Source organism: Lutra lutra, chromosome 13 (genome assembly GCF_902655055.1).
Source record: "Lutra lutra chromosome 13, mLutLut1.2, whole genome shotgun sequence".
Taxonomy (NCBI): domain Eukaryota; kingdom Metazoa; phylum Chordata; class Mammalia; order Carnivora; family Mustelidae; genus Lutra; species Lutra lutra.
This window is the reverse complement of record NC_062290.1, coordinates 13,855,078-13,999,256: the sequence shown is the minus strand read 5'-3', so window position 1 is coordinate 13,999,256 and position 144,179 is coordinate 13,855,078. Positions and strand designations below refer to the sequence as shown.

Sequence of the window (144,179 nt, the reverse complement as noted above, 5' to 3'; positions counted from 1 at the left end):
CACTTTCTAGTGCTTAATGTTGCTGCCCAAGTGGTAATGGTAGGCCCACGTGAACTTCACTTACTTGCAGTCCTCTGAAGTTACTAGTTAGCCCCAGATAAAATATTTAGCACTTGAGAGTAATGATACTCACCACCCTGCCCCACCCTGGGGCTTCGTCTGTTCAGTTAACATTTATTATATCCTAACTGCACTAGATGTTCTGTGGGTATAGACTATAAAGTAGGCATAGTCTACACCCTCAGAAATTTCATGAAGACCAAAAAAATTTATATATATATATATATTTTTTTTTTCAAGATATTCTCCACGGGCTTGTTCCACTTAAAAGAGAGCAGTAGTATTTAAAAGCTAAGGCAAAGAGGAAGTGGGAGATTATAGGTTGGGTTCCCCAGGAAACAGACCCTGAGATGAAAATACTTCATTAGGAAGTGCCCTTGGGATGAAAACCCATGGACGGGAAGGGAAGGAGAGAGAAGAAAGCAGGGTGGTACGGGGGGGGGGGGGGGAAGTAGTGGCATAAATCAAGACCTGAGGTGGCCCGATGAGGAGCACTGAAGCTGGGATGGCCTTTTTGGGTTGCTCTTAGTTGGCAGGGGGAAGCCCAGACCAATTATTGGAAGCTGGCTGCCCCAGGAAGGGCTGTGACATTGGCTAGAACAGTTCTGAGGATAGTCAGTGGACATCCTTCCCAGAAACAGCTGGAGGAATAAATTCTCCAGTCCTGATAGAGGGACCTGAGTGTCAATGGCACCTGCCATCAACACCCCCAGAAATTATTTAAGGTTTTGGAATTAAATATAATCTAGTGATGCTCTAGACATATTAGCTCTCCGAGTCTTTTGGGAGTTCAGAGTGACTTTTCTAGACAGATTGGCTGTGAGCAGGTACTCTCTCCTTACATAGCCACCTTATTAGCCTAGTTGGTGAGAAAATTTTCCCAGACTGGGAAAGATGTTAGTCACCTTACTTGGGATAATAATGAAATTATTCATATCAGAGCAAAGTGGTTCCAAATTGGTTCTGGAGTCAGACAGAATGCCAGTCCTTTCACTGAAGTGGTCTGAGTGCTTTGCAAATAAATTCACTTAGACCTTTGTCTGTATGGGGGGCACCAGATGGTTGACAATGTCTGTCATGGGAAGGCAGCTGGGACGCAGCTCAGTTCTTACTATTTGCAACTTAAACCTCTGCTGTCCATAAAGAGAGCAAATAATCAGGTTTGTGGAGATGCCTCAAGTTTAGAGCTATTATCTACCAGCTCTGACTTCACACATTATTTTCAAACACATTATTAGTGCCTGGGAAGTGACACAGGACAATCAAATGAGGTCTTTCTGAGCTCTCAACCAAAAAGAAATAATAAAATTATCCTCTAAGAAACTGAGAATCCTGTCCTGTCAACAATGTTCCACAAGAATCCTAAAGGTAAATTTCTGCTGGGCTAAGTATTGTCCAGTAACATGGGAGAAAAAGAAATGCAAATTCTTTCCTTCATTATTCAGACAGGACTATGTGCAGACACTTAAGAAACATGGGAATAACGCTGCATCTACTTATTTCACAGATGTGGCTGGAACATGCCCCATTTCAGGATAATGGGAACAAGCTCAATGCATTATTGTTCAATTAATTCATTCATATAATGGTCCCAACCACATTATAAAGACCAACACCTTGCAAATGATTGGCTTGGTGTAGCAGAAGCAAGTGAAAATAATAAAAGAGACAGTTTGGCCAGGCCCTGTGCTAATTTGATTCATCATCACCTAAAAAAAATAAGACATATCAGATGCTCTTAATTGGAAATTTTCTCTTCATTAGAGAAATATGCCTTGACATGTTTTTATCTAAGAAGCACCATGGCGTTTGTACAGAGTTTGGGGACAGCTCTGTGCAAAGTTAATCATAGCCTGCTCAGTTGATTATAGCATGCATTCTGGTTGCTTGTCACACGAGTAGAGGGAGCTTCAACGGCATGACATAAAAGGACTGGACGTGCCAGAGAATTATGTATTGTGTTATTTGTTAAACTTTAGAAATGAGACCAATGTTTAATGCTGAAGACCTCTAATCATCATTGGATTGTTCAGACTCGAAGCTGTGTTTATAATAATAGCAGATAGTAGGTTAGAGGTAGCTTCCATTTGCAAGGAAACATGGTAATTGAAAGCCCATTAAAATTTCTACAGATAGAGTTAGAAATTAATAAGGATGAATTTAATGGGAAAAAAATGGGAAAATATTTGTGAAAATTCTTCAGCTGTTAGAACTTTGCCTGTCCCCAAGGAAATACTGGGAGACTGACACAGAGTAACTCACCCGAATTTATTAGTCTTGAGACTAACTGAAAAGTAGCACCTAAGAAAATGAAGATACCATAGTTACTACACTAATAATTGTAATAAGCCAAGGTAAAGTGAAAAAATACTCCCTTTTCCCCACAGTGCTTTATCAAAATCTGAATAGTGTGCTGAGGAGTTTTTACATTTTATTATAGTAAAGTGTACTACAGTAGAGCATTGGTTTTAGAATAGTCCTTGAAAACTATCCGGACATCTCGTTCCATTTTGCCTTGTTCATAACCTGATGAGCCATTCTTCTTAATGAGGAAGGGGCTTTATTACATTATTTTCTTCAGTAGATAATTTTTTTTGTAGACTTCATTTTTTAAAGCATTTTTAGGTTCATGGCAAAATTGAGCCGAAAGTACAGAGCTTTCCCAGAGAGCCTCAGTCCCCACATACCCACAGCCCCCGCAACCCCAGTACCACCATCTCCCACCACACTGGCGCATTTGTAACAGTTGATGAACCTCCATTGACAGATTATTATCACCTAAAGTTCATCATGTCCGTTAAGGTTCACCCTTGGTGCTGTACATGCTGCGGGTTTGGACAAATGCACAATGACACGTACCCACTGTTCTAGCATCATACAGAACAGTGTCACTGCCTTAGAAATCCTCTGTGCTCTGCCTTTAGATAATTATTTTGAGCATAATTAAAATAACAAATGAGCTCTGAAGACAGTTCTTAAAAATCAGCAGCCTGAAAAAAAAAAAAGTCTACCTAGCTCACAAGATTTCTGCCTATATTTACCACTGTTGTATATTGTCTTCTGAGCTGTCAGCATGTCTGCTGTGGGCTCACCATCTAGAGGTCAAGAATATCCTAGCCACCTGAAACAAATACATTCCCAGCTCACCTGAGGCAGTGGACGGAGCGGATTTCCATGAGGACTGTAAAGGGGAACAGGGAGACACGTTTTCATTAATCCTATTCAAATATTCGGGCAAGAACCCCTTTCTGCTCTGCTCTGGTCTGTGGCTTCATTCTTCAGTTCATTCTCTACTTCCCCTTTAGTTCCACCTCATTTGTTTAAATGAAACAGAAAGCAAATTAGGAAAAGCCCAAAATACTTTGACGAATTTAGGTCATTGAAAAGGCCCAAGGATTTTTTTTTCTTCTCATTAGAGGATGGAATCCATGGTTTGCTCAGTTGGCCATTCGAGAACTATACATGGCAAGCCCATGGATCCCAACCCCTGAAGCCCCCAGCTGGGGGTGGGGGGGTGGCAGGGAGCACACAGCAATGATGAGGACATAGCCTTTGACTTTGCGAAGTGGAGAGAAGTCCCTGTCTCCTCTCCTCCCTGTCCCCTCTTCCTTCCTTCCCCTACTTTTCCAATATACATTTACTCAGGCATAGACCTGAGCCTCCCTATGCATCATCTTACTAAGATCATTTTATGGCCTTGAGTAGTAAGGGTTTAGAAATATTTTTTAAATGATTATAAGAAATCGGATTTTCTGGGGCGCCTGGGTGGCTCAGTTGGTTAAATGGCTGCCTTCAGCTCAGGTCATGATCTCAGGGTTCTGGGATTGAGTCCCTCATCAGGCTCCCTGCTCAATGGGGAGCCTGCTTCTCCCTCTCCCTCTGCCCCTGCCCCCCAACTTGTGTGCTCCCACACGTGCTCTCGCTCTCGCTCTCAAATGTGAATGAAATCTTTAAATAAAAAGAGAGAGAAATCGAATTTTCCTTTGTCAGCCCATGTTTGTGGATTTGATGCTACCTCACAGTCAATTGTACTCCACTCATAAATGAAGAACCACATTCTTGGATCATCAGGGCAGTAAGGAGATGTGCTGGTTTCATTAATCACTGAGTGACTGATTAGTATGTGGATAAAATACATCACAGGCGATGGTGTGGGAGAAGGTACACGGTGTCACATGGAATATGAACTGGGGAGTCACAAAGACCTGTATTTGAATCCTCTGTTATTTAGTTGCCGTGTGATCTTGGGCAAGCTATTTTCCTTTCCTGACCTTGCTTTCCTAGTCTGTAAAATGAATCCTTCCTGCCTTAAAACACAGAAAGTAAGAGATAAATGTGAGTTGCCCCCAAGTTGCCCCAGGCCTCACCAGCCTAGAGGCATGAAGTGGATCTTCTTTAAGTACAGTGTACTAGTTTGCTAGGGCTGCCATAAAAAATACCACAGATGAGGTGGCTTAAACAGTAAAAATTGATTTTCTTAGAGCTCCAGGAGCTGGAAGTCCAAGATCAGAGTGCTGGGAGAAGCCTCTGGCCTTGCTACGCAGATGGCTGTCTTCTTGCCTCCATATGTGCTGCCCCGCCCCCTGTGCACCTGCGCCTGGCATCTTTTCCTCTCCTTGTAAGGCCACCAGTTGTGTTGGATTGGCTTCCATCCTAACAGCCCCACTTTCACTTAATCACCTCTTTAAAGGCGTCATCTCCGAATTCCGACGAACTGGGAGTCAGACCTCAACATATGAATTTGGAGGGATACAATTCGGTCTGTAAGAAGGAAACACCTGGCCTTCACTGTCTTGCATTCATTTGCATGATGCCCAACCACAGCTCAGTATGAGTCCCAGAAGGTGTCCTCCAGGTGCTTCCAGGGCTTTTCAAGGGCTTCTACTCTTGCTCTGCCCAGGAAGCCACTTTGGGGCCCCCCCTGCCTCACTGCTCCTGCTGGAGTCCTCAGTGAGAACACAAACATCTGCACCCAAGGAGCCCTGCCTACCATGGAGGGTGCCCAGGCATGGCGGCGCACCTGCCTTGCACCACAGTCACGCCTGCCCAGCTGACGCTGCTCGCCGTGCTCCACGTCACGGTCCATCACTGGGCCTCCAGCCAGGCTGCCTCTCCCTCTGTGTCTCAGCATCCCTCATGAAAACAACTGGTTCATCATCTGTCTGCTGCCTCTGGCCCTAGAGGACTCCGAGAGTATAGAACCAAATGCCATACTCTGTTCCTTACCCTCCTTTCTCCACATAGGGCACCAGGACACACCCTGTGCCCCCCCTTCATTGACTTCCCTCAAACTTGCTACCAGTCGTGCACATGCTCAGACAAATCAGAACCCCCATTTCAGTTTAGGGAAGGTCTTCTTTACCTAGAAACCTTTGCACCTTCCCTGCATGGTTCTTTAACAGGGGCCTGGACAGGTACAGCGCCATTAGATTCTGATACCCTCTTTGCCACTTGGAATCTTGTAGTGGTTAAAAAGGGGGGCTCTGCATTCTCATGCTCATGGATCAGAAGAATAAACATTGTTAAAATGTCTATACGGCCTAGAGCAATCTATACTTTCAATGCCATCCCGATCAAAATTCCACCGGCATTTTTCAAAGAGCTGGAACAAACAATCCTAAAATTTGTATGGAATCAGAAGAGACCCCAAATTGCTAAGGAAATGTTGAAAAAGAAAAACAAAACTGGGGGCATCACATTGCCTCATTTCAAGCTTTACTACAAAGCTGTGATCACCAAGACAGCATGGTACTGGCACAAAAACAGACACATAGGCCAGTGGAACAGAGTAGAGAGCCCAGATATGGATCCTCAACTCTATGGTCAAATAATCTTCCACAAAGCAGGAAAAAATATACAATGGAAAAAAGTCTCTTCAATAAATGGTGCTGGGAAAATTGGACAGCTATTTGTAGAGAAATGAAACTCGACGATTCTCTTACACCATACACAAAGATAAACTCGAAATGGATAAAGGACCTCAACATGAGGCAGGAATCTATCAAAATCCTAGAGGAGAACATAGGCAGTAACCTCTTCGACATTGGCCACAGCAGCTTCTTTCAAGACATGTCTCCAAAGGCAAAGGAAACAAAAGCGAAAATGAACTTCTGGGACTCCATCAAGATCAAAAGCTTCTGTACAGCAAAGGAAACAGTCAACAAAAAAAAAGAGGCAACCCACAGAATGAGAGAAGATATTTGTAAATGACACTACAGACAAAGGGCTGATATTCAAGATCTATAAAGAACTCCTCAAACTCGACACACACAAAATAGATAATCACGTCAAAAAATGGGCAGAAGACATGAACAGACACTTCTCAACGAAGACATATAAATGGCTAACAGACACATGAAAAAATGTTCATCATCATTAGCCATCAGGGAGATTCAAATCAAAACCACATGGAGATACCATCTTACACTGGTTAGAATGGCCAAAATCAACAAGACAGTAAACAACATGTGTTGGAGAGGATGTGGAAAAAGGGGAACCCTCTTACACCATTGATGGGAATGCAAGTTGGTACAGCCGCTTTGAAAAACAGTGTGGAGATTCCTCAAAAAATTAAAAATAGAGCTACCCTATAACCCTGCAATTGCACTACTGAGTATTTACTCCAAAGATACAGATGTAGTGAAAAGAAGGGCCATCTGTACCCCGATGTTCATAGCAGCAATGGCCACAGTCACCAAACTGTGGAAAGAACCAAGATGCCCTTCGATGGACGAATGGATAAAGAAGATGTGGTCCACATATACAATGGAGTATTATGTCTCCATCAGAAAGGATGAATACCCAACTTTTCTATCAACATGAACAGGACTGGAAGAGTTATGCTGAGTGAAATAAGTCAAGCAGAGAAAGTCAATTATCATATGATTTCACTTACTTGTGGAGCATAAGGAATAACACGGAGGACATGGGGAGATGGAGAGGAGAAGTGAGTTGGGGGAAATCGGAGGGGGAGATGAACCATGAGAGACTGTGGACTCTGAGAAACAACCTCAGGGCTTTGGAAGGGACGGGGTGGGGGTTGGGTGACCTGGTGGTGGGTATTAAGGAGGGCATGTATTTGCATGGAGCACTGGGTGTGGTGCATAAACAATGAATTTTGGAACACTGCAAAGAAATAAAATAAAATGGAAAAAAAGGGGGGGGGGTGCTCTGCAGCCGGCTTGCCAGGGCTCCAATCCTGTTCTGTGATCATGAGCCAGAGACCTTCCTTCCTTAAACTTCGGCTTACTTGTCTATAAAATATGTCTAAGGAGAGTTCCTACTTTGTAGAACTATAGTAAGAGTTAATGGTAATACACGGAAAAGAACGCCTCCTTTGCCTGGGACGTCATGCTTATTATCATTCCCACCTAACACTCTCTGAATGGTGACTCTTTCACTTAGTTCTTTCAGTGATCCGCTCACTGAATTCTCAAAGAATCCCAGGAGGGAGCTGCCATCCTGATCTCAATTTTACAAGTGAGGAACTGGTGACATCAGTGGCCTGGATGGCAGGTTGACCAGCCGCACTGTCAGGATTCAGTCCAGTTTGGTGTGACTCTGGACTGACTGCTCTCAGCACTGTACTCAGGAAATGGTATTTATTGTGACTACAGTCACGATCAATTAGTCAATAGATTTTATATAGATGTTAGTTGCACTTCAGTAGGTGGAGTGAGAAACACAAGGGTTTACAAGAAGCAGCGTTTTCTTTCAAAGATTTATAACTTCATTGGGATCTATAATCTCATTGAGCTATGGTTTCTAGTGAAATCAGAACTGAAATGACATGGCACTGTGTGCAGACAAAACCTACAAAAGGGTGGCTCAGTCGGTCAAGTGACCCACACTTGATTTCAGCTCAAGTTGTGATCTCAGGGTGGTGAGATGGAGCCCCACGTCATGCTCCACGCTGAGTCTGCCTGAGTTTCTCTCTCCCTCTCCCTCACTCTCTGCCCCTCCCCCAGCTTGCATGCACTCTCCCTAAAATAAATACATAAATCTTTAATAAAATTAAATAAATCAATCTTTAAAAAAAAAAGTGGGAATGAAACACACTCTGAGCCCATGGCCAGCCACCATGGTCAAGGGAAGGCTTCATGGAGAAGGTGGGCATGATGTCTGGAACAAAGGAGCTTTGCACCTGTTTGATGGTTTACTAAAATTAAGCAGGCATTGAAAGAATAAGTAGAACCTGGAGAAATTAGGAGGAGGAAGGAAAGGCATTTCGGAAAATTGAGGTGAGCAAATAAACTGCGAAATTGGAGGAAATACCAATATTGTTTAGGTTCATAACTCAGAATGACCCTAAATGCGTGGATCCCCAAGACATTGGAAGCGAAACTACTTCTGCCGAGCTCCCTAAACTCTTTAGCTTCAGGGCATATTGGGGTAAAGAAATGAAGCTTCCAGAAAGTATCATCTAGGAGCCACGGAGCTGAGCCAACCCAGGCCTCGCCAGCTGCCCGAGGACTGAAAGAAATAAGTATCTTGGTTCCAAGCACTGTTCTAAACAGCTTTAAAAAATACTTGGGGAGAATAGAAATGTACCAATGTTTCTCAGTGTGTTTTTATGTAATTATAACCCAAAAGTGTCTAAAAACGATAAGCTACATGTTACCAAAGCAAACAGAGAAATTGTGCAATTAATTTGACATAAACCCAGTGATGAAGCCAGACTGAGGGCTTAAAACTGAGACAAAAGAAAGCCGGCTATGATGAACGAAAACAAATGAAGACTTCGTGGTGCTTGATTTTCAACATTTGACCACAAAAGTCAAAGAGTAGGGCACCTGGGTGGCTCAGTGGGTTAAGCCTCTGCCTTCGGCTCAGGTCATGATCTCAGGGTCCTGGGATCGAGCCCCACTTAGGGCTCTCTGCTCAGCAGGGAGCCTGCTTCCCCTCCCCCTCTGCCTTCCTCTCTGCCTACTTGTGATCTCTCTCTCTCTCTCTCTGTTAAATAAATAAATAAAATATTTGGAAAAAAAAAAGTCAAAGAGTAATAATGACAATAAAAAGCAATTTTATTCAGTGATGTCTGGCCACACAGAATGCTGGGAACTGGGTTTTATGTATGAAATGCTTTCCTAGCACAGTCCACCCGAGACAGCAGGATAGGACATGCATGGGTGACAGCACATCAGCTCCTGCCTCCAAGGCTATTTGAAAGAGAACATGCCAGGCACTCTGCATGATTAGAAAATTGGAGTGGACATCAGGACACAGTGGTCTTACTTTTAGATCCAGGCAGGAGGGGTCCTGTCCTGGGACATATGGTTTTGAGGGTTCTGTTCCAGCCTTCTACAAACAACATCCCTCCTTATGGGCAAGGAAGTCATGGGGCCAAAAGGATGTGGAATCCAGCAGAGTCCCTTCCTCTACCTCTACCAAATGTCTTCCTTTTTGAGGTTTTCTGCAGACCTTGTCTGTAAAGTCAAGGACAGTAGACTTCCTTCACCAGTGGGATGATAATCTCCAGCCATAAAGTGACCAAAGATCTGCTGCTCAAGGGGCAGTCTAGGGTATTTATACCCCTTGCATTAAAGCTCCTCATGACTGAAAACAGGGTTGGGGTAAGAGGGGTGAGCAGGAGTCGGGTCTCAGGTCTCCCTATCCACCATGTTCCAACATGGTACTTGGGACAGTCTGAAAATTCTAAATTCAAACCTAGCCCTCTAGGTCATTATAATGGTACATATGTCAAAGTGTACCACTTCTCAGATTGTCTACTTCTTTTATAAGTTTTAAATAATTAAATATAAGGTATGTGGATCACCTTGGTATCCTTGCCCTAGGCCCCACAAATGTTGGTGATGGGCCCAGGACATACAAGAGAGTCTGATAGAAAGCAGAAAAAGGAAAAGGACATAGAAATTCTGGGTCCCTGAACCCTGGGCTAGGAAGTCCGTGGCATGAATGGGGGTCTATGAGAACTGTGTCTATCACCAATCCCATTCTCTTTCTCTTTCTTCTATCTATTCTGAATAAATAGTATTGACAACAGGCAAAACCGAATTCTTAATGAAATGCCCCTCAAGAGTCAGATGGAATTTTAAAAGTCAATATTTTTATTTAAGGACCCAGAGATTTGCTCATTATTTCTCAGTAAATATGTTAGCATAGAAAAGGCACACTTCCCTGCAGCATTTCTATATCCTATTAAATGAACAAACAAAAAACCCTAGTAATTACTGCCTCACACAAAAATGAAAGGTCCAATGGGACAGAGATTTTTGTGTACTTTATTCATTGAAATATCCCTTGTGTATATACCCAGTGTCCGGCGCAGAGCAAATGTTCAACAACTATTTGTTGAACAAAATGAATTAATATGCATATCTAGATTACTGCTGTAATTTGGGGGGCTAGTTTCCACAGAAAACTTGTATTTAGGAGAATCACGAACAAGGCCCGGGCTTTGTATTCCAAGGAGAAGTCTTTTGTTAGTCTAAGACTCTGTGCCTTAATGACAAAGGTGTCTTACATTTAAGGTTTGAGTGAATCTGGCCTCCCTCCAAGAAAAAGGTAATGCTCTACGATTCACCAAAGACTTTACCCTTTGAGTACAGGGTCTCCAACCAGCGGGAGAAGAGCTGCAGGACCAGGTGTCTCCCGTTTAAAAAATAACTTAGGTGTCTGCAGCTTAATTATTTTCAAAGCCTCTTTTACATGGGATATGTCACTTGATTAGCTCAACCACACAGGAAGGCAGGCAAATGATATTTTCTCTATTTTGTTGGAAGTTGGGTCCTTGAATCCTGGTCTCCTGACCTACTGCCCTCCCCAAGATGTATGCACGTAGTCAAAACGAATAGGTTGCTCATTTATTGTTTATCAATGGAAAGATGTGTAAACGCAAAAAAAAAAAAAAAAATCCAATTTAAACAACTGTTTGGACTAAGTCAAATCACTTTCAATTGAACATAAATATCCCAAAGATGTTTTCAAGATGCGTTACTTTCCTCTCGGCTTTCTGGGTAGCTCCTCCTTTTTATTTCACCTTGAAAGCTTGAACGTGGGCTTTGTCGCGCTTCCTTAAAGCAAAGCGCTCATTACCACCTAGTTTTTTTCTGTTGAGAACAATGTTTTTTGACTTCTTGTTTGTGATCTGAAATGAACCTCGTTTTAAATATTTCCTATTTCCTGCACCCTAAACAAGTTACAGAAGAGACAAATGCACAAAAACGAAAGTTCACGAACCAAAAGAAAAAAGGATGTGAAATCTTACTCGTGAAGGAACATAATTTTAAAAGCACGCTCCCTGCTGGAGAAGTGGGGACATGACATCTGGAAAGGAATAAAATTAGAACCAAAGAACCGTTCAGTCATATTGACTGCAATCTGACACTCCACTATCACTTAAAGACCCCTAAAATTAGAGTCTTGCTGCCCTGTTCCGATTAACCTCAGTCACAATCTCGGTCCAGAAAATTCAGAGTTCAAGAGTAAGATAACACACTGTTGAGTCCTCTGTAAATAGAAAAGTCCATATTAGACCAAGGGATTTTTCTTTCACATACTATTTATGAGAACACTTTAGAAGCAAATAAAAAATTTACCTCTTGAAAAGTTTTAAATAACATTTAGAAACAGAAAGCCTACTAGCTGAAATATTGAAAAATATCATCTTCCTCCTCCTTCCTTCTGTAGCTTGAGAACTCCTATGCGTCTCTCAAGACCCAGCTCACGTGTCGTCTTCTTTGTAAGCTTAATCGTACCCTCTTAAAGAGGATTAGCCATCTTCTTTTCTGTGCTCCTATAAATAAATTTTGCATCTATCATACTAGAGTGAGATCGTTTATGTATCTTTCTCCCCAAAGCAACTCCAGAGACATTAAACAAGAACTACAAAAATTATATAAAGAGTTCTCCTTAACACTGAATTTCACACAGTATTTTAGAAAATTATGGATTATTAGAATGAGAAAGTATCTGAGAGTTTGCTCATTAAAATATACATCTTCCCCAAGCTTTCCCTCCCGTTTTCGTTATCTAGACGAAGAAACAGAGTCTATCAAATATCATTCTATCAAAATAAGATAATTACACCCATTCTCTCACCCAAGAATTAGCAAATTAAAGCTATTATCCCTGTCTTTTGATTCCAATTAGTGTTCTTTCTGCTTCAACACAACCACCTCCTCTCTACATGATCCCACAATCATACATCCTGCCAAACTCTTCAGGGGTACTTAATTTCATGTCCTTGAATTTCCTAAAATTATGTGCAAAATCTGTGTGTATATATTTTAAGGTCTGCCCTGTAGAAGAGAGGCCTTCCGTCTGTAGACATTCATGCATGCATAATTCATGCATTCAGTCAACAAATATTTGTCAAAGACACTATGTGCGATTCTCAACAAAATACAAGCAAACTGAAACCAGCAACAAATAAAAAGGATTATATATCATGACTAAATGTGATTTTTTTCTAGGAATGCATGATTGATTCAACATCTGAAAATCAATCTCATAATATACCATATTGCTCTAATGAAAGTCAGAAAATAATATGATCCTCTTTTTGTAGACACTGGCAAACTGATCAAAATTCATGTGGATATTCAAGGGACCCACAACAGTCAAAATGATCTTACAACAGAAGGACAAAGCTGGAGAACTCAGACTTTGTTGTTTCAAAACCCACTACCAAACTACAGTATGGACCTAGCATAAGGGTTGACAAAACGGATCAATGGAACAGGATTGAAAATCCAGAAATAAACCATCCCACTTATGGTAAATTGCTTTTTGACCAGGGTGCCAAGACCATTCACTGGAGAAAAGATAATCTCTTCAACAAATGGTCCTGGAACCATTAGATAACCGCACACAAAACAATGAATTTGGAGCCTCTACTTTACACCATATACAAAACTTAACTCAAAATGGATCCAGGACCAAAATGAAAATGCTAAAACTGTAAAACTTTAGGAAGAAAATATAGAAGTAAATCGTTGTTGGATTACGCAATGGTTTCTTAGTTACAACGCCTAAATCACGAGTAATAAAAGAAAAATAAACAAAGTGGGCTTTGTATAAATTTAAATTTCTTGCGTTTCAAAGGACACCATCAAAAAAGTGAAAAGACAATCCACAGAATGGGAGAAAATATTTACAAGTCATAAGGGACTTAGATCTAGAATATATCATAAAGGATTTGTATTTAGAATATATACTTACAATTAAACAATAAGAACATAAATAACCAGTTTTAAAATGGACAAGGGATTTAAATAGGACTTTCTCCAAAAAAGGTATACAAATGGCCAATAAGAACATAAAACAATACTCAACATCATTCGTTAATAAGGAAATACATATCAAAACCACAATGAGGGGGGCGCCTAAGTGGCTCTGTGGGTTTAGCCTCTGCCTTCAGCTCAGTTAATGACCTCAGGGTCCTGGGATCGAGCCCTGCATTGGGCTCTCTGCTCAGCAGGGAGCCTGCTTCCCCCTCTTTCTCCGCCTGCCTCTCTGCCTACTTATGATCTCTCTCTCTGTGTCAAATAAATAAATAAAATCTTAAAAAAAAAAAAAAACCACGATGAGGGGCACCTGGTTGACTCAGTCTGTAGAGCATGTGACTCTTGATCTCAGGGTTTTGAGTTTGAACCCCCCCATTGGATGTAGAGATTAGTTAAAAAAAAGAGAGAGAGAGAAAAACACACAAGATACCATCTCACACCTATAGGGTAGCTAGAAGAAGAAGACAACAGCAAGCATTGAAGACGATGTGGAGAAATAGAGACTCTTGTACATTGCTGGTGGGAATGTAAAATGGTGCAGCTACTTGGAAAAATAATCTGGAGGTCAGGCATAGTTGAAAGAATTTTGTTCATGGCTCCTCCACTAAGTAGTTTAAACTCACACCTGGCCTGAGGGCTGCACTTTGAAGTGGGGTCTATGCTTTGGTAGCCCCCAGTGTCAGACACAGTGCCTGGCATTTAGTGAGACTCATTCAGTATTGGGGGGGTGGGGGTTGAATGCTGAGACACCCATTAGAATGTGACTTAGCTAGAGCAAAGCTGAGTCTCAGAAAGGGCAGCTTTACCCCATTCCCACATTCCCAGCTCTCCAAAGATGTTATGTGTACCTTGGGTTGATCAAACCTTCTCTAAGTCTGGGGAAGTTTGGGGAACCCCTTAAAATACAGTCCTTGTTCATGTAAGACCTTTCCTGTTCATTACTCTTCTACTTCTCCTTGCCCATCCAACCCTCGAAGAGGCTACTCAAATATCCCTGTTTGGCTGAGGTCCAACAGTCCCAGGGGAAGAACATGAACTTTCCCACAACTGAAGTTCACGCACACTTGTGTAGCAGGAGGTTAAAATTCAAATTGCAAAAGACGTTAAGATGTAATAGCTTTGCATGTCTAGTGTGAGGCACTAAATCACCATGCACAGAATCTTAAAGGCAATGAATAAGAACTTGCTACGTGATCATCACAATCTCATGCCACTCTAAGGATGCGAAGGGTATGTGAAAGGCCCCAGGATAGTGGGGAAGGGACTAGGTGAAGATGCTCTCTTTGGAGAGAGCTGGACTAGGAGCCCCATTTCCTCACGAATCTAGAGTGGGAATGGATTCTTCAGTGGAAAATCTCAGAAGGTCTGAGATGCTTCTCTGGGGAGTTGAGGGTCTGACTCTTGCCTGGGTCAGTGGGTGAGAGAAAAATTGTTTAACTGCTTTGATGACCATGCTGGGAGAAGTCTGAAGCACTGGTTGGGAACGCCAAACAGTTTCAGTTTCTTGGGTCAGTGGATAAATGGGTGCCTTCTGCGGGCCAGAGGTGGGCCATGTAGCACCTGGAGCTGGAAAAAGGTCATCTTGGGCCTCTCTGATTGGAGTGCCAGAAGAAGGAGAAGGTCTGCAGCATCAGGAGGCTAGGGCAAATGCTGGGGCCTGAAAAAGTCACAAGTCATATATGGGATAAGCTGCATCTGCCCAGGCTCAGGGCACTCGGGAAGGGGGCAACAGCATGAGGGGGAACATCTTGAAAGCAGATCCTCCAGCCCCCGTCAAGACAATGACAGCCCTGGCAGACATTCTGAAGTTACCCGAACTAAAATCACTCAGCTAAGCTGCTCTTGGATTCCTGATCCACAGAATGTATGTGAGATAACAAATGTTTATTAGTGTTTTAGGCCACTAAATTTCGAGTTAATTTGTCAGGCCATAGTAGCTAGCAAATACAGAGTCAAAAAAACGGGCAGTAGCTCTGGGTACAGGAGAGATACCAGCCAGCAGAGGGAGCATGTTCTCTCCCTGCCACATGGTGGCTACTGACCCAGTCCACAGCCAGACAAACTGAGGAAGTGCCCTCATCTGGGGCAGCCTTGCAACAGCCAGCTGTAAGCAGTAATGTTGACTGGAGACCCTGATGAGCTCAGGACAAAATAGAGAAGTAGATCAGGTTTTTTTCCCAAAACTATCTTTAGAATCTTCCTACTGATTTATAACTCCGCCTCCAGGACCCCCATCCTGACATCTCCCCTCAGCACGGCTCCCACCCTTCTTTCACTATCTCGTTTTATAAACCATCTCAAATCAGCACATACTGAGAGTCGGCTCTAAGCAAAGCCCTCAGAAATGAATAAACCACTGTCCCTCTCCTTATGGAGACTTCTGTGTATAGACTACTTAGTGTTAGAAACATGTTTTTTTGCTTCTAATGTCAGTGGTGGGTGTTAAATTGCAGAGGCTGATGCAGTAGGTCTGAGATGAGGCTCAAGAGTCTGGATTTCCAGGAAGCTCCCAGGTAAGGTCACTACTGCGGGTCCTGGGACCCTGCTCCGAAGCCCAAGGCTCTGATGCACTCGGCATGCGGAGAGATGGAAGACAGCACAGAGCACCCAGCACACGCATGAACTCTCAGAAGCCCTCGCAGCCTGCAAATCAAAGCACATGTACAGCTCTTGTTCCTTATGAAGAGGTACAGGTTGGTCTGGTCTTGTGTGTTTCTTGTGTAGGAGGTCTTCACTAAGAAATAGGCAGGGCACTACAAGAACAAAAGCATTTTATTTGTTCGGTTCCTAAGTCAAGACCTCTAGGTTGGCAAGGAACTTCACAGTCCTCTTCAATCACCCAACCTGTGGCCGAACCCACTCCATGTCATCCCTACCAAATTACTGTCTGAGCTATATTTGGATACTTCTAGTGATGGCAAGCTCGCCACTCCCAAGACAGTCTACTTCCCCTCAGGGCAGCTCTGATTTTAGAAAATTCTACAGAATGAACCAAAATATTTTGTCTCCGAGTTTCCAACCACTGTCTGAATTTTACTTGTAAAGTCATTTAAAACAAGTCTTCATACAGGCAGAGAGAGCTCCCTGATCTGTGTCAAATGTCCCCTTCTCCGCGTTAGAGTATCTTCAGTGTTTTCACTTGGTGCTTTTGGGCCCTGCTGCTTGATTTTAGTTGATTCTTGGATGATTCCACTGAACATTCTTCAGCATGTTTCCATTTGGAAACAATGACAGAGTCCATGTAAAATAACAAAAGAAGAAATTCTGGAAGAGGGAAGAAAAGTGAGAGCTGAAGGCAATTTTTAAAAACGATTTTATTTATTCATTTGAGAGAGAGAGAGAGCATGAGCAGGGGGAGAGGCAGAGGCAGAGAAGCAGACTCCCCACTGAGCTGGGAGCTGGAATACTCGGGCCCAGACTGCTGCTTCTCCCAGGTCACGGTTTCTCAAGGCAGTGTCCTCAGAACACCTGGATTAGAATGACCTCAGGGGCCTGTTTCAATATGCTGATTCATATGCCTCATCTGCGTCCTACAAAATCAACGTTTTTGGGGTAGGGGCCCAGGAAGCTGCGTTTTAAACCAATTGTCCAGCTGATTCTGAGGAGCATGGTTTGGAAACCATTGCTCCAGGCCCGACCCTGATGGCTCTTTGTTGCACAACTGACGGAAAATAACAAAGGGCAGGCCTCCAAAGAAAAAGGTCAAACACTGCAAGCCTTCTGAGAGAGAGAGAGACTGGGAGAGACTGTGACAGAAGTCAAAACTCGAACTCCTTTTCGTATAGCCCAAGATCTGCCTGCCCTTAAACTCGACCCAGGGTCAGCACGCCTGTCTGGGTTGCCATCAAGGGCCTCCGGCTCCCTCTAGAGGCCAATTGGCTTAAGGGCAGGGAGAAGAGAGGTAACTGAAAGTGCTTGGAACAGAGGGCGAAACCCTGGAGAGGTTAATAACTAACCATAACTAATCCATCTGGCACTCACATCCTCTACAGCCTTCTAGCACAACAGTGCTCCAAGTGCTGTCCAGGGACCCCCAGGGGGTCTACCAAGTCAAAACTTTCATAATAGTACAAAAATTTGCCTTTTTTATTCTCATTCTTGCATGGCTATGAAGAGATTTTCAGAAGCCACAAGACATGCTGGAATCACAAGAGACTGCCTGTGGATGCAGCTTTAAGAATCCAACTGTCTTTCATTAAGCCAGACATTAAAGAGATTGGAAAATGTATGTAAAACAATACCATTTCTAAATTTTTTATTTTGAAAAATACAGCTGTTTTTCATAAAATTATTTATACTAATATATCATGGGTTTATTACCACTGTTTTTAAGTGAATTAATCACTCTTTTTCTATTTTGACAGCTCATCTACTAAGTATCTAAGTATCTATAGAGATGATGCACGTAAACAGAAACTCTTCAGGGTCCCCGATAATTCTGAAGAATGAGAAGCTTCTGAGGTTGAAAAACACTTGAGAATCCCTGCGCTCAACCTCGGCTGTCTGCTGCGATCAGCCTAGGAAGCTGGAAACGGATACTGATGCCTGGGTTCTATGCCCAGAAGTCCTTATGCAACGAGTCTGGTGTGTGGCCAAGGTATTGGGAATTTAAAAAGATCGCAGGCAATCCTAATGAACAGCCGAGGTTGAGGACTGCTGCTCTAAGCTTCAGGCTTTTACTGATGTCGAAACAAGCCTGGCCATGACCCAGTAACAGAAAAGCAAATACAATCCGCAAAGGCAATCTGGGGAAGAAAAGCAGGAAACAGCAGAGCAATTGAGTTTCTCCCCCCAAAGGAACAACAGGAAAGGGAGATATTGTGTGCCTCTCTTTACCCATCGGAGTTTTTCTCTGGCCAAAGATGTTGGGTTTATTCGTAGATCACTGTGTCACTGGATGGGACAAAAGAGGATACGTTAAAATGTGACCCAGGTGAGGATTAGAGCAGCTTTTGGGGACATAAGGTAGTAAAATCTATCCACAGAGCTGTCTCCAAAGAATAGGAATCAAGACAAATCGAAACGAAACACGACGGATCATCAGGATGCTATTCTGATTGGGAAAAAGCCAGGAAGCAGCTGGGGGTGTGGGGAGGGAGATTTAGGCCCCATAAGGAAATACATTCCCCAGCATGATGGAGACAGGTGAGTTTTCACAAGCTCCAGCAGCTCTCAGGTGACCCGCTACTTAACATGACCAGGGTGATTCGAGGAGAGGCGGAAGGTGTAGCTAAGCCCTCGGGAGCAGGGGTGGTGTGAACTGGATGGCTGGCTATGAACAGAGTGATAATCATACTTTATGGCTCTTAAGCTGGGAGGACTCTCGGGGTTTCAGGCAACCTGCTGCTCTTACTTACCTTTTGCATTGGTTATTCAATTCAGGTAGAGAGCCGCCTCAAACTCTTTCCATAATACGGCCCCTAATAAATATAAATTGTAAGTATACAGCTGCTACGGGGGGGACCTGGGTGGCTCAGTCAGTTAAGCATCTGCCTTCAGCTCAGGTCATGATCCCGGGTCCTGGGATTGAGTCGCACACTGGGGTCCCTGCTTCTCCCTCTCCCTCTGTCAAATAAATAAATAAAATCTTTTTCTTTTTCTTTTTTTTTTTAAGTACACAGCTGCTCTGAAGATGGTCTGCTATTGAGTAGAAGGAAGAAAAAGAAAGAAGGAAGTTCATAATAATAGCAGTTACTAGTATTTGTTGAGCATTTACTATTCCGGGCAAAATATTAAGAACTTCATATGCATTATCTAGTTTACCATTCTCAACAACCCTATGAGATAGTCCTATAATGATTCCTGTTGATAAAGAAACTGAGGCTAAGTGGAAGTCAGTTTCCAGATGACCCCCAATAATCCTCCCCCCTGGAATTCCCATCATGTAGACTTTCCCACATTGAATCAGGACTGGTCTGTGCGCCAACAGCACACAGAGGAAGAAACTGTGTTGACTTTCAAGGCGACCTAATGAAATGCAACGCACATTCCATCTTGGCCTTTTGGATCACTTGATTTGGGGAAGCCAGCTGCCATGCTGTGAGGGCTGTATGAAGGGAGCTGAGGCTAACTTGCCACTTGAGAGTGAGTCAGTCCTCTTAGAGAAGAATCCTCCAGCCCTAGACAAGCCTTTGGATGACTACGCTTCAAGGTAAGGTCTACTGGCAACCTTATGAAAGACCCACAATCCAGAACTGCCAAGCCAAGCTCTTCCCAAATTCCTGATCCACAGAAACTGTATACTTTTCAGTGTTCCCAGCAGGAATGAGCTCATGGCCATAACCTTGATAGTACACCTTTATACTGGCTTTTCTTCCCTCTGTCTCTCTCACTCACACTCTTGGGTCCCTCACTCCTGCCTGTGGGGACCACCTTTCAAAAAACTACCTACATTCAAGTTCTTCTCTCAGGCTATGTTTTTAGGGAGGTCCCAAGTGAACACAAACATCATGCTAAGTGGGCTTTTTCAAAGGTCCAAATGATGTTCTATTAAAAATGTATTGGGAAAGGAGTTTAAAGAACAAGTTCATGCCACCCCCACAAAAGGTTGGTTTTTTGTTGTTGTTGTTTTGTTTTTCTGGTTCCCAAGAAAATAGATTCAGGAATTCCTGAAAGTAGAGAGCTTCGCCCAAACTGACTTGCAGGACTCAAAAGACTTTGAGTTTTGTTTCATTAATGTCCGTAATTTTCAACCCTGAGCCTAACCCATGTGCAGAGCTAACCTTGAACTGTTGTTGGTGACAACATTTCCCACAAGATTCCAAGGGCAGCTGCCCTGCCGGCCAGGCTCCTGGTCAGCATGGTTTCACCGGCCTGTTTGGAGTGAATTTTGACCATGACCCAGAAATTATCAAATGTTTAACAAGAAATCTCTAAAGAAAAACTCTAGCCATGGCTTGGCTCTTTTCGTGGGCCACTATAAAATATTTCTTTGACTCAGCCAAGACACATCGTCTCTTAATACCTTCGGTATCCTAGGTTTAGTCTATATAAAATGTTTCTGAATATTAAGAGTCTGGTGAAGCCATCAGAAAATCATATTAACATCCCTACATCTGCGGACTTACAAGCCAGATCCCACTGAGCAGGTGGGTCAAATACTTTCCAACAGGATGTCTCCAGAGATTGTAATCCCTGAGTTGACTTGAAATCAATTGTTTGAAGAATGTATTTCCCCACAGAAACAGTTATACCTAAGGTAATCAACTCACCATGGTTACTGAGGACTTTTCCAGTTTCAGCACTGATCATTCAACATCCCAGAAACACCCTCAGCGCAGAAAACCAACAGTCCTGGCAAACCAAGACAGAAGGTCACCCTATTTATTTCAGATGGTTATGTTTCGGGTTCATTGACAGAAGCCTGTTTAACCCTTGGTCTGGCTGAAATTTAGTCCTGATCGTAAGTTCTGAATAATGGACAAGATAAGGCAAGGCACATCAAATAAACAAACAAACAAAAAAACCCCGAAATCTTGACATGGGCAACAATGTGGATGGAACTATAGGGTATTATGCTGAGCAAAATAAGTCAATCAGACAAAGACATTTATCATATGATCTCACTGATATGAGGAGTTTGAGAAACAAGACAGAGGAACACAGGGGAAGGGATGGAAAAATAAGACAAAACCAGAGAGGGAGACAAACCATAAGAGACTTTTTTAAAATTTTATTTTATTTTTTCAGTGTTGCAAGACTGTTTATGTACCACACCCAGTGCTCCATACAATATGTGCCCTCCTTAATACCCTTCATCTCAGAAAACAAATTGAGGGTTGCTGGGGAGTCGGGGTGGGAGGGATGGGGTGACTGGGTGATGGGCCGTTCAGGAGGGTACGTGCTATGGTGAGCGCTGTGAATTGTGTAATACTGATGAATCACAAACCTGTAGCCCTGAAACAAATAATACATTATGTTAATAAAAAAAAAAAAAGAAAGAAAATAAAGAGATAAGGCAAGGTGCCATGGTGCATTGGAGAATTTCAGGGCTGATACAGGAAAAAACAGGACCAGGAGATGGCAGTATGGCACAGCATGGTTCTCAGGCAGTGTAGGATGGGCTTGCTTGAGAAAGGACGTCCCTCTCTGCAGGAGATCTTCCAGATACTGCGGGGAGGGGCCACCCCCGCAAGGGTACTAAGGCCAGGGAACTCTCAGGAGAAGGGGCTGTGTGTCTAGGCAATGCCATTCAGCTGTAAGGTGGGAGGCTCTGATTCAGAGTCCTGGAGGGCAGCGGCAATTTGGGGTCTTGTAGAGCCTATGGGGTTTATCTTGCGCATGGTTTGCTGTTGCTGGGTGCAGTTCCCTGAGGTATGCACACCTGGCAGGCTCTAGATCCTAAAAATATACTTGTTTGGGCTATATTTAAAGCAATTGGCTGTGTAAGGATTCGGGGTTCTTGTCGGCAGGCTCTGGGCTAACAGTCCAATATACAGAGCTCATCTCTGCATCCAGACTTCTAACCGTGGGTATCAAAACATATAGCACTCCTGCTGCAGCCTTGACCGTGAGAACAAAGTCTCCTCTGCAGATGGCCTTCTGCCTCCTCCTCCTCCCATCCTGGGCTTCCTTCTGCAAACACCAGCCATGCCTGGCTCTCAAACTTGGAGGGAAAGCTCCAATGGGAAGGGGGAGGGGATGGCAGTGGGGAGCATCCCCCACTGATGGATCAGGAGCACTGGGACGAAATAATGGGACGAGTGCAGACAGGATGTAAGGAACACAAGTGTTGATCTGGGACGTGAGAGGAACTATCATGGGACCTACAATTCAGAATCTGCCTGCACCTCAGGGATAAACATTGTAAACAGTTGTTATCTTTATCCTGACTGTCCTCTGACCCACCACTTTTTTAATTTTCAGGAATACCCCGCTCTGTGAGGTGTCCATGGAATGTGGTACCCCACTCCATCCCTGAGGAATGTCTGGATGGGGTCTTCCTGTTTCAGGGAATCCAGGGGCCCAGGATGCCCGCTGGATCATCAGATGGCCAGGAACCAAAGTGGAATGGCAATTAGAATCATTCCCCAAGGCGGTGTTCTCTGATGGCCCTGGTGGTCACACTGGCAGTGTCCCCTGAAAGTGGTGTCCACAGAGCCCTGAGCACACCATTCCTGTAGCCTGATCTTCGCTGTGGTTCCAGCCAGTCAGCTTCACATTGGATCATGCCTAATTTCTGTGATGAATTTGTCAGCTATCCTTCAATTAGTTGGGGTCATTCTGTTGTTTACAATCAAGAAACCTGATCAATACAAATGCCAAGGCCTCTTTCCCACCCAGAAGTTGTAGATTTCTATGTCTGCAGGCTAGTCCAGATCTGTCCTCTAAGTCTTAAAACAAAGATCACATTTTTTCCCCCTGAAAGACAAATTCTTTCCAAGATGATCAGTCTGCAAAATGTAATGAACAATTTCCATTATAGTAAGTAGATAGGATATGTATCAAACTCTTCTTTTGATGGATAGGAAAAAGATCAATTAATTAGCAAATGTGAAAACATTTTTATTGACCTGAAGATACAGCAATTTGAGAAAAGCAAAATAGTTGACATTGTTTTCAATTATTGTCACAGCAAGATGCCTATAAAATTCATGTAATTGGATTGAGTGGCACTGTTAATGACTCTTTGGATATGTACACATCCAGTCATATACTTTAGAATTTGCAGAGGCAAATCAATTTAATATGCCTTATTCACTTTCTGGGTTGGGCACTGGGTTATATCTCATTTGAATAAAACATCAGATGGGCTCTAGTTTGCATTTTTGACCACTAACATACTTTCCAATTATGCCTTTTTCCCATCGTTATTTAGCACTGTGATTGTGTCAGTGATTTCTTTTTTTTTTTTTTAATTTCATTTATTTATTTGACAGAGCACAAGTAGGCAGAGCAGCAGGCAGAGGGAGAGGGAAAAGCAGGTTCTCCACTGAGCAGCAAGCCTGATGTGGGGTCCATCTCAGGACCCCAGGATCATGACCTGAGCCAAAAGCAGAGGCTTAATTGACTGAGCCACCCAGGCACCCATGTCAGTCATTTCTGAGACAGGACATTAATCACATTCATTACCAGCTAAATTATTTTATTCAAAGGACAGTAACAAATCACCCTCAACCTAGACAACTGAGTATCAAATCCTTTTTTTTTAAAGATTCTTTTTTTTTATTTGACAGACAGAGATCACAGAGAGAGAGAAAGAGAGAGGAGGAAGCAGGCTCCCTGCTGAGCAGAGAGCCCGATGTGGGGCTCGATCCCAGGACCCTGGGATCACAGCCCGAGCCGAAGGCAGAGGCTTAACCCACTGAGCCACCCAGACGCCCAAGTATCAAACCCTTTTAACTGTGGTCTACCTAGGTTGGCTGAAAGAATGTTGGTCCAGCTACCCTAGCTGCTCCTCCTTTCCAAGGAACAGCGTCTCAGCAGCATTGTCAAGTTTGACTCCACACTCTCTCTACTGTTTTGCTAGTAGCTACGGAGGGTTATGCATGTGTGAGAGGATGTGGATTATTTGTTCACCTGGTGAACAGCTTATATATGATCATCAAAACAAAAATCTACAGGAATGTGTGTCAGTGTCAAAGGCAAATTGTGGGTCAGTTTGAAGGCCAAATCATAGGGAATTCACTGTTGCCAACCAGGAGTTCAACAGCAGAGAAGTACAATTCCATGACCAACCTCTCTTCCCTTCAATCATCCCCCCTTGAAGAAAATATTAAATATGTATATTTAATATATATCTTATAATTTCTACATATGTATTTAATATATATGGTGCCCAAGTGTGAAGAAAGCTTTGTCCCACAGGCCTCTAGCACTGGAAAGGAGTTGCTCTCCCCAACCTAGTGCAGAGCGCCCTGGAACCCTTCCTCTTGGACTGTCTTTCCAGTGCCCTCTAAGGATGAAGCTTAACACGGTGCCAGAAAAAGGAAGAACATTTAAAGGGACCAGGTCACTTTTTCCATAGATAAGGTAACAAACCATGAATTTGAAATTAAGAGGTGATAAACTGAAAACTGCTGGGGCGCCTGGGTGGCTCAGTCATTTAAGCATCCGACTCTTGCTTTCAGCTCAGGTCATGATCTCAGGGTCATGGGATGGGGATGGGGCCCCGGGTCAGGCTCTGCATTCTGTGTGCAGTCTGCTTGTCCCTCTCCCTCTGATCCTTCCCCAGCTCATGCTCTTACTCTTGCTATAATAAATAAGTTAAAATCTTTTTAAAAAATTAGTAACTGCCATAACACTGTACATATTGCTCCAACCATTTAAGTCTAACTATTGGACTAGAAAAAAAAATCCCTAGTTGAGTGCTTTAAAATAACCACTGTATGATTTTCTCTCATGGGTCCGCAGATTCCTGGGGCCAGCTGGGCCATTCTCGTACTCTACATTATGACCTCTGGGACTGTGGTCTTCTGGAGGCTCAGCTGGGCTAGAAGAGCCAAGGTAGTTTGCTTCCATATGTTACATCACCCAGAGATGACTGGAAGGCCGGACTCAGTTGAGATGCTGGAAAAGCTGAGTCTCTAGTCTCCATACAACCTCAGACCTTTTTTATCTCCATGTGCCTTCTCCATACGGTCACTCCACATGGTCTCTTTAATAGGTCTTTTTAGCCAGACTTCTTAAATTGTGGTCTGAGAATGGAAAGAGCTTTGGGACATAGCCTTGAGCTCCCTATCACTCCCTAGGCTTAAAGGAGGTTGAATATTCATTGCTGGAGATTTTAAAGAAGGGATTCAAGCGTCAGCCAGCTGGCCAGAATGAATGCCCTTCCAAAGCTGAGATTCAAAATTTCTAAGACTTGACATTCTTCATCGGACTATGACAACACCAACGTCCCAATTTCCCTGCTTATGATTTCACTGGACTGTCTAATTCTAGCAGAGGACACAGTGCCTGCTAGTTGGTAATTGGTTTGCATAAGCTAGATTAAGCCGTATTTGAATCATGCATGTATCTGCAGAAATTGAAAATAATTGACCAAACCACAAGCGGTGTTGTTGAATTTCATATTTGGTGAATATGTAAGACAGTTTGCATTGCATTCTCACTTCTTAAGCCACATTTAACATACCCATGGAAATTTGTCATTGTGAAGTATTTCCACATGCATGATTCCTTTCTGATGGACACATCTTTGCCTTTTATCTTCTAGGAACTGAGATGACTGAATTGAGCAAGCCTCATTTGAGATTTTATAATTTTGTTTCATGTTCTCCCTTGTGAAACTATCTTCACTAAGGATGGTGAGTAAATGACATCTGTTTGCATTGAGAATACGGTTTTCTTTATGTCTGGTCTATTATCAAGTCTAAGAGATTATTCGACCTAAGAGATTATTCAGTGTTTGCAAAGGAAAAGAATATGTCCAGCTTGCTGCTAGAAAAATACTCTCCCAGATTTTACTGTATTATTTCAGTCTTTTATGAAAATTGTGCAATTGTGTCCTGCTGGGTGTCAATGTAAAACTAATTTGGTCTTTTTCTCCCTCTGCATCTTGACTTTTTGGTTGTTGCCCAGAGCAGTTTGTTCAAGTTTTGGCCACTAGGTGGTGCACTCAGTAAACATTATCTCCACCTCCGGGGACTGCTTGCAATCTCACCTCTTGTTCTCAAGATGCCCATTTTCTATCTTGGGCCAGAGGGCCAGTTTCATTTCACTATGAAATAATTATATTTATCTCAGCATTTAAGCCACAGCGAACTATAATTTCTTTCAACCCGATACATCCCCTATGAATTCATCTATGTGGTCATAGAATGAAATTGAGCTGCTTAAAATGAGCTCCTCATCAGTGGAGGTATGCAAGCAAAGGCAGGAGAGCCATCTGGTGGAGCCAAGTTAGAAACACGATGACACTTTATCTCTGAATACTTTTAAGTGTATTTTCAGGTCATGATCCTGGAGCCGGATCGTTTCCACCACACTGTAGGGCCTATTGTGTTACAGAACCTGGACTGGATCCTGACGGAAGAACTGAGAGGCACTGGGAGACTTTGGAGGTTTATTTAATAAGGGGGAGGGTGACGGGCGCCTGGGTGGCTCAGTGGTTAAGCCTCTGCCTTCAGCTCAGGTCATGATCTCAGGGTCCTGGGATCGAGTCCCGCATCGGGCTCTCTGCTCAGTGGGGAGCCTGCTCCCCCCCCCCCCTGCCTACTTGTGATCTCTGTCAAATAAATAAATAAAATCTTCTTTAAAAAAAAAAAAATTACAGGGGGTGAGGTGAGGGTGGTGGGTGGTAGGGGGTTGAGAGGAGACTGTTCTCCAAAGTTCTGAGCCCCGAGCACAAGCAGGGAGAGTAATTTATACCCTTCTACTTCCACATACTTGGTGCTTTTGGTGCGTGTGGGAAATGGGGTAGGAAAGAAGACCCCGGAAGGGCTCTGAGACAGGGACTGGAATTCCCATGCTGGTTTGGCTGGCCATCTTCGAGTACAGTTTTTTCCTTATCATTCCTCTTCGATGCCCCTTTAAACACCTAGTTTAGAGGGCCATCATTATCATCTACTATGGGCTGATAGCCCTGTAAGGCTAGTATCTGGGCAGCTGCTTGTCTGGTATCAGTGCTTTCTGTGAACTTAGCAATCCACCTTAAGGTTCCCAAGATTGCCCAATAAGCAATACCAAGTTTCTGGGAGAAAGTCCAGTCAGAGGGGCAGTGGCGTAAAGTCCAACTCCTGAGGTGAGGGATATCGCACCAACGATAGCCAGGGACCATAGCAAACAGATGTCCATCTGTCGGTGGGTCTCACCGAAGGTCAGCTGGGGCGGGTCCATGGGTTTGGTTGGGCTTTCCACTGGTGTGATTCGTCCGACTGGTGACCCTTCTTTACTCTAGAGTGGGGTACCCACTGGTTGACACCTCAGACCTTGAGGGTAGTAGGCATGGTCAGAACAACAGTGTGGGGCCCTGTCCACTGTGGTTTTGGGTTTTGAGGGTGTCCTTTCTAAAACTTCTCAGGAGATGCACCTTAGAGTTTTTCCCAGGGTTTGGAGTTGTTGGGACACTTCTAAGCTTCCAATCTGTTCGAGGTCTCCTCTAAGCCTGCTAATTACAGGCAGTGGCCTACATGGAGCCTCTGAGGTGAATTATAGCTGCGGCAATCTTTTAAATCCTGTTGACTAGAATAAACAGTATCAATGACCTCCAACAGTCATGCTGTACAGAAGTATGACGTTCAGGTCCAGCCATAAGGGTAGCTGGGTTTCAAGTCTGACAGGTTTTAGGTATTATTTCAGGTGTATCTGCAAGCGTAGCCTGGTATTTAATAAGCCAGCCTCTATCATCCATGATGGCCTTTGGTTTCTAAGACAAACCTGGACCTCATGTGAAGTCATTACACTTAGGGACTGTCCCACAGTGAGCTTTGAGCATTCTTTTACCAGATGGGCTGTTGTATAGCTTAGCTAAAGCCTTTGTTTGCAATTGTACCTCAACAGAGGTGGCTTCTAGGATAAATATGAATAAAAAATTTAATACCATTAAGAAGACCTCTTTGAGGTAAAGCGTTAATCTAATTACAGAGAATCACTGGCGAGTGGGAGAAAACCTATCTCAGGAGATAAAGGCATCCCCAAGTGCATCATCCAATCCAACCACAGAGAAAGTGGGGCCATCCATTATCTCTACAAGTCTGTAGTTAACCCTATGGAGTGAGGCATGTTCTGGCTTTTAGGGAATGATTTCATCATTCCAAACACACAGAATTGGTCAAAGTGCTAGCTGAGTTATACAATTGTTAGGAAATTAATCCCATTTTCCAGCTGCTTAAATAATTATGTGCTCATGGGATTCTGTTATTATCCCCACAGAATAACAAGCAAGAAGATTGTCTAAATGAGCTATTGCGCAACTTCCCTGAAGTTCACCTCAAGTTCTCTAGCTCAGGTAAACAACAAACATTTGAAGAATCAAATCTAGGGGCACCTGGGTGTTTCAGTGGGTTAAGCCTCTGCCTTTGGCTCAGGTAGTGATCTCAGGGTCCTGGGATCAAGCCCCACACTGGGCTTTCTATTCAGTGGGGAGCCTGCTTCTCCCCCACCCCTGCTCTCTCTGCCTGCCTCTCTGCCTACTTGTAATTTCTCTGTCAAATAAATAAATACAATCTTTTAAAAATAAATAAATAATCAAATCTAGAATTTAACATCCACAAAGGTGGGTTATTTAAATGTAATTTTTCTAAGATAACCCTCATTTCCAGAGATAGCCAAATTAGGACTTATTTATTTGAAAGACAAGTCCAGGGGCACCTGGGTGGCTTAGTGGATTAAGCCTTTGCCTTTGGCTCAGGTCATATCTCGGGATCCTGGGATCGAGTCCCGCATCAGGCTTTCTGCTTGGCAGGGAGCCTGCTTCCTCCTCTCTCTCTCTCTCTCTGCCTGCCTTTCTAATACTTGTGATCTGTCAAGTAAATAAATAAAATCTTTTTTTAAAAAATGAAAAACACATCCAGTTTTAACAAACTTGACCTAATTATTTACATAAGCTCAGCAAGAATAGTGAGTGATCATATAGATCTTTTAGAATCTGCTTTGCTAGAACTTTTATAAGGAATCTCTAGGTTGAACTTTTAGGAGCCTCTCCAAGGCAGAAACCAGGCCAAGTACTTGTCATCAAACATGCCTGCAGTACCTGTAAGATTTGGGCAGATTTCTCTTCACAAGGTCCCCAAAGTATCCTGAGTTTCCTGTACCCGCCAGGAAGTGACATTCTTTACTCACCTGGTGAGGCTGCTGGGAGCTCTGTAAGCAAGGTACCAGGCCAACATTTCCAAGGGGCTTTACGGCTCCAGGTTTCAGAAAGCTGTTTCATAAAGCTGTTCATATAGCTGTCCATTCCTTAAAGCTGTTTGGTCCTATCTGAGTCTACGTGTGTCTCTCTCAAATATAACATTCCAGTCAAAGCCTTGGTAAAATAACCAATGTTTCCAATGGTGTCCTGTTACATGGAGAATGGATTCTTAATGAACTTATGCAAATGACTAGGACTGCCACGGAAGAAGGACTACTTACCGAGACTTTTGAGTTTCAGAGAGTTCAGATAGAAAAGTTGAATGCTTTAATTTGCTTACGAATGATTATTTTATCATGTTTCTGTAAGTCATAGAAATCCTAACTTTCCTTAATCAGGAAGAGCAAACATTAAGGAACCAGCAATGTTTTTCGAACAAGGATCACAAAACTACAATCGCATTTTTTTTTTTAAAGATTTTATTTATTTGTCAGAGAGAGAGGAGAGCGAGCGAGCACAGGCAGACAGAATGGCAGGCAGAGGCAGAGGGAGAAGCAGGCTCCCCGCCAAGCAAGGAGCCCGATGTGGGACTCGATCCCAGGACGCTGGGATCCTGACCTGAGCCGAAGGCAGCTGCTTAACCAACTGAGCCACCCAGGCGTCCCTACAATCACATTTTTAATTCATTCCATCCCCATCACTGATTCTTGTTCAGTCTGAATGCAGCTTTTACTTAGTTCTGGAAGTTCTTTATTCATTTCAGTTCTGGTCTTAAAGATACTGGGTAAGTGCATTGTCCTAAAAGTCATTTATATTAACCTCCTTGAAAGATGAAACTCATTTTGCAAGACATTAAGAACAATTATAGGGGCGCCTGGGTGGCTCAGTGGGTTAAGCCGCTGCCTTTGGCTCAGGTCATGATCTCAGGGTCCTGGGATCGAGTCCCGCATCGGGCTCTCTGCTCGGCAGGGAGCCTGCTTCCCTCTCTCTCTCTCTGCCTGCCTCTCTGTCTACTTGTGATCTCTCTCTGTCAAATAAATAAATAAAATCTTTAAAAAAAAAAAGAACAATTATAAATGACAAAAAACTCAGAAGTGAACATTGTTAATGATCTGACAGGAGATTCCACTATGATACAACTGACAAGGAAACTCAGTTATTCTGTGATATGTAACACTTCAACAGCCAGAACCAGATGGTTATAAGCCAACCAAGCAAGCCTAATTAGTCGACAAGACTTTTTTCAGGATTTAAATCTTGGGGAAGTTTGTTAAAACCTTAGAAAGTTTTAAAGCACCTAAATAAGATTAGGGATGTGAAAGACCTAATAAACTTTAAAGACAGAGAAACTGGTTTTTCTAGGCAGGCAGAAAGAAAACAACTACTTGCATTTTCTTACCAAGAGCAGACCAACAATTGGAGAATACTTTCTTTTTGAACTGGGAGAAAGCAAACTTTCAATCTTATACCAATGCACTTTAAAATCCATTCATTTCAAGCTTGGTCCATCCTGACTACATCTAAAATTCCATTCCAAAATTTTCCCTCCATAAACCCTCTACAACTTTCCTTTGCATTCAGATTTTGTCCCAAGCCATTTGTTTCCAAACAAACATCTCATTTAGGACAAAATTACCTTATTTTACCTTCATCAAAAATGCATTCCTATTCCTCATTTTTCTTACGTATCTCCTACTTTTCCATGTACAGAGTTGGTTCCCTTCTTTCCTATCAGTCTTAGCAGAATTTTACACTCCTTAGAGACCTTTATCTCCAGAGAAGACTAAGGAGTAACCAACTGTAAATTGTTACACCAGAATTCTTTAGATGGCAAATCTGTGAATTGGTTAGGCACAAAACATGTTTACCAACAGATTTAAATATCCTTAGTTTCTTTCTTTTTTTTTTTTTTTTTTAATTTCATTTGACAGAGAGAGACAGCCAGAGAAGGAACAGGGGAACAGGAGAGAGAGAAGCAGGCCTCTCGCTGAGCAGAGAGCCTGATACAGGGCTCGATCCCAGGACCCCAGGATCATGACCTGAGCTGAAGGCAGATGCTTAACAACTGAGCCACCCAGGCATCCCAATATCCTTAGTTTCTTTGCAGTAGGAATTCAAATCACAAATCTATGTCCAGTAATTAATGATTTAGCACTTTATCCTATTTGGGAAAGACCTAAATGTCCAATGAATTCAATTCCCATTTATCATCCAAGCAAAACTTTAAAGTTTCAGTTTACCAAAGACTTTGAAAGCTATTTCAATTACGCAAGAAAACTTCAAGACCATTCACCACCAGGGTAGTCATCCTTTTGCTAACAAATTCCAACAGAGATAACACGAAGTTATTTGACCTTCAGTAACCTTTGACAGGATAAAAGTTTCACATTTACTGCTGATAACTGCAAAGACACGTCTATCTTAATTAAACCAACAAACTTGAACACTGAATTATGTTCCACCTGGATCCTCCCCACGATCAGTTTCCACCTGAGACACGTGGGGAAATCTGGAGTGGGTGGTGTCAGGTCCAGGGGGCACTTTTCTCACTCCTAGACGGTGAAGGGAGGAACCGTGGCGCCTGAGGCATGGAGGATGGTTCCTCCCTTCACCGTCTAGGAGCTGATGAGCTCCTGAATGAGGAACCCTTTCTCTGCCCTCTGGCAACACCTTGTCTCTTCTGCCTCCCCATGCCCTGTCTCCCAGTTCTGCACCACCTTGGGTGCGGCCTGCACTACTTTGGTCCTTCCTACTAGCACAGAATTGGACCCATGCGGGCAGAGTTTGGGCTACCTGAAGCCAGGAATCAATATATGGGAATTGGGCAGGGTGTCCGGGAGTCCCAACCATAATTCTGTAAATGACCTGGACAGTGGGTGGGTCTCCAGGCACCCTCAGAGGGCCAGTCGACCCCAAAGGTGGCCCATTCCAGTTCACATAATGTGCCTAATTTTCTAGGACATGTTTTGATCCCATAGTCTCCTGAGAAACCCTTCTTAAAATTTTCGAGCATACAGTCTAAGACTGTAGGTTTTAAAGAGCTTCCACCCATGATGAGCTGGGGCTCTCTCGTCCACCCTGTGTGTGCCCTCCCTGTGTCATTGGCGCAGAGACAAAGGGTGGGTGCCTCTCCAAAGGACAGACCAGTCAGATGCCCGCCCGTCCGCCCTCCCAGAGGACACCTGGGTGCCTCCTGGCGTTAGCGAGTCCGTATAAACTCTGGATTGGAGCCCCAGAGGCTCGCCTTAGACCTTATGAGGTCACCACGGAAACAGGTTAGGGCCCACTGGGACTCCTTAGGCTTCTGGGGACCCTAAAGGTGTCCGCCCGTGGAGCCACAGAGTCAGTCCGCCTGACAAGCCAGGTCAAACTGCACATTCGTTCCCGCATTCACTCCAGAAGTTATTACAGTTCCTCCCGCCCTGGGAGGCCCTGACCTGTGGCATTCCTTGTGGAAATTCCTTCCTGTCCCCACCTTTGGGGAGGGTGGGTTCCTGACCCGAGGGACCTCCCCCCTCCCTGGGAGGCCCTACCTGTGACACCTCTAAGAGGTCTCTGGGAAGTAATGTTTCCCCTTCCACCCTGACTGGCGGGGAGCGGGGGTGGGGGGGGTGGGGAGCGCTGACTGGTCCTGGGGTCCCAGGCCTTACCAGAATCTAACGTGGGGACCAGGTCCTCAGAGGCTAAGTCTCCTTTGAGTCTGGGTGGGAACAGCAGGGCGGGGCCGGTCGCCGGGCGACCAGGCGGGAGGCTGCCGGAAATCAGCCCGGCGCGCCCTCTCCTTTACGACCCTCGTTCCATCACCACAGGCCGTGGCCCCAAAGCAGCGGCAACCATGGGCCAGCGCAGTCAGGGAGCCGAATGTTATGGAACCTGGACTGGATCCTGGAGGAAGAACCAAATGGCCCTCAGAGACCTTGGAGGATCGGAGGTTTACTTAACACCGGTGGGCTCAGAGAAGGCTGTTCTCCAAAGGTCTGAGCCCCCAGCACAAGCAGGGAGGGGGATTTCTACTCTTATACTTCCGCATACTTAGTGCTTTGGGCACACATAGGGGAAACGGGGTAGGAAAGAAGAACCTGGAAGGGCTCTGAGACCTGGAATTCCCGTGCTGGTTTGGTTGGCCATCTTAGAGAACAGCTTTTCCATTGATCAGTTGTAGCTACCGATGCTTTTAAATAATTGAGAACTACCTAACAAGTGAAATTTACATGAAGTTCTAATTTTAGTGCTGCAGAGACAGAGTTGAGGGGCTCAATTTCTGAGACTTCTGAGGGGCTCTCATTGCTGGCCCACAGAGCCCCAAATGCCTACTCTCTGGCCCTTCCCAAAGACAGTTTGCAGACTCCTGATCTAATCTGCAAACATTATTCACGTCTTGCCAATTATCCCACCAGCATCCTTTACCAGGCCTTGAATTGTTGGGTCTGTGGTCAAAGGAGTGAGACTGATAAAAAGCGAAGGTCAAGCAAAGCTTTATTTTGCACCAAGCATCAAGAATCAAACCCACCGTCAAACAGACCAGTTGAGGCTGCCCCTTACAGTGAGGGCGACCCCTCCCTGCCTCACAGACTAACTTTTATAGAGCAAAGGCCATGTGGTTGGGCCTGGCCACACACAGGTGGCGAATAAGATTGTAACACACAGAGAAAGTTGCATAGTCATGCTAGGTCACCCATGGGTGGCCAATTGAATTATAATTTACCCTATAGTAGCTATTTGAACTAGCCTACCACCTTGGTAGAATTGGCGCCCAAAAGGCGGGGCCCACTCTCCTTGGTAGCTAGGGAGACAGTATGAGCCCCCCACTGATTGGATGTCTCCACCTGACCCAACTCATCCCTGCATTCGGGCTGTTATCTCCACCTGACCTGACCCACCCTTGTATTTGGGCTTTGTTACCTGGGACTGGTTTCCCAGACTTGCTTTTAAGTAAGTTCCCCAGGAGGGCGGGGTGGACAGGGTCAGTTTAAGTTTTACTGCATAAACAACAAAATGGCTGTTCAACCGAGGTGGGGCCCCCTCTGGCTAAATAGGCCCTTACAGAATCCAACCCTGTTATTTAATTTTGGGGGGCCTCAATCTCTGTTGTGAAAGTAAGACGATGATGGTCCCTTCCCGTTAGGTTCTTGTGAAGATCGAGTGGCTTCAGTATGAATCAGTTGGAACAGTGTGTGGCATAAAATAAGTTTGCCTCTCATTACATCAATCTTAGTTTACTTCTCATCTTTTAAAGAAAAGTAAGAGAAGACGTCAGGAAATTCTGTTCCTTTTCACAGAATGGGGGGTGCCCCTGGTTGGGGTATCCTCCCTCTCGGGTATTTGTGTCACCCCTCCAAGGACTGCAAAGTCCTGCATGACTCACATGTCCCCTCCTCTTAGAAGCTAAGAGACATTCTCTCCTGTCCAGAGTGTAGCTGAGAAGCCCGCAGGACAGAGCAGCTATTTAAATGCAAAGGATTACTTTCACAGGTGGGAAGTGCAAACGTAAAGAATTTCATCCGCTAGCCAAACCAACTATGGTCTGTGTTTCACCTCACCAAAGAAGAATCCTAATCTAACTTGTGTGACTGTCAGAAAGGCAGAAGATAGACCCCCACTCCTGCCTCAAGGCGATGGAGTGTTATTAAGCGAGGATACAGAGAAAGCTCTCAGGAGTGAGAAGGGGTCACAACTGGTTGCTGTTGAGGACTCTTCATGGGCGCTCTTACTGAGAACTGGCCCAGAAACATGTGGCCCTTAAATTCCCATGGCATGAGTTGTTTTGTTTTGAATAAGGATTCATGAATGGTTAACTTCTCCTTTGAGGCCTGGTCATTTTTTGTTTTCTATGGTCACAAGTGTAATTATTAGGAAAACACTTGAACCCTAGCAGTTGGGACAGGGTGGTCTGGTTTTTCCTCCTCATCTTTGTTTTTGTTCTGTCTTGGTGTCTGCATACTTGAAATACCTTCTAAACCTACTGAGGGACCTCTTACCTCTCCGTCTACACCTGGACCCTTTTCCGGCTCAGGTTCAGCTGCATTTGCCAGAGCGATAAGAAAGGATGACAATGTTGCATTTAATGGCATATAGGTCTTTATGGTCTTTATGTAAGAGTTGTAGGATTGCCCCCCCCCCAAAAAAAAAAAAAAAAAGAAAGAAAGGAGAAAGGGTGTAGAGGATTTAATACAATAAATCTTTTGGGACCTGCAACAAGGAAGCACATAGAGATCTTTTGGGAGGTTTTTTTTTTTTTTTTTTTTTTGGATTTTATTTATTTATTTGTGAGAGAGTGCGCGCGTTTATGCACACATAAGCAGGGGGACCAGAGGCAGAGGGAGAAGCAGACTCCCCACTGAGCAAGCAGCCCAACACAGGGCTCAGTCCCAGGACCCCAGGATCATGACCTGAGCTGAAGGCAGATGCTCAACAGACTGAGCCACCCAGGTGCTCCCTTGGGGGTCTTAATTGGGGCAAAAAAAAAAAAAAAAATTACCAGAGATCCAACACAGCTTCTCTTCTCTGCTTCTCAGCACAGTCCTGCCCTGGGGTCCTATTTTTCTCTGCTAGCTGAATCTACTTACACATCTGGCACACCCACGGTTTGTAAGAGCCAAACCCAGAGGGAAACACACCCTCGGCCTCTGAATACAACTGTCATTAAGGATCCTGCCATATAACCCAGTGGTAAGTTTATTTGGGCCCTGAATCCTAATTCCAGGAAAACAGCATTGGGTTGGCCTAGGTTGGATCAAGTACAAGGACTAATCATCTGTGATGGTGGGGGATGGAGTGTCCTAGGAAGGCATCCTGAGTGGAGAAATGACCCTAACCCTTTTAGGATAGACGGTTCAGCATTGGCTACCTGCTCTCAAGAGAGCACATGCCTTTTTTTTCCCCCACAAATGAACCTTTTTTGATTGCATAAAATTTGAGATGTTTAAACAGCAAAGAATATCCTTAACAGGATAATTAGGGCTAAAAAAGCATTACAAAAGGAACAAGTACTTGTAAAATATCAACTCCTCCAAAATAACATAAATTTAGGATAAAACTAATAAAAATATTCCTATGTTTAGCTGGTAGTGTGGTTATTTGAGGGTTTTTGGCATTGTATTTAAAACTTATTGATATAAATATTTAGTAACTTCTTAGGTTTCTGATAAAAACTCACAGCATATACACATTATCTTTATTGTTTTAAACATCTTTATCCAGTCATGTCAAACCTCTCTCAATTTTGGGTTCGTGTAGTGGACTTTTTATTGCAATCAAAATAAAGTACTTATACTATCTTAGAGGAGACAGAATTGAAGTGGAAATAATGTAGTCATAAGAATTATAATAAAACCATCTATATTGGGGGTGTTGTTACTTTAAGAGAGAGAGGGAGCTTTGGCGGGGAGGGGCAGATGGAGAGAAAGAATCCCAAGCGGACTCCATGCCCCAGTGTGGAACCTGGTGCAGGGCCGATCCATGACCCCGAGATCATGATCCGAGCCAAAATAAAGAGTCAGACACCCAACCTACTGAGCCACCCTGGCGTCCCTAAAACCATCTATATTTGAAAAACACTGCCTTTGTAAGTAAGAACAAATGTAACACTAATTAAATAACCTCAGTCAAACTCGAAAAGAGAGGAATCAGAGTTATTCCTAAAGAGAGAAATCAGGTGATTGCAGATGTTCCGGTGACCTGTTGCACACCTGACCAAACCCACAGGTGGCCCAGATCCTGGCCTCAATGCTGCCTTGGGGACCTGATGATCCAGGAGATTCTCTGACACGGGGCCTCTGCCCTTGGCTGCCTGCGGAGTCGCAGGGAGTCATAAGGGAAAGAGCTGGGGAGGTCAAAGCAGTGCCATGTCATTACCCATTCTCCACCCAGGAGAAGGGCAGGGCATAATGACAGGGCACACAGCCGTAGAGGCTCCTGGCCCCACACCCAGGGGTGAGGCTCACTCTCCTGAGTTCAAGTTTCCTTTGGCAACAGGGTTGCCTGACCCTGCCTAGCAAGGTCACAGGGGTCTCCCTCCCCCGGAAGCTTCCCACCTGGTTTTTTGGTCAGTCCAGCTGGGTAGGGACAGAGCCCTGAAAGGCCTCAACAAAGGTATTAACTCACAGCCCTGGATTTCAGTGTCAGAACAGCTGTGTGACAACAGCTGGTGAATTTTCAGTGGGGCCAGTGTTCTCCTTTACATCCATGGATTTCTGGATCAGGGGTGCTCCACTGAGAACTTGAGCCAGGCCACTTCCATCCTGTGACTGTACCGTCTTTAGCTCTGACTCCCAAGGTTGTCCCGCAATTTTCCTCCACTCTGTGAAGTCCCTTTTGGAGACGGAACAGGTTCTTGTTTTGGCTACACTTGCTACCACTTAAACTTCTTTAAGCAGCATCTGACTCTCCTGGTATCCCACCGGGACTCTGCCAGGAGAGATTTGTCTCTAGTTCCTTTATTGGAGCGAAGCTAGAGAACCATGAGTGGAGCTGGTCTGGGGTCCCGGAGGGCACCAGTTTCAGGCTCCGGGGGCCCCTATGGATGTGGAGGAGAGAGAGCCTTTGAGCAGGCTTGGGCTGTGGACATGGCCAGATTCCTTGTGAAGTGATCATTTCTTTGTTTATCCTTCATTCCTTTCTTTAAGAAGAAAGTTTATAACCTGTTCCTGAAGAATTCAGCCATATGAGGGGCAAAGAGATTAGAGGGATGTTAGTCTCGGCTCTTTGATTTGCAAGTGGCAGAAACAAAGCTGGCAGGAGCATGAGCCCCTGGAGGACAACGAGGTAGCCCACAAAATGGCAGAGCATTGGGAGCCCCAGTAGCCCTGGGGTCTCTGGTTGGGTCAGGCAGCACAGGAGCTCCTCGGTCTCCAGTCCCAGAGTCAGGAACAGGCATCTGGATGATTATGGGCAGCGTTCACCCTATCAGGTTTCTCCTTGTGGCAGGAACATGGCCGCCGGCATCTCTCTCCCCACCCGCTGGGGTGCAGGTCTGTCTGTACTGTGAGCTCATCATGTATTTGCCTAGTGAACAGGTAAAGGACCCTTGTTGCACACAAGGCTCCTAGTTCTGGACTCAGCGGCTGACACGTTTTCTCTCTTCACTTTTCATGCCTCTGATCCCATCTGGTCCTTGTCTTCACCAGGATGGCCCTTGTCACTACAGCGGCTTCCTGTCCTCACCAAGGTACTTTTTCGTAATAGAGTTTGGAGGCTGTAGTCCAGACCCACTGAATCAGAGTTTCTAGGATGAAGGACCTGGAAAACTTTGCTTTGAATCAACACCCCTGGTGACCTTTATGGTCAATGGATTGATTAGTCCACCTCAACCTTATCTTACTTTTTTTAGATGTCAAGCTCGTGGTGACTGCTGTTGCTAATGCCAAATGCTCCTTTGGGACACTGTTTGGAGAATCTTCACATAGAAAAGTTCCTGTTCTTCACAGCTCAGACACTGTTTCCTCTATGACACCTTCACCACTAGACTTAGCCCTCTGTTTTCCCTGCCCACCATATACCCAACACGCCCTAGCTTGCCCCTCTGAGCACTCCATACCTCTGTCATTGACTTCTCTACATCTCTCACCTACCATCCCAGGTTGAGTTCCTCAAAGAGGTGGATGTTGTTTTTAACCCTCAGCACTGGGCCATGTGCCTGGTATGTGGTGTGTATTTACTAAAACTTCGCTTGAATGAACATGGTCTAAAAGGTACCAACTTCATGATCAGCAAATTAAACATTACTTGATAGGCTGTTATTTATGCTTCCTGCAGATACGGATTTCTGTCTTTTTTAAAAGAAGCAACTCATTAATCTTCAGTATTCAGTTTTACCAATATATGAAAGGCCTAGGAGAACAGCTGTGTACATTTCAGGGCAATTTGACTTATTATCTGCAATTTCTGTTAGAAGCCATCATGCCGTGAGACATGGCCTATAGTACCACAAATGAAGTCTTGCACATATATGTTGATTTCCCTCTCATTATATCTGTGCAGTAATTTTACAAGGAACATGAGGATTTTGTACAAGTTATACATAATGGGTTCTTTTCCCCCTATAGGTTATAATAAAGAACCCACTTGCGAGAGAGGGCACAGTTGTCCTGGGCATTAAAAAAAAGGAAAAAGGTGTCCCCGAGCTGAACAGAACAACAAACACAACCCCCCAAAGCCCCACAGCTTCTCTTTCACACCCATACGCCTGAGTCATCACTGCGTGGTTTTACTTGGATGCAGACATCCCAGACATGTTCACGATGCCGGAGGGTTGGTGGTGCTTACATAAATTAATCCAGAATATGTAATTGGCCAAGCCTGATTCATCTGTCACAGCTCTGCCTGGAGAAAAATGTACATGAATTTTGAAAGAAGTGTGCGCACTGCTTTTTCTGAGCCTCTGAAATTCTCCTTTGAAATAGCAAAATTCTCTCATTTCCTTATCTATGGGTTTGGTTTCCGTGACTCAGTAGAGATTTCAAAGTGCTTTCCAAGCACAAAGCCGTCCCTTGATTTGTTCTCAAGTTCAGGTGGCAAAGCAATCAACTTTTGCAGGAAAACAAAAAACAAAAACCACCACCAAAGCTGCTTAAAGCCTCTCAAACATTCCAGGAAGCAAATTGAGCCATTACAACACAAGAGTCAAACTCTTCCTTGGATTACTCACGTACGCACTGTTGCTTTGTTGGACAGAAGTAAAACACAAGTCTGATTTGGAGACCGTCCAAAATTAGAACAGAAATTAGTTTCACAGTGAAGCTACAAGTTTCAGTCTTCAAGCAGATATGAGAAACTTTTTTGTTTTTCAAAGATTTTATTTACTTATTTGACAGACAGAGATCACAAGTAGGCAGAGAGGCAGGCAGAGAGAGGAAGGGTAAGCAGGCTCCCTGCCGAGCAGAGAGCCGGATGCGGGGCCTATCCCAGGACCCTGAGATCATGACTTGAGCCGAAGGCAGAGGCTTAAACCACTGAGCCACCCAGCGCCCTTGTGAGAACCTTTTATCATCAAACTGAATGATAAATCTTTCCAGGGACTTTATTTCTTGTATGTTGGATTTTTCTGCTATGACTTTGAGCTCTCTTTCTACAAGAGAAGAGCGAATGTTTGCTTACTTCCCTATAAGGATGGGCAGAGTCCAGGCAATCGAGGAGGGCCGAAGGGGCCTACAAAACTCCATGTCAGCTGTTCATATTTTCTTGATCACTTTTTATGTTTAGGTAAAAATGCTTTTTTTCTGAGTTTCCGTGGAAAGATTGCCCACTAAAGGTTTTCCCATATTTTTTTTTTAGCAACCTCTCTTCCCACCCCGAAATACAGACTCAACGAATGTAGAAGCATGGAAAAACCCAAGAAGTATGACAGATCTAAGGTAATTTTACAGTGATGGTGGAGGTAGGCTTGATCATAAGAGGGGATGAGTCTGAATTCATGAAAAAGTTGAATTATACTCTAACAGAATGTTCTATCACTTTAAAGAACAGAATACTTTCCTTAACTCATTTAAGTTTTTTCTCTTATCCCATTTTAAAGCAGGATTAATAAAAAACCCCCAAACCCAAAACCTGCTCTTACTGGTGACAATACTTAAGGGTCCTTTTCCTCTAAATGAATGGTCTCTGCGTGTGGTCCTGAAAACACCCTAGTACAGGTCCTATTTTGCTACTGACAAGTATTTTTATATCTAAACCTTACTTTATTTAAATGACTAATTTAGTACCATGCAATAATTTGCGCACGCCTGTTGATTAACTATTTACAGAACTCTGTGCCCAGTTACAAATTAGGTGTACTTTTTTTTTAGATTACTCACCTGAGAATTCTGAGTATTTTTTTTTAAGATTTTATTTATTCATTTGACACAGAGAGAGAGATAGAGGGAGAGCACAAGCATGGGGAGTGGTAGGCAGGCAGGCAGGCAGAGGGAGAGGGAGAAACAGAATCCTGCTGAGCAAGGAGCCTGATGCGGGGCTCGATCTCAGGACCCTGGGATCATGATGTGAGCCTAAAGCGGACGCTTAACCGACTGAGCCACCCAGATGCTCCTGTGTGAACTAATTCTTGATGTTAATGTGCATTTCTTACTCTGTTGTGACTTTAGAAAATATGAAATTTAACTATGCTGAAATCAAAAGCAACAGCAATCTAAACGGCTGACTTTCTATAGCTTAATTTTTAAAAGTTATGTATGTTGTCTATCGTAAAATGGAAGATACACGTTGGCCCACAGCTACATATTCTATTCTACTTTTAAAAACTCATGTTAAGGGACGCCTGGGTGGCTCAGTTGGTTAAGCAGCTGCCTTCGGCTCAGGTCATGATCCCAGCATCCTGGGATCGAGTCCCACATCGGGCTCCTTGTTCTGTGGGGAGCCTGCTTCTCCCTCTGCCTCTGCCTGCCACTCTGTCTGCCTGTGCTCGCTCTCTCTCTCTCTCTGACAAATAAATAAATAAAATCTTAAAAAAAAAAAAACCTCATGTTAAAAGGAGAAACACATTGCAAGATTAATCTCCCTCTCTCAGAGCTATAGAACTCACAACAACAGAAAAATGTAAACACAAAATCTCATTTATTTTTGTCTGAAGCACAAAAGAGCTCACTCAGCACATGAACGGGGAAGCAAATCGCACAAATACTGAGTAAAAATGTCCTCATGAATACACGCATACATGTCCTTAAGAGCAGCAGTCCGGAGTTTGACATATAATGTAAGGTGGTTTTTGATAGAGATGCTTTCTGACAGGCCTGAACAGGAAATAAATAGGCAACTCAGTGCCCCATGACTTCTGTTCCCCATGGACGCTGAAAGCTGTCTTAGAATTTACACGAGTTCCGACAACAAACAATAAATGAAACTTGTAATTGAAAAAAAAAAATTTACACAAGTTCCATCACTGGTCTCTCAAGTTTTGCATTTCAGTAAATTTAGACTAGATTTACAGACTAACCCCTCAGCTCTCACTCTCTCACCTTTGGGACTGTGGGCGGGAAAGGGAGAGGCTGGGTATGAAAATACGCATGGGGTCCAATGCTCGGGCTTTCCAGTAGTGTCCATCTGTGTACTTCTTTACACACTTTCCTTTACAGACACTGAAAAGGGTCAGGGCCCAAAATCATACTGAAAGGGGCTGGGTAGATCTAAGGTTGCAAATATCTCTTCTAAGACTCACCAAAAAACTTAAAAATTCATAATAATCCATTTAATTTGAGAATTATTTCAAGACATCGCCATGACACATTTCTTAGTCTACCTTTTAAAAATTCAGAACGCTCCTTTTAGACATGTGAATGTGTCCAGCAGCATCAACAACCTTAAAAAATGGACAACAATGAAAAGATGTCCACTAGGGTACAAAAGCGTCCAGGTCTGGATATCTTCCGTGTACGCTCAAGGTAGAACTGATACAATATGCCTTCCAGCTTGCCTTGAAAGCTTTCCATATGTCTGGTTCTGCGGTGAAAAGATTAAAAATAGGAAGAGTCTGGAAGGGAATGAAGATTCAGAATACACTGCTGGATCTCACATCTACTGTGTTACCTCTGTGACATCCCAGCTGTAGTTGCCAACAGGGACACTCCAGGATCAGCTCAAGATCACCTAAGCATAACAGGAAAGTTTCCAACCACTTTCCTCCCTTTGCTATGCAGAATTCTCAGGGAAGTGAAAAAGAGATTCTGTGGGGTTCAGTGCTCACAATAGTAACTTAGAAAGACTTCCTCCTGGCATGAAGGGAGCTAGGTCCAAGATATTCTCTTGGATTCTAGAACCTTCGACAATGAAATCAGAGAAAGAACCAAAGAAGGGAGCAGATTCTTAGTCCCAGGTTACGATTACCAGGACAACCTCTCAGTCCTAATCCCATGTTTCATTCCCTTTTGGAAATTCAATTCACCTTACCCGATCAGCCCCCTTTTGTGTTCTGTTGTAGAAAATATCTTTCAAATGCAGGACTGTCAGCACTATTAACTCAGTTTTTACCTGTTAAAGTGTATTCCATTAACAAATGCCATGAAACCCGAGGCAACCAGTACAGGGTGAGGGGAGGGGGCTGATAAGAAGCCTTCATTCTTTCTTTCCTGTCAGAGAGCAAAATATTCAAACATAAAGTGACAAATAGGGTTGGCTTGAAAAACCGCCTCTCCACAATTCAGAAAGTCAAGCCACATGAGTCCAAGCTAACATTTCAAGGTGTAGAGCCTCTGACCACATGTACGGCCGATGTCTGCCATATTGCACAAAGCCTACGCCACATTCAGGACCACTGTGCTGGGAGCCACGAAAACACAGAAGTTCTAAGAGATGCAGGGAGAGCGAACTACATGTAAACATTTCAACACATCCTATTTTTACCAGAAAAGATAGTCAGGTCTTAACATACTCCTGGGGCTAAATGGAATGTTTGACAGATTGGTTGTAGATGGCCACTCTTCTTGCTGCTGAGGTCACACCTGTTTATATACAGAATCCTTCATCTAAGTGAAAACTGATGCTGGACATCAACACGTACCTCCTTAAGGAAGTTACACGTGTAGGATCTTGCAAAGGCTGGGAATGTAGGAGGATCTTACACATCTGATCCAAATTCTTAAGTCCACTCCTGTGGGTTAGACACCAGGGAACCATGTTCCTTTGGCCACTGGAAGCTGAATTTACGGAGTCACTTAATATCCCACAACACAAACTGCTTGTGTGTTTTAAATAAGATCAAATTGTGTGTCAGCTATATTCAAATAAGAGAAATTCTTTAAAAAATGAAAATAAGGCCAAAATTGTGTTCCGTCATTAGATGTTGTATGTACACAATCAAATCTAAAAGTGTTTCCACCAGAAAAAACAGAAAACACAACGTGGGCAAATGACTGCTGATTTAGTACAACTAATTGAGGATCTAATTTATAGTACAAGAGGGGTAATTTTGTTCTTAGGTCTGTAAGAACCTAATATAATATAGCTATATTATATTATATTCTCTACTCTAAGGTAAATTATAAGGTGTCACACTTAAGTCCTAGGTGTGAGTGTGAAGATACAGTAAGAAAATCTATTCCTTTTCCATGTTGATTCATAGTTTTTGAAATTAAATGAGAAAACTGTAGTATTTAAATGACGTTCACATCAATACTTCTTCAGAGTATATAAAAAAATTTGCTTTTAATTATAGGTTATGGAAAAGTACTCTGTACTAGGAAGCATAAAAATACTTTTTGTTTTGTGTAATGTTCCTAGATGTCTAGTGCAGGTTAGTCCTATTACTATAAACCTTAAGTTTATAGAGGATAACTTTAATTATCCTAAATAAAGGATAACTTTAATTATCCTAAAATTCGAATATCCCCCAAATTATTAGGAATTAAAAAGGCAACAGGATAAAATGGAAAAATCCAGTGCTTTCAGTAAGCAGGGTTTAAAGATTTTTAATAATGTATTTAACTGCATTTGTCTTTCATTTTAAAGTTCTACCAGACTGAGATCTGAAGATGAAATATTCGGCAACCATGGCATACCTCTTGGGGAGACCCCATCATTGCCGCAAAACCCTTCCTTTTAGTATTGGTAGCTCCTTACTGCCCAGCACGTGACCCAGTTTATGAAGACTCCAGTCTACACAACAGTGGAGTATGGAATTTGTTTCTTTTCTAATAACACTGAAGCAATAATAGCATCACACATTTATACATTAAGGTGATTTTAAAGTACACAAAAATACCACTAATTGTACCCTGTAGCTATATGAATAATATTCCTAAGAGACTTTAAATCTTTAACACCCAACCTCTGTCAAACACTCTGCAGCACAGAACTATATGAAGAAAGCGTGTGGCATTCAATTTCTGACATTTCATCCCCAAAGAAGGCAAAGCACAACAATAACATGTCTCTGAAATGCAAATTCCACTAAGTGCAAATTTCCAGAACACAAGGTCAATCTAGAAACACATTTTAAAATTCAACAAGTTCTCCTCTGAAATTAATATGCTCAGTACATAATTTTCAATCATAATCTGAAGTGATTTTCCAATGCATGTTCATAGTCTAACTTTTTCTCCCTCATAAAAATATATTTACTAGTTCATTTTCCATTTTCTGATTTTTCACATTTATTAGCTCAACATATCTAGCCTTACAGGAATACATTTTCTCTCCACATTTCCAAATATGAAATCGATTTGACTTAAATCTCACAATAAGAACTCCACTAGGAATAACATTCCCTTATATTTGAGCTTAAAGTAAATCCAAACAGCTCAAAAGGGAGAGATTTTGAATCCTCCCAGCCGGAGGGCTGGGAATTAGCACGACCCCCTTCAAACGATTTGTCAAGTGAGTACTGTAACTAGACACAGAAAGAGAGAGTCATCCCAAGAACAAGATACTATTTTTGGACTTTCTAACTCGGCCTGGGCACCAGGGAGATGCAGAACCACGTGATCCCAGGAGAATTTGTAGAGGCCGAGGGTCTTACACTGAGCTTGAAAAGGGGACCACCTGTTTTCCGCCCACATAAACTTCCTCAATATTTCGGTCATCTCCTGAAAGAAAAATGAAGGAATCATTTATAAAGTGTTTTTATGTCAACAGGTATTTTAAAAAAAGATTTATTGATTTGAGACAGAGAGAGAGTGTGTGAGTGTGGGGGGAGGGGAAGGGCAGAGAATGGCGAGAAGCAGATGCCCCACTGAGTGTGGAGCCCCACCTGGGGCTCAATGCCATGACCAACCAGAGATCATGACCTGAGCTGGAACCAGGAGTCCCAGGAGCCCAATGGACTGAGCCGCCCAGGCACTCCTATGTCAGTAAGTATTTTAATTGCCACAGGGAGGGATTTAAAAACAAATACCACTTCTAAGAGGGAAAATACAGAAAGCTACATTTTTTTCCTCTCGGACTGCTCATAATCTGGACAAGGGGACATGACCAAGACGAGGGGCTCCATTGAACTGGAGGATTAGGGTCTGAATTCTGCACCGAAGGCAGAAATCCCGGAAAGTTGAGTTCACTTTCTGCAGCAGCCCTGTCGGCTGGAGCGGTTTGCATATCCAGCCCTGACGGTAAAGGAAATGCTTATCTTTACAGGCCAGAATCATCCTCAGCATGGGGAGATGCGGAGGGCCTCCAGGAACGGAGCTCTGGAAACGGTACCTGCATTTCTCTTCTCAAGTTCACCCAGTACTCAGAGCTCCCCAGACCAAGCGGGGGCCAAAGTAGAATCTCCCGTACTACATATTTCTCTTAGTTAACGGAATCAAATGTGAGTACACGTTAAAACAAAACAAAACACACACACACCAAACATAGGTGGTGAGACTCCACCACAAACTTATCACAAATAGAACATGATAGGAAGGACTGGGCAGGTGTTCAGAGTGAACAGGGAGGAAGGGACCCGACTGCCTCTTCCCTGAACCTGCCGTTCCTCAGCTTTGGATTTATCTTCCAGAGGAACACGGGCATTTCAGATAATGCCCTGAAATGGGCTTGATGCTGAGGAATGTTAAAATAATAAATGAAATGGTCACGCATAGAGTTTAACCTATGGGGCCACACATGCCGGGAGCCATACCCAAGAAAGACCAGGAAAGATTTTATTTAGCACAGAGACATATATCCACCTACCTAGGTAGAGGAACTTCTGGATTACAGCCTAAAATGCAAAATGAAGTAATAATAAGAAAAAATATTCTGTGCATTTAGAAGAGTAAATTCATAATCAACAGGGGTTGGTAAAGCACAGATATACAAATTTATTTCTCAGAGGCAAAAATCTACTTCCGTTAATGAAAAAGAAATGGACTTATTGTAGTCAAATAGATTCAAACATACAAATATAATCAAAATACAAGTTTTTGTCAGTACCATTATTCTTAATATTACGCTGACAAATTGAAAAGGATCTACTTTCCCTTTTAAGATTCCCCTGTATTCCCTTAAAATGTTTCCATTTCTATTTTTTTTTCCTCCAGAGAAGATATGAAAAAGATGCCTTTTGACGATATTTGTTTTACTTACTTCAGATGTATCACCAGCCAGATCCCCAGAAAATAAGTCAATGGGAGAGTCAGATGCTTTGGGGTTGATCAGGAGGGCATCAAATTCCTTGCCCACTTCAAAGTTTCCAATCTCTTTATCTAGCCCCAGGGCTATAGAGTGGAATAAATTAGTAAACAGTCAGTATTTGGAGCCATCAGATGGTGAAAATGTCCCCATTTGCAAGGACAGAATCTGTCCTTGCAGACTATCACTAGAAAAAAACTATCTTAATGGGAAGCAGAGAAGATCTCATTCTAAGAAATCCTAAAACATTGACACACAGGAAGCAGAAGAAGCATGTGGAAAGCAAAATCTGAGAATAAAAACAGGTCCCCTCATCACCACAATCTCTAATTCAGATGGTGTCTGTCTGTTTCAGCTCTATTAGCGCCCTTCACAGTCCAGCTGGCCTATGATTTCCATTCATCCCTCTAAGAAACATGACGATTGACATAATGTCTTCTTCTCCCCTCCTATTCTCCCCCCACACTCCAACTCTTGCCCTTTTTGTTCTGTGAAACAGCTGACAGGATCTATTTTCATGGCAGTGAAATGAACCTCAAATAAATAAGTATCCTTTTGCACCTTTGTCAACGCAGGCCTGTCCATCCTAAGTTCCTTAGTTTAAATCCACTGAATGGAGAAAATTGACTTCTGAAAGTATGTCCTCCTAACTCAAGAGTGCCAATGCTTTAGAAAGCAGACCAATTTCTCGGTAACCTCAAGGACTTTCTGGTTGCCAGGGAAGAATGGTTTTCTAAAATAGGTCAGTCCTATCTATTGACTTGATCCATCTCGTAACAAAAATTCACGTTCCATGAATATCGGATGTCAAGGAGGAACGTCTGTCATTTTTATGATTTAGTTTCAGAAGATGGGAGTAGTTGGCTTTCCGAGTCAATAAAGATATTAAATCTAAAGCTCCTTAAAGCCTGTAATCTGAGTGCACGCTGAGCTATGAAGGGGAAACGTGCACAGACAAAGGCCAGCTGGAGGGCACCATTGTTTATTTGAATTTTTGCATGTGTTGACTGAATTCTGTCCCATCAAGATAGAGTCCGATGTGAAAATATTAGATCAGGTACCTCCATTAGACACAATCTGGTACATTCTCTTTCTCTGTATGGATATCCAGCAGACTTTTTGGCAGTTCCCTAAGCACTGATTAAGAAACCCTACTTGTTCTTAAAAGATTGTTTAAAGGGTAACTCTTTTATTCTCAGAAAAGAACAAGATTTTATAGCTAAAGAACTCTTATAGGCAGACAGGGGTGCAAAAGTAATTAGAAAATGTTAAAGGCAGTTAGGTGACTCCTACTAACTGTGTGGGAAGGACCGAATGTAGTAGAACATCATTGGATATTCTCTCCTCCTTTGCCAATTACAATCTTTTTGCCTTTGATAAAGAAGTTTAACAAAATAGAAGTTTTTAATGACTGTATTCAACATAAAATTGTTGTGTGTTTAATAGGTCAGATGACCAGCTTCATTTGCCAGAGTTTTGATGGTACGTATACGTATAAACTGAGTGGATTGTTCAAACCTGGAAGGTCAGGCATGTGCTAACCCAAAAAAGGCACAACTGCTTTTACAAATTTGTAAATTGGTCTAAATTCAGATTATTACAGAGAGGCCCAGGAGGGCTGGTGAGCAGTTCAGACGCATTTCAGGAAATACAGTCTCGCTGCCTTGGAGCACATGTGCCTGTGAAGGGGATTTATGCACATCTTGGTCTTGAGAATGAAGGGAAAGGCTGTGACAAGCTGGGGAGATGCCACAATTTAAACAGTGATCCAGTCATCTCATTTCACTCAGAGTCTCACAGAGATAAGCACTTAGGAGAAGAAATTCCATCACAGTAAGCTCAGGGCCCAGAAAATAGATCTAAAAGCTACACAGCAAGATAGACATGATTTGGTAAGCACCCCGTGCCAGCTTGATCTCGTACAGGACCCCGATGAAGCATCTCGCAGAGAGCCTAGAATACAGAAGGCACTTAAGTAACAGTCCACTGGCACCATGAAAATCAGATGGTGGGCCAACAATACCAACAGGGATGGGGAATTTTAAAAAATGGATGATTTAAAACTTGGAACTTTAGAAAACAAAATCATAAGACTTAAGAAAATGCAAAGAGCATGACCTCTGCTCGTTTCCCCTGAAATGTTCTTTATGGCATTCATCATAGCCCAGAACATCCAAAGAGCCAGAAGGTTTCTCTTCCCAGGACACTCTCAGCTTCTATCATCCTCTATTTTCTAAGACCCAGGGTATCTTTCATAAATCTCTCTCTATATCTACACTATCTCTGTTTTGATGTTTTCATTTCCTAATAGCTACCTGAGTTTCATGCTGTGTTCACCATCATCCATCTAGATCACACTAAAATACGGAAGTGACTAAAAGCAATACAATTACCAATTTCTATTTTTTCCCTAAAAATATGGTTACAGGTGAGAACTGGAAAAAGCTGGTAAGCAGTCTTTACATATCAATCAATTGCACTTTTACATCTTTTTCCTTTTAAAGAGCTTTGGGTAATTAGTGTCCTTAAATATACCAATACAATGCAGAGTTGAAGCTGAGATTTCCAGAGGAAAAGTAGGAACCTGCACTCTGGCACCAGATTTTCTGGATTCAAATCAGGGCACTCTGTAGCTTGACAACCGTGTACACCTCGCTCAGATGCCTCACCAGTTGGGGGGAATTAGCAGCGATTGTGAGGTTGAAGTTACAACAGAAAGCATGACGCACACTGCCTCTTACCTGGTAAGAGTTAAGTCTGGGCTATTATTTTTACTATTATTATGAATATGATTACTCTCATCCCTCAGGCCAAAAGAGAATGTGTTACTTGACTCAGTGGGAAAAAGCTGATGATTTTCAAGAACTCACCCACATGCGACCATTGCAAATATCCATCAAAGCATTAATATAATTGTGTGTTGAACATGTCCCCTGCCAAAGACAGGGGACTTGCTGAAGCAAGGATACCTCCACCACATGTCTGAACATTACCCACTAAATCTGGGGTATGGTACATGAGACGCAACATCGGGGTATGAATAAGGGGTGCCTGCTGACGCCACTCTCGTAAGCCTTCATACTGTTTCCAAGGACACAGACTGGCGTGGTTGTACGCTGCTCAAGAAAGAGACAAAATGGTCATTACCTTGGCTGCCTCCAAGAGTAGCTAGTCTGAAGACCTCTTTGAGGGTGAGGCTTTTCTCGTTGATCTTATTAATTAAAAGGATATTGGAAACCATCACTGCTCTTCTGATCGCATCCAGCATGGAGGCTGAATAACCACCAGCCACATCTACGGGAGATGAAATAAAGCCACAAGAGTAACCTCATTCGATAAATGGGATATTAGGTATATGACATTGGTTTTTGGGTTTTAGTGACTGATACTCTGTCTGGAATATACTTCCAAGAAAAGATCTTATCTAGACACAGAACAGACACAGACTAACAGTTGAAAGAATTCAAAACCTGCAACTGGTATCAAATGCATATCAAATGTATTCATTTACTAAGGTCCTTACAAAAAATCACTGCAGATGTGGCAGCTTAAAATAGTAGAAATCTATTCTTTCACAGTTTTGGAGGACAGAAGTGTTAAATCCGAGCGCTGGCAAGGCCGTGATCCCTACAGAGCTTCCAGGGAGGAATCCTTCCTTGCTGCTTTCAGTTTCTGGAGGCTCCTGCAACGGTTCCTTGGCTTACCGCAGTATGATACTGGTACAACATCTGCTCCTGCCTTCCAATGGCCTTCTTCTCTGTCTTTACGTGTCATTCATTTTCTCTTGTAAGACATTCATCATTGCATCCAGGGCCTACCCTAATTCAGAATGACTTCATCTTGAAATCTCTACCTTAATTGTAACTGCAAAGACCTTTATTGCAAATAAGGTCCTGTTTTGTTCAGTAGACATCTTTGAGGATGGGGGGGGTAAGGAGTGCACAGTTCGACCCAGTGCAATGCCCAAATGGCTAATAAAGCTAAGAGAAGAAACTCTTATCTGGATATTCCCTGCACTCTCACAGAAATATGCCTGTATAGTTACGAAGATAATTTGGATAACATGAAACTTAAAACAAGCTCACAGTCCTATACCCTTAAAAACTCATCCTAGCTCTATTCTAATACAGATGAGAACTTTGGGAATTAAAAGCTACTTCCTTATGATAATTTTTCAGGGAGAGCTTTTAGAGGGAATTGTGTTTATATTTGTTGTTGTTTACTGACTTTATTTTTTGAGAGCAGTTTAAGGCTCACAGCTGGCTAACTTTTTTAAAGTATTACTTTAATACTGTACATATGCTCTCTTAAGATACATTTTTGATTTTTGCTTTCATTTTTTAATCTCTTTTACAACTTTTTATATCTTATTTCTATTTTAACTAACCTCCCTGATATGCTGTTGTCCCTTCATTTCCCTCGACCTTGGCCCATTGTTTTGTCTCATAACTCACTGAATGCTGTAGATTTTCAAGTAATTTTTTCCAAGAGTTCATGGGGAGCATATTTTCCAAGACTTTGTATATTGGAGAATTTTGTTGCCTTTGCAAATAAAGGAGGATCTCGTCCAATATAATATTCTTGGGTAACAATGATTTGGCTCCAAACTCTTTCTTGACCTTGCTATTTTTCATGCAAAACACCCAAAACCAAACTGGTTTTTAATTGTTTTATTGATAACTGACTTTTTTCCCTGCCTTACCGTTTTCAGATTTTTTTTCCTTTTTCTTTGTAATTCCAATATCTTAGCAATCAGTTACGATTTAGCGTAGAACAGGGTAAGTTCTTTGAATATGATACATGGTTCTTTCTTAAGCTCGGAAAAGATTTATCCTTCACAACTTCTGTTCGATTTGCTCTGGGTCCTGGGTCAGGAAAACCCCCACTGTGTTGTTGTTATTCTTTCTATGCTCCATGTGGATCATTCTCAAACACCCCCTTCGATCTTTGATCGATGTTGTCTTCCACATCATTGATTTAATTTTCTGCAATAGTTCTACTCATAGCTTCCTACACTGTTTGTTATTTTTAAATTGTGTTATAATTAAGACAACACAAAATGCATAGAACTCAGGTGTCTAGTTTGACGAATGCTAACAATTATACTAGCCATTTAACTACCTTTCAGAAAGACAAGATGTTAAACATTTCCATCGCTCCAGCAAGCTCTCTCTCAGTCCTTTCCGGTCATTTGTGCTCCTTGCCCCCATCCCTAATCCTTGGCAACCACTGTCTGATTTCTATCAACATAATGTTAGCTCCACTGGTTCCTAGGTTTCATGCATATGGAAACATACAGCATGTGCTCTTTTGTGCCTGGCTTTTTTCACTTAACAAAATATTTGTGGATTTACCTTTGTTTCACATAGATCAGTGGTTTCTACTTTCCTGAATGCCGAGCAGCATTCCACTCTAAGAATACACCACAGTTTGCTTATCCATTCCCCAGTCCACGGGATTTTGGATTGTTTCCTGCTTGGGGCTATTACAAATACAGCTGGTATAAACATTCGTGTACAACTCTTCCTGCAAACATATGTGCTCATTTCTCTAGGGTAAATACCCCAAAACGGAATTACTGGGTCATATGTCGATGTATATTTAACTTTATAGGAAATAGCCAAACAGTTTTCCAAAGTGGTTGTAAAATTTACCCTCCCTTCAGTCATGTAGGATTGTCTACATACTCCTCACTCTTTTTTTCCCCCCTAGTTTTCTTCTTTCATTTAAAAAATTTCTTTTTCCATCCCAACTTGTGGTCTTTTCATAGTACCATGTCTTCTTGTACTCCAAGGATGATGGCAATCCTGAGATTTTTCTTCTAAATCCTGATGTAGGTCAGTTTCAGAGATAAGATCATCTTCTCATTGGTTTTTTCGGTTTTATTTTTGAGAGAGAGAGCATGTGCATGTGCACATGAGTGGAGAGGAGGGCAGCAGAAGAGGGAGACAGAGAATCTTAAGCAGCTTCCATACCCAGTGTGGAGCTTAATGTGGGCCTCGATGCCAGGACCCTGAGATCATGACCTGAACTGAAATCAAGAGTCCGATCCACCCAGGCACACCTCATTCTTTTTGATATGACTTTCTCTGATTTTGCAATACTTTTGTTAAGCTTCATGTGAGTTTCTCCTATCTAATAATTGAGAAAGTCCAGATCTGCCTCTACTTATTGTAGACAGAGTGAACAAACCACTTTTGGACCTACTCCCGGCCCACAGTATAGGGTTAAATGATCTTCTGAAGCCTACCAGAGACAGCCAGGTTGATATTTAAAGGTCATGTTTCAAAAGGAGTGGAATGCAGTGGGGCTATTGCAACAGAAACCATGTAAGATGCCGCAGCATTCTCCCAGTTCATAAGTGAATATGTCCTATTTAATCAAACCTTTGGTCAATACACCAGCATTGCTCCTTCCCTTTAAACCAATCTTGATTGACTAGTGCAATGTGTCAAGTACGTGCTAATAACCATTCTGTATGCACGTTCTCATTAAGCCTCAAAATAAGCTTATAAGATAGACATAGTTGTAACTATTGTTATTGCTACAGAAATCAGAGAAATGAAGTCTTAGAAAATTAAGGAAATTTGCTCAAAGTCTTACAGCTAATAAGTGACAAAACTTTACCTAAACATTGCATCCACCACTGTACAACCCAAAGTCAAGAACTGGAAGTCATGTGATGAACTTAAGTCAGGGGGACAAAATCCTAGAAAACTGGAAAGAAATCCCTACCTGGTTTTTGGCTATCTACAAAAGTTTTCATTACTAGACTAGTGTGTAACAAAAATTCTTGGCCATGTTTTTTCTTATTCATTAAAGCTTTTCTCTGGCCATAAAATAACTACCTTAACACCTGTGACTATATCCAAGTATTACCATGATCTCAATGATTGGCGTCTTACATGAGAATTTTTTTAAAATCATAATTCTTTTGACTCACATAAAATTGGAGTGAACATCTAATCTAGCACACCTCCTTAAAAATATTAATAAGTCACTTCATTTTATTGTATATCTTCCCGACATTGCTGGTATAAAACTAAATGACGTGTGCGTTATTGCAAGAAATGATGACAACCATCTTCACCATTATGCAAACATCCCAATGCTCTTAAGTATCAGGAAGGTAAATGCATCAAGAATGAAAATAAATCCTTGTGCCCCATACCCATTTAAAAAATTTTTTTTTTAGTTATTCATACACAGAAATAAAAGGTTCACAAGGGATATACCTACGCATTTGGGCCTGTCTCGTACTTTCAAAGTGAGCAGCACTGCACACACTCAGGAAAAACAATTAAAATGTATTGTGGGGGGGGAAGAAAAGGCACCACTAATTCATCAGCTACCTAGGATGTCCTTCATCCCAGCAAGCAACAGACGGCCTGTGGGAGTTGGAATCTCATTTTGTTAAACACAGATCAAAAGCAAAGCAAGTTCTTAATATATCTCCAAATTCTCAATGCTGGCATAGACCAAATCTCTGCTCCCTATGGCAAGGTCAAATAATTTTCTTTTGAGATGGTATCTGTAATGACAGAGTTACGGAAAACTAAGACTATACGAATCCAAACCATCAAAACCTAGCCAGAGGGACCAAATGAAGGGGGGGGGGGGGGAATCAAGGACTTAACAACAACAACAACAAAACCGAAAACAATAAAACTCTACAACACCTTAGAAGGACTTACCCTTTGTCAAGCAATCCCTGATGGCCCTCAGGAGGTTAGCATCATCAAAACCTCTCCCTTTCCATATAGTTTCTTTACTGCTGCCATCCCACCATTTTATTAGCTCGAGATAGGACTACCAGATAAGAAAACTAATTCTTTAAACTGTTACCTGGAAATTAGTCACATCATAAAGTTATGCTCAACCACTTTGCCCATGTCCAAATGGCAAACTACTGACCTGTACCCAGCCCTATTTTCACTTCATGTTTCAAGACTTCGAGCACATTGAGAAAGCCGCTGCTGAGCCTGTAGAGAGAGGAAATAGGACAAGGAGACGCATGTGTTTCCAACAAAAAAAGGACACCAACAATAATGATGGTGATTTCACTAAAATTGTGTTTCCCGTCATAACAGCTCTCATGTTGACACAAACACATTAGTCAAATCAGATCATCTGAGTCCCGAAGTAAAAAAAACAATCATAAAGGAGCTCTGCTTATTTGGTTGAGCTCAATCTCAGGAGGGTCTAAAGCAGCAAGAAACAGAAGGAAAATGGGATCATTTGTAAGGAAAAATAAATGAAGGAATTCAATCTTGCCATTCATGCAAAAATCTACCGGTCTTCAGTGTTTTTTGTTTTTGTTTTTAATAAACTCATCCTTCTATGTTCAAAAGTAGAAATTGCAAAACATTGTCTTTCCTCTGTGTCTGGGATACTTTGTTACCCTGAATGAGTAGTGACTTGCAAAATCAAAGGAGGGTACTACTGGGAAAGGGGGTGCAGGCTGATGAGTCTGGACCTGACAGGTCACAGGCTGCAGCTGAGGACCGCAGCAGCTAGGAGAGAATGTTCCAGACTGAATTCTGGACGTTATGACCCTGAGCTTACTAGATGTGCTGCCTTTCTATAGAAACAAAGGAAAACCAAAGCGTTTCTTAGAAGTCTGAGAAGAGGCAAAGGTCACAGTGGTCTCCTTGAAGATGCACATAAAAACCACTGTCAAATCCCCAGTGCACGTGGCAATAAATCAAAGTTGTTGGAGAAAGAATAGCAGTGACCATCTAAACAGAAACGTACCCATAAGGAAATTGAACCTCCAACCTCAATTTGCAAAACTGGATTATATTTTAATTTAGATATCATGTAACTAACCCCTGGAAATGTTAAATCCTTTCCCTATCTGGTCCCCAGACTGTAATTATGGTCACTAGCCATACATAGGCCAGATTCCCTGTCATGTGTGACCATGTAATGTCTGAAAACCAGAAGGCTCTGGAACCTCTCAAAAACGCACCAGAAATATAGCTCTGTGGCTCTCATGTCTCTCCTATGCTTCTATCTGACATACATCTCTTTTTGCTGGCCAACTCCCTACACTTCCAACTGCCAGCACCTCTGACTCTACCTCGGGGCTCTTTCCCCATCACAGAGCCTGCTCTGCCCTTGTTCCCGGCAGGTCAGGAGTTCCAGGGAATTCGTTCCTCTTCACCTCACCCAGCAGCCCTCCACAAATAACTGATAGGTATGTGGGAATAACTATCCCCGCTTCCTCACCCCAAGGGCAGAATGACTTTGAGGTATGTTTTGTACATTGGTTCCCTGAGGTTTCTGGAAGAATTAAACTCCAGGAGCCCACCATGGTAAGCTGCTTGATGACACGCTCTTACTGACTCCCTTGCCTTCTCCGTCTTACCCACAGACATCCTGAGATCACCTCCACAAAAACTACTTGTACATGAATGGTCTCATGGTCTGCTTCTGCAAGAACTCAAAAGCACAGAGGATACAAAGTAACCCTCAAAAAACCTAAAACCTAGCAGAAGCGAAATAAATTTGCTGAATGAATACATGAATGATCTATCTCAACCTGCTTCCAAGTGGAAGGAACTCTATTCTGAATCAACTAGCACCAGAAGTGAGATCCTTTCTGTATCGAATCCTGGAGCATGGGTTCTTAACCTGGCACCCATGGATCAGTATCATGGGATCTATGAATTCCCTGAAGGGAGATGTAATGTTTCTATATCTGTGAGCTTTTTTCTGAAAATACAGGCCATCATTTCTATCTGGCTCACAGATCTATGACCTTTTAAAGGGTTGAAAACTAGTTATAAATAAAGCTTCGTATTCCAGGGAATTACAACAGGACACAGTCCCTCCTATGTGAACTGGTGTACTGTTGGATCAGGCAGCACGGTATACACTGTCAGACGCTGGCTTGTGGCACCTTCTCCTGACCGCAGAGCATGCGAAGTAATGGGAAGTCAGTACCCTCTCCCTGGAACGCCTGGCTGGCATATGCGTTCTTGTGGTCCTTAGTTGCAAACCCTGAAATGCTGGAGGTTTTGAACACTTTCTGTTGTATTTCCTATTGTCCCATTTTGGGCAAACGCAGAAATTTTAAGAGATGCTGTGTTCTTCAAATGCATACTCTGCAAAAAATGTCCTCTACTGAGTGCTCTTTCTCCCCACTGAGGCGGAGGTTGGCCGCAGTGCATCTACCTGGTTCCTGTCCCAAATAAACAGAACTCTTGAAGAGGGGACCCTGGCGGCAGGGCTGAGAAAACCGAAGGTATCCGGGCTGCTAATTCGCAACCCAAACACTCACCATTGACCGACTGATGATTGTCTACTTACGATAAGTTAGAATTGGGGCAATGGGCGATGGCTGCTCCCCGCTCCTTGAACACCTGCAGCTCTTCTGCTGAAAGGTAGCAGCCATGCGCCATCACTGTCTGGAGAGAAGAGTGTCCTGTGTGGAGTTTGCCACTTAAAAAATGTTTCCCTTAGTCTCGACTCCCAGCAAGATGTCACAGGTGCTGACTGAAGCTGTGACTCATCTGTGAGCCTCTTCCCAAGAGCACTTATGATTACTTGTATGTTGAAAATCCCTGTGTACAAGTTACCCCTCCAAAAAGGCCTATAAAATCACAAGGGTCCAGGGGATCTACAGGCTGGGAGAGCCATCCAGCTCAAAGATACATTGTTGCCTCCAGGCACGCTACTTTATTTCCTAATTCTACATGGCGAGCAGCTGGTGGGGCTGTGTTTGCTCCTATCTTAATCAGAACTTTCTAGAAGTAAGCTTTTCTTTGTCAGCACATGGAAGCTGTGGGCGTAATCCTGGAAAGAGCTGTTCTCATTTCTGCTCCTAGTGAAATACAGGCACCGATGCTCTTGATACACAAAAGCAAATAATCTTTTTTTTTAAAGATTTTATTTATTTATTTGACAGACAGAGATCACAATTAGGCAGAGAGGCAGGCAGAGAGAGAGGAGGAAGCAGACTCCCTGCTGAGCAGAGAGCCCGATGCGGGGCTTGATCCCAGGACCCCGGGATCATGACCCAAGCTGAAGGCAGAGGCTTTAACCCACTGAGCCACCCAGGCGCCCCAAAAAGCAAATAATCTTTATTTATCTATTTTTAGGTCTTTTTTTAATTGGAATATAGTTGACACAACCAAATAAACTGTTTTACCACCCATATTTATATTTCCACAAAAATTAGGAAATATAATATTTTATATGCATTAATTTGGAAGATGAAATTGATCCAAGAAGGCAGGCACTGCCCACTTATAAAACTTCTCTGTTTAGTCCTGATGATATTTGTGGGTTTTCCTGAATAGGATTTAAGTCTTTCTTGTGGTATAAATACAGTGTAATATTACTCAGCAATAACAAAACATGAGATCATGCCATTTGCAACAACATGGATGGACCTTGTGGGCATTATGCTAAGTTATTAGGCTAAGTGAAATAAGTCAGAGAAAGACAAATACCACATGATTTCTCTTATATGTGGAATCTAAAACAAAGAAAAATTAACAAGCAAACAGAATCAGATCTGTAAACACAGAAAACAAACAGATGCAGAAGGGAAGGTGTGGGGGGATGTGAAAAATGGGTGAAGGGGAGTGGGAGACATGGGCTTCTGGTGATGGAATGAATACGTTATGGGACTAAAAGGAACAGCCTAGGAAATAGAGTCGATGGTGATAGGTTATACGGTGACAGATAGTAGCGAACTTGTCACGAGCATAGCATAACATAGAAAAGTTAAGTCACTATGTTGTACACTGGAAACTCATGTACCATTGTGTGTCAACTCTACTCAAATGAAAATAATTAAAATTTTTTTAAAAAAGGCTTTACTCTTTCAAAATTCTTCTTCTTTCAGCACAAAACCTGTTTCTAATAGCTTTCTCCTTTGGGAGGCACAGTTCAGTGACCAAAGAATTATTAATAAAATAAAATTTTCCTGGAGCACCTGGGTGGCTCAGTGGGTTAAAGCCTCTACCTCCTTCGGCTCAGGTCATGATCCCAGGGTCCTGGGATGGAGCCCCGCATCAGGCTCTCTGCTCAGCAGGGAGCTGCTTCCCCCCCACAACCCGGCCTGCCTCTCTACCTACTTGTGATCTCTGTCAAATAAATAAATAAAATCTTAAAAACTAAATAACTAAATAAATAAAATTTTCCCAAGCTCTGTGCAAATAAAATTAATATGCAAATGGCAGGTTGATTTATTAATCACATGGAAATATACGTAGAGAAGGCTGAAAATTACAGTGTAGCATTTACAAGATCTATGTAGAGTATTAACCTTTCAAATTAGTCATATTCAGCCCTCCCTTCACAGTCCCGAAGAATCTATTTGCTGCAGTAGATTCAACTCTCCATGCACTTTGTAGGAGTCATTGAAGGCCAAGACCCAAGGCCAAGGGGTATATTGTTATAACGAAGGGTCTCCCCACTATATTAATTTTAATTAATGTGAAATTATTTAATTATGAAAGTATTATACACTCATTTTTTTTTTTTTAAGCATTACCACAGTGTCTAAAAATAAAGACTAACTAGTCCCGTTTTCTCCCTTAGGTGGATCACATTTAACAGTCAATGTTTGTATTCCAGATAATTATTTTTTTTAAGAGACGAGAGAGAGGGAAAGAGTGTGTAAGTTGGGAGGAGCAGAGGGAAAAGGAGAGGGAGAATCCCAAGCAGGCTTCATACTCAGCACAGAGCCGGAGGCGGGGCTTGATCCCTGGACCCAGAGACCAGGACCTGAGCCCGAATCAATAGTCAGATGCTTGACCAACGGGCCCACCCAGCACCCCAGATACTGCTTTCTAAGTGAACATGTACCCACACATCCATACACACACAGCAAACAATACCCTGTAAACATTCTTCCTTGTAAGCCCGTATACATCGCTCTTGTGAATGCCGGATAAAATTTTAATCACGAATGCTCTGTAAACTAAACAATCCCCCACTGATAGACACTTCCTAATTTCCCCATGAGTTAACATTCCTATTCATATTCCTTACAGAACGCATCCTTAGAAATGCATCTGCTAAGTCAAGAGAATGTGCATTTACATCCTAATGGATACTGACAAAACGTCCTTGGACCAAGAGACAAGCTCACCCTCAAAGAAGCCTTGGGAGTTATTTACTGGGATGAAACGGCAGGCCAATTTTTAACTGTACACCCTCGGGTGCGCATCCCCTGGGCTTTACTATAGTTTGGGAAATGCGCACATATTGGAAAAATCTGAGGATTACCATTGAGATTTTATTTATTATTTCATTTTGTTTCCCGCTGCCCCCCGAATACTGAGATTTACTGAGATTTTAAAACGTAGATAAGTTCCCCCTCCATGATACAGATTATGTCATGATACGCAACGTACCTTGTCTGTCAGAAGATTGTTCCTATCGTACACATCTGTGTAGTTTTTATAATCTTGAAATAAGTTCTTCATAGCTTCAACCTCATAGACAGTTTCACTTATATGGCTCTACAAGAAAAGAAGTAATATTTTCAATTTTCTAATGTGAAATACCATTAGAAATTATACTTCCTACCCCAAAAATGGTATGGATGGTGTCTGCTTGCAAGGTAACACAACAAAGATGCTACATGGGTTTTACTGAAAACAATTGTATGTATTATATACATACCACATCTATATGAAAAAGAAACTATGAATGTGAACATGATAATTACATGAATATGTAATGTTCTAGCCCTAACCTTAACCCATGTTACATTCTTTCTATAGCTAGTGGGAATAAAAATAAAAAGTACTCGAAGAGAGTACTTGAACCTAGCTATTTGTGGGAATTTGCCTCTTCCCATTTGGCCATTTAAGAAAAGAGTTTCGTGGCCATAAAAGGACAGATAGCATGGTTCACTCATAAGAAACCTAGAATTTGAGGGACGCCTGGGTGGCTCAGTGGGTTAAGCGGCTGCCTTCGGCTCAGGTCATGATCCCGGCGTCCTGGGATCGGGTCCCACATCGGGCTCCTTGCTTGGTGGGGAGCCTGCTTCTCCCTCTGCCTCTGCCTGCCATTCTGTCTGCCTGTGCTCGCTCTCTCTCCCTCTCTCTCTGACAAATAAATAAAAAATCTTAAAAAAAAAAAAAAAAGAAACCTAGAATTTGAACAAGGAGAGCTGAATGTTAGCCCAAGTTCTGAGCCTGGTTACGGGTCTTAGGGTGAGTCCGTTCTCTCCTTTGGGTCTTTATATTCTCACATTTCTTTTTTTTTTCTTTTTTTTTTTTTAAGATTTTATTTATGTATTTGACAGAGAGAAATCACAAGTAAGCAGAGAGGCAGGCAGAGAGAGAGGAGGAAGCAGTCTCCCTGCTGAGCAGAGAGCCCAATGTGGGGCTCGATCCCAGGACCTGGGATCATGACCTGAGCCGAAGGCAGCGGCTTAACCCACCGAGCCACCCAGGCGCCCCCCTCACATTTCAAATATAAGGGTTGGTTTAATGGAGTAATTTTCTAAACTCTTTTAGCTTTGAGTATGTTATCCATATAAAAATTTACAGAAATACAATATGTAAAAGGCATAAACAGGTTTCCTCTCAGGAAGAAGCAAAGACTGGGACTCTAGAGCCCTGTCCTCATTCTGTCCCCTTCATCTGCCTCCAGAATGAGTTCTTCTACAGAAAATGGTTTAGAAAATAACAGCTAGACAATCCTGCCATCACCAAAAAAAGAACCCATAAAAATCCACGCCCAGTCAAAACAAATGAGTCCTGGCTCCCACACCAACCTTTCCTGAGGGCATCATAAAGCCTCAGAGGGCAGAAAGTACTTTGGAGACACAACACTTAAGTGTAGCCACCCCACACCCTTGCCTAAAACAAAAATCCTTCCAGACCAACCAGTAATGAGTACATATAACGGGAAAAAACTCATGAGCAAGTTGCCACTTCCAAGAACGGCAATGCCATTTCCTCTTTTCCATGACGTAAAGTGTGCGCCAAAGAAATCAGAGAAAAAACAGTAATGTTCTGAACATAGAGTGTTCCACCTAGAAGGTGAGTTCTGTGCTCGCCTGGGGGAAATCTAGACCACTGAAGAAATGCATGGGCAGGGGTGCCTGGGTGGCTCAGCGGGTTAAGCTGCTGCCTTCGGCTCAGGTCATGATCTCAGGAACCTGGGATTGAGCCCCGCATCGGGCTCTCTGCTCAGCAGGGAGCCTGCTTCCTCCTCTCTCTCTGCCTGCCTCTCTGCCTGCTTGTGATCCCTCTCTGTCAAATAAATAAATAAAATCTTTAAAAAAAAAAAAAAGAAAGAAATGCATGGGCATCTGAAGAGACAAAAGGACAGCCAGATGATTCTTTTCACTTTGATAGATTTGAGCCAATGTAGGCACACATGCTTATACCCGCAGCACTCGATTTTGTTTTGTGTTCACGGAGTTCTAGACGCACAGCCTCCAAACATGGCACCAGGGCACAATGCATATTTTCAGCTGAAGGAAAATAGCTGAAGGTCATTCCGACCTTCCCCCACCCCTCCTCCCTGAAACAGATCATAAAGCTGTTACGTGAGGGGGGACCACCCTATCCTTGAAGGAAAGGAGCATCCTTATCTCCTAAGACAAAGGGATGCCCCAAAGAATCCAAACAATTATATTCCTCCATGACTGGGCACTTGTCACCAAACCTAACCTACAAATGCTCCTATCTCTTTCTTTGGGTCTTCATTTCCTTATGAAGGCTCCTTATCATGTAAAACTTTTATTAAATACATTTGTATGCTTTTCTCCTATGGTCTTTGTCAAGTTAGTGTTCGGACCCAGCCAGCGACTCTAAGTAAGTCAGGAAAACTTTTTCCTCCCCTATGACTGTGTGGGATTGAATAAAAAATACAAATGTTGGGATGTCTGGGTGGCTCAGCCGGTTAGGCGTCTGCCTTCTGCTCAGGTCATGGTCCTAGGGTGCTGGGATCGAGTCCCACATCAGGTTCCCTGCTTGGCCAGAGCCTGCTTCTCCCTCTCCCTCTGACTGCTGTTTCCCCTGCTTGTGCTCTCTCTCTGAGAAATAAACAAATAAAGTCTTACAAAAAAACACAACAAATGTCACAGGACCCCCAATAGGGGGGAGGGGATGACGAGAATAGTTAATGAGCCCCAACAAAATAAATCTTATCAAGAAAACAAAACAAAATACCCTCCATCGTGATAAAGAATCAATGTGTTGCCTTTCCCCTAACTTGCCCTTTGTTGTAAGATAGTCAACTCTTAAGAGGGAAAATTTTAGTGCAGTCCGTCATGAAGCTTGGGTGGGGAAAGGGGAGCCTGCGACTTCCAATTTTAAACCAGCTGGAAGCTTTAAAAAGTGTTTCAGTTCCAAATCGCAACCGTTTAATGACAAAGTAAGATATACTTTCTTGTTCCTGATTTTTAAATTAAGGAACTCAGAACAAAAGGGTTTTTAAATGCATTTCTGTAAGGTAGAAATTAGGTTCTTTTTGCTTTTCAAATAATAGGTGGTTCCTCCAAAAATGAAAGACTAGAACACTGAGGAAAGGATCAAATAAAAGAGAGAAGTAGGAAAGAAACGAATTAAATTTATCCCACAGAGAACAGGTAACCAGTGCGTTACCGATCTGGCTTTGTTACAGATGACGTCCTTGTCTTGTCTCTCTAAGTCTGATCAGAGAGGTGCGGGGGTGGGGGTGGGGGGTGGGGGGGGAGGCGGCGGTGTTAAAGGAACTTTAAATTTCTTTTTTTTTTTTTAAAGATTTTATTTATTTATTTGTCAGAGAGAGCGAGGGAGAGAGAACGAGCACAGGCAGACAGAATGGCAGGCAGAGGCAGAGGGAGAAGCAGGTTCCCCGACGAGCAAGGAGCCCGATGCGGGACTCGATCCCAGGACGCTGGGATCATGACCTGAGCTGAAGGCAGCTGCTTAACCAACTGAGCCACTCAGGCGTCCCGGGAACTTTAAATTTCTTATCTGAGAAATTAAAGAAGTGGATTTAGGTGATGTCTGTAAGAACCCTTCCTATCTTATGATGTTATTTCTCTAGGAAATCTCAGAAGAAGAACTAGAGAGGACTGCCAGAATTTAGGGTACTAAAAAGTCTTGCAGGCCTGGACAAGGGCACAAACAGGAGAAAAACACCCACCTGAATATGCAAATTATGAGTCTTCGCCATGTTTCCCAGTTTACCCAACAAAGTGTCGGAGCAGGAAAGGGAAAAACGTGGTGTCACTATGGGCTTCACTCTAGAATACTGGAAATAATTTAAAGAAAAAACTGATAAGAAAACTATAGTTATCGTGAATGTGTGACATACCCCAACATGCAAATCATACAACATGATAATTTCATATCTTCATTTAGGGGGATAGTCCCCCATTCTAAAGCAGTGGGTTTCATGGAAACAACTCCTGGCTGAGGACAAGAGAGAGAATATTCTACAGCACCAAGTTCAATGGAAGAAGATCCTGTCTCAAATGACAGATAGTCCCAGTCCTACATCCATGTAAGGTTCAGATGAGGCCTTGACTTGGTGGCCTTCCTGGAGAGAAATGGGAAGCAGAAGAACTTCTAAAGGGGGCTGATATGGGGAGACTCAGAGAGAAGTGGTGTCCTTCCTATTCCCCATCTCCATCTTGGGGAGGAGTGCTGGCCATGGCCTCCTTCAGGATGTTTGGTGGTAGCACTGGCTCTAGTGTCACCCAAGATGAAGGCTGAGCAGGACAGAAGGGCTCAAAAGAGGAGTGGTGAGCATGAGGACTCACAAAGCTTCACCTAGTTCTCCTGAGATTAGACTGAAAGTAATAGGGTTCTCACAATTTCCAATGAGACTTCAAAAAAGGTGGTAAGGGAAGGGTCTGGCTTGCAAATCTAAGAGATTGCACAATGGAGCTACAAACTGGCCTGCTGGGAATGGGGGGAGGAATCGGTAATGCCTCCGTAGGCTCACCAACACCAGGGCAATGCAGAGAGGAGTGGCTGGCTGTGTGTCTGCGGGCCATGTGACATACCACACGTTAGGGACCAAGGCGGCCAACGCCTGGGGCATCACGGTGGACACCACCTGTGCTCTAGACCAGATCAGGATGTACAAGAGGCCAGAGCCAATGCTGAAGTAGCCAACTTCCCATTGCTCCCAATCTGTCCACATCCATGAAGGCCTCTCTCACCTCCCCAGGGACTAGTCCTGTGGGATTAGAAGGTTCCAGAGAGAAGGAAGGGAAAAACCACTGAAGCCTGATCGCACAGAGTTGAGTTGATGGGTCCACTGTAAAAATAGTCGAAGGCTCCGGGGAAATATTTCTGCACGCATGGAGTAAGCCAAACATACACAGACTAATCTTTACCAAACAACTTAATGGCCAATCTTACAAATGACACAAAAGCAATCCAAAACCAAGCCGGGAACAAGCTTACTTACATTCTTTTTTTTTTTTTAATTTTATTTTTTATAAACATATAATATATTTTTATCCCCAGGGGTACAGGTCTGTGAATCGCCAGGTTTACACACTTCACAGCACTCACCATCGCACATACCTTCCCCAATGTCCATAACCCCACCCCCCTCTCCCAACCCCCTTCCCCGCTTACTTACATTCTTTTGGAGCATCCGTGACACAAATCTGAAATAAAGCAACAAATGGCTAAGATAGAAAATTTTGGCATTTTTAAATAGATTTTTTAAAAGGGTGAAAACATGATCCTTACATGTCTTAATTTCCATGCAAACATTTCTAATGCCATACATGTTTCCCCAGCACTAATTAAAGATTAACAAGTAGTAATTACTCTGCTTTCTCATTTGCAGCCAGAGAGATAGAGTGCAAAATCACAGGGAAATGCAATTTTACCCCCTAACATCAGCTGGGCTGTTCATGAGTATCCCCATATCACTCAAGCCATTCCACTGGCTTAAGTTCTATTTGGGGAAATATTGCAGGATGTTATGCTCTGTGGATATTGGATCACTGGCATCCTATGCACCTGGAGGCATTTCGAAGCATAGGGCTCTATGAGCACAGATGATGGAGTAAGGCTGTTGGAAGAGGCCAGAGATGGCTGTGAAATGGAGAGGGCAGGTCGGGGGAAGGGGGTGGGTGTTGAGGAATGAGACCAGATGGGATGGGGGTGGCAATCAGGGATGGTGGTATCCGCAGAGCATATGAAACGGCGGTTTGTGCCCCAACCGAAAACATTTACTAGCTAGCTTTCTGCGTTGTGGTGGTCCTTTGTTTCAGAATAAAATGTGGATTAAGGCTTGCTATGACCACAAGATGCTATGACCACACATCCATAGACAAGTTCAGCATGTGGCCAACGGTAAGAGGAAGGTGATGCTTCGGTCCTTCTGTGAGCACATGGTGGTTCCTAAGCCATCCTTTCCAGAGGACACAGTTAAGGTGAAGGAGGTTTGGAATTGTAGAAAGTTGGGCTTCCAAAAGTTGCATCAGGATAGGGTAGGTCTTGGAGAAGATTTACAACTAAAGAATGTTCTTCTATAACTCTTGGATGTTGAATGTCAGACAATGCAATTCCTTGTCAAATCAAATGCTCGGGGGACTATGGAAAAGCCATTAAATAAAGGAAATTAAAGCCATTAAAGAAAAACCATTAAAGAAAAAGAAATGTAGATAAGGTACTTTTGGAATCCACAGACTATCCCAATGTAACCTAAAAAAATATAACAGAAGCTCAAGATCTCAGGCAAGAGGATGATCCCGCCACCAAAAGGAATCTGAAGCACAGATCATACACTTAAAGCAAGTTCAGTTTGGGTGCCTGCGTGGCTCAGTGGGTTAAAGCCTCTGCCTTCGGCTCAGGTCATGATCCCAGGGTCCTGGGATCGAGTCCCGAATCGGGCTCTCTGCTTAGCAGGGAGCCTGCTTCCTCCTCTCTCTCTCTCTGCCTGCCTCTTTGCTTACTTGTGATCTCCGTCTGTCAAATAAATAAATAAAATCTTAAAAAAAAAAAAAAAGCAAGTTCAATTTGCAGGAGAAGCCTCCATCTGTAATAAAGGAGAGGGAAGTGGTAAATCATTAACTTTTAAAAAGAATCCTTCATTTCACGAAGGGATTCACCATAGGACTCCTGTAGCAAGTTCCCAGAGGCTTTGAAATGGTATTGACATGCACCATTTTCTTTAGGACCAGACCACCTGCATAAAGAAGGGCAAACCCACACAGTGCCTATGTGCCTATGGGCCCGGTTCACAGAGTTGCCTCTCTCCGTCTCACTCCATCAGTGCCTCAGAGGGACCGCCCACAAGACCACTCCAGATGCATGTACCTCTCCGTTTCCTTGATTGACTCCTCGGTGGTTTCCCTGTACTCTGGAACAGTAGCATTCATATCCATGCAGACCTTGCCCACAAGCGCCCGCTGCCCAAATTTATCTGTGAGAGGCCACACAAACAGAATGTGAAGTTATGTTTTTTCCCCCAACAGTATATCCCTCCCGAGCCTTTAGAAAACACACTTAAATTGAAATCATCACGAAAACACAAGTGCGAATGTGAAAGGTCATCACACCATGAAAGAACAGAAACAACAACAACAAACCACACCAAAATCTGTAAGTAGGTCAAGGTTTTCCACGGACTATTCCTTGGATTACTACCAGGATGATGATAATATTTGATTAAGGTCTAAACCCGTATGTGCCCAGTGTCCTCTGTTATGTGTAAGGTTATGAGGAATACACCCAATAATGTCTATAAAGTGTCTGGCACATAGGGCTTAGAAAAGATAGCGCTACTTTTCTTAACGGTAGCAAGGCCAGTATTATCATCGGTGGGGAATTTGACTTAGTTCCCTAGCAGCTCTCGGCACTAAGGAACCGGCCCTCACTAGAGGTCCTAGAAAAATTTTTATTTCTGCTAGAACATTGAAAATACTGTTTGTCCGATGTCATAAGACTCTTGCAAAGAAAGGTCTTTTTCCTCTCTCTTTCCCCTGTAATTCACTGTGATACCTGGCCATTAGATGACTCTTCCCTGAGCCACCACCTTCACCATATACCTCATCTTGCTCAAAATCTTTGAGTATCTGATGCATATTCGAACCTCTCCATGGTCTGAACCATCCCATCTGCCCAACCTCCTCTCCCATCCCACCATGCGGTGAATCCTGTCCTCCAGTTCAGCTTTTCTGTTCCTTGCTTCCTCTATCCACTATGGACTTCCCTGTCCCCATACCTTTGTCCATGTCATTTCCCCTGCTGGGAAGACATTTTCCTCCCCCAATTTGATGTTCCTGTATAGTCCCATTCAAAGGCCCTTCTCTGAATTCTTTCCAGATGATCTGATTCTGAGTCTTCTCTGTCTCCTCCAAAAATAGAAATACATATTTTCAGCCTCTGGCAGAAACTACCTTGGCCAGCAAGCAGAAGTATCAGCGCATCAGCCAGTGGTATTTACTGAGCATCTACGACGTTCTGGGCGCTGTGCGAAGTACGAGTTATGGAATTACTCATCTAAAGCCAGTCTCGGATCTGCTTACTAGCCGTGTGACTTGGGCATTATGGCCTCTGAGCATCAGTTTATCCATCTGTAACACAAGGGCATGAATGCCTACTTCCAACGGCTGTTTGCAACTGAGCTGAGATAATCCACGGTGAGTGCTCTGTGCGAAGCCAGGCATCTAGCAAGAGCACAGCTGCTGTTAACACAGTTATTAATCAAGGTGTGTGGTTATTAATCGTTAATCCCATCTGGCTCCTCAAGGGCAGAACTATCTTCTATTTCATTGTGTTCCCAGCATCTAGCACAGTGCCCTGAGCCCAGCCAACAGCCAAGACATGTCTGCAGATTATAATATAATAAACTGTTACCACAGTGAGAATTAGTAAACCTGCTCTCAAGCGCCCTAAACTAATACACAAAATTCAAACCCGTATGCGTCATTCTGGAACCAAAACCATAAATAAATAATCAAATTATGTACACAATAAAAAGCATTCAAGGGCCATACACATACACCTAATTACTCACAAGAAATGCAGCGCTCAAATTCTAGCAATTAAAAGGCAGGACAGCCCACACGTGTAAGTCACTGCCGGGCACAGTCTGACTGTCTTGGCTTGATGTGCCCATAAATCACGCTTTCATTTCCTCACCTGTAATTTCTGCAAGGAGCAGAGATGAGTCAGTGTGAATTGTTCCAAAGTAACAAGCTGTGGTTGTTCCATTCTTCAGTGTTCTCCTCTAAAAATAAATCACAAAAAACCATGAATCGCGTGTGCCCAGAAAAGTCACATGGCAAATAAAGATGAAATAGAATTCTAGTTTTTAATTTAAAAATGTTTTTATTTAAAGGTATGCCATCTTGATATGAAATACGGTTAAGGTAAATGGTAAAAGTATTTATATTCCGGAAGTGTAAGCTGGAGAAGAAGCTGGTACTTCTGATTTCCTAGAATTCACACTGTTCCGTGCTACAGAATTCACAAAATGTAATACTAATTAATTCCTTGGTTTTTAGGATTATTTAAGGATATCCAAACTTTATTGTATCAAGGGATGAGTTAATGAGATTTTTTTTCCATTTTCTACAAGAGGGCAAAATTATTCAGCCAGATTTCTAGTTTAACCTAGCAGGTTAGTAGCACATTTCCACTAACCTAACAGTATAGGAGTATAAAATGTATTAACCAAGAAGAAAGAGACATGAGCAAGGGAAGCAATTCTTCATCCTCTTAGAAGACAAAAAAAAAAAAAAGATGAAAACCTGGAGGTGACTCTGGAAGGAGAGAAAGAAGTATAGAGCTGTTAATAGAGAACTGGCTAGCCGTCTGTATACAGATGATTAAACCTGGCAAGACCCTTCTCCTCCTTGCTGAAATCAGCCAACCACCCCAACCAGATACTTGCAGGAGAGAGTTGCTCTTGCAGAAACTTGCAGTCGTATTTGAAGACGGGACACCCACTATGGCCAGGTACGGCAGAGACTGGAAGGAGTTTTAAGTGGATAATCTGGTTGACCCTCTGGATCCTTGGTCACTTTTCCCCCAAAATGTCACATATGCAAGTCCCACCACTCCTGGCAGTACTCAGGAACTCTTTCCTAGAGAAGATGAATGGTTCTAGAAGGAAGATATCCTCACAACGGCATTTGGGGCCCAGAGTTGAGAGGGCTGTTCACTGCCATCACTGTTTATCCTATAATGAAGTTCCCTCGTCAACAAGTGCCACCCCAACCAGACTTCCAATCAGTATTTTAGAGCATCACACTTAAATATGAAATGTATGCTCAAGGTTCAACAAACATTGGAGGAAAGGTAGTATAAGAGAGAGGAGGAGGAAAAAAGAATCTGGAGAAAAAAAATCTCAGAGGAAAGAGGCAATCTGGCTAGAAGGAAGGTAAGAAGGAAGGCTAGAAGGAAGCTTGATTAAAAAAAAAAATCTATGGGGGCGCCTGGGTGGCTCAGTTAAGTGTTCAACTCTTGATTTCAGCTCAGGTCATGATCTCAGGGTCATGAGATGGAGTCCCAAGTCAGGCTGCATGCCCTAACCAGACTAAAGCGAACTCAAAATTAAAACAGAAGTATAATCTAACGTTTTCTATACTCTCAAAACTTGACACACATTGTGGCTTGAAGATGAACTCAAAATAGAAAGCGTTGGCTCTTCCGCAGGAAGGACAATGGAAGCGCCACACAGACAAGGACATTAAGTCTAAGGCAGGGGAGGACGGTTGTTTTTACTAGATGAGAATTGCCCTTTCACGTTGGACTGGGATAAAATAGAAAGTTCAAGAATCTGCCCAAGTCATAGTTAAAGAACAGGACAGAGAGAAACCACAGAGAAAAAAGGGCAAACAAAGGAGGGAGAGGAGAAAGGAAAGAATCTCCAAGTACTCTTACTGGTCCCACTGAGTCCAGCCCATTTAACAAAGCGGCTCTGTGTGAGCGACTTACGTAATTGCAAGAGAGGAGTTGGGCTTTAAACCCTAACTGAGGAGGCCACCTAACATACAGCAGCTTCCCTTCTTCCTTTGTTCTATATTTGGGCATCCTGGACCCAATGCCACCCTAGTTTCTCATAAGCTTCCAAGAGGGCTCTTCCGTTAGTGACGAGTTTGTATCTTTCCCATTTATAAGAATCTACCAAGAACATCAGGCTGTGGGTAGTGTTTCTCAATCCTTCCCCAGCCTTCAGTTCTTGACAAGAAAGGTTTTGAGACCAAGCTTTTTGAGCTCAAAATAGATGCCAAACATGGGATGACTACAAACTTCGAGACGAGTGGCGCTGGCTTCTTAACAGAGTAGATGATCTGCATTTCCACTGGGCTGAAAGAGGGAGCAAAGAGTGGCCCATTTTCTTTCGATGCATCTTATACCTCCATGGTTTGACAGCTCTCTGGAATTAGCTGGATGCATCAGTTGAATCTTTGACAACCCCACAGAGTAAGCACATTCCTTCTGTCACCCAGAATATTCACAATCAGTTTATCTTGGCACCTTTTCCAGGGATCTCACTCTCCAATTCCTTGACTGCAAACGATAGGATGTATAGATTCCTGAGCCTTTAGTGTTTCTAGTTTATTCCAGTGTAATTGGAAACTGTAATTTCCCATCCATTTGCAATGTTTATTTTTTTTAAAGATTTTATTTATTTGACACAAAAAGAGAGAGCACAATTAGGCAGAGAGGCAGGCAGAGAGAGAGGAGGAAGGAGGCTCCCCGTTGAGCAGAGAGCCTAATGCGGGGCCCGATCCCAGGACCCTGAGATCATGACCTGAGCTGAAGGCAGAGGCTTTAACCCACTGAGCCACCCAGGCGCCCGGCAGTTTGCAATGCTTAAAGGAGGATAATCCAGGCTTGCTTTACTGGGATTTTTTTCCTAAGTAATCTCAGGAGATGTTTGCTAATATATACTTTAAATTGCTTGCATAGTAAATGATCAACATCATCTATGGCGCAAAACTCTAGGGTCTTGATTTACCCATTTGCTGAAGTATAGATCTAGAACTGTTTTATGAGGGAGAAAATAAAACAAACAAACAAAAATGGCTTGGATCTCTTCATACATATGGTTTTAGCATCCCTGAGCAGTCTTCAGTCTAAGGACGGGTTCTAGTTAACAAATCTCAACTTCTACAGATTTCAACAATATCATCAGCTCATCTGACTATTAAAGTATGCAGGCCTGCCTGCTCATCACCAGAAACATAGGAGTAGGCAATGCAAGTATCTGTCAAGAATAAAATCTATTTTGTACTCACTGACATTAAATACTTAACTCTCTGCTACAAGAAGTAGTATTTATGGAGTACTGCCTGAAGGATATATGGTACTAGATACTCTAAATGCCTAAACATAAAACAGTAATATATTTGGTTTTTAAAAAAAAATACTATAGCACCTTAATAACATATTTTGACAACATAGCATGCATCTATATGAAATATTATTGAAACTAATTTTTAAGAAAATCAGTATAAGGAATAGAAATGCTTTACCTTAACAAATATCTTCTTTTTTATCATATACACAGTGCAAATTACATCACTGATTTTCCTCCCTGGGTCAGCGGCTAGAAACTTAAAGCTGAACTTGTGGCAAATTCTAACAACTGCATGGACCCCCATGGTAAAACCCCTCTCAGTTTTATTTTCCTTTCCCCCTTTTTCCCTCTGCCATGCTTTCGTGACTCATTTGCTTCCACTGTGTACTATGCTATTTTAAGGTATCTCCAACCCTTTTAAGAACAATGAGAGGGATAAACAAATTTTGAGAAAAGATCTGGTGTGGTTAACACAATTCATTGCCCAGCAATTTCATGCACTGTGTTAGTCCTTCTCAGTTTTTCTGGTGTCATGTGGATGCAGGCTAAATAGGTAAGAACCACCATTACACTGAATTTATGATTAAGGAAGTCAAGTATACACAGGATAGCCCTCGCTTATACTCCTCAAAGGGAGACTAAGTGCACTGCATGACAAAGGGTAGGGGTCAGATAAGAAGGTATTTGCAAAAGGTATTCTCCATTGCAGAAGCTATTTCTGGTTGCTGAGTGGATTTGGAACACGGTTTGGGGTAGAAAGAAGGATTTCCCTGAGAGAGTGGAAGTAAGGACATCTTCTGAGCCCTCACTATGAGTTGGGGAACTCAGCAGTCACTGGTCAATGACTTGAACCAGCTCCATCGCTCCCTCTAGTGGTGTTAATGCTCATCACATTCCCAAGAACCCCGCTATAGGAAACCATCCTATTTTCCCTCCTTTGGGAAGCTACTAAAATAACGTGAAACCCTGTTAACTGTAATTTACAGTTAACTGTAATTTTAACTTTTAATTTTAAATTTCCTTACATTTTTTAAGGCAAACATATACAATGCTTACCATGTGTCAGGCACTATTCTGAGAACTTCACAAATATTAACTTATCATAACAATCCTATGAAGTAGTTACTATCATGATCTCTACTTTATATTACAGATGGGGAAAATGAGTCACGGAACTTTCCAAAGGTTACACAGCTATTCCATATGGTCCCCAGAACAGCACTGTGGATTGGCAGGAGTAAGGGAACACACACGTGCATGGAACTCAAATTTAGTAACTTGAAACACAAGAAATAACAGATTGAGAGTCAAGAGAGCCCACCAGATAGGGGATTTGAGGACTTGGATTCAAGTTTTCTCTCAGCTAGGGGTTAGCTTGTGTAGAAGAGGTAGATGGTCCACACACCCCTGGGGCTGTAAAGAAAACTGAAAATGTCTCCACAGTCCACTCTAGCCTCAACTGCCTGTGCTTTGTAACTAAAATGTGCCCCAAGAAATGGACGTGTCTACAGGTGATTTGGTCGTAACACACTGCTACTCACAAGCAATATACTTACGACAACTCTGGTATATACTTCTTCCGCGAAGTCAATGTTCTGGAATTTGAGTTCTGTAGGAAATGTGTACGTGGTCAGCCAGTCCAAAAGCGGCAGGTCCACATTACTCCCAGCAAAAGAATACTGAGGGGCATGGATGTGTGTATCAACCAGCCCGGGCATGAAGAACTCACTGAAAATAAATACAAGGGGAAAAGAATTTAATAACATCTTCAATCATTTTCCATATCTTTAAATCCCATTTTCTCTCCACAGTGATTTAATTGTTCACCCCACGTAGGTTAGAGCTAACGCAATCAGATGACTGTAAATTCTCCTCTTATCTAGGGATCAAGAAACAGAAGTGAAGCTCGCTGGGAGACGTACGGCTCGTACACTGGAACGGCGGAACGGCTGGTTGTGAGGTTAAACCAAAGATGATCGAGGCAGGCAGAAGCACCATATGGAGAAGAAGCAAAGCAGTCATGGAACAAGACATCCGATGACTTTGTTCTCATAACTGGAGGTTGCAGGACGGAGAGCAAAGATGAGAAAAAAGGTCTTTAAAGGTTTTAGAGCCATGCTGAGGAATTACTCCTAAGTCATTAAGGATGATGGGCAATGACAAACAGTGGCCACAGTGCTAGGCTCATGGGTCCTCTAGACCTTGGCTGACTCCTTTCCCCTGTGAGGTAGGGGCTGGATTCTGAAATGAAGCAGCAGGAGCAAACTGAGGCTGGTTGGCCACAGGCCATCTTGGGAGATGAGACTGCCCCTGGGTGTGGGTGTCGGATGGGTAAGTGAAGACACAGCCCCCGGGGCTCAGACAGCCTTCTCCAGGTGCTGATGATCCCTCCTGCTTGTCCCTTGGACCACCAACTAATTTTCATATCTCCATGGATTCTTGTAACAGAAAGTCCTGGAAAGATGTTTTGAAGGGTTTTCAGGGGCACTACCCATAGATTCGAGGCAGCCCCAAACTAATAGACACTTAGAACGAATTCAGTTCACTGGTGTCTGTTAAGTGTCTACACACATCCAAACAGATATCTGTCAGAAGACTGTATGTACCACCACCAGCACCCCCTGAGAAAATATTAATTATATTTTAACATGAAGAACTTGAGCTCAAAAGTTGACATAACAAAGAATCCCTTATGCTACCAATTCAAAGGTATACCGCCTCAGTGAAAGGCAAACAAAGCCCGGGGTATCTATAAAATGCATTATGTTTAAAGAAATGGGAACCGGAATGGTGGCCATAATGTTGTTGGTGGCCACAGCGGATAATGTTTACTGAAGAGGTGCGTGTACTGGGCACGCCATCCGTGTGTGTTGTCATACTTGTGGGAGGCAGTCTGTTACAGGGGTTAAGTATATGCATTCTTGGGTCGCCTGGGTGGCTCAGATGGTTAGGCACCTGCTTTCAGCTCAGGTATGATCCCAGGGTCCTGGGATGGAGCCCCACATCCGGCTCCCTGCTCAGCAGGGAGTCTGCTTCTCCCTCTCTCCACTGTCCACGCTGCTTGTGCTCTCTCACTCTCTCTGTGAAATAAATAAATAAAATCTTTAAAAAAAAAGAGAGAGAGAGAGGGGCGCCTGGGTGGTTCAGTGGGTTAAAGCCTCTGCCTTCAGCTCAGGTCATGGTCTCAGGGTCCTGGGATTGGGACCCACATAGGGCTCTCTGCTCAGGGGGGAGCCTGCTTCCCCTTCTCTCTCTGCCTGCCTCTCTGCCTACTTGTGATCTCTCTCTGTCAAAATAAATAAATAAAAGTTAAAAAAAAAAAAAAGAGAGAGAGAGAGAGAGAAAGACTTAAAAAAAAAGTATATATATTCTTGACTCAGACTACTTGATTTTGAATTCAGACCCCACCATCAACAAACAGTGGGATCATCGACATGCTATTTAACTTCCCTGTGACTCAGTGTCCCCTTAAGTACAACAGAGATAGGAGTTATACCACAGGGCTGTTGTGAGGATTGTTAGCAAGTGTAAAAACAGTGCCTGGATAATAAAAAGCACTCAAAAAAATAGTAGTTATGATGATGTAATGCTCACAATAAACTCAGGAAGTAATTTATCCTCATTGACAGAAGAGAAAACTGAAGCTCAGGAAATGTAAGTAATTTAAAAAAAAAAATCACTCAACTAGTCAGCTTTGGAGCCTAGATTCCAATCCAGGAGGTTTGTCTGCAAGCTCAGTACTCTCGGTCACTACCCTTCAGAGGACAGAGTTCGTCCTTTGGCTGGGAAGAGCCGTGACAAGCTCGTATGGCAAGAAGGTGGCGTTAAGTGAACCTACAACATGGGGGGCGCGCAGCACGGGGGGGGTGAACTATGGATTCCTCTCAGGCGGGAGTTGCTGACCTCTCAGGACACCTCAATCCTGGGGCTTTTCCTGTCTCCCAACACCACGAAATGAAAGGGCCGAGTGATTTGTTCATGTTGTTGTATTGTTCAAACAAATAAAATTTCCAAAATATCTGGTAAGTTTTTAAAACTTTCCTAAACCTTGTGGGAGGTCCCAAGGGAAATAAGACGTCTTCAAAGAGATTATAATCTAGTTGAGCAGATTAGGGGTGGGTGAGGCTATGTTTAGGAGGGGTGGGGAGACAGCAGAGAGGGAGATAGAGAGAAAAGCAGATCTGGTCAAAATATAAAGGATCTTAGTGGGCAATTTCACTCCTAGTGGTTTACCCAACTGAAATAAACAGACACTTATGAAAAAGCACCGTACAAAAATATTTAGAGCAGGTTTATGTATTCTATCCTCGAACTGGAAACAGTTCAAATATCACAGGAAAACAGATAAACGAACTGTGATATTTCAACACAATGGGATACTATTTGGCAAGAAAAAAGAAAGAACTACTGGTATAAACAACAAAATGGATGACTCTCGGAAACATTATGAAGAATGAAGAATCCAGACACAGGAATTATTGATTTATTCCAGTCATATGACACTTAAAAACAGGCAGAAGTAATCTATGTGATAGAAAGAAATTGAACAGGGGATGAGGGGCTGGAAGGGGCACAAAGGAAATTTCTAGGCTGAGAGGAATGTATCATATCTTGACTGGTATATGTTGGGTCACATAGTTACATGTGTCTGTCAAAATTTATCAATGTATACATCTAAGATCTCTGCACTTTACTACATTAAAAAAAAGTTTCAAAACAACAGCGCCCCCCCCAAAAAAAACCATCTTAGAAAGGGTCTTGAATAATCAGCTCAGTGAGTTAACTGGTATTGGTTATTCTCTAGCCAGGAGGGAGGCGATGGTGAGGATACTTGGTACTTTGTTTTTTCTTCTCTTTTGCAGAGCTGTGAAACACTGAACCTCGGCTGTAGGATATGAATTTGGCCGTGGCAGGGATGTGCTGGGAGATTCCTTCCATGCATGTCCCAAGCATGACATTTCTGAATAAAGATTATGGTGATAAGAACAGAAAGGAAAAGATGAATACAAAAGAAAAAGCTTGATATTTTATTAGCTCTGGGCAGCAAAGGAGAGGAATGAGTCCAAAAGAGAGCTTTTGAGCATGTGAAGCTGATTATAAGACATGATGTGCAGGGAATGTAGGAAGAAATCCCACGTTGAGGGCGGGGTGATGTTATTAAGTCTAGAGTCAGTGTGATCTCCAACGGTCCAAAGAGCTTCAGAAACATGGGATAAGAGGTGACAGATTCAGGTCTGAGAGTCCGCTCTGCGGAGGTAAGCCTTGTGTTTGGTGGTGCCAGCAATTTCTGTGGATAAAGAACAAAACTGAATCTTGAGCAGTACCGTCCACTTACGTGAGTAAGAATGAGGAACACAAGGCCATGCTCATTCTGGGCAGAGCTGTCAGGAGGACTGAGGGAGATCCAGGAAAGAGGGGTATCAAGGACAGCAGTGAAGGGAAAGGAATACAGGACAGAGATTGTCAAGGGCAAGGGTGAAGGGCAAGTGGTCTCAGGCAACGAGAGCCCTCATTTCTATGCGGTGACTGGGGAGACACCTGATTTCATGTGGATTCAGTCCTATACCGTAGAATACTTACCAGATCTCTAGAATGGTTTAGTTACTGTCCTACATGTGGAAAAGAAACCCATGAACACGAAAGATCAGTGTTTAGAGAAAGTACTGGGCAGAGGGAGAAATCCCTTTAAAAATATTCGGTAGTGGAAGAATGGGAAGGTAGGGGGAAAGGGAAAGTCATGTTTTGTTGAGGATTTTGTTAAGGAAGCAGAGATAAAGGAACTCTTCTCAATTTTGCTCACTCACTAGCTTCATTGCCTTAGAAAAGCTCAACTTCCCCATGGATCAATATCATTAATTTCATATTCTAGACCTGCAGTGTTGGCCAGTCTGTATCTGAATCTGAGGACAAAGAAGACGGCTGCCCCAAATACACTTATCAAAACTCATATTTTAACAAGTGGACAATGTTCATGAAAGCTCTACCATCAAAACATATGACAATCTAGAAGGTTCTGAGGTGCCCAAGCTGTTTGCTCAACATCGTCAACCCTCATTCACCTGCCAGCCAAGAGGTGTGATGTCCCTGTGGGCTTGGGAACCCCAGGCTCTTTGAAAATGACCATTTCCTTGTCCAACAGTGCAGGGGTGTAAAACAATCAATAACATCCTATCTTTACTTAAAATTTGGGTATTTTGTCCATTATGGATTTTTTGCATTAATTTTGATTTTTTTAAAAAATGGTGCATCCAACTATTACTTATCTTGATTCATGAGCTTTTCCCCTTCCCGACTACCCTCAAATTCCTTGCCCAATGTGAATGCCTTCCTTGTTTCAGCCTAATCCTGGCCCTGCCGCCCTCTCTATGGTCCATGGTCACAATCTGATCTACTTCCATTAAAGCTCTGCTCAGAATGCTCCAGTCGTAATTTTCATTTAAGAAAATCCACATCCTGGGCTGCCCGGGTGGCTCAGTCAGCTGAGTCTGCCTTCAGTTCAGGTCGTGATCCCAGGGTCCCGGGATCAAGCCCCACATCGGGCTCCTGGTTCAGCGGGCAGTCTGCTTCTCCCTCTGGCCCTCCCCTTGCTTGTGCTTACACATGCACTCTCTCCAATAAATAAAATCTTAAAAAAAAGAAAAGAAAAAGAAAATCCACATCATGCTGAAATAGACCTGCAGGTACAATTAAACGCACTACCAGAGACACCATCTTCTGTGGTATCTTCATTGTGACTTACAGAAACTCAAGTGTGCATATCTGTGTGTTTGGTATGAGGTTTTCTACAAAGACCTCAGTCTTCCACCAAGGTATATGGTTTTTCTTACCTTACCACTTCTCTGTGTGTGGTGCCTACAGAGGCCCCAGGATCTCTATTTGTCTGATGGACTTTCCTCCAAAAGCAGCCTCATGAAGAGGGGCCGAAGGATGTGAAGACCCACAGCAGTGTTCGCCCCTCCCCCCACCCTCAACCACTCCACCTCCTACCCTCAGCTCATCTACTCCCACAGCTTCTGCCCCCTTATCCTGAAGGCCTGCTGGCAGGAGACCAAACATCAATCATTCCTTAACATACATCCTCGTACCAATCTAGCAAGAGGAAGCAGACAATAACACAGAAGTGGCTAGAATTATCTCCCTGCCCACTGGATTCACTTCCGGGCCCGCTGCCCAAGACCTCCCAAGCCCAGAGAGGCAGCAGGTAGGAAACCTCAACACAAACACAGGTGCACCAAACTTCATTATGAACAGTCACCCCATCTGTCAGGACTGGGGCCAGCCCCTCTGCCTCCAAGCCTTATGGGTAACCCAGTTCAGAGAGCTGCTGCAGGGTCCTTAGGAGGCATCCACCATTGCTGAGGACAATTATTTTGCTAACAGCCTGGGAGACGGGCTCAGAGAAGGGAAGTGCCTTGCTTTCAAGCTGTAGTGAGAGGATTCAAGCCAGGTGTTCCGGTTCCTAGTTCACTGGAACTTCACTCTCTGAAGTCACTTCCCAAGTTATAACAATGCCTGTAGGGGCGCCTGGGTGGCTCAATGGGTTACGCCTCTGCCTTCGTCTCAGGTCACGATCTCCAGGTCCTGGAATGGAGCCCTGCTCAGCGGGGAGTCTGCTGCTTTCTCTCTCTCCCTCTGCCCCTTCCCCCTGCCCATTCTCTCTCCCTCCTAGGTCTCTCTCTTACTCAAATAAATGAATAAAATATTTTTTAAAACCCACAATATAAAACCACAGCTCAAATGCACTTGGGGGATGGGTGTTCCCTAACTGCGCTGTCACTTGCTGCTCCCCAAGCCTCCATCTCCCCTCACCCCTGGCAGTTTCTCTCCCTCCCTCCCTCTTCTGTGCTAGGGAAGGTAGCACAACCTATCACTGGCGTGCTTCCCTATCTGCGTACCTGCTTGCTCTCTGAGATCCCCGTGGGTTGTAAGCCCTGCAAGGGCGAACACCTTACACATCATTTTCTCCAGATCCTGGTTGCCGCACACAGGAAACTCCACATAGATCTGCTGGAGAATTAAACGGATGATGGCAGCCTCCTGTTCTCAAAGCATTCATCCTTCAGCTTCCTGTTCTCAAATTCCCTTCTCGTTCTCACCTCGCCCCACAAGGAAAAAAATAAAACCTCTCCGTCTCCGAGGCAGGTCTGTAATCACCTGAGACTGGTGAAGGGCATTATTATTTAACAGCAAAAGGGAAGACGTTGTCTGTACTTACTGGTTGCTTAGTTCTCTTACTTCACACGGCTTAAAGCACCATTCTTTGGTCAGCTTTTCTTGTTGGGATGCCTCTTCTAAAAACACTATCTTTAAAAGAAAGAAAGAAGAATCACAAATCAATAAGCCATAGGCATTGGTTGTAGTTAAATATCTAAATCTTTTTAAAAGGTGTTCGATAACCAAATGGGATAGAGTTCAGAGACAAAAGGACAGGGGTTTGCCTTTGCTTGACCAAGGAAGCAAACCGCATGAAATTTCTTTTTTGCCTTTCTACAGATACACATAAGACTTCAAAAATTCTAATTTGAAAACACAGGGTGTTAAAAATGGCTAATTGATATCTATTTCTCCCCACATCCCAAAATGATTAAAGGAAACAGTTATTTATAGAAAGTGTACCTCACTGCAGATGAATAAAAGACTTTTGTTAAGCTGTTAAAGGAGACTCCTGTCCAGAGTATGGTAGTAGTATATCATGGGGAAAGTTATTAACACTGAATATAATTGCACATAATAATTGCCTGACAATCAAATCTTAGCATGAATTATGTTGATGCTCTGGTTCTGGCCATCTGCCATAAAGAAGTCTGCTATATTTTTCTAGTACTGTGGATGAGAGGCTAACAGAGCAATCTCTTACGCTAACAGAGTCCTAACAACATGCGCAACAGCTGGGGAACTTTGGAGGGAACTCTTAATTCTCTCTTGGTCTGGGTTCCCCATCTGCACCCTGGGGATAACATCAGTACATACTTCACAGGGTTACTGTCAAGACTCAATATGGTAACTGTGGTAAAGATGTTACCACATCCCCAGAATATATTAAATGCTAGATACATTGTATCTATTGCTAATTCTTTTTTGAATACAGTATTACTGTCTTCTCTATAAAAGTGGACTGCAAAGCCAGAAAAAACAAGGGACAATGGAATATATATGCAGGAAATATCCTGTATTTCGTTTATCAATGTAATATTGGGAGAATAAATGTTTTATGGTACATAAAATATTGGAAAAAGACTGCTAAATAAAATGTATCTAATTAATTAGAAGCAAGGCACTATATTGTGCAAAAAACAGTGGAACTGAAAATAAAGTAAAATATGTTGATTTCTTTGTTCATTGACGATACACTTTTTTTTAAATGGGATTTGTTTTTAAAGATTTTATTTATTTATCTGACAGACCGAGATCACAAGTAGGCAGAGAGGCAGGCAGAGAGAGAGGGGGAAGCGGGCTCCCTGCTGAGCAGAGAGCCCGATGTGGGGCTCAATCCCAGGACCCTGGGATCATGATCTAAGCTGAAGGCAGCGGCTTTAACCCACTGAGCCACCCAGGTGCCCCTAAATGGGATTTTTTTAATCTCAGAAAAGAAAATGAAAATGTAATTCCTACAAATGAGAAAATATAATTTGATGATCCTGAAAACAGACTGGAATCAATAAGTATCAAAGCATATCCATAATTAATTTAAAAAACACAAAAACAATTTATCTCTATAACTCAGAGGCGATTTACCGTTAAACACATAAATACATACACGCATACCTACATAAAAACAGTTTGTAAAGCACCTGTATTCACACATTTGAACATATATTTGAAATAAGTAGTTTTTGAGGAAAATATAAATGATCAAAAAATTATTCTGGAGAGACAGGGAAACTGAAGGAACTAGTAACTCTGGAAGAAACTGAGGAAGTTTATTTGTTGTTTCTTTGGGGGGGGTTGTTTTGTTTGTTTTTTTAAGAGAGAGAGTGCGAGCAGGTGTGGAGGGGCAGAGGCAGAGGGAGAGAATCTCAAGTACACTCCTGCCGAGCGCAGAGCCTGATGTGGGACTCGATCTCATGACCATGCGATCATGACCTGAGCCAAAATCAAGAGTTATTCGCTTAACCAACCAAGCCACTCAGGCACTCCATGAAGAAGTTTTACTAACACATTAAGTAAGCTTGTGGTTCAGACACACGCTGTCTAATAGAACTAAAATCCCTGTCACAAATACAAATTCCTCCCTTCTAATAATTGAGGCTCTCCTCTGAGGACATGGTTTTCCCTGTGCTTCTCAGATGGCAGGTGTTCACACATCAGAGTCAGGGAATGAATTGGTTCCTTCCATATCCACCACAATCCTTTCCAAACCATTTCTCCTGAAGCTCCTTGTAAACTAAATTCTTTTTTTTTTTTTTAAAGATTTTATTTATTTATTTGAGAGAGAGACAGTGAGAGAGAGCATGAGCGAGAAGGTCAGAGGGAGAAGCAGACTCCCCATGGAGCTGGGAGACCGATGTGGGACTCGATCCCGGGACCCCGGGATCATGACCTGAGCCGAAGGCAGTCGTCCAACCAACTGAGCCACCCAGGCGTCCCTAAACTAAATTCTTTTAAGACCTGCTCCTTCCAGGAGAGAGGAGTCAAGATGGCGGAGAAGTAGCAGGCTGAGACTACTTCGGGTAGCGGGAGATCAGCTAAATAGCTTATCTAAAGATTGCAAACACCTACAAATCCAACGGGAGATTGAAGAGAAGAAGAACAGCAATTCCAGAAACAGAAAATCAACCACTTTCTGCAAGGTAGGACTGGCGGAGAAGTGAATCCAAAGCGACGGGAAGATAGACCGCGGGGGGAGGGGCCGGCTCCCGGCGAGCGGCGAGCGGCGGAGCAACGGAGCAAAATCAGGACTTTTAAAAGTCTGTTCCGCTGAGGGACATCGCTCCAGAGGCTTAACTGGGGTGAAGCCCAGGCGGGGTCAGCGCGGCCTCAGGTCCCGCAGGATCGCAGAAGGATCGGGGGTGTCTCAGTGTCGCAGAGCTTACCGGTATTAGAACGGGGAAGCCGGCTGCAGAGACAGAGCCGAGGAGTGACTCTCAGCTCAGGGTTGCCTTGAACCGGTCGCAGGCTCGGTCAGCTCGGAGCGCGGCCGGAGGCCAGGGTGACGAGAGTCATTTGGCACTGTTCTCTGAGGGCCCGCTGAGGAGTGGGGCCCCGGGCTCTCGGCTCCTCCGGGCCGGAGACCGGGAGGCCGCCATCTTTATTCCCGTCCTCCGGACTCTACGGAAAGCGCTCAGGGAACAAAAGCTCCCGAAAGCGAACCCGAGCGGATGACTCAGCGCGGCCCCGGGTAAGGGCGGTGCAACTCCGCCTGGGGCAAAGACGCTTGAGAATCACTACAACGGGCCCCTCCCCCAGAAGATCTACGGGAAACCCAGCCAGGACCAAGTTCACCTACCAAGGAGAACGGCGGAATTCCAGAGGAGAAGAAAGCAAAGCACGGAACTCATGGCTTTCTCCCCATGATTTTTTAGCCTTGCAGTTAATTTAATTTTTTTTTCTTTTTCAATTTTTTTTTCTTTTTCTCTTCTTCTGCTAAATTTTTTTAACTTTTACCATTTTCTTTTTTTTAACGTTTTTTAAATAGTTTATCTAATATATATATATTTTTTCCTCTTTTTATATTTTTTTCTTTATCGGCTTTCTTTTTTTAATAGTTTTTTTTTTCTTTCATTCTGAACCCCTTTTTATCCCCTTTCTCCCCCCTCACAATTCAGGATCTCTTCTGATTTGGCTAAAGCATATTTTCCTGGGGTTGTTGCCACCCTTTTAGTATTTTACTTGCTCCTTCATAAACTCTTATCTGGACAAAATGACAAGGCGGAAAAATTCACAACAAAAAAAAGAACAAGAGGCAATACCAAAGGCTAGGGACCTAATCAATACAGACATTGGTAATATGTCAGATATAGAGTTCAGAATGATGATTCTCAAGGTTCTAGCCGGGCTTGAAAAAGGCATGGAAGATATTAAAGCAACCCTCTCGGGAGATATAAAAGCCCTTTCTGGAGAAATAAAAGAACTAAAATCTAACCAAGTTGAAATCAAAAAAGCTATTAATGAGGTGCAATCAAAAATGGAGGCTCTCACTGCTAGGATAAATGAGGCAGAAGAAAGAATTAGCGATATAGAAGACCAAATGACAGAGAATAAAGAAGCTGAGCAAAAGAGGGACAAACAGCTACTGGACCACGAGGGGAGAATTCGAGAGATAAGTGACACCATAAGACGAAACAACATTAGAATAATTGGGATTCCAGAAGAAGAGGAAACAGAGAGGGGAGCAGAAGGTATATTGGAGAGAATTATTGGAGAGAATTTCCCCAATATGGCAAAGGGAACAAGCATCAAAATCCAGGAGGTTCAGAGAAGCCCCCTCAAAATCAATAAGAATAGGTCTACACCCCGTCACCTAATAGTAAAATTGACAAGTCTTAGTGACAAAGAAAAGATCCTGAAAGCAGCCCGGGAAAAGAAGTCTGTAACGTACAATGGTAAAAATATTAGATTGGCAGCAGACTTATCCACAGAGACCTGGCAGGCCAGAAAGAGCTGGCATGATATATTCAGAGTACTAAATGAGAAAAACATGCAGCCAAGAATACTATATCCAGCTAGGCTATCATTGAAAATAGACAGAGAGATTAAAAGCTTCCAGGACAAACAAAAACTGAAAGAATTTGCAAATACCAAACCAGCTCTACAGGAAATATTGAAAGGGGTCCTCTAAGCAAAGAGAGACCCTCAAAGTAGTAGATCAGAAAGAAACAGAGACAATATACAATAACAGTCACCTTACAGGCAATACAATGGCACTAAATTCATATCTCTCAATACTTACCCTGAATGTTAATGGGCTAAATGCCCCAATCAAAAGACACAGGGTATCAGAATGGATAAAAAAACAAAAACCATCTATATGTTGCCTACAAGAAACTCATCTTACACCCGAAGACACCTCCAGGTTTAAAGTGAGGGGGTGGAAAAGAATTTACCATGCTAATGGACATCAGAAGAAAGCAGGAGTGGCAATCCTTATATCAGATCAATTAGATTTTAAGCCAAAGATTATAATAAGAGATGAGGAAGGACACTATATCATACTCAAAGGAACTGTCCAACAAGAAGATCTAACAATTTTAAATATCTATGCCCCTAACGTGGGAGCAGCCAACTATATAAACCAATTAATAACAAAATCAAAGAAACACATCGACAAGAATACAATCATAGTAGGGGATTTTAACACTCCCCTCACTGAAATGGACAGATCATCCAAGCAAAAGATCAACAAGGAAATCAAGGCCTTAAATGACACACTGGACCAGATGGACATCACAGATATATTCAGAACATTTCATCCCAAAGCAACAGAATACACATTCTTCTCTAGTGCACATGGAACGTTCTCCAGAATAGATCACATTCTTGGTCCTAAATCAAGTCTCAACCGGTATCAAAAGATTGGGATCATTCCCTGCATATTTTCAGACCACAATGCTCTAAAGCTAGAACTCAATCACAAGAGGAAATTTGGAAAGAACCCAAATACATGGAGACTAAACAGCATCCTTCTAAAGAATGAATGGGTCAACCAGGAAATCAAAGAAGAATTGAAAAAAATTATGGAAACAAATGATAATGAAAACACAACAGTTCAGAATCTGTGGGACACAACAAAGGCAGTCCTGAGAGGAAAATATATAGCGGTACAAGCCTTTCTCAAGAAACAAGAAAGGTCTCAGGTACACAACCTAACCCTACACCTAAAGGAGCTGGAGAAAGAACAAGAAAGAAACCCTAAACCCAGCAGGAGAAGAGAAATCATAAAGATCAGAGCAGAAATCAATGAAATAGAAACCAAAAAAACAATAGAACAAATCAACGAAACTAGGAGCTGGTTCTTTGAAAGAATTAATAAGATTGATAAACCCCTGGCCAGACTTATCAAAAAGAAAAGAGAGAGGACCCAAATAAATAAAATCATGAATGAAAGAGGAGAGATCACAACGAACACCAAAGAAATACAGACAATTATAAGAACATACTATGAGCAACTCTACGCCAACAAATTTGACAATCTGGAAGAAATGGATGCATTCCTAGAGACATATAAACTACCACAACTGAACCAGGAAGAAATAGAAAGCCTGAACAGACCCATAACCAGTAAGGAGATTGAAACAGTCATCAAAAATCTCCAAACAAACAAAAGCCCAGGGCCAGACGGCTTCCCGGGGGAATTCTACCAAACATTTAAAGAAGAACTAATTCCTATTCTCCTGAAACTGTTCCAAAAAATAGCAATAGAAGGAAAACTTCCAAACTCATTTTATGAGGCCAGCATCACCTTGATCCCAAAACCAGACAAGGATCCCAACAAAAAGAGAACTACAGACCAATATCCTTGATGAACACAGATGCAAAAATTCTCGCCAAAATACTAGCCAATAGGATTCAACAGTACGTTAAAAGGATTATTCACCACGACCAAGTGGGATTTATTCCAGGGCTGCAAGGCTGGTTCAACATCCGCAAATCAATCAATGTGATACAACACATTAATAAAAGAAAGAACAAGAACCATATGATACTCTCCATAGATGCTGAAAAAGCATTTGACAAAGTACAGCATCCCTTCCTGATCAAAACTCTTCAAAGTGTAGGGATAGACGGCACATACCTCAATATTATCAAAGCCATCTATGAAAAACCCACCGCAAATATCATTCTCAATGGAGAAAAACTGAAAGCTTTTCCGCTAAGGTCAGGAACACGGCAGGGATGTCCGTTATCACCACTGCTATTCAACATAGTACTAGAAGTCCTAGCCTCAGCAATCAGACAACAAAAGGAAATTAAAGGCATCCAAATCGGCAAAGAAGAAGTCAAACTATCACTCTTCGCAGATGATATGATACTCTATGTGGAAAACCCAAAAGACTCCACTCCAAAACTGCTAGAACTTGTACAGGAATTCAGTAAAGTGTCAGGATATAAAATCAATGCACAGAAATCAGTTGCATTTCTCTACACCAACAACAAGACAGAAGAAAGAGAAATTAAGGAGTCCATCCCATTTACAATTGCACCCAAAACAATAAGATACCTAGGAATAAACCTAACCAAAGAGACTAAGAATCTATACTCAGAAAACTATAAAGTACTCATGAAAGAAATTGAGGAAGACACAAAGAAATGGAAAAATGTTCCATGCTCCTGGATTGGAAGAATAAATATTGTGAAAATGTCTATGCTACCTAAAGCAATCTACACATTTAATGCAATTCCTATCAAAGTACCATCCATTTTTTTCAAAGAAATGGAACAAATAATCCTCAAATTTATATGGAACCAGAAAAGACCTCGAATAGCCAAAGGAATATTGAAAAAGAAAGCCAAAGTTGGTGGCATCACAATTCCGGACTTCAAGCTCTATTACAAAGCTGTCATCATCAAGACAGCATGGTACTGGCACAAAAACAGACACATAGATCAATGGAACAGAATAGAGAGCCCAGAAATGGACCCTCAACTCTATGGTCAACTCATCTTCGACAAAGCAGGAAAGAATGTCCAATGGAACAAAGACAGCCTCTTCAATAAATGGTGTTGGGAAAATTGGACAGCCACATGCAGAAAAATGAAATTGGATCATTTCCTTACACCACACACGAAAATAGACTCAAAATGGATGAAGGATCTCAATGTGAGAAAGGAATCCATCAAAATCCTCGAGGAGAACACAGGCAGCAACCTCTTCGACGTCAGCCGCAGCAACATCTTCCTAGGAACATCACCAAAGGCAAGGGAAGCAAGGGCAAAAATGAACTTTTGGGATTTTATCAAGATCAAAAGCTTTTGCACAGCAAAGGAAACAGTGAACAAAACCAAAAGACAACTGACAGAATGGGAGAAGATATTTGCAAATGACATATCAGATAAAGGGCTAGTGTCCAAAATCTATAAAGAACTTAGCAAACTCAACACCCAAAGAACAAATAATCCAATCAAGAAATGGGCAGAGGACATGAACAGACATTTCTGCAAAGAAGACATCCAGATGGCCAACAGACACATGAAAAAGTGCTCCATATCACTCGGCATCAGGGAAATACAAATCAAAACCACCATGAGATATCACCTCACACCAGTCAGAATGGCTAAAATTAACAAGTCAGAAAATGACAGATGCTGGCGAGGATGCGGAGAAAGGGGAACCCTCCTACACTGTTGGTGGGAATGCAAGCTGGTGCAACCACTCTGGAAAACAACATGGAGGTTCCTCAAAATGTTGAAAATAGAACTACCCTATGACCCTGCAATTGCACTGCTGGGTATTTACCCTAAAGATACAAACATAGTGATCCGAAGGGGCACATGCACCCGAATGTTTATAGCAGCAATGTCTACAATAGCCAAACTATGGAAAGAACCTAGATGTCCATCTACAGACGAATGGATAAAGAAGATGTGGTATATATACACAATGGAATACTATGCAGCCATCAAAAGAAATGAAATCTTGCCGTTTGCGACGACGTGGATGGAACTAGAGGGTATCATGCTTAGCGAAATAAGTCAATCGGAGAAAGACAACTATCATATGATCTCCCTGATATGAGGGAGAGGAGATGCAACATGGGGGGTCGAGGGGGTAGGAGAAGAGTAAATGAAACAAGATGGGATTGGGAGGGAGACAAACCATAAGTGACTCTTAATCTCACAAAACAAACTGAGGGTTGATGGGGGGAGGGGGTTGGGAGAGGGGGTGGGGTTATGGATATCGGGGAGGGTATGTGCTATGGTGAGTGTTGTGAAGTGTGTAAACCTGGCGATTCGCAGACCTGTAACCCTGGGGATAAAAATATATGTTTATAAAGCTGTAAAAAAAAAAAAAAAAAAGAAAGAAAGAAAGAAAGGATGAATCCCCAAGTTTTGTAGCAACATGGACGGGACTGGAGGAGATTATGCTGAGTGAAATAAGTCAAGCAGAGAGAGTCAATTATCATATGGTTTCACTTATTTGTGGAGCATAACAAATAGCATGGAGGACAAGGGGAGATGGAGAGGAGAAGGGAGTTGAGGGAAATTGGAAGGGGAGGTGAACCATGAGAGACTATGGACTCTGAAAAACGATCTGAGAATTTTGAAGGGGTGGGGGGTGGGAGGTTGGGGGCACCAGGTGGTGGGTATTGTAGAGGGCACGGATTGCATGGAGCACTGGGTGTGGTGCAAAAATAATGAATACTGTTATGCTGAAAAAAAATAAAAAAAATTAAAAAAAAAAAAAAAAAAAAAAAGACCTGCTCCTTCCAGCTTCCAAGAGCCCCTTTCTCTCATTTTCTAGATTTGTTGATGCCTGGCTCGCATTCTTTCTCTCCGCTCCAAGCCCTGCCTTCATTCCTTTGAAAATCACTGTGGACTTTTGACACCATGACCACCCACTTCCATGAATTCATTTTCAGTGATTTTTGCATAAACAAATGAAAAAATGAAGTTCAAGAACTTCATATCACAGTCATAGCTCGGACAAGTTCATGACCGACAACTGCTCCACCTCCAAAACTCCTGCATCACATGTCAGACAACAATGACCTCTCTTTCCAGTTTGCTATTTCAAGTACTCCAACCAATCTCCCACCTGGAAAAGCCCTCCTTTTACCCTCTCCTCTCCACTCTTCCCCAGTCCATCAGTGGTCTTCTTCCATGGTGTCCTTGTCTGGCTCAGATTCTACCACCCTATTATTTTATATTTCTTATGTCTTAGTCAACACACATCTGGTAGAAATTCAGCCTTAACTGAATCCAACTCTCCTCCTCTCTGGGCTATACCTGTGGACCCAGACAGTGCTGGAGCAAAGCACATGACATGATAGAGGGAATATCCATAATCATCAAGGTCAAGTGTGCTCCTACCAATGCCTGTGACTGGCACCCTAAGACATCTCTCTAGCACTGCAGTCTTTACTCTCAGTAAAACTTACAGAAAACATAATTGTATAGACACCAAGAGATCATTAAAAATGTTTTTTCAGTAATAGATTAATGTTATCAAATAACTCAGAAGGGATTCAAAGAATTGAGAGATATTGCTATAAAAAAAGATCCTCTCAGTCACATCTACTTGATTTATGTGAAAATGTTTCTCAGCACTTACATCTACAAAAATGGAAAATAAGAAAAAAATTGATGGTGCTCCTATTTCATTCTACCAACAAGTAACACTTGTCCATACATATATTATCTAGTTGGAGGAAAAAACAGCTTTTTGTATTTTACATTTCACAAATTACCATATGGTCCCAGGAAATTTTAAATACATTTATCCACATAAATTTGATGGCAATGCTTGATTAATAAAAGACTTTCCAATATAAAACTATGTGACATTAGCATAGACTCTGTAAGGAAAGTAGAATAGGGTTAGTAGTTCAAGAAGAAAAAGGGACTATATAGTATTTTAGATCATTAAAGAGAAGCTAGTTCATGATTTTTTAAAAAATAGATTAAGGTAGATATCAAGTTACTATATTTTTCTTCTATCAGATAGATTTTTAAAAGTAATGTCACAGTTCAATTTTAACAGGTACATATTTACAATCTGCCAAAAATTATGAGCTTTAAATGTATTTAAATTTAATAAAAACTATGCATATCAACTTTTAAAAGTGTAAAAGCAAATAGATTTTTTTAAATTCCTTTAAGAGGCACATTAGTTTAAAAAGAAAAATGTAAACAGCCTTTCTCTAGTCAACTCATTCCAGCCCTCCATCATGAAGATTTGAAAGCTATCCTCTCTTCGAGTTTCTCACTGCACTTACCCCCAAAAGCATACATCACACATGCGCAAGAGTGAAAAACTGAAAACAATTTCAAAGTCAGTCAATAAGAGGTTGGTTAAATACAATGCAACAAAAACTAAGAGTGAAGGGGTGCCTGGGAGGCTTACTTGGTTGAGTGTCTGCCTCTTGGTTTGGCTCAGCTCATGATCTCATTGGTCGCGGGAGTAAGCCCAGCATTAGGCTCCGAGCTCAGCGGGGAATCTGCTTGAAAGATTCTCTCCTTCTCTCTCTCTCTCATCAATAAATAGATCTTTAAAAAAAAGTTACAATGAAGGCTTAATATCTACCTAATGGAATATTATCCCTGATATGATCTTATGGTGTTTTTAAAAATGCAGGTTACTAGATAACATGTATGGTATAATCACATTTTTAAAAATATTTTGCTTTTCTTTACTAGTCTCTCCCTCCTACCTCCCTGCTCTTTAATCACATTTTTTGGTAAGAATATGGTGTGTGTGTTGGCATGTCTGAATGTTTATAGTAGTGATCATTTCCTTAAAATACATTCTTTGGGATTCAAAATTGTTAATAAATGGTTTCTTGTAACAAAATCATCAAAGTTAATTCCATTTTAATTGTACATGAAAATGTAAAGTGAAAAAAAAAATAGAATACATAAATGTAATCTCCACTCATGGAGCCTATGGTTGGGGAATTAAGATTCACAAAGACAGATGATACCGTGAGACAAGGAAGGGATAAAGAGAGAGCGCAGTGCCCTGGGGTTCAGATGGACAGACAGGGGGTGTGTTCAGTGAAGGTTTCAAAGTCAGAACTCTGGCCAGAGTATCTGGGGTTGGAAAGAAAAGGATGGAAAGGGTAAATAATGACAGGAACAGAAGCACAGAGGCAAAAAACTGCAAGACGTAGCGTAGACAGGAGTCTTCTTTAAATACCATTGCAACACTGGGTTGGAGAGAACTTGAATCCACAAATCAAGTACTTACTAGATGGTTTTCTTGCTCTAGCTCATGTATTCACTCAACAATTACTGCCTGCATGTCAAACCCTACTCCAGGGAGTAGGAACAATTAAATCGATAGGTGAATATGAGATATATTGCTTGTATTAGTGAGCGCCGTGATGAAAGATAAAGCAAGGTAAATGGATGAGATAAAATGTGGTATGTGATGGATCTCTCTGAGCAATGACGCTTGAGCACAGACTTGCATAAAGGAAGGGAGTAAAATGCTCGCATATTCTGAGAGGAACAGTCCAGGCAGAGGGAACAAATCAGGACAAAGGCTCTGACACGTCTACTTAAATTTAAATTAATGCTTGGCAAGTTTTGAGACACCAGGGATGCCAGTTATGGGTATGGTACAAGGACTAGAAGAACCGAGATGGTTGCCAGGGGCTTTGTAGATCATGGTACAGCCTTGAGATTTATTTTTAAGGAATCTCTAAAATTATTTTAGAAAATGAATACAGCAAAATTTTAATATATCACTGATATTCTCTTTATGGGGCAATGGCTCTTTGATCCTGAGTTTCTCTGGGCTTATGGGGCCATTCATTCCCATCTTTCCATCTTTCACCATTTCATGGTACCTGTTATAACTCACGACCTTCCTCCACAAGCCACAGTTTAGGTGGGCTGTCTGGCACATACAGAAATCATTAAAAACCAGGTTTCACAAAATCATAAATTCAGACATGGTGCCAGCTGACCAGAACCTTCTCATCTGAGTTCCTTGTTTTCCAGATGAGGAAACTGAATCCCTTCTGTTAAAGAAACCACTCCAAGTGCTCTCTCACTTGAAACTGTGCTGTTTAGGATGAGCAGTACTGAGAATGTCAGCAATACTAAAGCCAAAATCAGATGAGTAATGACTGTTAGCTAATGAAAAAACTCTCTGCAAGATAGAGGCTTCAAACACCAGATGGCAAATTTGGGCAAGATGTTTGTTGTTATGAAGAGTAAACTGCTCTTTGGGTCACTGCAAAATAGCTGGGTCATCCAACAAAATAAGTTTGCCAAACTCTGCTACAGACTCCTAAAAAGACTCATATAAGTTAAAACTTTATAATTTGAAAAGCACCCCAGTGGCTTACACAAACATGTCCAAAAAGCTTTATCCTATTTATGACTGGTTTTTTGATTGGCAATAGCTTTTAATAATTATTCCTTTTAACTTTAGAGTTTAACAAAATACTCTTGGAGGGGTGCCTGGGTGGCTCAGTGTGTTAAAGCCTCTGCCTTCGACTCAGGTCATGATCCCAGGATCCTGGGATTGAGCCCCACGTAAGGCTCTCTGCTCAGCAGGGAGCCGGCTTCCTCCTCTCTCTCTCTCTGCTTGCCTCTCTGCCTACTTGAGATCTCTGTCAAATAAATAAATAAAATCTTTTAAAAAAAATACTCTTGGAAAAGTGTAGTATTTTTAGCTGTCTTTTTTTTTTTTCCTGGCTGTCTTATAAAACCTTATTTTGCTATAGAAAAAATGTGTTTTTTGATAGATAAAAAAGTAATTTTAGTAATTCTTCTGATCTAATGACATCACTGGTGATTCATGGGCATTTAGTAACTTTTTATTAGAAAAATAAAACATGTTCTAAAATGATGGGACATCTGATAATAATAATAATAAATATTATTAAATGTACTTATTATATGCAGATACTGTCCTACACATTTTACATGTGTTAACTCATTTAATCTCACAAGAATCCTTCTGAGGTAGGTAGTATCACTAACCTCATTTTACAGATGAGAAAACTGCAGAACAGATATATTAAGCATTTTTCCTAAGATTACGCAGCTGTTAGGTATCTAAAATTCGAACTATAGTCATTGTCCAGGCTGAGGGCTATTAAACACTATACATTTTTAGAAATTGTCTTTCATGCAAAACTTTTAAAGAGAGTTCCCCCTGTAATTTCTTTTTTCTTTATAAAATATTTCTTGGTCCCTTCCCTTTCCTTTCCCTTCCCTTAATACATCTCAGGCTGGTGGGCGAGGCCAGGAACATAAAAGCAGTTGGGGTTAAAGGGATCGTCAAGGCTGAGAAGGCTAACAGGGCCACAGGGACTAGGGGTGAAGAAGTACAGAGTCAAGGAGGCAGGTTAAGTGGGCAGGGATGGTGAGGAGGCAGCCACTAGGGTCAAGAGATTGATTCCACACACACACAAGGTATCCAGGAAGTATGTAAATATACGTGGTTAGTGATAGTCTTCTCAGAGGTGAGCTACAAATATGGAAAGGAAGGACTACCATATGGTGGTACTGGATTTGACTTGGAGGTACTGGGGTCAACTCATAGTTTTAATTTAGACAGATCAATAAAGAATGAATGAATATATATGTATACACATACATACTTACATACATATCCACATGCATACCTAAATCCTAACTCTATCTGCTAAGAGGCATAGAAACAAGGATACCATACAATTAGCACCCATAATGCTCAGATCGTGATTTCTATATACTATTCTCCACTACAAAGAAGCCGATTGACTCCAGGGCTGGAGCAAAGCACAAGATAAATTGGGAATGTAACTCTGTACAAAAAGGAGGCACACAAAAAAAATAGCCAAAGACTGGTAAAAAGCACAAAGGGACCACCTTGAAGAAGTTCCAGCTAGCAAAATATGGATCAATTTGAACATCAAATAATAATAATTTTATTATTATCTACAATTATTTATTTATAATTTGTTATTATGATTGTGAATTAAGTCCCAATGAATAAAAGAGGTATTCCTGAATCCACATGAATGAATGAATGAATGAATGAATGAGACAGAGTTTTTCCTTACAGTAGAACACCAACTAACACATGTGGAAGGAATGATAGAAAGTTAGCATTTGGCAACCATCATTGTAATAAATGACTCATGCAAAAATTATCAATGAATATGGTGCATAAACAATGAATTCTGGAACACCAAAAAGAAATAAAATAAAATAAAATGGAAAAAAAAAAACTAGTGAGTGAAAATTTTTGTAGGAGAACAGGATATTTATATAAATTCAAAATATCTCCCCACAAAATTTATTTTACATAGAAAATAATAACTTCTCAGTGGAAAAATCTGGCAATCACTACCTGAACCAAGTGAACATAGTTAACATTAAGAATAATGGGATTTTAAAAAAAGAATAATGGGATAAACCAGTATCATGCGTCTGGGCTATGATGCACCAAGAGCACAGCTCCAGTTTCTGTGGTATTCCTGCCAAAAAATGCAGAATCTGAGTCTAATCATGAGGAAACATCGGTGAACCCAAACTGGAAGACATCCTAAAACAAAACAAACAAACAAACTGTCCTGTCTTCTTGGAACTTACTCAGGACAGTTAAATCTTGAAGACCTAAAAAACAAAACAAAGCGAAAAAAAAACCCCAAACAAACAAAAAAACCAAACAAGGGTACCTGGGTGGCTCAGTGGGTTAAAGCCTCTGCCTTTGGCTCAGGTCATGATCTCAGGGTCCTGGGATCGAGTCCTACATTGGGTTCTCTGCTCAGCAGGGAGCCTGCTTCCTCCTCTCTCTCTGCCTGCCTCTCTGCCTACTTGTGATCTCTGTCTGTCAAATAAACAAATAAAATCTTTAAAACAAACAAACTTGAAGACCTGTCCCAGGTGAAAGGCAACTAAAAATTCATGGTAAGTATATACAACTTGTAAAGTTAGTGGGCATCCTGACCCAGATGGAGGAAAAAGCTATCAGGGACATTACTGGGTCAGTAGGCAGGGTTTGAAGGGATCTGTGGACAATATGGCAGATTTAGATCTACATTAATTTCCTGATCTAGATGATTGTACGTAATTATGTAAGACAGCATCCTCATTGTTTTTGTTTTGTTTTGTTTGGAAATACATACTGAAGTATTTAGACTAGAACAGGATGTTTGTAACTTACCCTCAGTTAGTTCAGAATAAAAATACGCATATATACATACAAAATATATATACACATATAAAACATGTATATATACATATTGGGGCGGGGAAGAGCCATGAGACAAATGTGGTAAAATGTTCACGGTAGGGAACCTGGGGGAAGGCTATATGAGAGTTAGAGTATTCTTGTAGCTTTTTAAAAGAATTATGCAATGATTTAAAAATAAAGAAATCTTAAAAAAAAAAATTTTGTCGATTTATTTGTCAGAGAGAGAGAGCACAAGCAGTGAGAGAGGCAGGCAGAGGGAGAAGCAAGGAGCCAGATGTGGAGCTCAATTCCAGGACCCTGGGATCATGACCTGAGCCGAAGGCAGAGGCTTAGCCAACTAAGCCACCCGGGCACCCCTAAAATCTTAACTACAAAGCAAACAGTGTACTGTTTAGAAATACAAATATTCAAATGAAAGTATAATCACAAGTAAGGACATGATAAACAAAAAATTTAAGATAATGGCTCCCTGAGAGGGGGAAGGGAAGGGAATGGGATGGAAAGGGCATCTGGGAGGCTTCAAAGAAAGCTGATGGTTCATCGTGTCTTCATTCATACCCCACACACAGGCATTACAACTTTTCTTTTTTATGTGAGCAAATATATGAACAAAAACAAATTCTCTGCTCGTAATAAATGTTATTTTTTAACATCGAAATCTTATCATACAAACTGTTCATGCTTAGCATCTGTGGAACACTCAAATCACCAACAGGAAACACTGCGAGCAGGGTAGAGGCAGTGGGAAAACAGAATGACACAGTTCTGATATTTACAGCACCTAAACTAGCCATCTAAAGTGAAGTCATATTGGGGCACTTGTTTTGGGAGTCTAGTTTTGGCTGAGGTCATGACCTCAGGGTCCAGGGATCAAGCCCCATGTCAAACTCTACACTCAGCAGGGAATCTGCTTGAGGACTCAATCTCTCTCTCTCTCTGTCTCTATCCCTCTCCCACTTACACTTTCTCTCTCTTTCTAAAATAAAATAAATAAATAAATAAATCTTTTTAAAAATTAAAAAAAGAATTAAGTGAGATCATATATATCTCTTTAAGCAGTCAGTAACATGGTAGATGATCTCTACATGCCCCTGATAGTTTATGAATGGCTTTTGGATACAAATTGTTACACCCTAAATTCAAAATCCCTTGAGGCCTTAATCAGTTTCTGGAATAGGGGTACAATTGTCATCAAACATTGAGTCGAATTCACCCCGAATCTCAAAACCAAGGTTAAACAACATATTTGGATCATTAACCCATTAAACAACCCAATAATTCCATGTCTCACAAAAGACATCTTCAGAAACAAATTCAGCAAGTAGACACCTGAGCATGAATTTAGGAAAAGCATTCATTTTCTCTCTTGAAAACTGAAAGGTGAAAGCAATATTCTACAAAGTTTATTTCAACAGACTGTAACAGGCACATAAATACTGATAAGAAAATGCTGGCATGCACGAAAGTACTGGCCACACAAATTTACTCCTTTGTTTTTTTTAAACATGAAATCTGCTTAAGGACCTGTTATAGGTTGGAGTCAGTCTCCCTAAAATTCATAAGTTGAAGTCCTAAACCTCCAGTACCTCAGAATGTGACTGTATTTGGAAATAAGGTCTTTACAGAGGTAATCAAGTTAAAATTAAGGTCATGAGGATGGGCCTGAATTCAATAGGAACTGTGTCCTTATACAAAGGGAAAAAAAACACAGGGAGGGCGCCTGTGTGGCTCAGTTGTTAAGGATCTGCCTTTGGCTCAGGTCACGATCCCTGGGTACTGGGACTGGGCACCATATAGGGCTCTCTGGTCGGCGGGAAGCCTACTTCTCCCTCTCCCACTCCCCCTGCTTGTGTTCCCTCTCTCCCTGTGTCTCTCTCTGTCAAATAAATAATCTTTAAAACAAAAACAAAAACAGGGAGAAGATGCCATCAACGAGCCAGGGAGAGAGGCTTAGAACAGATGCTTCCCTCACATCTCTCAGAAAGAACCAACTCTGCTGATACATTGATCTCAGACTTTCTTTTTCTTTTTTTTTTTATAAACATATAATGTATTATTAGCCCCAGGGGTACAGGTCTGTGAATCTCCAGGTTTAGACACTTCACAGTACTCACCATAGCACATACCCTCCCCAGTGTCCACAACCCCACCACCCTCTCCCTGGCCCCCCTCAGTTTGTTTTGTGACATTAAGAGTTTCTTATGGTTTCTCTCCCTCCCAATCCCATCTTGTTTCATTTATTCTTTTCCTACCCCCCAACCTCCAACGTTGCAATCTCCACTTCCTCGTATCAGGGTGATTTCAGACTTTCAGTCTCCAGACTAGGAGACAATGAATTTCTGTTGTTTAAACCAACTGGTTTGTAGTACTTTGTTCCAGTACTCCTAGTAAACTGGTGCCAGACTCTATAGGAGGAAGGACTGGAAGACTAGTCTAATCAGTAAAGGAAAAACACTGCAGAGACTCTATTTGTTTTCCTTAGGCACCTCATCTGAGAAGTTTGAGGTAGTTAAAAAAATACTAGGGTGTCTGGGTGGCTCAGTGAGTCAAGCATTGGGCTCCTGATTTCAGCTAAGGTCATGATATCAGGGTCATGAGGCTGAGCCTCGACTTCGGCTCCATGCCCAGCAGGGAGTCTGCTTGAGATTCTCTCTCTCCTTCTCCCTCTTCTGCTCCCCAACTAAAATAAATAAATAAATAAATCTTTTTTTGTTAGAAAAATAACACTATACTGAAGAATTAAAATTCTGCTATTTAGGAGTTCTGTGAAAACAGGCAAATCCCGTACCCTTTCTGACTTACTGCTCTCAAAAATGTGGTAATAATATGTGCCACATTTTTCGACCCTAAAAGACAAAATAGTTTTAAAGGGATATATATAAAACACTCCATGAAGTGTTAAAGCTCTCTGTAAACATCAGGTATTGTCAGTAGTGTTAATTTTGGACACAGTAACCAGAGTAGTATTTCAGGAGACAACTACTGACACAGTGTGCATTGATTTCAGAAAGGCATCTGATGGCCCCAGTTAGCTTTGTTGGACAAGACTGAGAAAGGCAACTGGGTGACGACAGAGTTGGAGATTTCATATCTGATTATATATTTCTACTCAAAGAGTTGATTAATACAATGACTGATGCATGTCTGGAGATCTCAAGAAACATCACTGAGCTTTGCCCCAGCTGTGTTCTTTTTCACAGCTTAGATGTGAAAAGGATAACAACTTGGAAGGGATAATTTATTCCCCAGATAGCAAAATCAAGTTTTAAAAAGACATCCATAGGCTAACACTAAAAGGAGAAAGCTTAACCAGAATGTAAGTAGAATCTGACATTTATATTTAAGAAAAATCAAATGCACAAGGTAAAGATGTTTGAGACTTGATAACCACAAGGACCAGGAGTTCAAAATAAGCAGTGTGGAATAACTGCCCATAAAAACAGATTCTAACTAATGTCAGTTATGTAGAAATATAGGCAACCCTTGCTTTGCATGGATCTGATACACATCAATTTCAGATAACACAGTCTAAACAACACCAGCTCCCCAACGATGTGGTTCAAATAGCAGTTACTATGGTCTATCATCTGTTACTCAGTTCACACACAGACAGCAAAGTGTGTAGTTGTGTTCCCTCCTTGACTTCTAGCAATAAACTCATGTGGCATTTTACAAAAATAAGAATCGAAAGAGTGAATTGACTAACACAGATGAAAGTTCAGCAGAGAAGTGAAAAGCAATAGCACAACAAGTGAAAGTTGGATCTAACACAAATGGAGTTAGAGACGAAATAGCTGAGTACGGGAATTTTGATGGTAACACCATTTGAAAAATTCTAGATCTACAGCCAGAGGAAATTAGCAGAGTGGATGTATCAATGAAAAGGAGAACAGTGATTGTCTTAGAAAAAGTGATACCAGCAAAAGCTTCCCATTAAAGGAACTTTTAGAGAAGTATCTCAGAGAAATTTCATAACACTGAGAGTTCAAGGGATTAAAATCTTGGAAGCTGATCTAGAAGCTGGATGACAGTTTGCCAAGGCAAACGAAAGACATCCACTCTGTGTAGTAAATTATAAAATTAGATGAAAAACGTAAGCACTGTCCAAACTACTCTTGCTAACTGCTTTTTAATGAAGAAATAAAACACTGTAATTCCCTATATCTAATGTTTTAAATTAGAGTGTACTAAATAAATACTAGTTTTACTGTTGTTTTTTTTTTAATTTCCCCATGTATTCAGATTGGAAAGAAAATCTTTCAGGTTTTAACAAAAGCTTTTAAAGATCTCAATAATCATCATTTTCTCATTGAGTCTGATTCTTCTTCTTCTTCTTCTTCTTCTTCTTTCTTCTTCTTCTTATCCTTCTCCTTCTCCTTCTTCTTCTTCTTTTTTAAAAGTAAGCTCCATGCTGGACCCAACATGGGACTTGAAACTTGTAACCCTGAGATCAAGAACTGAATCAAGACCAAGAACCAGAGTTTAGCTGACTGAACAACCCAAGTGTCCCTTCTCGTTGATTCTTAAGATTACTTTGCATGATTTCAGTTTTCATAGTCATTTTTTTTTTCAGTCCTGCCCTATTGTGCCAGGTGAGGACAGCTTTTTTTGGCCATGTCCTTTTAAGCATGGGGTACAGAACTAGTTGCTGGTTTGCAGTTGTGGAGGGATGAACTGAATTGAGATGTTTTCAGGAAGGTGACCAGATTGTGGAAAAACCCTGACATCAAAACATGAGAGGAAATTCTAAGTGGAAATGACAGTATTTCTCTGAAGAAGAAAGAAGCCAAGAAGATTAGCGTGTTTACAAAGAATGGATACACCATCACATAAATGTGTCACTCCAGAGCAGCTGAAGCAGCTTCAATAACAGAATATTCATCAACAGAGTTTTTCAATTTCATGAATAGAAGAAACTTCTAACAATTAAAAGTGGATATAAATGGAAGTCACTGACTCACAACACAGTGAACTTCTCCTAGTTGGAAGTGCCACACAAAGGATGACTGACCATCTGTTCGGTTTGTTGTAGCAGAAATTAATTTCTACACAGGGTGAGAGGGGAGGCTCCCTCCACAACTCAGATATCAAACACCACCATGTGGTGGCTCAAAAACATGTCCACAGATTCTTCAGCACTCTTCTCTTCAAAAGGTGGAGTCTGGTTCCCTTCCCCAACCTTACAGTGGGCCAAACTTAGTGATACACTGGGCATGAAGCATGCATGACAGTATGTGCCTTCTAGCTTTCACCTGGCTCTCTCACTCTTGGGTTGTTATTCTGGGGGAAGCCTCCAGCCATGCCATGAGTTTACTCAAGTAGCTCTAGGAGAAGCTCTTGTGTGGAAATACCATGGATTGCTGCCAACCACTGTAAGCGCTAGCATAGAGTAATGTAAATAAACTTGAACATTGGAAGTGGATTCTTCAGCCTGAGTCAAGCCTTTAGTCTTGGCCAACATCTTGACAGAGGCCTCATGAGAGATCCTGAGGCTGAGTCTTTCAGTTGAACTGCTCCTGAATCCTTAACCCAAAGATACTGTAAGGATAATATAGTTGTTTCAAGCCCCTCCATTTTGAGGTAATCTGTGATGCAGCAGTAGTTAACCTAGATGATCCATTTTTGATCCGAGCACTATGGGTATGTTGCATTCTCGAGAAGCCTGCTCACACAACCTTTTCTTTCCTTTCTTTCTTTTTCTTTTCTTTTTTTTTTTTTTTGCCACTTCTCTTTTAATAGCTCCAAACCACAACTGCCAAAAATTAGTTCCTATCACTGAAGGATACATGATTATACAATGGTAATCTGTTGTAAAAGTAGAAAGTAGACAAGGAATCTAAAATTAATTCCTCCCACTCTGACTGATTATTACCCCACATTCAAATCTGCTGAGAAAGATGAATACAGACCTCACAATTAGATCTTTAAGTTCTCTTTAGTAGGAATGAAGCCTTTCAATAGTTCATCTCTCAGGTGCAAATGGTCAGTTAAACAAGTGCTGAGCCTTTCTACTCTTCATAAATAAAGGAACCAAACTTAAAGGTCTAACCCAGACTTCTAAGAACTCCAGATTGATGTATTTGACATTTTACTTGATATCTCATTAGTATTTCTCACAAGGGACTTCAAAGTCAACATGTCCAAAATGGAATCCATGATCTTAGTCCCAAACCTAGTTCCTTTCCAGGGTTCCTGTTCTAGAGAATGAGACCTCATCAATTCAGCATACAATGCAGAAGCTTTTCTCACATCTCTTTCTTACCCTCTGCTTAAACCCTCAATGGCTTCCCAATTCATTTAAGATGAAGAAAAGTTTATAACATGATCTACAGGGTGATGATGGATGGTTGCCTAATCCAATTTCAGCCTAATCCAGTGCCTTGTCTACACCTCCCTTACTCTCTCTGCTCCACCACACTGACCCCATTCAGACCCTGTAAGCACCGTACTCTCCCCACCATTGGGCCTTTACATAAACCTTCCCTCTGCATAAACACCTGTACTTTCCTTTCGCCCAATTAATCCTACACCTCTTTCTTATTTCAGTTTAGCTGTCTTTCCTTAGGACACCTTTCCTGACTACCTCAAATTCCCCATCCCTATCCCCAATTAATGATTCTCAAAGCACCAGACACCTTTTCTTTATGGAAATACAGCATTGTGACTAAATGGACAAACTAGGCTTAAGTCCTTTCCCGTTGCGTGAATTTTCAGCAAGTTACTGAAACTCTCTGCTGTTCTCTCATCTATAAAGTGGGGGATAATAGTTACGAACACTTTGTGACAAATAAATAAGATAACGCACGTAAAGTGTTTAGCATGGTGGCCAACACATCATAGACATCATGAAAGCCTGAACTATGGTTTGATTACAGCTGCAATTTCATAATCTCATGTGTTTTCATAATTAATGTTTTATTTATATCTGTCTTTATCATTAAATGGCAAATTCCACAAGGGTGAAGATGTCTGTTTTTACTCGTTATCATACTTCCATTTTCTGCCACAGTCTTAGCATATGAGCGATGATTGCTAAATCCTGGATGGATAAACACATGAATGTGATGTAGTGCCTAGACTCTGGAGAACCTTGAGATGTCACATTAAGTTTAGGCTTTATGCTCTAGAAGTTTTCTTTAACAAGAGTCACATGTGAAAATTAATGGAACAATGACGGTAAGGTAAGTTGGGAGAAGAGTTTAGTGACAGAAGTCTTACTCTACCCTTTGAATGGTTCATTTGGGTGAAGGCAATGGCCAGTGTAGAGTAGCAGGATGTGGGCAGAATGTTAAGGGAGGACCCACACAATATGATAGTACACAGATGTGGGGGAACGGTTGAGGAAATGGTGTGTGTGTGTGTGTGTGTGTGTATACATATACATGTATATATATACTAAAGACTCTGAATGAGAGAACGAGGACAGAAGGATAGAACTATGGAAGTATGGAAGCCAGGAGAAGATGCTGGTTTGTGGGTAGGGAGAAGAGATGGGGTGGAGGAACAAGACTTGCAGACAGAGTTGCCCCTAAAACAGGGGCGGCCACAGGACTGAAGCTCTGACGGTATCCAGGTCTGGAGACAGAGACTGGAGTCATCTGTACAGAGGTGAATGCGAACCCTGGGCAAGAGGCTAACATCTGGGAAAGACAAGATCGTGGGAAAGGATCAACAGGAGAAGCCTAGGGTTTACAGCTGATTTAATGAGCCCAGAAGGGTGAAAGGAGCCAGGAAACGAACTGTGAAAGGGAAAGCCAGAGAGACAGAACTGGGGAGTAATGACATAGAAGCTCATTTCCACTCACTCTTTTAGAATTCAGGTGAAGGGTCAACCACGTACTCCCTGCAACCTTTTTGATCTATGCCCTCAAGCAAAACAAGGTGCTCCTTTGGCACTGTTTACATGCATCTGCCAACAGCTATGTGGAGTACTGAAAAATGGCCAGTCACAGCCAGTTCCTAATCCTTGTAACCTGTGAATGTTATCTTATATAGCAAAAGAGATTCTGCATATGTGGCTAAATTAAGAATCATAACATGGGGAAATTATTCTGGATGATCAGAGTGGATCCTAAATGTAATCATGGGTCCTTAGTAAAGGGGAGATAGAGATGTGACACAGAAGCAGAAGCCAAGGTGACCACTGAAGCCAAATGCTGGTTTGGAAGATGAAGCGAGGGTCCATGAACCAAGGACAGCAGGAAGGCAGCTCTAGAAACTGGGAAGGGCAAGAAAACAGATTCCTCCTTAGAACTCTCAGAGGGGACAGGGCCCTTGATTTTGGCCCAGTAAAACTAACTGCAAACTTCTGACCTCCAGAAATGTGAGAGAATCAACGTGTATTGTTTTAGGCTACCAGGTCTAGCTAATTCGTTAGAGTAGCCATAGGAAATTCACACAAGCTCTTCTTTCACTGCATTGTCATTTTAAGTGAGGGTATATGTCTCTCCATTAACATATAAACTCCTCAAAAGACACTGATGCTCTAAGACCTTGGTATTCCTGGCACCAAACAGAGCACCAGACACAAGAAGACACTCAAATAAATATTTGGAAAATGGCTAGAAGGAAGGAAAAAGAGAATCAGAAAAAGAAGAAAAGAGAGGGAGGGGGCTTCAAAATAGAGGGATGGTTGACAAAGGCCAACTCTTAAGCTTGAAACCCATAATTCAAGTGCACAGAACTTGGGCAGGGTTGAGCTTCATACCCTCCATTCCACTCCCCAGAAGCCAAGAATCCCAAAGCAAACGGAGCAGGCCATCTCTAGGCAGGACATCAGGGCAGAGATCAGGTAGACACCGGTAGATCCTAAGGTGAATCCTAATCCCAGCCTTATCTCTAACCCTTGCCCTAGGCCAAAAAGACAGGCTAAGCATATCGATTCCTCTGAAAACCCAAAGGTAGCATCATCTGAGTGTGCAGGCTCAGGATCCACAAAGACCTGGGTCTGCATACGAGCTCTGCTTCTTACTATTTGAAAAGCCTTAGATAAGTTACTGAACTTGTGTAAGGCTCAGTTTCTCACCTGTAAAACAAAAACGATAATTCTTCCCAAGATTAAGCAAGATGATAAATGAGAAGTGTCAGGCATGGAGTAAGAACTCAAGAAATGTGACTTTCTGGCTTTCTTATTTCTATGTTTCTATCAAAGCCAGACAGCACAGAATCAGGTAAGGCCCAGTCCCATGAAAACTGGGACTGGAAACAAGCCGAGGAACAACAGGTCCTGGTCAGAGCTCGAAGATTCCAGGGCAGGCCATGGCCTGTGGCTGCACTGGAAAGAGAACAGAGGTCTCTAGAGGTGAGAGAAGTAGGAGGTCACATTGTCTACAAGGTAATCAGGGAAGTGGGAATTTGTGGTCATTATTGAAAAAAGAACCTCTCTGCTTCCAAACTCATCTCCATCTACACTCTCCTCCCTAAGGCCACAGGGACTATCCTTCGAAAAGAGAGCACTGGTCACACGTCACTCATCTACCGAAAAACGTTTCTACCAACCACATGACTGGAGGGTTAGAGCTTTCAGTCTTACACCCTGACTTCCAGGAGGCAAAAGGGGCTGGAAGTTAAATAAAACACCCATGGTCAGTGATTTAACCCATCCTGCCTACATAACGGAGCCTCCACAGAAGCTCACAGGGGTGCAGTTTGGAGAGCTTCAAGACTGGAGCGCTCCACGCCCTTTCCCCACACCTCTCCTAAGTATTTCTTCCATCTGGCTGCTCTTGTTTCCTTTTACAATAAGCCAGTAATCTAGTGAAAAATATAAATAAATAAGTAAATCAATAAATATGTTTCTATTTCCTCATCATTTCCAGAATATAGAACAGATGTCCAAGACAAAGCATTAACAGTACATTTAGGGTACCACTATTTGCTGGGGGAAGAAAAGAACACATATCAGTATTTTAATATATAACATATATATTAGCTTGTATGTTTTGTACATGATCTTTAGAAAAATACATAAGAAATTGGAAACAGAGGGGCACCTGGGTGGCTCAGCAGGTTAAGGCCTCTGCCTTCAGCTCAGATCATGATCCCAGGGTCCTGAGATGGAGCCCCGAGTCAGGCTCTCTGCTCAGCAGGGGACCTGCTTCCCCCCTCTCTCTGCCTGCCTCTCTGCCTACTTCTTGTGATCTCTGTCTATCAAATAAATAAATAAAATCTTAAAAAACAAACAAACAAACAAGAAATTGGAAACAGAAACCAGTTGCCTGTTGGAAGGGGGCAATACCATACCATGTCTAGGCTACAGGAACAAGGAAGGGCACTCTCTAGTCACTACATCTCCTTTTGTGCACTGGAGATTTCCTATCACGTGTGTGGACTTTCTCTCCAGGTATATATTTTTTTAAATCCCAGTTCCAATATTTATCAGCTGTTTGACATTGACAACTGGTTACTTAATCTCACTAGACCTTTGTTTCCTCCATAAAATGACAATAAAACTACCTCCCTCATAAAGTGGGCATGAGCATCGGATGAGATAACACAAGTAAAATGCTCCAAAGAGTGCCTGGTATAAAATAACATCAGTGCTACCGGTTTCCATAAATCCACTGGGCAAGACACTCTCCCATCCAAGTACTAACCAGGCCCAACCCTGCTTAGCTTCCGAGATCAGATGGGATCGGGCGCGTTCAGGGTGGAATGGCTGTAGACTGGGCAAGATACTCCAAAGGGCCCTCCAGTTACAAAATAATTATATGTTGCCTAAGACCTTTTAAGTAGTGCTTTTAGGTAGCACTTGTAGGACAGAGGGGAAGCATCAGGGTCTTTTTTTCTAGTCTGAAAGAGGAGCAGTGAGCAGCAAGCCCAGATGAAATGCACAGCAGCCCCAGAGGTCCCCAGTTCCCAAAAGAAGAAAATAAAAATCCTTTCAAGAGGACCACATCCCTGTACCCATTTCACAGAGAAGACACACAAAGAATACTGACTAGCCCATGATCACACAATCATCTGAATAACAGAATCCCTTCTCCAGTTCAGGTATCCTAACTTCTAGAATAATACATTTCCCGATAATATTGAGTTTATAAAGTCCCCTTTACACACAGCTCCACAAAAGTCCAGTTTTTAAGGTTTGAAAAAGATCTGTACTGGACGAAGACAAAAATGAGCTTATTTTTTCTCAGACTTTATGTATATTCCTTGCCTCTTGCTGTATCCTTTATATAGTTCCAGGAGAGTCATTTTTGCTAACGAGAATTCTATCCTTAAAATTCATATGTGCAAATCCCCCCCCCCAAACTTCTGCAACTGGTTCATTTCAAGAGCTCGGGGATAATTATGTGTTTTCATGAACACAGCATCATTAGTCAAACCTGTGGGTCCAATCCAACTTTCCTGTTGTATTTTTGTGGCAACTATAGAATGGTATTTGACGTCATATTCTCTAAGTTTGATGAAGTTGTAAGAACACAGTTGTAAGACACAGTTGTAAGAAATAATAAAGATTGCCTCCTCCTGGAGGTTCAGATGTAGGGCACCATTCCCGGGTCTCAAAGCCACATTTTTTAAAATTTCTATTTTTTTCTATCATATATAGTGAAATTGAAAACATCTTTGTTTCAGTGGTCACCTTAATCACAAAGCTTTTCCCAGTTCCCCTAGAAAATCAAATGTTTTTCAATTTCTTTTTTTGTTAGTTTGGATTTTTGGAGGGTTTTTTGTGTGTGTGTATGCTTTGTTTTGTTTGTTTTTCAATTTCTAACGTCTGGTTGGTTGTTGTTTATTATTTGTTTGTTAATTAGAATGACTGCATGTGGAAAGTTGGATGAGAGCAGAAATGCAAAGTTTGGGTTGGTTCTTTCTGCCAAGACTTCCTACCTGTGATTTGGGGTAGTTCTTCAAAAAAGTCACACCAGGATAGTTGCTCCAAGGTTTGATTTGCGAAGCCCACGTACAACAAGGTCGATATGAATATGTAACAAAATCATGGTGGCATCCAGACAGCATGCATTCACAGCAACTACATTAAGTCAAATCATGGCTCCATTGCCAAAAGAGTAGATTTAAAAAGATCAAATCTAATTCTGACAAATATTTCATGTGACTTAAAACTCTCTCCTTCATTTGCCTGTGCTCTCTTTGTAGTAGCTCTAAATACACCTGACGTTAGGTTTCACATGCCCGATGTATTGTAAGCTTCTCCGAACTCCACAAACTCAACTCCCAAAGCTCATGAAAGAGACTCAAAAGTCCAGCTCCTAGCCTTACAAATTCCTCTCCTGGGTGAAGATGGATGACGCCTATGAACCAATCCTAGTTTACTTCCCACTGCTCCCAAAGCCAAACTACTCACTCTTTCTAAAGCTCTCACGTGTAACAACTCAACAGTGTTGTTGAAAACCTGGTTAAGAATTAGCTAATTGTGGATCTCGGAAAGGACACAGAATCGCTTTAGAAGGTGCACTGACAAACTGTCAGAACACCTTAGGAGTTTTCTTTTGTGCGATAAAAAGCCAAAAGCAAGCAAAATTTTACCACAGAAACTGCTGACTATACCCTAAGCCTGCTGTGTATCCCCCCACCCCGTAATGCCCCCGGCACAGCTGAGCAACAGCGTAGCTTTTCACTGGTGCCAGAGCGGCTCAAAGTACAGACTTAAGAACTAGACCATATGGATTTAAATCCTAACTCCTGCTAGTTACCAGCTATGTGACCTTGAACAAATGTCCCTTAAATTGTTGACGACTCAGTTTCCTCACCTGCAAAATAGAGACATAATGGTACTCAAGTCCCAGAGTTGTTGCAAAGATTGAGTTAGTATATATCAAAGACTTAGACCAGTGGCTGATACATCAGAAGTGCTATACAATCTTTTGCCTTTATTAGAAATAATCATTTTCTTGGTTATTCATCCCCCAAATATTTGCTGAGCACATTCTATTTACTAGATGAGCTTGGACCTCACGGCAGCGGCACCACTAGTGAAAAGAAACTACTTTGATGGCGGTCCGTCTTCCTTTGCTTATCAGTTTTCTCAAGAACATTCCAACATTTTTTTAAAATGCCAAGTTTGGGTTGTTTTCCAACTGTTTCATGAGAGTTACTGCATACACACACACACACACACACACACACACACACACGCCAAAGATGGGGAATTACACTCAGGTGCAGGTGCTGACAAACCAGGGCAGCTCGTGTGCTTGCCAAGTGATACCAACCAGTAGGCCAACATGCGGCTTCTGGAATTCAGTCATAAATCTCCATAAAATCGGAGACACCTTCAGATTCATCTGTCAAAGTCACATCTGTGCATGCCCAGAGCCTGTGACTGGGCGCCTGACAATCAAATCACTGTGTACAGAGTTGGGGAGGAGAAATCCCAAGATTTGGCAGGAAGTTGCTTAAAATATGCTTCTCGACCTCCCTTTTGTCACATTGTGTCATGCATTTCAACTGGTAACAATCCAAGGCAGCACACACTGTTGAAATGCACATATATGCCCATCAGACTGCTAAGGATTCCAGTATCTGTAAGAAATAATCCTCACCTTTCAAGAGTTTATCTTCTAGCTGAGGAAATAAAATATGGGCGCATATAGGAAACTGAAAACAACGCATGGTGGCATGTTTGCACGGGCCAAATTGGCATTACAGACCGAGCTGAGAAAACTCACAGAAGGGAAAAATAATCAGGGAGAACTAGAAAAATCCGGTTGTTTTTAGGGGGAGGTGATGGGTAAGGTATGCATAGGGGAGAATGAGAGACAAGAGTATTCAAGCTATGGACAAAAAGATGGGGAAGCCCAAAGACAGGACTCAATGTAACTGATGTGGGTTTTTATTGCCATTTGTCACTTTACTGTATTTCTACATCCTCTCCTCTTACTTCTTACTCTATCTGTCTAATGATTTGGCATTTTGGAAGCATCCAGTCCTCTCCAGGTTTCTGGGTATAATTCTCCTCATTCTAATTTCAACTTGCATAAATCTAGCATAAGTTTTCCTATTTTTCTCCTTCTTCTACTTGATTTTCTGGACAGAGAGAGAAAATGAGAATGATTACACAAGTCTGTGTTCACACATGAAAGGACTGCACTTCTCCTTCTTAGCATGAGTCATTTATAGTTGTTTTTCTCAGCTGGATTAAATCTTTTGTAAGCAATCCACCAGGAAGGAAGGAAGGAGTCAGGTTTTCTCAGTTGTGTTAGAGAAACTGGAAGTCCAAAAATGCTTCCCTATAATCAAACTGCATCTTGAAATAAGGAAAACATCTGGTTTTGTGGTCTTTCCTCATTCCGTTTATTTATTTTTAATTTTAAAGATTTTTTTTTATTTTATTTTTATTTATATGTCAGAGAGAGAGGGAGAGAGAGCGAGCACAGGCGGACAGAATGGCAGGCAGAGGCAGAGGGAGAAGCAGGCTCCCCGCCAAGCAAGGAGCCCGATGTGGGACTCGATCCCAGGAGGCTGGGATCATGACCTGAGCCGAAGGCAGCTGCTCAACCAACTGAGCCACCCAGGCGTCCCTTATTTTTTATTTTAAAAATCATTTAAAAAAGATCTCAAAACTAAGGAAAAATGCCTCTCCCATTTGATCTTACTAACATGAGAGCGATTTCACTCCTGGAAACATGCACTAGGAAATGAAAACACTGTCTGAATCCCCAAGATTTCCAGTAACAACAAGACGCTAAATTTTATTTCTAAGATAAGACAGTAAAACGATTATTAAGTAGGCTGCAGCTACTTCTAAGCTGTGGCATATACATGTTTGCCAAAGCCTTGGCATCTACTCAAACATTTGCAAGTGGGCAATACCAAGATGCTTACATAACTTACGGAAGTGAGACATTTGTATAAAGAATCCTCACATAACCTGAGAATTGGAGAATAAAACATACGTGATTTATTTGTATTTTATTACTATTAAAGGTACCCTATTATTTTTCTGGTGGGATCAACAAAAATATTACACATGTATTCTCTCAAAAGAGTTGTCTATGATCACAATCTGCATTTTCTTATCTTCCGCCCATTCCAAAACCCAAATCAAGCAGATTGTCATCCTCTTTCTTTAGCAAAATAAGTTTTCTTAAGGTCAACAATAACCTCAGGTTGTTAAATCCATCGCACATTTTCCCAGTATTATTCCTTCTGTAACATCTACCATCTGCTCTGTTCCCTCCTTCTTGAAGTGGTCCCCCATCCTTTGCCTTCTATAACACCACCCTCCCATGATTACCCTCTGACCCTTGGGTTGCTCTTCTCATCCTACTCATTCTCTTTTAATCCAAACTCAACTACTGGAGTTAATATATCCCTGTTCTCTTCTCAACCCTTATTCCACATTTTACATCTCCCACTCAGATATCTGCTCGGAGCTTCAGACCTACAAGCCAACACCTACCTATCTCCACGTGGATGTCACAGGGGCACCCCAACTCAGTATGACCGTAACAGATCTTTGAGTCTGCCCTCCCTGGGTGGATCTCTTCTTCTAGTCTCTCAACCAGAGATGGTCAACACATCCATCCAGTTGTATAAGCCTGCAACCCAGGAGAAGCTAGTCCCTAGTCCTTTCTATCCAACTGGTCACCAAATCTCAGTGATTTTTGCCTCCCTCTTGTGTCACAGATCTGCCATTTCTCTCCAACTCTACCACCGCCTATGTATCTCTTTCCTGGTACACTGCAATGACCTTCCAACTCATCTCCTCTACCAATGACTCTTGCCCTTCTCCCCACAGTCTAGACTGTGGAGAAGTGCAAGGGCAGTTTTACTCTGTTACTCTGCAATCCTTGTTTACATATACATTTTTCAATGCAAATCTGATCTATCTTCCTCTACCTAATAGCCTTCCCTGGCTGCCCACTGCATTGCCCTGGGATAAATGAAAATAAATGAAAAAGCCTGATGCTTCTCTCTCTGGCCTCATCTATTTCCACCAACCTTTCTTCTCCATCCTCCGCCACACGCGTTCCCAGTTCTTTCTCCCCATTGAGTCTCTGCACAGGTTCTTCCTCTATCTTTCTTTGCCTAATGAACTCCCTTTGAACCTTCAAAACTCAACTCCAATGTCACTTCCTTAGGGTTCATTCTTGAAGCGTCTCTTTAAAATAAGCCAAGTCCTCTGGCTTCACACTTCATGACACTCTGCAGCTTTCTCTTTTAGAAATTATATACTTTCCCATGCTCATTTGATTTTTTACTCTGAGCGCAAATAAGGCAAAACCTGCCTCTCTTTGGCTCCCCCTTTATCCCAACCCCTTGAAGTCTTTGCCCTTTCCTCACCAGCTATCAGTTTGTATGCGCTCCAAGTGAACTAGCCCCACAGGACTGCGGAGGCCACAATAGGCTGCATCATGGAGGTTCCCACGGTCCTACTGCCCGGGGACCTAGAGTGGCTTCTCTCTGTGCTTTATACTTCCAAAAAGGGTTAAGGTTTCCATGAGACCACTCTACACATGGCAGGAGGAAAACAACTTCTAGATGAATAGTATGGAGGGAAACCTCTGCCCCATCTGTGCTCCCAAAGGAATAGGATACATAGCACAGCAGTCTGTTCTGTCCTTTCTTTTATTCACAAGCATTTGCCGAATGCCAATTTGTGCTAAAACACTAGGGACTAGGAGGAACAGGAGATGGATAATAAAAGCTATTAGTCATTGAGGGCCTACCATGCTCCAAGACTGTAAATTGTAAGTGGCAATTTACAAGCAATATTTTAAGGAAATTACCATTTTATGAAGAAGTGAACACTTCACAAACCACAATATAAAACCAAAGGGAATAAGCAGGTCTCTATAATCTACAATATTCCAGATCCTTAACATAGTCCGAGTTAAAGACATTTGAGAATTTTATGAGGTCTCAGAGTTCCAATTAAAACCTACTTTTCCAGGTTCTTAATTATTCACTAGGACATGAAACTAATTACAACTCCCAGTGGCCAAATACGTTGTATCAAGCGTCTAGATTAGAAAAACCCCGAGTTCTTATTCAAACAATTGGTTATTTGGAAGATATTTTTAGCTAGCTGCGCATTTTGCTGATTCCTAAAGTGAACTTTTCCAACCTGGTTATCTTGTGATGAGAAAATCCAAACACCATTTATTTATCCAACAAATATTCATCTGAGTGCCTACCGTATGCTAAGAGTTGTGGATACGAAAGTGATAAAGTCATAGCCTCTGCCTTCCACGTGCGGTTACAGGGGATATTCAAGAGATAAAATAAAAGCTGTAAAAAAGTGCCAAGCAGGGGCACCTGGGCAGCTCAGTGGGTTAAGCCTCTGCCTTCTGCTCAGGTCATGATCGCAGGGTCCTGGGATCGAGCCCCACATTGGGCTGTCTGTTCAGTGGGGAGCCTGCTGCCCTCCCTCTCTCTGCCTGCCTCTCTGCCTACTTGTGATCTCTCTCTCTCTCTGTCAAAAAAAAAAAAAAATCTTAAAAAAAAAAAGTGCCAAGAAGGGGCGCCTGGGTGGCTCAGTGGGTTAAGCCTCTGCCTTTGGCCTGGGTCATGATCTCGGGATCCTGGGATCGAGTCCCACATCAGGCTCTCTGCTCGGCAGGAAGCCTGCTTCCCGCTCTCTCTCTGCCTACTTGTGATCTTTCTCTCTCTCTCTCTCTCTCTCTCTCTCTCTCTCTCTCTCTCTCTGTCAAATAAATAAATAAGATTTTTTTTAAAAAAAGGAGGGGATTGGATGCTGGGGATATGATACTGCTTTGGCAATATAGCATTTCCTACAGAATCTAAGTTTATACTTTGGAAAAAAAAAAAAAGAAGAAGAAGAAGAAGAAGAAGTGCCAAGCAAAAAGTGGGGCACAAAGGGATTAGCTAGGCCTGGGGACAGGAGGACTGGATGATAACAACGACACCACTGAGGAAGTGACACTTAAATTAGTCTTGAAGGGTATATTCATCCAGCAGGTGGAAGGCGAAGGACGAACGTAAACAAAAACACAAAGGCATAAACGATATGGAAAGTTAGGTAAATACTCAAAGAGGCCAGGTGTAGGTTGACTCCACAGTTAAGCAATGGGGAACTATAAAAAGATTCTAAATAATAAACTCATTTTTTATTTATTTTTTAAAGATTTATTTATTTATTTATTTGCCAGAGAGAGAGAGAGAGAAGAGAGAGAGAGTGAGCGTGCCCAAGCAGGGGGAGCAGCAGGCAGAGGGAGAGGCAGGCTCCCCGCAGAGCAAGGAGCCCGATGCAGGACTCCATTCTAGGACCCTGAGATCATGACCTGAGATGAAGACAGCCACTTAACCAACTGAGCCACCCAGGTGCCCCTAAACTGGCTTTTAAAACTTGCACAAGGATAGTGGTTGTGATAGCAGTGAAAGCAGAACTGTTGATGGTAGGCAAAAGGTAGAAACAATTCAAACATCCATCAACTAATGAATAAACAAAATATACCCATAGAGTAATTATTCAGCCATTAAAAGGAACGGCGCTCTGACTCATGCCACAACCTGGGTGAACCTTGAAAACATTAGACCAAGTGAAAAAAGTCAGGCACAAGAGGTCACATGCTGTATGTGTCCATTTATACGCAACATCAGGAATATGCAAACCTAGAGAAAGCAAGCGAACTAGTGGTTGCTGAGGGGGGGAAGGGAAGAATAGGGAGTGACTGCTCCATAGTTAATGGGTTTCCCTTAGGGGTGACAAACACCTTCAGGAACTAGGGAAAAGATGTGGCTGCAGAACATGGGGATGGCCATAAATGACACTGAAGTGTGCACTCTAAGATCGTAATCTTTACGTTAAATCATAAAAGTGAAACAAAAACAAAAAACTAACAATACAAAAAGTTATGGAGTACAACATAAAAGTTCTCCTCCACATTCCCAACTCTCCATTCCTGCCCTACAAAAGTATTATCTAGGTTTGCAATATTAAAATTGCCTTCTGGAAATGTGTTTTGTATATAAGGCTGTGGGTGCATGGAGGGGGGGGCCTGTGGTCACAGGATACCTTTTTTCTGTCCATTTCAGTTATTGGGGAACATTGGGCCTTTAACATTTCTAAAGCATTATACGTAAGCCTAGAAGAAGCCTTACTTTTAATCAGTTACTGTATCATTGCTTTAGCCTTCCAAGATGTTTTTTTAACTCATCAATCATAGCTTGTCGATAAATTGAGATTGATACAATTGGGTTTTCAGGTATGGTTTTTTTACTGAGAAAGATTCATTCTGTCAAAATAATTTTTAAAAACCCAGTAACCTTGGGGCGCCTGAGTGGCTCAGTGGGTTAAGCCTCTGCCTTTGGCTCAGGTCATGATCTCAGGGTCCTGGGATCGAGCCCCGCATCGGGCTTTCTGCTCCACAGGGAGACTGCTTCCTCATCTCTCTCCACCTGCCTTTCTGCCTACTTGTGATTTCTCTCTGTCAAATAAATAAATAAAATCTTAAAAAAAAAAAAAAACAGTAACAGGCTGAGAAGAGATAGAGCACTGTGACTATAGAAACAGGAGTCATTAGGGCACCAAATCGAGCAGGGCCAAGGGGGAAGAAAAGACTTGAGGGTAATTTGCGGTGAAATGGTTTCAGGTAATAGTGCCTGAATAAAGAATGCCTGGGGGGAAAAATCAGCATTTCACAAGCAGAAACACCTAATACAATAGTTGAAAGGCTTTGAAAACCAGATCTCAATTAGAAGTTAAATTTAAAGTTAATGTGATTTATCATTTAGCCTTAATAGATCAATTTAATAAGGTTAACCAAAAAAAAAATGTCTTCACAAAGGAAAAGGATATGGCTTTTTAAAAAGTACGAAACAGGGGCACCTGGGTGGCTCAGTGGGTTAAGCCGCTGCCTCCGGCTTAGGTCATGATCCCAGGTCCTGGGTTCGAGCCCCGCATCGGGCTTTCTGCTCAGCGGGGAGCCTGCTTCCTCCTCTCTCTCTGCCTGCCTCCCTGCTTACTTGTGATTTCTCTCTGTCAAATAAATAAAATCTTTAAAAATAAAAAAATAAAAAGTACGAAACAATGTCAAAATCATGTGTGAGGTAAGATCTTTTGAGAAATCATCACCTTTTATTGCTCACTCTTAGCAAATGATTGCTGAGAAATTCCAGGAACAGGAAATGTTAGAGACGCAGAAGGGAAGCGGACTGTTTACTCCCAGCAGTGTTTCTCTAAACCCTCAAATAAATCCAACTTTTTAAAAATCTCTCTGGGGCGTACCTGGGTGGCTCAGGTGGTCAAGCAACTGCCTTTGGCTCAGGTCATGATCCTGGTGTCCCAGGATGGAGTCCTGCATCAGGCTCCCTGCTCAGCGAGGAGTCTGCTTCTCCCTATGACCCTCCCCACTCCAATGCTCTCTCTCTTGCCCTCTCTCATTCTCTCTCTCAAATAAATAAGATCTTTTAAAATTTTCAAAAAAAAAATTTTCTCCGGGATATCATCTTACACCTGTCAGGATGACTAGAGTCAAAAAGATAAGAAATAACAGGTGTTGGCAAGGACGTGGAGAAAAAGGAACCCCTGTGCATTGTTGGTGGGAATACAAACTGGTGCAGTTGCTCTGGAAAACAGTATGGAGATTCCGCAAAAAATTAAAAATAGAACCACCATACGATCCAGTAATTCTACTACTGGGTATTTCCCCAAAGAAAATGAAAACACTCATTTGAAAAAGATATATGCACCCCAATGTTTACTGCAGCATTATTTTCCACAGCCAAGATATGGAAGCAACCCAAGAGTCAACAACAGTCATCAACAGACGAATGTGGTATGAATATATGATGGACTCTTACTCGACCTTAAAAAATGAATGCGATCTTGCCATTCGCGACAACATGGGTGTATCTAGAGGGTATTTATTATGTCAAGTGAAATGAGTCAGACAGAGAAAGACAAATACCATAGGATTTCACCTGTACGGGGAACTTAAAAAACGAAACAAACGAATAAACAAACAAAAAGTAGAAACAGACCCATAAATATAGAGAACAAACTATAATGGTTGCCAGAGGACAGGAGGAAGGGAGATGGGCAAGACAGGTGAAGGAGAGTGAGAAATCCAGGCCCCCAGTTATGGAGAGAATAATTCATGGGGATGAAAGGCACAGTGTAGGAAATAGAGTCAATGGTATTGTAATCACGTTGGATGGTGGCAGATGGTAGGTACGCTTGTGGTGAGCACAGCATATAGACTTGTAGAATCACTGTTGTACATCTGAAATTAATGTAACATTGTGCATCGAGTACACTTTCATTTGACAAAAAAATCTCTGGAATTAGAAATATCTTTTTTTTTTTTTTACACATCACACATGAAAGTCTTTGTATGACACGTCACATTCAACACACTTACTGACCACCTCATTTGTACTGAAACAATAGGACAATGCTGAGGGGCCCTGGGGATGATAGAGGTTCAGCCCTCCTCTTGATCGGAGGCAGTAGGAACTCCTGGACAGAGCACGGACCTTGGAAATCAGACAGGCAGGGGTGTGGATATTGGCTTTGGCATTTCCTTGCTGTGACTGCTGTGACAGCAGCCAAGACAAAAAAACCCTCTGAGCCTCCATTCTTCATTTGTAAAGGAGGGATGACGAAGAAGAAAAAGACGATGATAATGCTGTCTCATCTCAGGATTGTGGATGTTCAAAGAATCCGTCAGAGTCCGACGCACAGTATGTTAACTTCTCTCTAGCTCACCTCCCATTTGGCAAAGAACTTCACATCAACTCAGTGAGTGAGAACATTCAATAAAGTTAAGCATGATGAAAGGTAAAAATGCAATAATTACTTTAGTGAAAGAAAAATAAGAACAGGGGCCAATATTTATTGTGCAATTACTAGGTACCAGATGCTTTACACACACTATCTCATCTGTGCTACCGTTCCTTCAGGGTGCTGCCGTTGTCCACATTTTGTAAATGAGGCTGTCACAGCTCAGCTATGATGGAAAATTCATCCAGGTAAGAGGCAGAGCTGAGATTCAGATCCACATAGTCTAACTCTAGAAGCCATGCTCCTGACTACTGGAAAGACACTGTTTTCACCATCCATGCCAACATCTATGGGAGAACGAAAGGTAACCTATTCACCTGAAGGATGATGGCCAGGGAAACTGGAGAAGACAATATCAGAATGGCATCTTGAAGGACAAGCAAGATTTTATTTCAACAGAGGTGGAGTGGAAAGGGGGATATAAAAAGGAGGACTATTCCAGGCTCTGAGATTGGCACCCGCAAAGGAGGCAAAAAAGAACACGATGTGCTGGAAAACAGTGAGAAATTGGCAGGGATAGACATCCCTCAGCTCATGGATACCGTGGTGTAAACCAGTCATGGAAATCCTCCTCCTATTTGCCAGAGAAAAAGAGGAAGTATTAGAAAAACAGGCTAGGGCCAAATCACATCATGCCTAGGATGTCCATCAGGGGCATTTGGATCTTAGAGAGAACAGAGAGCCACAGGTAGGTTATAACAGAGGAGATATGTGATTCTACCCATGCTCCAAGAACAGAACCGTCAGGCTTGAGGAGGCAATATCGGAATGAGGGACAGCAAACAACTAGGGGGCTCCTCTGTTCATTTAACCAGAGACAACAAAAGGCTAAACAAGGTCAATGACAATGGAGAGGATTATATATACAAAGATACCCAGAGGTAAACCGACTAGGCTTGACTACTGACAGGAGTTCCTGAAAAGGCACTGACATTTTTGGGTCTATAAGAAGACAGAAATGGGAAAAGCAGAAGGCAGTGAGCAGTACTTTGAAAAATAATACAATTCTTTGAAAAAGGCAGTACAGTCGTTGGAGGTGCCCTGGGCTGCAATTAACAGAGGTGTAGACAAAAAAGACATTTCATCATCACGCAGAAGTCTGAGGGCAATGAGCAGCAGGAAGTTCTAGGGACAGTTAACTGTCCAGTGATGTTATTCATGGACATATCTGATGATGTTCAAAGACAGACTAGGTACGTGTCTCTGAGATTCTCTTAATGTTTTCCTCAGAGTCTCAAATGATGGCAGCAGCAGCAGCTCCACTCCTCACATGAAGGTGTCCAAGAAAGGAAGACCTTCTTTTCCCACATTTCTTAAGGAGAAAAATATTTCCAAGAAGCCTCTTAGCCAACCTCCTGCATGTCAGAATGTCACCCCTGGCCACCCTTCACCACCAGGAAGCTGGGAAAATGAGTGTCCCACCATATGATTCAATACAGTCACATATATCTCTCTACTCTATCATCAAATCCCAATGACTTGACCTAAGTCACTGTCAATCCCGTCCACCTCTCTCCATCTCCATTGCTGATAACCGCTGACGTCTACTGGGCATGTGCTACGTACTAGGCATATTCAACGTACTTCACAACTATTACTTCACGTAAGCTTTCCACCCAACCCTATGAGGTGGATTACACTAAGTATTTCATACATGAGGGTACTGGGAAATAGAAATGTTAAGTAACTTCATCAAATTCACATAAGTAGCAAGTGACAGAAGCATTCTTAAGAGTTCATATCTTACCTAAAACTAAGGTAACATTGTGTGTCAACCATACTCAAGGGAAAAAAGTACAAAAAGAAATTTGTACCTTGATACACTACACTGCCTCTTTTTTTTTTTAAGATTTTATTTATTTGAGAGTGAGAGATAGCAAATGAGAGAGAGCACAAGTGGGGGAAGGGGCAGGAGAGGGAGAGGGAGAAGTGGACTCCCTTCCCAGCAGGGCTCAACCCCAGGACCCTGGGATCATGACCTGAACTGAAGACACATCTCAATTTCCCCACCCATCAGTGGGAATAATGACCCAGTGGGACACTAAATATGATGTACTAGGAAATCTGTCAATAAATGTTTGTTAGCTCTTTCTTCCCAAATGCATCTTTGTGTCCCAGCCGGCCAGTGACATGAGCTCTGAGGCTTCAGAGCTGAGATCTGGTGGCCCCCTCTTCCCACATAGTGCTTCGTAGACCATGGCTTTCTTCTCCACTTGTTGTTCTGCAATGATGCCACCATGTGGAAATACGCAAAAAAAAAAAAAAAAAAAAGGCAACAGTGAGCAAGAGGTTAAGGGTTGGCTAGTGATGTGGGAAATTAAAGGCAGAAGGAAAGGTAGATAAAATTAAATGTCCTTATAACCTACAGCTCATTGACAAATACTTGAGATAGGCAGGTTGCAATATTCCTCCAGGATCCTGAGTCTTCTTTAGCAGATGAAAGTCCTTTTAGAAGTTCCCGTATCTTTACTTCTCCCAACTCCAGGGTTGCTCTCACAACGCCAGAGCAGTAGGGAACAGCAGGCAAAAGCTCTTCCTGCCCAAGGGTCCTGTCCCTGTGCTTTAATAAAACCACCATTTTGCACCAAAGACATCTCAAGAATTCCTTCTTGGCTGTTAGTGCTGGACCACACCCCACCAACACCAACACACCAACATTCAAAAACCACATCACTAGGAGCAGAGGGAAAGAAGAGGACAGAATGAATAGGGTTGTGTTAAGTATCCACTAAGTGCCAGCCATTTTCATAAATTAACTCATTTAATACTTAGCAATAGAAAATCTGATTCTACAGATGAGGAAATGGAGGTTCAGACAGGTTAAAAGTCTCGTTCACAGTCTCGGAAAAAGTAAGTGGTGAAGATCGAGCTTGAACCCGAGCTCCATAGGACTTGCTCCTGCCACCCCAGGACACTACCCCCAAAATGAGTCTCTTCCTCGTGCTTGCTTCCAGGTTAAGTGTGCATTAAAAGACCCAAGGCATCTTTTAGGCAAGTTTAAAGTCAACCTGATGCTGTTCTATGTGGGAAGAATCAAGTATTTGGTAATATCAGAGCACAGAGCATCTCCAGACTTAATTAAATATCTGCAAATAAATTAGACGTGCTGAAGTCTTTCTTTATAAAAGGTACACACCTCTCACGTAGGAAAAACTAACTCTGAATTCAAAAAGACCAACAGTAAAAGGTTGACTACAGTGCTTTTTAAATTAACCTAATTTTGAGTGAGCTTTAATTAATGAATTCAAAGTAGTTCGTCATTATCATGCTCTGGGTCTAAATGAAGTTACAGGACATGAGAGATGAGGTCTAAAAGGAGAGAGAGGATAGAGGAAGTCATGCCACCTCTCTCTCACACACACAACCCCAATTGTGAGCTCCAAATGAAGAACTAGGTCCCAAGACCCCACACAACTGGTCCCAACACACAACGTATACACTGTGGTCGCCCAAAATGTAACCCACCGCTATCTGCCTCCAAATCTCCTGGGACCTTTGCTGAAATGCCATTTCCTGGGGCTGGCTCCAGGCCTATAGATTCACATTCTCCAAGGACGACCCCCCAGGAACCAGCATTTTAAAAAACACCCCCTCAATGTTTCTGATCATCTCGAGGTTTGCAAACAGCTTTAGGAGCTCAGTAAAAATGTAAACGTCACGATGACTCCACACTTATTTATCTTATGAGGAGATAATTTGATATAAGAATCTTGACATTTTTTGAAGAAATATTACCTCAACGACTATAAAGGCAAAGCATTTCCACTTTCAAAATGGGAGAAATCAAATCTTGCAATATATGGGGCACATATATGAAGTCCACACTCAACTGCCTTGCAGCTAGAAAAGAAATCAACAGTTACCAATTCACTGATTAGAATGGTTTACAAGGCACTTGGTTAATTCACCTTTGTATCCAATTCCTAGCTAATTTTATCTTGTGAGGGAATGGCATTTTTCTAAATTTAAAACTTCAGTATGCTCCTCAGTGGGAAATAGACTCCCTGACAATGCCTTCCTTCTGTACAACCCCCAGAAGAGGTAATTTTTTTTTTAGATAAATTATTTCCTTTTCTGACTCCTCTCTACTGGTTGAAGACAGTCTTCAAACCCACCCCCTTGCCTGCTTTCTTACCAATTAAAGTTCTGGATATGGGAAATTAATTTTTAAAAAAAGATACCCAAGAGTTGAACAGCTCCTTGTGGTAGGCAATCTTCTCTAATTTCTCCCCAGTTTAGAGGTCTCTGTTCCTTTGCTTCTTGGGACTTGCCCCAAGCCTAAGGTTCCCCCAAACTTGATGGTCAAGTACACAAGGCAATAATTAAACAGTCTGGGGGTTTACTGAAGTCTCCGCATTTGGGGGAGCTCTGAGAATTCCATCACCTTGGAAACACAGCAGCAGGCTCCCTGAATATGCACAGAGAGAATGTTTTTTAAGCACCATAAGAAAACAGGGTTCACTTATCCCCAAATGTAAGAGTCACGATTCAAAACTGTCACTGACTGGGAAGCATCTTTAGTCAGGAATAGTATCTTCAAGCTGACAAGTCACAAATAGGTGTACTTTTGCTAACCAGACTGGTAGTTGGGAAAAAGCTCAAAAATATCCGAACCTCATCTTTATTTTTTTTCTGCTAAAAATGGAATGGCTTCCACTTATCAAACCAGCCAAGCCACTGCTGATGCTATTACCACCTCCTGCACCATGTGTATGAACAGTAAATATCAGACATCAAGTCACCTAGGTCGTTTGTGGAAATCCCGATTTTGGAAAAAGAAGTATAGAAGATACACTCATAGAAGACATTTTGAGCCTTGAAATGGAACTGCTTGCTTTGATGCAAATGGACAAATGGCTATGGGGAGGCAGGGGGCACGTGGATAATTTCTCTCAGACTACCCTTTCTAGTATCATAAGTTATCTAGCTGGAATCGTTGGTACACTGTCTGTTGAGGGAGCAAGTGAATGAAATCAGTTCTTTGCTTATTCTGTGCGCCGAAAGGGCTAACCAACATTAACCAAGTGTCCCTCTCCTCTGTTATTTCTTCCACAATAAATTCAATCAAATTTACGGAGCGCCTAGCCTGTGTCAGGCACTGTGCCAGGCGCCGGAGACACAAAGATGAATGGAGCCAAGTTCAGGTTTCTTAATGATTTCTTAAGATTTGCGAGGGCATAGCCTTGCTCCCCCTTCCCCTGCAGCCTGGACGGCTGTCTAACCAATCGTGGGAGTGCGTACTCCACAGCTCCCAGCTTCGGGGAACGTGTTACTCCCAGGCCAGCCCACGAACCTAGCGCCAGGGTTCTCCCGGCGTTCTCCTCTCCGAGAGTCAAACCATCAAGTTCAACTCCGGAGCGGCGACTCCCGCTCAGCGCGGAGCAAATCTCCGCTCCGCCGCGCACCGCGCGCGATTCCTTCCACCTGTCCGCATGCCCGTCGGGGTGCGCCCGGACCCCGCGCCCGCTTACTTTGCCGCTGTCGCTCACGCCGAGGAGGTGATCCCGCAGCACCTCCATGGGGCTAGTCCAGGTGGAGTGGATGAATGTCCCTCGGAAGATATGCGCCAGGGAGGGCATCGGGGCGGCACACATGTCAGCGGCGGAGCGCAGAGCGGGGTTCGCGAACCGGCGAGAGCGCCCAGGGCGGAGGTGAGACGAGGGGTCCCTGCAACTTTGGGCGGCTGCTGGGCGCACCTGCTCGGGCTCGTACTGCCCCCGCGTTCCCGAGCGAAAGCCTGCCCCCTGCAGGCCGCGCCCAGGGGCGGGCTTCCTGCCTCCTCGATGCCAATAGGATTTTTCTCCTGTGATTTGGCTCCGCTCTCCCTCGGGGTGTGGTCTCTCTCTCCTCCCCGGTGTTATTTTTTGATAGGTTAACTCTTTGTTTCCGAAATCACCGCTCACAACGCAGTCCTTTTAACCTCGGGGGCGGAAAGTGACCGACCCAGGGGAGACAAGAGAGGGAGATAAAGGAAGGGGCAGGAGGAGCGGATGGTTCCAGCCCTGTCTGTACCTTAGCTGGTCACTAAATTTGCTATTGCTCCCTGTCCCCCAGCCTCCTCCACCACCCTTGATTGGCTTACCTAGAGTTCCGTCTGCCTGCTTTCTCTTGCCCTGCAAACTTCGGGCTATTTTGTGACCAAACCTTGTACTTTCTTAACCTATAGCACCCTCAAGTTCTGAACACGCACAAGTTTGGGAAAAGGTGGAAAGGCCCGTTGGAGCTGCCTGCTTCACTGACTAGTTTCATTTTCAGTTCCTGCAGGTTGCAGAATCGGTCCTAATCTGGAGTTCTGAAAGCATCTCTTAACGGAATTACTAGGGAGCCCCACCGGCTGAGGCTGGACTGCACCGCAAAGTCCCTCTCTCCCAGCTCGAGGCAGTGTTTTGGCCGTTGTGTCCATCCACAACATCCACAAATAATTCCATCTCCCATCGTTCTCACACTTAAAATAAATGAATCTCGATGATTCAATTCCACTTGCGCTAGGAGAGAAGATTAAGTTCTCCAGCCGAGTGGCTAGGAATGGCAGCGTGGCATGGCGTGCTGGAAGGAGCCCTGGGTTAGGAATCAAGACTGCGGGCAAGGCAGTGGCTCGGAGTCTTTATCTTCACGTGCGAAAATGGCACTTAGATCAGGTGGTAGTGAACACTGCTTCCAGTTGGGAATTCCTTCCTGCATTCCAAGTCCTTTACTAAGTTCCCCCAGGGAGAGCACCTGGTTTCCACTCATGCCTCACACATTCCCCTCCTTTTGCCCCAATGTCCCTGTGGACCTTCACATGACTGGCTCTTCTCATCACCCGCGTGCCTCCAGTGTAGCCCTTTGGGGTAAACTTCCCCCACCACCAAACTTGTAGCAGACCCCCATCCCCCAAATTTCTATTCTATCATCCATCTTATTTCTGCCATCGTAGTTATCATATCTTTCCTCATTTATTTCATGTGTTTTCATTTATTTCTGCCTCTCTCCTCTCAAAACACACACACACATGCGCGCGCACAACACACACAGTAAGGGAAGTGCCACAGACCAGGCTCTTGTGCCTAGAAACGCGCTTGAATTTTCATACATATTTACTGAATAAATGTATGAATCGTTTTGGGGGGGAACAGAGCAATAACCTGAGCTAACTATGTTTCTGGCTCCTGCCTACAGAATAAGGGTTTCTCATTTCAGTGCATGAGCGGGCTTTCTCTGAATTGTCACCATTACGACACAGGGCTAAGTTTACATAAATGATTCATTATTCTCAGCTCCTTCCCGTCAAGGAAATGCTGCAGTCCTAGGCACACTGAGGTGGCTGGTCACCCTACCAAGGACTCAGAATTAGGAGCCCCTGAAGCTGAGAGCATTGCACTTGCCTCTTGGGGTTGCCTCATCAGCCCCTTCCCCTGTCATCTCCTCCTGATTCTGCAGACTTTGCTCCCTCCTTGTAGTCCCCACGGCCAGAACAGTGAAAACATCCTCTTGACCCAGGCTTGTCTACCCACGAACCTCAGAGAGAAAAGTGAAGAAAATATGTGTCTTAGTTTTTAAAAGGAGTCAATTAAATGTTTCCAGAAGAGGTACTGGGTTCCCTAAAACGATGCAGCCAAAGCTCTTTTAACAAAAGCAACCCGAGTGACCAAACAGTGGAGACTAGTTTAGTCCATTAGAATCTAGTTACTCGGGGCGCCTGGGTGGCTCAGTGGGTTGGGCCGCTGCCTTCGGCTCAGGTCATGATCCCAGGGTCCTGGAATCGAGTTCCGCGTCGGGCTCGCTGCTCAGCGGGAAGCCTGCTTCCCTTCCTCTCTCTCTGCCTGCCTCTCTGCCTACTTGTGATCTCTCTCTGTCAAATAAATAAATAAAATCTTTAAAAAAAAAAAGAATCTAGTTACTCAGTAGACTATTATGCAGTTGTTAAAAATGGGGGAACTCTGTAGCCACGTGGGAATCGCATATAATGAAACGGTGAGTTTTTAAAAATGTCATTTATACTATGGTTAAAATCATGAAGAACCTGTAGGCATAGAGCCTAGAATTTCAAGTGGATCCAAACAGTGGATATCATCCTGATGAAGAAATGGAATTGCTAGGGAATTTGGTTTGGATGTTTGTTGACGTTGTTATGTGTGGCTTATGCAACGAGTAATTATGGTGTAGCTTTAAATAAAGTTCATCTTGGGCGCCTGGGTGGCTCAGTGGATTAAGCCGCTGCCTTCGGCTCAGGTCATGATCTCAGGGTCCTGGGATCGAGCCCCGAATCGAATCGGGCTCTCTGCTCAGCGGGGAGCCTGCTTTCTCTATCTGCCTGCCTCTCTGCCTACTTGTGATCTCTGTCTGTCAAATAAATAAATAAAATCTTAAAAATAAACAAATAAATAAATAAAGTTCATCTTAAACAGAAGGAATGGTCCTGAGCTTCCGGGGAACATAGCATTAACACTCCTCGGGGTTTAGCTCTTCCAAGCAGTGCTCTCTCCCACTTCAATTCCCAGCTGAGTTGTAGGCACCTCGCTTAGGATCCGGTAGCCGCAGCTCAGCCAGGTGTCAGGAAATCATGGCTTCCCAACTATTCTCATGTGTTCTCCATGCTGGTCCTTTACTTCGCTGGTAGCCCTACAGTTTCGACTTCCATCTTGGTATCCCCAGGGAAATGTTCTCAAGGCCACCGAAGTTTGGAGGAAGGAAAGAGTGTGGCACTTTTATATTTACCTTTGAAGCATGGCCCGAGGACATCACCAGACAGCTTCTGGTTAACAGGGTTATTCTGACTCAGCAAAGCACGTGCCAATGGTATTTACTGTGCTTCCAAAGTCTCAAGGAAATAACAGTTTCTATTCATCAGCTCTTTCTATAGCCCACATTTATAGCCATGCAATATTAGAACTGAAAGGACCTAAGAAGATAGTATTCAATGTGCATTTCCCTGCTATTTCCTAGTATCCCTATTCCATCACCCATGGCTCCTTTCAACCCTCACCAACTCAGTTTCTCAGAAGGAAATCCAACAATGGTATGCACTTTCAGTGCCCTACCCACGTATCACTTCCTTCCAAAGAAAAGACACACTCCTTGGTACGGAGGCTTCCTGAAACCCTCGCTGCTTCTTCAGGCTCTTCTCCCTCCAGTATCCCACATACTGTGCACCTGCTTTGCTCACGATCTCTGCCGGCAGTGCCCTTCTGCCACCTGACTCCACGCCTGCCTTATTCTACTACCCACTCTCTCCTGGCTAAATCCTTCAGCTTAATTGCCCATTCCCAACCCCTTCCAGAACATCTTTACACCTCCTCGCTCTCTCTCAGGTACTAAGTGCTCCTTCTCTGAGCTTGTGGGGTGCTATAATTGTTCCTTTATTATCTGTCTCCACCAGAAGATTGTGTTCTACTTAAGGACCACGTCTCCTGCCTTTCTTTCTCTGTATCCCCTTAACACAGTGCCTGGCAAACAGGAGGTACTCAACAGACTTATATACATGTTGGGCTTCAAGTGATGGCTCTCTTGAATTTTTCTCTTGTATTGAAAAATACAGATTTTAGTGATAAAAGAAATCTCTAGAGGTGTGTGCTAATGGTGATCAATTCATTAGAACTAAAAATTAAGAAAGAGTTTCATTTCACTTAGTTTTCCAACATTTTCTTATGAAAATTTTCAAATACACAGAAAAGTTGAACAGCTTCATTTCTCAAGATCACATTTCTCCCTACTTTAGATGAAGCCAGTGGTCTCAAAACTCTACCACTACTGGTTTCTTCTTCCACTATCTTATTCTGAGCCTCACAACAATCTTATAAAGTAGAGGATATATTTTAACCATTTCAGAGATGGAGACACTGAGGCTCAGGAGGGTTGGTTTGTCTATCTAGTTAGTATAGGATGGACCTGGGTCTTGACTCCAGTTGCTCTCACACACTGTCTCATCACAGTAGGCTGAGAAGAATTTTCCACTCGATTTTGCCATGACTATGTCAGTGCATCGTGGGCCATCATTTACAACTTTCACATTGTACATGGTTTTCCAACAGTTGCCAGTGACGCACAGATCTGCCCCAAAGTGAAACCAAAGTAGGACCAATGGACCTCAAGGAGAACAATCCAATCAGTGCAGGTCAATAAAATGATGCGGGGCACAGGTCATAACATGATGCAATGAGTAACTCGTGTTTTCATGAGGCTCAGAGAGTGCGGGACAAGCAGGTTAAATGAGAAGCCACTTTGCTCTTCGAGGCAGGAGAGAAGTGGTCATTGCACAGTGAAATAAATGCCTGCCTATTTTATTTATTCTTCTTGTGTAGCTAAATCTATCAGTTTCCATGGTGCCCCATGTTCACCATGGAAACTCTGACAAGCTTATTATGCTTTAGAGAAGAAAAAAAAAAAAAAAAAGCACACCAAAAATCTGAGATGGGATAAATGCATTCCTTTTAAAACTGTGTTCTTCTGAGTAGGAAGCCTTGATGGATAGCAAATCATAATGATCTTGATTTTCCAGTTCTTAAGTGGGAACGCAGGTTTGCATTCCCATCAAAGGAGCACTCTTGCCCCTCCCACCAACACTACTTTATCTGTGCAACAATAGTTATCCTGTATCTCACTTCTGCATTTCCTGGCAACAGAGAGATGGCTCAGTCCTCATTTAGCTGATTTTTATGAGAATATTGCACTAGTCCCCTATATATTTTTTTCTGTTTGTCCATTCCACTTTTATTGGAAATCTAAGTTAGAACAGGCACTATGCTAAGCACCATTGATATGACACTGTATGAAATAGATATTGTCCTGCCCATATGTAACTTACAAAATTCTTTCATGAATTGGTGCAGGAAGATTTTTTATGCACACTCCCACCATGGAAGCAAGCTCAAAGCAAATACAACTGACTGGTGTTACTTTGTCTACATTTCTGCCCTAACAGGGACTCTATTATCCAATATTTAATATCAAGGTATAAGCACTAGATAGAATTATTATCTCTGGGTCCCAATCCAGCACAGCAACTAGCCAATGATGCCTTGGGAAAGTCATTCTACCTCTTCTGGTCTTGGTTTCTTCTTCTATAAGGTAGGAGGTCACATACTATCTCTGGTTCCATATTCTTTTAGTCTCAAGGATTCATTTTTTTTATTTCTCCTACTTACACCTTGAGTTTTATAACATTTCATCCATCAAGGTGAGATAGATAATATAAGTAAATGTTGAGTGAATTATTTCCCCATTTTTTTTCATGAATTAAAGACGACCAATCAGAACTTCTAATCCATACAAACTGTCCAATATCACCATGTTGAGTTAATATAATTGAAACCCAAAACAGAGGTAACATTTTACTTTATTTTTTAAAGACTTATTTATTTATTTGAGAGAGAGAGAGCAAGTATCAGCCGGGGAGGCACAGAGGGAGAGGGACAAGCAGACTCCCCTCTGAGTGGGGAGCCAGTCACCAGAGCTTGAAGCCTGGACCCTAGGATTATGACCTGCCTTGAAAGCAGATGCTTAACTGACTGAACCACCCAGGTGCCCCAAGATGTAACATTTTATTTAGCCCATGCAATCTATCTCAAGTTGGACAAATTCTATTAGGCTTTGTGAATTGCTATAAATAGCTTAAGAGGCACCTGGGTGGCTCAGTCAGTTAAGCATCCGACTCTTGGTTTCAGGTCGGGTCATGATCTCAGGGTCTTGAGTTGGAGGCCTGTGATGGCTCTGTGCTCAGCACAGAGTCTGCTTGTCCTTCTCCCTGTTCTCTACCCCATGCTCTCTCTCTATTTCTCTCAAATAAATAAAACCTTTTTAAAAGGTTTTTAAAAGGTTTTTGGGTTTTGTGTTTAAGAAACACAGTTTTTTTTTTTTAAAGATTTTATTTATTTATTTGAGAGAGAGCATGAGCGAGGAGAAGGTCAGAGAGAGAAGCAGACTCCCCGTGTAGCCGGGAGTCCGATGCGGGACTCGATCCCGGGACTCCAGGATCATGACCTGAGCCGAAGGCAGTTGTCCAACCAACTGAGCCACCCAGGCGTCCCAAGAAACACAGTTTTAAATTTGTTGAATTATCCTCCTGAGTACCCTAGGACCGTCGGTTGATAAAAACCAAAGCAGGGTAGAGACTCATGGACATGACTTCACATGTATTTTGGAAACTAGCTGTCAATGTTTCTGCCTTAAACTATAAGAGTTTACACGTATCTAACATGCCACATCAACATGTAAGGCCCAGAGGATCATAGGGTCTCTTCTGGATACCATGAAGAAAGATTGGCTTTGGTCAAGGATATCAAGGCACAGCTCAAGTGGCTCGAGCGCGCAGTGGTTATGGAGCTGGGAAGACACTGGCTGTGGCTAACAGCATGACACCCGATATGCTAGGAACCACTGAATGCAGGCAGAGTCCATGCTCCTAGAGGCCATGCCAAATCTGAGGCCTCCCCTAGCAGAAAGCCAAATGCTCCCATCCTTGAGGAGCTACACAATTAAGTGCCCCCAGTCTCACGGAAATTAAAAACTAACTGAAACTCCACTTAAATGACAAAATATGATGTTTTTTATTAAAAAAAAAGAAGTTTTGAGGAATTCTTATAGTATTCTTTGGATATATAAAATTAAACATATTTCAGAAACTATAAATGTCAAAAATTCCTTCCTCTAAAGGGATAATTTTTAATATTATGTATAAATGAAAGAATTTATCCTTTATGGAATACTCTTCCAAATGACATACAAAAGCCACTAATAATTATACTTATGATAAAAAAGCTAGCCCTAGTGGGAGGGGGAAAAAACATTTTTGCTGTTGTTTTTATAAGTTTGGTTTGTGTTTTCAGAATTCTTTGGGTAATGGCACAAAATAAGGGCTCAGTAAATATTAGATGAATTAATGTTAATTATATACACTAAAAGCCCAGTTCAGATTCATTTATTTCCTTCCTCCCAGAGCATTAAAACTGATGCAGTGTACATAATACTATAATATTCCATGAAATGAAGAAAATGTAATTTGAGTTTGGAGTATAGTTTGAGTTTGGAGTATAGAACTATGAGTTGAAAGTGGTAGAAGACTAGCTTAAACAGTTTAAGCCAAAATAGAGCACACAACCAAAAACAAACAAACAAACAAAATAAAACCATGGTCACACTACCTTGTGGCATAGCTTAGCTGCAAATTAATCCATGTCTACTGCATCCAGTTACACTGCCCTCCTCTCTCTTTCTCATTCTCTCTCTCATTCTCTGTCTCCCTCTCTTTCTCTTCCCTCCTCCCTCCCTCCATTTTCTGGGATCTCTCTCCTCGTGGCTACAAGATGGTGGCAACAACTCTAGACTTTATATTCTCTCAAATTCAGGTGAGGGAAAAACCAAGCAATGTGCTTCCCAAATTCCAGGAAAACAAAAACAAAAATTCATCGCTTTATTTGCCCCCCACTGAACCAATGTCTTTTCCTCAAACAATCAAGGTAGCAGGCCGATATAAAATGTGGTATCATGACCTGAGTCCCATGCTCACCACGCACAAGAACTGAGAGTGGGGAAGAGGGTGGTTATCCAGACGGAGATGAAGTTTCCAGAAGGAGGTGAATGGATGCTGCGTAGCAAAAACAGCAGATACTTATTAGGGTGTGATGAGTACCAGTTTCTCTATTCAGAGTTATTGACCTAACTCAGTGGAATGATAACTGCAGACATAAGTAGAAATATATCAGGCATAAATCTTGATGAAGTATAACAGAATGCATGATGTACATGAAATAATTATAACATGGTTTTTCTTTTCCCTCAACAAATTTTGTTTGTGCCTACTTCAGGGAAGATAACATGCTATGTGTTGTGCAGGATATAAAAATAAGTATGGTGTGGTCCCTGTTCTCACACTAAGAATCCCAAGTGTAAGGGACTTTTTAAAAATAATGTGCATAGGGGCGTCTGGCTGACTCAGTTGGAAAAGTACACAACTCTTGATCTCAGGGTTGTAAGTTCAAGCCCCATGTTGGGTGTAGAGATTACTTAAAAATAAAATCTTTTTTTTTTAACATTTTATTTATTTATTTGAAACAGAGAGAAAGATCACAAGTAGGCAGGGAGGCAGGCAGAGAGAGAGGAGGAAGCAGGCTCCCCGCTGAGCAGAGAGCCCGATGCAGGACTCGATCCCAGGACCCTGGGATCATGACCTGAGCTGAAGGCAGAGGCTTAACCCACTGAGACACCCAGGCGCCCCTAAAAATAAAATCTTTAAAAAAATAAAAAATAAAATTAGAATAAGGTATGTAGTGGAACTACTCTTTTAATTTTTATTTACAGACTGCTCTTACCTTAGAAGGACATGAACACATAGATCTGGGTCAGAGTTCAGCCAGTATGACTCAGAGAAAAGACATTTAACATTTGTGATGCCATATGGAATTTCTCAAACACATAGCATTACAATGTCAATCTCATTATTAATCTTCACAGTTTTGTTTTGTTTTGTTTTAAAGGTTTTATTTATCTACCTGACAGAGAGAGAGAGAGATCACAAGTAGGCAGAAAGGCAGGCAGAGAGAGAGAGGGGGAAGCAGGCTCCCCGCTTAGCAGAGATCCCGATGTAGGGCTCGATCCCAGGACCCTGAGATCATGACCTGAGCCGCAGGCAGAGGCTTAACCCACTGAGCCACCCAGGCGCCCCAATCTTCACAGTTTTTATCTATCCCTCATGCAATCCTGGAATTGGTAACAAAATCTAGTAAAGTTGCAGTTTGATCAAATGCACCAGAATTCCTGGTTCAAATGGGCCACAACAAAAAGCCCTGCTTTGATCATTTCTGAGGCTCAAAACTTTACCTGTTAATCTTAAGGTAAAGTAATAGAAAGAGGAATGGCAGGCCATTCCTGGCTCATATTTTTTTCCTATACTGAGGGGTGTTAGGATAGGCGGCTACACTCGTTAAAAACAACCTATGATGAAACTCATGAAAAGATGCCATGACATTAATGTATCAGAAACCCAACAAAAACTTAACTATATAAACTGTCCTCCACCAATCAATAAATATGGTTGATTTTGTTGTTGTTGTTCAATGTGCTGGGTAAGTTGCCACTTCCTACCCTTACCCCATCCCCTACCCTCTCATTCATTAAGTTAGCAAACATTTGTTGAGCACCTACTATATTCTAGGCATTTAGCTAGGCTCTGGGAATCAAAAGATTAAAAAGATATGGTTCTCACCTTTAAGAATCTCACAAGATAATGATGGAAACAGATAAGCACATGGGTTAACTATGATAAACCCCATACAAGGCTGCTGCTTCTCCCCTCAACCCCTGGAATCCTACCCACCCATCACAGAGCTCTGTGAGGACTAGGTCTGTCTCCCTTACCACTGTAGCCACAAAGTTTAATGTGGCATCTGGCATATTGTAGATACTCAACAGATGTCTGTTAGATGCATCAAGCACAATGGTAAAAGTATGCATGAGCTATAAATATTCCGAAAACTTCTTACTGATTCCTGTCTCAGAAGAGTAAATATACAAAGAGAGAAGTGGTCTCAAGCAGTGATCCTCAACCAAGAGTGGTCTGCTCCCTACAGGGCATTTGGCAGTGTCTCAAGACACTTTTGGTTGCATAGTGGACAGTAGACACAGTGGGAGGTTCTGCTAACTTCTAGTGTGGGTAGAGCCCAGGAATGCTGCCAAACATCCTACAATGTACAGGACAGCGCCCCCTCCCAACAACAAAGAATTATCCAGTCCAAAATAGTTCTGAAGTTGAAAATCTTTGCCTAGAATAAAATCCTCAGCCATAGAATCTTCTTTTTTTTTAATGGTTTTATTTATTTATTTGTCAGATAGAGAGAGAGAGAGCACAAACAGGGGGAGCTGAAGGCAGAAGGAGAAGCAGGTTCCCCACCGAGCAAGATGCCCAATACGGGACTCGATCCCAGGACCCTGGGATCATGACCCAAGCCAAAGGCAGATGGTTAACCAACTGAGCCACCCAGGCAACACCCAGCCATAGGATCTTAAGTGGTCTAGTGATCTTTAAGCAGCAAAAAGCATCATGGAGTCTTAGAGAATGATGGAATTGAAAATGATCTTGAAGTTCCAAAGGATCTTTTTTTTTTTTTTAAAGATTTTATTTATTTATTTGACAGAAAGAGATCACAAGTAGACGGAGAGGAAGGCAGAGAGAGAGAGAGAGGGAAGCAGGCTTCCCGCTGAGCAGAGAGCCCGATGTGGGACTCGATCCCAGGACCCTGAGATCATGACCTGAGCCGAAGGCAGCGGCTTAACCCACTGAGCCACCCAGGCGCCCAGTTCCAAAGGATCTTAGAGTTGACTCCAATCCCCCAAATAAAATCATTTCTTTAATATCAATCTTGGAAGATGGTCAGCTATCAATTCTCATGGGCAGAAACTCAATGCTTTGAGCAGTGGCAGTTTCTATAGCTAGTTTTAATATTCAAAGTGTATATCGTATGGAGCTGACAGTTGCATTTCAAAATGTCACACAATTTGTCCTACTGTGACTTCCTTGGGCATAAGAGGGCAAAATCAGTTCTGTTTTCTACATCTTAGCCCTCCAGGATTTGAAAATGCTGGTGATTGTCCCAAGCCTTTTCTCTCTACCACATTCATCATTCCACTACTCCTCAAGGCAATTACAAAGAATCATAAAGAGTATATGAAAAAAGTACTGGATATGAGCAACTGGTGGAACGTAAGATGTCTTTACATGATGGTTCATGAGATTATTTTAGCTATCTCACGGATAGTGCATTAAACAGCTTTGAATTATGTTTAATTATAGTGAGATAATTACTTCTATTTGAATTTTTCAATCCTTAAGTCAAGGAGACCATCTCAGTATGAAAAGGTTTAGTAACCTCAAAAATGTCCTTTTTTTAAGAGAGAGAGGCTGCAGAGCCAGAAAATTCAACAGGCAACAGTAGCTAGCTGGAATCCAACACTATTAATGTCTTTATGTTTGTGGCTTCTTCTAGCTTATGGCAAGGGGTGCTGGTTTCTCTTTTATAGATTTGGCTGGTTTCTCATTTACGGTTTTGTATACAGTTCCGTAGTTAAAGTTTTAAAAAGGAGACTTTAAAAAAATAAGTGAATTACAGTACAGATTTACAAATTGGGCAAAATCAATATGGGCGCCATGTGGAGTATCCGAAGTTGAAGAAAGAATGGCCAACTACGGTCACTGAATCAAACAGATGAGTAGCCTGATCCCGATTCCACCACTTGTGTATCAGATGATCCTGGGTGAGTTATTTAGCCCTGTGAACCTCAGTTTCCTCCTATGAAAATGGGGATGTGATAACACCTATTTCATTGAGTTATTGTATTATTAATCAAGGGAATGCATGTTAAATATCTAGCAAATAGTAAATACCTAATAAATGTTAATTTACTTCTCTACTCTTACCCATATCAGTGCATTCCCACCCATACGTTGTTTCCTTCAGTGGCTAGTATCCTCTAAGAGCTTGATGTAGTAGAGCGGATATGAACTTTGGAGTTATATCAATCTGAGATCAAATCTCAGCTTTACTGCAAACAACTTTTTTTTTTAAGATTTTATTTATTTATTTACAGACAGAGATCACAAGTAGGCAGAGAGGCAGCCAGAGAGAGAGGAGGAAGCAGGCTCCCCGCCAAGCAGAAAGCCCAATACGGGACTCAATCCCAAGACCCTGAGATCATGACCTGATCCGAAGGCAGAGGCTTAACCCACTGAGCCACACCCAGGCACCCAATCCAAGGCTTCACATTATCTTTAATGATGATTGCCTTGTTGGTTTTAATCTAATGTGTCAGTAATTTCTTAGCATCTTACGCCATTCACAGATTTTTATGTGCCAACTAAATCAATGATCTAAGGGACTGTTAAGAGAGATGAATAGGTCAGGGCTATGACAGAACCCAGTGGCTCACCTCCCGAACTTCATGCCAGCTTGACCTTGACCATTCGTTAATAAATTTTAACATGGGAGCTCAAAAAATAATAGCAATGACACAGAGGATCAATCAGTTCTGAATTCTCCATATTATACTGTCATTTACATGACATTTCTACAACTCTCCTTCAAAGATTTTATGAAACATTTCCTGATACATTACTTACGCATATTCATATCCTGGGACTGAGCCCCACATTGGGCTCCTTGCTCAGCAGGAGTCTGCTTCTTCCTCTGCCCTCCCCTCAGCTTGTGTGTGCACTCTCTCTCTCTCTCAAATAAATACATAAAATCTTTAAAAAGATCCTCAGAATTTGGCAATTAGTCCAAGGCTCTTTCTAGCATCCCATTTGGTCTTTCATTTTTGCAAACTATTTCAGTCAAAAAGTGGTGTGTATCCCTATTTGCTGAGGCCTTTTCCCCTTCACGTATTTTCTTTTTCACGGTCTGTCTGCCTGTTATACCAATGGCATCTACTCTTGACTTGGAGTAAAGAGAGAATCTGGTAAGTTCTTATGCAATAAATGAGAAACACAGGGAGAGTCCGATGTGGCGCAAAGGACCAGATTGCTAAATGGTAAGCAAAACCTGGTAACACATTTCCGAATGGGACTGGGGATTGGTTTCATCCTCACAGCAGGATCACCAGGCTTCCGTATGGAACTTTGCATTAACACGGCACTATTTTGAGTCCCATTCATAAACTATGTCAGTGATTGATTGATTGATTGATTATAGTGGAATTTCTAGCACTGTTTGGAAGAATATTTCTAGGAAGCCAGCTAGTATAAGAAGAAATGAGGGAGCTTTCCTAAGTATCTCCTTAAATTGTAACCAGAGTCAATGTCTACCATATCCACTGGAAATCAGAATGATAGAAGGTCACAGAATTTAAAAATACAGGATCAGAGGGGCACCTGGGTGGCTCAGTGGGTTAAAGCCTCTGCCTTCAGCTCATGTCATGATCCCAGGGTCCTAGGATCAATCCCCGAATCGGGCTCTCTGCTCAGCGGGGAGCCTGCTTCCCCCTCTCCCTCTGCCTGCCTCTCTGCCTACTTGTGATCTCTGTCTGTCAAATAAATAAATAAAAATTAAAAAAAAAATACAGGACCAGGGACTAATTTCCATGTGGGCTAAGGTCACTTGGCTAATCTAAAAGGAAGCATTCTCAGCTACACATTCCCAAATACAATGCTCATATAAATAAGGGATGTCCAACTAGTATCCAAACTATACACCATTGCAGATTTTTAAAATAGAATAGAATTTGTGTAAAATAGCTGATGTGCTGGAACCTGAAAATCAATAGGTAATATAGATTGAGGCCAGAAAAATGAAAGCTCAGAGATTGCTTCCTAAGCAAAAACTACTTCTTGTTATCAGAGAATAGCTCTCCTGAAATTGATTATCAGACTTTCTTTCCTCTTGTTACACTTTGTCCTTGGAAATGATAGGCCCTATCTCATCGGTGCAAATATCCAGGGCTGCCCTGCCTGATAGGGTCTCATAAGTCAAAGCCACAAATCTGGACCATGAGGTCAGGTACAGGGATACTGTTCTGGTTGGGGATGGGGTGATGGGAGGTGAGAGAACTCCAGGAGCTATAATTACTTGGGTCCAGCAGAACCATTAATGGCCCAGCAGTCTCTTGGTGTGTCTGGACTGCTGGGTCCCCAGGAGACATTCTTGGGGTACTATTCCTGACATCACTTTGCATCCTCTTGATTGATTTGGACATCTCTGGAATGACACAGCAATAACAAAAAATAGACTGAGATTGCTGCCCAAGTCATTTACCATCAAACCAGGCAAGGAAGGACAGGTGCCAAATACCTTCTTCCCTTTCTTCATTGTGTAATGCTGTCATGGCAATTCCATCACTTCTACCTCACTTAATATGGGTCAGTGCTTTTTCCACGATTCTAGCAGTCACCCCACAACATGCTTATACCCTCTCTCAGGTCCTTGCAAGGGTATTATCACAACCTGTATTGCAGAAGAATGCTCCCATATTGGTACATTCTCTTGTATCCAAATTCATCTCCCACCCACCTTTGTCAGGCCCCCTCAGAGTCCAGGCCCAGGCATACTGTCCCAGTTGGCTGGTGTTGAAACTGGACTCAAGGAGTAATAGTTCTTTTCCTCCCTTAGCCATCGAAGCAGGTCCTTGGCAGAGTTATTTCATGACTTAACCCCAGTAATTAACCTGGTGATCAGGAGGGGCTATGGGGAGATCCTGAATAAAGTACATAATTTCTTGCAAAGGAGAGGCCTCTGGACTAAATTCAAGCAAGCATGTGTGTGTCTAGTGCTTAACAGAGAGGACAAGTGGCCCATTTGTCCATTTGTGCAGACTCAAAGGACTCAGGGTAACCCGGAGATTTAAAATTCTTGGAGGGACAGTGCCTCCTGGGTGCCTCAGTGGCTGACTCTTGATTTTGGCTCAGGTCATGATCTCACAGTCATGGGATCACACCACGTGGGGTCTGCTTGTCCCTCTTCCTCCCTCTCTGCCCCTCCCCTGGCTCATGTGCACCTTCTCTCTCCTTCTTTTTCTCAAATGAATAAACGAAATCATAAATAAATAAATAAGTGAGTAAATAAAATTACTGAAGGGACATCAACACAGATGTACCCATACCTTCTGTCAGGAGCCCATTTGCGCAACCTTGGCATTGGAGACTGGCCTCAACTGTTCTTAAAATAAACGCCTATCCTTGGTCTTCTTTTTGAACCCTTCTCCTCCCAATTTAAGAGATGAGAGCCTCTTTGTGTGTTTCCAGGGAGGCACTCTGGCTTTCTCACTCAGCATTTAACTGTTGATTTATTTCAGCTTTCTGTTACCTTTTTCCAGGGCATCACCAGAGCCAGATAATTCACTGTCCTTACGATTACTGTCTCCCCCGTATTTCCACCTACCATGGACAGCATCCTCACCGGCAGCCAGGAGATGGTGGTCAGCTCCAAAATCCCATCTCAGTGTTGTGCTTGTGACCCATCGAGGTGCCTACCGTCTTGGGCTGGAGTCACTAGATGCGGGTCCTGAGAAGGAGCTTCATGAGTGCTCTTGGGGTCCACACCTGTGGAAGAAAACAGGCTTAGGCACAGGAAAAGGCTGAATTTCCATTACCCATGGGAAGCTTTGGTGCTGAGATGGCCCCTCAGGTCCGAACTGGAGGTTAAGTGTCCAGTTCTTCATTCCTCCCAGAATAATAACTCATGAGATGAAGGCTGTCCCAGAAGAGTCATGACCTGAGGTGATTCTTCTTCCAAGATGGCAGAAGGCCGCCAGACAAGTGCTATCTTCTGAGGCATCACTTCTGAGATAGCCCTGAGAGAAGAAATCCTCCTTCTGAAGAGGAGTCACAGCATCCACCAAATACAGAGCACTTGATTATTAAATCACCGTAAAAACATGCTGTAGCTTTTGTGTTTATTGTCCTGTTACTCCCAAGGAAACTGAAGCACAGAAGGGTTATATAGCTATTATCTCAACTGAAGACGAAGTTTTGGAGAGTGTTCTAAATTTGAAACAATTACGTGATTCTGCTGTAATAACACAAAAGCAGCCACAGACGATACTTGAACAAATGAACATGGCTGTGTGCCAATAAAACTTTATTTACAAAAGCAGGTGGTGGGCTGGATTGGGCTCACAGACCGTAGTGTTCTGACCCCTGGTTTAGATGGTACAACTAGAGGCATGGTTACGAGTGGGAATGAGAGGTGAGGATGGCGAATGACAAAATGGGAAATCTCTGGGTGTTTACCCATATTAAAGAACAAAAATTCAACTGAGCAAATTTAAAGATCTAATTGACTTTATTTAACAATTCATGAATTGGGTAGCACCCCACCTAACAAAAAAAAGGGTGCTCCAAGGAGCTGTGTGAAATGGAAGACTTTTAAAGACAGAAACTGGACGGGACAAGGAAGTTACTAGCAAAGGAAAAGACTGTTTCAGGCAAGGTTACTTCCTAGAAGATCTCATCATGCAGGTTACCTCTCTAGTACGGATCTGGAAAATTCCAGGCTCATTGGCTTAAAATTCCACTGATGGAAGAGGCTGAGACTGCACTTAGGTATTAATTCTTGGTAGGGCTTAACATAAGTGACTGCATTTGGGGCCTATGGTTTCTTTTCAACACCCAGGCACTTTGGTCTCCCTGCAACATTTAGTCCTTTGCCTAAGTAAACTCTACATTACATTACATTACATTACATTACATTACATTACATTAGTCCTTCACAACTCAATTTAAGCAAGAACCATTTTCACAGGAAAGCCTTCAAGGACCCTCTCCTTAACCTGAGCCTGGATTCAATGCCTGTTTTGTTATTCCTATAACCCTTTAGGACCTTTTGTCATATAAAATCATACCGAATCATCTGCTCACATATACGTCTGTCTCACTATCCCCGTGGTTTTCAAGTTCAGCTGTGTATTTGGAAGTAGAGTGTGGGTACTCATATATTTTAAAAGCTCTCCCATGATTCTAAACTGCAATCAGGTTTGAGAATAACTGTATCACGCTGTGAGTTCCTCCAGGGCAAATAACCCCTCTAATTTGTCTTTTATCTGTAGCAACTAGCCCATAGTAGATGCTCAATAATGATGATGAATTAGGGAATAAGTGGAAGCTCAAGAAAGCCACAATAAGGAGTTTAGACTCCATGCGTGGAGACAATTTTAAGCCCTCCTTGACCACTCCCAATAGCATTATATTCTATTTCTACATTATCACAGTGCCTTATACACCCTTGCAATCAATGGGTATAATAAGCAGTACTAGAATTGCTTCAGAGAAGGTCTCCTCAGTTGGACTGTGGCTCCTTGAGGGCAGGGACCCTGTCCTATTCATCTGTGTGCTCTGGGTTAGGCTCACTCAATAAATGTAGAACAAAACAAAATGAGATTTCCTCAGTCTCAAAAGTTATCCATTAACCAGAATCTCCAGGTCTTAGCTTCATTAACTTCCCATGGCTCTGCTTTCCCTTCCAGGACTAGATGATGAGGGTTTCGTGCTGTACAGAGCTGATGTAGTTGAAGTAGTAGAACTAGCTACCAAAAGCATGGTGCTGCCAACCAATTCTCGAAAACTTGAGCAAGTGGAGATATTTGTCATCATCCTCCCTGCACCTTGTGGCCTACCATCGGGATTCCTTTTAGGTCCACTGGCCCCTATCAATATCTCGTTCTCAAATAAAGCTCCCCTTTCCACCTCCCTCTCTCCCAAACCAGAATTCCCTTTCCTTATTTGGTTTATAATCAACTGGGTAATAGGAGAAAAATAAGCTGTACTTAATTATGTAAAAAACTTTGGCCAAGGGTTAAGAAAGCAAGTGTGGATTTTGCCTTGGCCTCTAACCAATTGTGTGTCTTCAGCTCTGTAGGTCACAGCTTCTTCTTATGTAAAGTTCTTAATCATCATTTTCTGTAAATCAAGCATTAGACCTCACCAAAAAATTACTCATTTAAGTGCACTAAGCTATGAATATTAGGTAGATTTAAACCTCCTGGGAGTATCTTCTTTTTAAAACAGCACTTACCTATATAAGTAAGCCATTAAATGGCACTGAAAGATATCTATATGGGATCTGCACCCCCCACTTACACCCCACCCCCTCTGGGTTGTTGTTTTTGTGTTTTGTTTATTTTAACATACCACCTCTATTCGCTTACTAGATGAAGAAAAGAAAATTACTCGGCATCTTATTTCAGAAAAATGATCAGTTCCTAATATGAATGTAAGATTAAAATTAGGACAACTCTGCGTCTATGTGCTTTAGGGGCTGGTGTTTAACTATCTTTCTTTTAGTGCCTGCTCAGTGAAGTGGACTGAGGGAACTGTAGGGAGGGGAAATATTTCTGGGGTCAGAGAAGAGGGAAATATTTCTAGTGTCATCCAATGTCATCTCCAAGGCAAGAAATTGCTCAGGAATTTGCCTTTTCTCATCTTGGTAGCAGATGTCCTGGTCCCAGGTTCATATAATTAGAAGAGTCAACTTGTTCTGCTAGTTCCCTGCCCTGCTCTCAGGCTTACCAAGTAACGCTCGGATGAACATTTAGCTTCTCATATAGACTTCACTAGCAGAGATACTTTCTGGCAGTTACAATTCTCATTGTCACGATTTAACGCCAGCATTTTCAGTTTTCCATGGAGTCTGTTGAGCTAAGTGAGCATGAATCTGTCTCCCTATATCTGGAAAGTTCTGGGACTCTAGCAATATTTGGAGCCGTAAGACTGAAGGCCAGAATATGGGATGTGAAAAATAGACCACAGCAGATGCCATGAGCCCTAAGTGGGTCCCTAGCAGGACTGTTTCTTCCATGACTCCCCAACTTCCTCCTATGTGCCAATGAGTCCTAACTTGGTCTAGAAGCAAGGAGGTGGCGATTAATGTTGCCTGAGGACTGTGGACACAGCTCGAGGATACCCAAGGGTCTGGAGGGAAAGTGAGGAAGACAAGCTCATTATGCCAGGGCCAAAATGCCAAAATGCCAAAATGCCAGGAATGAAACAATCAGTGGCGACTCCAGACATGCTTATTCATGGAAAGAGGCTGCTGGCCCATTCTTTTAAAAGCTTGAATAGTTTTTTAATCAAAAGAAAGCTAAAATTGGTATAATTTTATTTCATCTCTCATTGCCAGTCAAGGTCGTACTTCAGACACCCTAAAAGAAACTCCAATGAGACCTCACCCAGTCTGAGGAGTGGATTGATTGATTGATTGATTGATTGATTTTTTAAAGATTTTATTTATTTATTTGACAGAGAGATCACAAGTAGATGGAGAGGCAGGCAGAGAGAGAGAGAGAGGGAAGCAGGCTTCTCGCTGAGCAGAGAACCCGATGCGGGACTTGATCCCAGGACCCTGAGATCATGACCCGAGCCGAAGGCAGCAGCTCAACCCACTGAGCCACCCAGGCATCCTGAGGAGTGGATTTATAATGCTCTGATTGTATTATTGTTCACTGTTTTGTTTTTATTACCACGTATTACATTCCAAAAATAAGTTAGGTGCTAGGCAAAAAACTGAATCAGGCTCAAACCCTGCTTAAATTAAGATGCTGGCTGCCAGCCTGTCTCACAGGAATCCTAGGAGGGTTTAAAGCTGGCTTGAAAACTGGTAAAGAACTCCTACATAGAGTTGTCAAAATCCTAATGCAAATAACCAATCCACTCTAATCATATCAACATTGTGTGTGTGTGTGTGTGTATAATATATATATATTTCTATCTTCCATTGTGAAGATAATGGATATAAAATACCTAGCTCATGTCAAGCAGTCAAAAGTGACAGTAATTATTTTTGAATTATTATCATTATTACTACTACAGTTAGAAAAGAGATTGCCAATGTAAAGCAGATTTTTCAGAAGAATGGTAAGAAAGCCATCTAACACACATCCACTCCACCACATTCCACCACCTCAGTATCTGAAGCCCTTATTTAAGAGAACACAGAATGGTGAACGGGCACATTGGCCATTGGCCATTCAGTTAGTTCTAGAGATAGCCTTGTGAATACATCAAAAATAATATGGTGCTAATAGGCAGGGACAGAAGTAGCCATAAACCCTCATTTATTGCACCTATTCATTTCTATGCCAATCACGTTCATCTCCTAATAATGAAATTATTTTCCATTTATCAAAAGTCCCTTTTCTGTGGGGATATGGATAACTAATGACAAAAATCCAGTAAACCACTAAATGGGAAAATCTGGAAGTCAGCTGAAACCACCAAGTAAAATAGTTGACCGAACTGAGCTAGGATTCAAAGTCCTCTCTAATATAAGGTTTACAGTCCCACAGAGATAAGAAAAAGAACAGACAAGCCAGAAGCAGAAGATAAACAGATACATAAAAACTGAATGGCGAGGCGGGGGTTGGGGGGGCGGGCCGCGCCTTGGTGGCTCAGTCATTAAGCCATTAAGCATCTGCCTTCGTCTCAGGTCATGATCCCAGGGCCCTGGGAATGAAGCCCGCATTGGGTTCCCTGCTCATCGCTGGCTTCTCCCTCTCCCACTCCCCCTGCTTGTGTTCCCTCTCTTGCTTTGTCTCTCTCCGTCGAATAAATAAATAAAATCTAAACAAAACAAAACAAAACAAAACAAAAACTGAATGGGGAAAACCATCTAACCTCTTTTGGAGGAAATGACTTCAGAGGTCATGAAGAGTTGAGTGTGCTAACAATTTATTTTAGCATTGGAACAGTAGAACATACACGGCTCAGTCTCATACATCATTTCATTTGATCCCCACAATGACAATGTAGGCAGATTATATGAGGGAATGTCCAAATTTCCAAGCCCTAGCTGGAAAGGAAAGAATGACTGGATCTACAGACTATTGTAGATTCTCCCAGGAAAGATTTACTTTCCTATCTTTTCTCAGTTTTTCTTTTTAGAAGAGATTTCTTTTCCC

The 144,179-nt window shown here is 42.3% G+C and overlaps 1 protein-coding gene and 1 long non-coding RNA gene across 2 annotated transcripts; one reads left to right on the top strand and one right to left on the bottom strand.

The window, feature by feature from the left end:
• Positions 1–32,772: 32,772 nt before the first annotated feature.
• On the top strand, positions 32,773–40,414 carry LOC125082833 (uncharacterized). Its single transcript, XR_007122117.1, has 3 exons — positions 32,773–32,986; positions 35,561–35,709; positions 40,312–40,414. It is a non-coding gene; the product is annotated as an uncharacterized LOC125082833 (long non-coding RNA).
• Positions 40,415–44,419: 4,005 nt separating this feature from the next.
• On the bottom strand, positions 44,420–123,577 carry GDA (guanine deaminase). The gene is made up of 14 exons (XM_047699592.1): positions 123,302–123,577; positions 80,540–80,628; positions 73,881–74,052; positions 69,156–69,243; positions 67,329–67,434; positions 65,638–65,665; positions 64,186–64,293; positions 60,447–60,554; positions 57,388–57,485; positions 54,988–55,055; positions 50,221–50,367; positions 47,029–47,159; positions 46,636–46,663; positions 44,420–45,551 (listed from the first exon to the last, which is right to left on the bottom strand). The coding sequence occupies exons 1-14, from the start codon at positions 123,422–123,424 to the stop codon at positions 45,481–45,483; spliced, it is 1,365 nt and encodes a 454-aa protein (XP_047555548.1). The 5' UTR covers positions 123,425–123,577; the 3' UTR covers positions 44,420–45,480.
• Positions 123,578–144,179: the final 20,602 nt, after the last annotated feature.

What these genes read in the sequence shown, in the direction of transcription:
- GDA (XM_047699592.1), bottom strand. Translation starts at nt 123,424, where the DNA reads ATGTGTGCCGCCCCGATGCCCTCCCTGGCGCATATCTTCCGAGGGACA. An exon ending in AAGTATATACCAGAGTTGTC is followed by an intron (nt 69,244 to 73,880) that starts GTAAGTATATTG and finishes ATTTATTTTTAG; the next exon opens with AGGAGAACACTGAAGAATGG. An exon ending in CTCATAATTTGCATATTCAG is followed by an intron (nt 60,555 to 64,185) that starts GTGGGTGTTTTT and finishes CTTTTCTTGTAG; the next exon opens with AGCCATATAAGTGAAACTGT.